The sequence below is a fragment of the Plutella xylostella genome, chromosome 6 (genome assembly GCF_932276165.1).
Source record: "Plutella xylostella chromosome 6, ilPluXylo3.1, whole genome shotgun sequence".
NCBI lineage: Eukaryota > Metazoa > Arthropoda > Insecta > Lepidoptera > Plutellidae > Plutella > Plutella xylostella.
Window position 1 is genome coordinate 3,248,983 of NC_063986.1, and position 144,179 is coordinate 3,393,161.

General features: G+C 36.8%; 3 protein-coding genes and 1 long non-coding RNA gene across 11 annotated transcripts in view; 1 reads left to right on the forward strand and 3 right to left on the reverse strand.

Moving 5' to 3' along the window:
- Positions 1-9,755: 9,755 nt before the first annotated feature.
- On the reverse strand, positions 9,756-71,784 carry LOC105390659 (protein held out wings). 8 transcript variants are annotated; one of them, XR_007266383.1, is made up of 8 exons: positions 71,457-71,781; positions 31,594-31,727; positions 22,513-22,629; positions 20,102-20,242; positions 19,531-19,648; positions 18,078-18,398; positions 15,011-17,282; positions 9,756-12,757 (listed from the first exon to the last, which is right to left on the reverse strand). XR_007266383.1 is itself a non-coding variant. In XM_038120012.2 (8 exons), the coding sequence occupies exons 1-7, from the start codon at positions 71,581-71,583 to the stop codon at positions 15,052-15,054; spliced, it is 1,011 nt and encodes a 336-aa protein (XP_037975940.1). In that variant the 5' UTR covers positions 71,584-71,783; the 3' UTR covers positions 9,756-12,757; positions 15,011-15,051. The 8 variants fall into 8 exon arrangements, 7 of the variants coding, with proteins under 7 accessions (XP_037975940.1, XP_037975939.1, XP_037975938.1 ...); XM_038120012.2 differs by having other exon boundaries at positions 15,011-15,131; positions 18,078-18,386; positions 19,546-19,648; positions 71,457-71,783; XM_038120011.2 differs by having other exon boundaries at positions 15,011-15,131; positions 19,546-19,648; positions 71,457-71,783.
- Positions 71,785-73,995: 2,211 nt separating this feature from the next.
- Positions 73,996-99,306, forward strand: LOC105390668. The gene is made up of 32 exons (XM_048621812.1): positions 73,996-74,099; positions 74,194-75,235; positions 75,334-75,574; positions 75,663-75,780; positions 75,876-76,130; positions 76,256-76,839; positions 77,049-77,200; positions 77,571-77,765; positions 78,023-78,146; positions 78,385-78,538; positions 78,724-78,947; positions 79,220-79,424; positions 79,824-80,029; positions 80,319-80,483; positions 81,234-81,440; positions 81,745-81,949; positions 82,157-82,343; positions 83,493-83,670; positions 84,881-85,102; positions 85,317-85,484; positions 85,900-85,995; positions 86,162-86,233; positions 87,989-88,230; positions 89,241-89,290; positions 89,590-89,788; positions 90,027-90,245; positions 90,970-91,111; positions 95,812-95,956; positions 96,462-96,640; positions 97,676-97,897; positions 98,807-98,890; positions 99,074-99,306. Exons 1-32 carry the CDS (start codon positions 74,096-74,098, stop codon positions 99,233-99,235), a joined length of 6,648 nt encoding a protein of 2,215 aa, XP_048477769.1. The 5' UTR covers positions 73,996-74,095; the 3' UTR covers positions 99,236-99,306.
- A 65-nt stretch (positions 99,307-99,371) lies between these two features.
- Positions 99,372-102,416, reverse strand: LOC105390662 (non-structural maintenance of chromosomes element 1 homolog). Its single transcript, XM_011562001.3, has 5 exons — positions 102,167-102,416; positions 101,668-101,963; positions 100,951-101,109; positions 100,451-100,581; positions 99,372-99,915 (listed from the first exon to the last, which is right to left on the reverse strand). Exons 1-5 carry the CDS (start codon positions 102,264-102,266, stop codon positions 99,735-99,737), a joined length of 867 nt encoding a protein of 288 aa, XP_011560303.2. The 5' UTR covers positions 102,267-102,416; the 3' UTR covers positions 99,372-99,734.
- Positions 102,417-137,778: 35,362 nt separating this feature from the next.
- LOC125488688 overlaps positions 137,779-144,179 on the reverse strand; it is an 8,531-nt gene continuing 2,130 nt past the window's right edge. The window contains exons 2-3 of the long non-coding RNA XR_007266401.1: positions 138,410-138,556; positions 137,779-138,159 (exon numbers count right to left, since the gene is read on the reverse strand). This is a non-coding gene — a long non-coding RNA (uncharacterized LOC125488688). The remainder of the gene's footprint in view (positions 138,160-138,409; positions 138,557-144,179) is intronic.

A 144,179-nucleotide genomic window follows, 5' to 3' on the forward strand; every position in this document is an offset into this window, starting at 1 on the left:
CCTCATAATTCTTCAGTTTCACTAAAAAAAAACCAAATATTTACCTATCTCCAATCCGACCGTATACTGTGCCAATAAGAATGCACAAACGTCTCAAGACGTCACCCCTCCGGCTGCAATTTTACGAGTAGCTGCCCCCGGCCCGGTTTGTGACACCCCTGTAAACGAGTAACGAACCTGCGGGGGACTCCGAACCAAACTTCGAGACTCCCTGTATAGTCGATAGTGATAGGTTTTACGGAAGGAAAATCCAAAAATCCGGTGGAATTTGATGAAGTTTAGAATATGTTTGTGGTAGTGTAAAATTAAAGTGATTTAATAATTATTTCCATAGACAAGTACTAAGTAATTTGACGGTAAGTTCAAATGTGAACATCGCAGAATCTCAACACATAACAATATGCATAAAAGTCCCACATTTATCAGAAATTTATAAAATATCCTCTACGTACAGACCCGACAGATTGCTTAGAAGTCTTAGAACGAAAGAAAGAACTTCATTCGGTGCTCGCGAAGGGCCCGTACAGGGTGACGTGCCGCGCCAATTTTGGGTTTTCAATGCTCTTCACACAGCACACGCAGTGACACGCACACATGTAAGTTTGCACAGTGGGTCGATAAACTTTTACTCGCCAACTTTTTGTGTGTGTGTGCACTGAGGGACCACATGTTTTTTTGTAGGTTTGGTAACTAAAACATTTAGTAAAAGTTGTAACTTAATTTGTAAAACGAATGCTGGAATTTGTAAAGAATTTATTCAAAAGTTATTCGACATTATTATGGTCCCTCAGCACAAAAAAAAAATTTCAAATTCTCGAAAAGTATTAAGTTTTGAGGAATCCTTTGCTACTTCATAATTAGTAAAAATCATTTAAAGCTGTACACCTCGATCAAAAACATAAATTTACTTTGATTATATCGTATTCCAGTAGTTTTTATTTGTCTCTGAGGGACCACTTTCTATTGGCTTATAAAATACTAATTATGACATTAAACAACATAAGATTTTTGCAAAATTTAGTAAAAGTTACAAGAAACATTATAACAGTGAAATAAGTAGATAATTAAGTGTAAATTTCATAAATTTCCTATTAATTTGTGGTCCCTCAGTTCACACACTATAGAATTATAAATTCATCAAAATATCAAAAAATCCAAGGAAATCTGCTATGTTGCACTTATTACAAATTATAAAAATGGTTTTACTAAAGGAAAATAATCATTTATCATGGATTAATCACTCATTCAACAAGTTATTAAAAATTTTCCAACTCCCCTATATTCCAATTTTAGGTTATGTTATTTATTAGGGTGACCGCACACTAAAAAAGATTTCAATATGTGATTTATATAGAGTGACCCTATAACTGAACTACAGTATTTTTTTGTGTAGATGATTAAGTTTCCCCACGCCTCCAAGATCATACACACAAAAATATTGCACCCATCTACCTATAAAAATTTATGAATAAAACGTAGTGTTATTTTCTCTATGTCTATGAAATGAATGAAAGTGAATGGGAGATTTTCCTTGACAGTTTAAAAGTTTCAAAATCATCCGATAGATGGCCACCGGCCTGTCGTTTTATAGGAGCTGCATTCTTCTGAGGGAACGAAAGACATCATATAAGTAAAGCCACAAAGTTACAGTGCCACAAACTTATCTGTTCCGGTGACAAATCACGTAAATGTCTAATATTTCTTCATTCTATAAGATTTTAAGTTTGCCAAGAAGAGAAGTTAGTGGTAATTCGCTCTTGTGGTTTTAATAAACCCATCTAATCTATATCAATATAATCATCATCATCATCATAAGTTTGTCGCACTGTAACAATTAATATAATGCATAATATAACAGCTAGATATCTCATATGGTTGAATTCACGTACATTGGGTTTTTGTATTGGCTGAAAGAACTAGAATCCATGCCGGCTAAAAAAAATATGCAGTCCTGTTGAGTACAACGTTTTACAAGCGCCACCTATAATCGGTTTTAATCTATGGCTGTTGTCTATGGTGGACAATCTCCCATTTCTCTTGGCTCCAAAGGCCATGTATCCAAGGCCGTAAAACCCAGTTTGAAATAAACATGACCTCAGAATAAAAATGCCCTCGCGCTTTCGCTACTCGTGTCGTGCGTTATTGAGAAAACAGATAGATCTTTATTACCTACTAGCTGTTCCCGCGCGCTTCGCTTCGCCTTAAAAAGTTTTCCCGTGGGAATTCCGGGATAAAAAGTAGCCTATGTTCTTTCCCAGGGTCTAGATCGTATGTATACCAAATTTCATTCAAATCCGTTCAGTAGTTTTGGCGTGAAAGAGTAACAGACAGACAGACAGACAGACAGACACAGTTACTTTCGCATTTATAATATTAGTTAGGATTAGGATATAAAATTATGGGCATATTAAATGCCCTACGCACCGAAACGAAAAGTTATATTTATAGGTATAGCATCGCACTCCTCACTTTGTATGCAAAGGACTTCTACCTTTTTTATTAATTACAAATATTTGTACCTACTAATATTTGTCGTCGTAAACGTAAGTATATACTTTTCTTCAATTATTTCAAAAGCACCTGCGCGCTGGCCCTAATTCATACAAATTATGACAGATTTATGAGATTTTACAAGCCGATAGATGTCGTGACAACATAGTGTACAGAACTGTCAAATATTGCACACAGAGCAAAGAGGTTGAAGTATTAAACTCGGAATAAGAACTCACTACTTTTAATAGTACTTCTATTTAGTCTAATTTACAAGTACAGAATGTTTATTTTTCATACGTCGTTGCTGTAGATAATGAATGAGGGCAGATACTCGTATAGAATTTCCTCTGTGGAAATAAGATGTGAGCTGACACAAAATCTGTGTTCTGAGGGTTTGACAGTTTAGTACAACTCAGACAACGCCATCTGTTTCTCCAATAATATATTTTTTTTAACAAACTCATTGAGACTTTTTGTAGTGTGTGGTCACCCTAATAAATAACATAACCTAAAATTGGAATATAGGGGAGTTGGAAAAATTTTAATAACTTGTTCAATGAGTGATTAATCCATGATAAATGATTATTTTCCTTTAGTAAAACCATTTTTATAATTTGTAATAAGTGCAACATAGCAGATTTCCTTGGATTTTTTGATATTTTGATGAATTTATAATTCTATAGTGTGTGAACTGAGGGACCACAAATTAATATGAAATTTATGAAATTTACACTTAATTATCTACTTATTTCACTGTTATAATGTTTCTTGTAACTTTTACTAAATTGTGCAAAAATCTTATGTTGTTTAATGTCATAATTAGTATTTTATAAGCCAATAGAAAGTGGTCCCTCAGAGACAAATAAAAACTACTGGAATACGATATAATCAAAGTAAATTTATGTTTTTGATCGAGGTGTACAGCTTTAAATGATTTTTACTAATTATGAAGTAGCAAAGGATTCCTCAAAACTTAATACTTTTCGAGAATTTGAAATTTTTTTTTGTGCTGAGGGACCATAATAATGTCGAATAACTTTTGAATAAATTCTTTACAAATTCCAGCATTCGTTTTACAAATTAAGTTACAACTTTTACTAAATGTTTTAGTTACCAAACCTACAAAAAAACATGTGGTCCCTCAGTGCACACACACACAACTTTTTTGACAATTATGTTCAAGTACATTTTGGGTGATTTTAGGGTAAGTAAGTGTAATTCTTACTTACACTGGTAGGCACCAGGAAAGAGTAGAAATTAATAGGGGTGCCACTTTACTCTATACTCGGAACCCGATTAGCTTTCTCAAACAAATGTGGTATTTACTTGTAGAAAGGTAACTAAAAGTATTAAAGTGTAGATAATAAGTTTCGGGCATCCTCCAGCCAACTGAACCCCGACGACAAAGCAAAGTAAATACATAGTGTCGCAAAAGGGCTATACTAAGCCAAAAGGGGATGACTCTAGGGGTCATTCTGAACAACTTTTGTTCTACGAGATTTGCAAATTCGCGAAAAAAAATATTCGTTTTCCATGGTAAAAAGTCACATGTCCAACAAAGTTTCTATGAAAAAGGTTTTTTTTTTGTTAATTTCCAAAACTCGTAGAGCAAAAGTTCAGAATGACCCCCTGTCTTACTCCTTTTTACCCGACTGCCGAAGGAGGAGGGTAATGTTTTTTGATTGTATGTATGTATATATGTATGTTTGTCTGTTTCTTTGTTCCCTCCTGTAGCCTAAACGGCTTGATAGATTTTGATGTATGAGGTATTGTTAGAAGCGTATTGATGGCGCGATGGCTATAGGCTATGTGACGTTCCATTAAAATGTACATAGCGCCCTCTTGAGGACATAACGTGGTAATCGAAAAAATAATAATTCAACTTTGCCGTGTAAGGTATCAAATGAAAGGACTTGATTTTCACATTACAAAAATATGCATATTGAAGGTATTTAAATAACAACACCAAAATTATTGAAATAAAAAATGATCATGAACTACCTACCGACGTAAAATTTCATAAAATAAAAACAACTAAAAAGTTACAAATAAAAAAATACAATTATAAAAAACTAAAAACCTGACTGTACGCTAAAAACATGAAAACGAGTCCCAATGTTAATGGAAAGTATCGCAGGCGGGGACCAACTTGACCGCCACTCAAGGCCGTTTTCTAAGTAACATTCAGCTAAATGGTGAACCCTCTGCTCGTATAATTTGTTTATATACCGCTTTTTCAATACCTGTAAGTACATTTTTTGGCAGCATAATATTTTTACTTAATTTTAGGGTTTCGAACGTCAAAAGAAAAAAAGCAACCGTTATAGGATCTCTTTGTTGTCCGTCTGTCTGACTGACTGTCTGTCACCGCCCTTTTTCTCAGAAACGGGTAAAGATATCAAGCTTATATTTCGCATAGATGGGGAGTACCCCAAAAAAAATATTATGGTACTCCCTGTCCCACACAAGTAAATTGGGGCTTATATTTTTTCCAGTTATTTTGATGTGTATCCTTTTTTTTTCTTTGTTGTTTTGTATAAGTATGTGTTTCTTTTCTTTAAATCTGTACTTTTTTTGGTGTTGCTGTCTATGTGTCGAAAAAATGTATCTTTATCTTCAAATCACGCCATCTATCGTTTGTTTTTTTTGTGGCTACTGTCTATAGAAGAAATTCCGTCATTGACAATTTTACGTTACGAATTTATTTTTATTTATTTTATTTTTATTTTTACATTTTCGTGGAGAATCAACAGCATTTTGTTAATAAATAATTATTACTTATGAACACATAACAACTTGATGCCATTAACAGAATGAACTTAGTAAACCGAGTAAACCTAACACATCCAGAGGAAAAACAAAATCTCTTTCTCTCTCTCTGAAAAACATACTTAATAGCCCAAACTCGATGCTTTTAGCTATTAACATCTTTGAAATAAAATTTAGCCACCACCGTGTTACTGCCCTCATCAGATCCTCACGAGACCATACCTCAACCAGCACCAAGAGACTGTATTTTTGATCCCTAACCTAATGTTCGTGCGTATTGTCATCACTTAGATCCATTCGCTATATTCCTGCTCCTCATCAGACCTTTACGAGACTGTAATATCACGAGAATATTGCACACTATCTAATTTAATTTAATGTATTGAATATACTGGAAGAATTATGCTTCCTCAATTTCAAATCAAATTATGTTGGTGTCATAAAAGTTGAAAAAGTGCAATGACAACCAATGTGCAGTGATTTTGTATCTGTACACGATAAGATCGCGAGCTGTCAGTGCTGCCTAAACCGACGTGACCCTTCTTTGGAGGCCAGCGGCCAACTGAGTCAAACGTCACTTGTGTTTATGATTTTATAACACAGAAAGCCGCCATAGATATTTGTATGAAGATTTGAGGGAAAAAAATTGCTCAAGTTTGGGATTAATTTACACAAAATAAATGTGTGTTTATTAAAAAACAAGGTATTTAGCGCCTAGTCCAAGCCTTTAACTTTATAATATGATAAAAATCATATGAAAATTCTTTATAATTACGACACAGTTGTTACAATACGGGAGTGTGATTGACTGGTTTTTCTTGATATTCTGAAATTAATTTACAGTTATCCATAATCATTTACTTAAATTCGAATGATTCAGCACCTAGCTAGACTCTTCAACTACCTGTGTGATTTTTTTCAAGGCTGTAGAGCATCATTTACTACATAATTCTATGACAATGCCAACCCTCGATTCCCTATTGCAGACCCTTAAGTACTTAAAAGAAATTTAATAAATATAGGTAAGTAATTATCTAAAATTTTCCGTACACAAAAATATAATTCATCTTACCATACCATTAGCACATAATATTTTGGCTCTTTGCAAGCACTTGAAAAATTTGCTCACAAAAATGTTCACAAAGGAACAACCTTCAGGGAAAACAATGGGGTAAGATTTTGTGATTTTCAGCGGAAGTAAATGTTGGAATAAAGGTTCTAGAACGTTCGAATGTGAAAGCCATCGACATAGTGAGAATATTACCTGCTGCTGGATGGAATTCAATTCAACTAGAAGCTTTAGGTACTGCTTTTGCTACTCGAGTTTTAAAATGTCCTTTTCGTTCCTCTTCCTCCACATTACTGCTGTAAATGTGTAGAGCATTGAAAGCAGCGTAAAGCTATTCTTAGTAAATGTGAAAGAAAATACAGTAGGTAAATAAAGTAGAGTTTGATCTAGTTTACTAACTTTGGACCCTAAAACGTTCTCGGGAATTGGTTTAATTGGTACCTACTTATTACCTTGGTTAGCTGAATACCCATCTAAGTAATTTTCACGAAGAAAAATGGAATGACTATACCTAAGTAATGTATGCATGGTTTCAATGCAATTTCTCGTAGGTATATTTTAATTAATAATACACGTCGGTCACATAAATGTACGCCTAAAATATGATATGCCTACACTATGCATTTAGTCCTATGTCGGCAACAGTCTGTTATTAACACAAGACCCGTGATCAAGCACCTACTACCTACCTACGTTGATTTATATGCATGAGTTCTTATAAATGATGCATAATTGGGCTTCATGCTTTTTTATTCTATATATTGCAGGTACATCTACTGACCTATCAACCAATCGTGGTATCCTGACAGTCATAAATCTTCGTCAGAAAAGAACTGAGTAAAATTGTAGGGTTTTCTTATGATAAATGGTCAATTTTGTTTTTGGTTAATGTTAATCCATCCAGTTTATAAATCCCTTTTGTGATTATTTATTAAAATATTGCTTAAAAACTAATAATTTTAAAATGTTTGTTTCCAACAAATAAAGGTACCTTATACCCTAAAAGGCAGGCATCCTTATCCACTAGCTTAGACTTACTAACTACCCAGGTGTCGAGTTTTTACTGGCTGAGGCCGGGTCTTAAGTGGGATCATCTAAGTTTCAGTAATATCATCATCAGCCCGTAATCATGCATTGCTGGTCCTAAGGAGCGCTTACTCCTAACTTTATTTTTTTTGGAAAAGTGTTTCAGTTTGGCCATGGACGCAAGCTGGATTTCGATTGTTTTATTTTCTGGTGATAGCGACATCTATAAGTTAGGAGCTCAGCTACTTTCTATTTTATGATACTGCATTGGATGGTTGCCACTTGCTATCAGTGACCTGCCTCTCTCAGCCTTTCCTGTCTGTGCTATAAAGCTCTACGTAGTACCTACTTTTATGACATTTCAACAGATGGCGTTAACGTGACATAAACGTGAAGAAAGAGATAGCAATACATAAAACAGAGATAGCTCGGTCGCACAAAATTGTCACGCAATCGGCACGCTTAATACAACGAGATAGAGCCGTGGTTTTTCGTTCTTTCGTTCGTTCTTCGATTTTTAGAAATATCTTTCCAAGCCTCCTGCCTGACTATAATGCGGCAAGTTACTTGGCGACCCTCCTTGCGAGGTGAAAGAAGTGGCGGGGGCGAGGTAGCACGACATGCTACACACGTAGAAAAGTGTGCCCGGATTAATCTCGCGATAGCTTGTAACTATTTCTGACGTAAGTAAAATTTTATTCTATGAGTGTTCCCGTAAATTTCATATTTAGCTTAAAATTTATAGTTTGAGAGCATTAAAATTTGGATGTTTACCTTCAGAATATCTACCAATTTGAATTTATTTATGTAAAAGTGTTTTATTTTATAAATCAATTTCCATGTCACTTTCATGTTCACTCTCTGTTTGAACTTGTTCATCGTCGTCGTCATCCTCATATTCATCATCGTTTTCATTAACTTCAATTATAAATCTAAGACAAAAACCAATTTATGTTAAATTTACAATAAATTATAAATAAACAATAACATAGGTACCTGTCCAATACATCGTCAAATACTCTATCAGATTTATAATATTCGTCTTAATTTTTTATGACATGGTCGTCACAATTTCTCCAGTTTTTAGGCGAATAATTAGAGAAAAGCAACTCTAAGTCTTTTATCTCTTTATCTAAGTTAGAGTCAATCGACGTTCTTGCGAGCTCGCCTTTCACGTACCGCCACACAAGTTCAATAGGATTTAATTCCGGGTGGTATGGGGGTAGGCGAAGCACGATATTATGACCATTTTCTTTCAAAATTTCATCAATTTTGTAATTTTTCTCTGTGTTTTGCTCATTAATTACTTTCATTAAATCACATAAATTTTGGTTGCTTTCCTAGTTACAAGAACTGACAACTGACGCACTGTCATATGGACTCTTCGTCTTTGTTGTTTACTTTTTCGTATCTGACTGCGCAGTACCAACCTTTAGCCGCGTAGCATGACTGATCCGGTACGCTGTTCTACAAGAAGCCCCTATATTGAGACATTATACGATTTGTTGTTTTTAACGTTATTTTGTTGACGAATTATAGATACCTAATAATAATATAATTATAATATTAAAAAGGCCTCAACACTCATCCTAAGACTAATGGTCTCAGGATCAATGATCTCATGTGGGTCGCACTCAAATTATGACAGACTATATAAGACATGTGGCCGCCTCGGCTGCGCGGCCGAGACTGCCGTAACAATGACATGCAATGCACGCGTTGCCCTTCCCCGCTACCCTCCCGCTACCCGCTGTCGTCTTGGGTACCTCGTCCCCTCCGCGTCTTTCACCCCGCAAGGAGGGTCGCCAAGCAACTTGCCATAGGGATGTCGAAAGTGCAAAAAAATATCGATATTTCGATATATCGCTATTTTCTTTTATATCGTTACTTAAATCGATATATCGAAAAAAAAAATCGATATATCGGTAGCTTTATAGGAATAAATTCTTGTGAAATCAAATAATATGGAATTATTAAAAAACACTATTTTTTAACTGTCACTTTGTGCCAATGTCGTGTATTTACACTCTCGCTTGGTACACGGTTGCGAGCTAGTATCGCCGCATTACGTTGTGACGCCAACAAAAGAGTATTGTTAATGAAAAAATATCGATTTCGATATTTTTTCGATACTTGATTATTTATATCGATGTATCGATATATCGGTTTACAATATATCGTCGGAAAATATCGATATATTTATAAAAATATATCGATATATCGATACATCGATATTATTTCGCCATCCCTAACTTGCCAATCTATAAGTATCATTTACTTACCCAACTATGCCCTTAAATTTACTTAGGTACATAATTTCACTTAAGTAGTTAAAACCTACCTAAGTACCTTCTTCCGTCAATATGATACCTAGGTAAGGTAGTTAATAAAACAAGTCTTCATTATTTTTCAAAATGTTTACTAATACCAAATCAATATGAACACACTTACATCAAAACAGACATAATGCACGATCTCACTTAACTACAAAGATAAAGTAATAAAAGTATTCTCTCTATAATATTTGTTTTTGGAAAACAATTGATTAAAGAATTTGTTATTCTCAGGTATAATACTTAAAAGACAAATAATATTGATATTTTATATACAAAGTTCATTTTAAGGCACATTAATAGTGAAATTGCCATAACGTATAAGTACACCTTAAATAAAAACTATATTTTAAAAAATCGACATGATGTTGTTTGTAATCTGCTGATGGCACAAGATACGTTTCTAGACACAAACGTTTTACTATGAATAATAGTATTTAATAATTAATTTAGCAGATGTTTAAATATATTTGTACGCTGCCGCTGACAGTAAGAGCCTTAAGTAGCTGCCCTGTGACGAAATCCTTTCGATAAATCATTTATGGATGGTTTCTACTACTCTCTATCAATGACCTGGACCATTTTTACAGATTGTGAATGAAAACTCTGAAAAATACTGCTATCTCAGTAGGCACATACATATTATTTTTAGAGGGCAGGATAGAAACCAACCATTCTTTGTATTTGTCGAATGATTTTTTGTCTAAAAGGGCAGCCATGGCTTTCATATTGTATGGCTCTTTAATACATTCAATAAATGCTCAATTTTTGTATGATTTTGTACGAATAGACTTATAATAACTTAACAATAAAAATGGGCTTAGCGAGAACAGTTTGTGAACTCAAAAGAAAAAAAACAATCTTTATCATTTGGCCATAGACGAACTTAATGAGGGGGAGACCAACAATTTAAGTACTTAGAAAATTATGATACTAATCATGGACGGAGTGAAAACATAACGTTTTAAGAAAAAAAATGGGGAAAGTGAAAATTTTGCAAAGCTCCTTATAAAAAAGAGAAAAAAAAACTGTGTTTCATTCAACGGTGGCACTTAAGATATAAAATAGATTAATTTCATAACAGTGAATAGTTTTCTTCGTAAACTAACGTCGTAGGTATTTTTCTATTCTAAATAATATAAGTAGATATTAATCTCCATTTCAGATCTCTATTCTTCTATCTTGAAATTCTCAAGTTAAAATTGTATATATTGAGATTTTCATAAAATATCTTTCAATTTAATTGCACTATAGATATTATTGCTTTTTACAACAACCCATATTTATTTACAAATATAACAAGGTTCATATGATATTATGTTTTTTTTTGTAGACTCAACATTTTTTTGAAATCAGATACTTAATTTAATACCTTTTTAACTGTATTTTGATATATTTTAGACTAAGCATGATCAAGATAGTTAGTGAAGAGATTCTCGGCTCGAGATTTAAGAAATATAGATGAATTTTACGTTCTTATTTATACAAAGGATCCGTAATGCGTTTTTTATAATTCATATTTTATTTTTTGCTGAGGCCTTTGTTATGCAACTGTTGTGAGTAAATAATTATGATAATATGAAGATTCATAGAATAGTTGCTGAACTGGATCCTTTTTACTAAAATATTAAACCTAACACCAAAATGAAAATGACATTGTAATATCAATGAAACCTATTTCATATTTTTGGAACCTATGTTCACATACTAAAAATAACATTTACTTAGCAGAGTTAACAATAATTTAATCTCCTCCATCTTAACTAATCAAGCATTAACAAAAAACTATAGAACCACAAACGCGAAAAAAAACATTGTACATTAATAAGGCACTTCGGATGCACAAATATTCATTGATTTGTTATGTTCTCAATATTATTAAGCACTTAAATATCTTAAATACATTGCTATAAAATATAAATCTAGAAAATATCATATACTCATTGACCGTTTTAAATATCACGGAAGACAAATTTTACGATAACAGTTCATAATTTGATTAGCTCTCGAATGATTTAACATAGTCTTTGGTTAATCACGTATAACATTTCATTATTGCCAAAGATTGGGGGGTCAATAAGTATATGAGAACAAAACTTAAGATTAGACTATTAACTCCAATATCAGTCTAACTTGATTATTTATAATTTATATAAAAAAAAACTTTTTCGTTTTATTTTCGCATCATTTTTTGTAAACTATACTTACTTACTGGTGTTCTTGCCGCCATGATGACAATGCTGCTTTCATAATAAATATTTTCACTGATTTAAATAATTTAATAGTATATTCATTATATCACTATGCCTTTCAAAAAAGAAAAATATATTTTAAAATAAGTAAGTAGTTACTAAATACTTAGTAACTTTAACATCAAGAGTTAAATTGAATTGAAAAACAACTAAAAAGTCAACTTTGAAATTTGAAACTGATTTGTTTTTTCAAGTTCTAGAACCCTATTTCTCTTTATTTGAAAAAAGTGTTAGATAGGCTGATTGCAGTACCAAAAAGTTGGTAAGTTCTTTATCTTTTCATAATAATAAGTTTTGTACAGGGATTTGTTTGAACTTTTTCAGATCATTATACATAAATGACCGACATAATATATTGTCTACAAAATAATTAAGTATAGTTTATTAATATAATCCCTATACAAAGCTAAAAAAGGAATTTCGGGTAACCTAACAACCACTTGCGTGGAACAGTAGACACGCAACAATACGACAAAGCAACAACAAACAGTAAAGTAACAAAAATGTAAATAGTATAGTCGATGGCGTGTGCCATTTAGAGAAAAATATGGTTAATGATATAAGTTCATCTTGTTATAAACATAACAGGCAAATAAATGTTAATAGTTAGACTATTATAATACATAGTAGTTGTTAACGTGAAAGGCCCAACAGCGATATAGCTACATGTGGTCGATGTTCCGATGAGAGTGTTACGCGGCGGCTTTGGCCGAGGTTGGCCGAGGTTGGCTGGGTTTGGCCAGGATTGGCCAGGATTGGTCGAGATCGTGGGCGGCCGCGACTCCTGTTAGTTCCTCCTCGTCGTTAGCACTCACCTAGCCGGGTTAACGAGAAGAGAGAAAAACAGAATGTTAGTATCGATCGAAGTGTCATGGCCCGGCTACATGACAGCAACGTGCTACGGTTTATCGCTTATGCTGCGTTGACACGATCTTTGAATGAATGTATCTTAAATACTGAAGGAAATTGAATTAATAATTGAGGAACAGGGTGGAATAGACTGCGGGGATCGTCAAGCAACTTCACACAAACGATAAACTGTGCTTATATTGCTGACAGATAGACGGAAATTTACAGATATATCGACATATCGTACTAGAGGGGAGGCTATCAGGCATTTCGCCCTAAATCGGCATCGACTGTTTGCTGCCCGGTTAATCAACAATTCATTAGTTTACGCAGTTAATGGTTGATATTGTTAAAATAATTTAGTATGATAATGATACTCTACAATAAGGATTAAATGCCCAATAGTTCCCAAACGGGCAATGCTTGAAAGTAAAACACTCAGGAGTTAGAGTCAAACATTGCCCAACAAACAAGCATAATTTTATCACTTATGTATAACCATAGCACCCAGATGCAAGTATGTAAGTTAGGTGCAGTTCATACCAACGCATAATCAAAACAATAATCTTAGCTCTATAAATTTACAACTCACAGCATATATTTTTTTCCATTTTAAAAATAAATATATGTTGTAAGTTTTTTGGAGTTTTATTACATATTTTTTTTTACATTTAAGTACTTTGCGCAAGTATGAGTTGACCCAACGTGTCTGTTTTAAACATAACATTCTCATACTGATATATTTGTTAATGAAACTGTCGGACATTACATATTTGCATGTTAGTGACTCAGAATAAAATAAATATATATGTAGGTAGTTACAAATATTCTGCAAATTGTGGCAGTAGCTGTTATGAAGTGCACTGATATTATGTCACATTGGGGACTTGGCCTTGTGGAGCGGCAGTGTTAGTCGTGTGAGCTTACATTCGACCAAATGACTGCACGTCATCAACTTTATTTAACATTTTTCATAATACAATAACATATTTAAAATTGTATGAAACATTTTTGAACGCGATCTACGCCTGACAGAAAAAGAAAACGCTAAACAAAAATTTCAGATAGTTTATTGCATGTATAATAATTATTCTCTGAAAATGCATTTATTTACAATTAACAACTGAAACAATATTTCCATAAATCATTTTCGTTTATATATATTTTATTCATAATATACGAATAGTATTTGTGATGTATAAAAAAAATATCTGATAGAAGCGTGAAATATCGGCATTGCATTGCCTCTTAAAATCCACAAGGACACAAGTGCAAAATATCTTAATAATAACGACTTTCAAATAAGAATTAAATATAATACCTAAGGCAAAATAGAAACAACTAACTTACTAAAAAGTAATATAAAATCTTATAATGACTAAGAATAAGTTGTGATGATTTTGAATAAAATATCAAGCCAAAGGAAGCACATTCTGTTTAATACTGGAGTGATGGCACAAGATCGAAAAATGTTGCTTCCTTTAGCTAATACTGGACAATATTAGGAAAGAAGGACTTCACAACCCGAATCGTAGCACCTCCACGGAATATTTGGCAAAAAAAACATCAAAATATGAAACTGCATGTCACGTTAACATCAACGTAAAAAAAAACATCAGTTTACGTCTCATGAAAGCGAATAAATCCTTCTTCCCTGAGACAATTCATATAATACCCAAGAACGAGGTAATGCGGATACGTGACTGTTTATTGAAAACGCATGTTGTGATTTATTGTAGTGCAACAACAGCATTGGAAAAACAACGAAAACAGATCAAATTTGGTAACACTGTTGAATACAACACTCAGTCGCAAATTAAAAGAAAAAAAACTAATCACGCAAACGCATCATAAAATCAATGCCTTGCATCACAACATGTAACAGGATCTAAAACACAATAAAAAAGAAAATATAAAAATCACAGTTTTCAAATTATGCAGTGTCACTTCAGATCCGGTATGAAGTAGCGATGAACGTAAGACATCCTATTCTCACACAACGATAACTATTCGAGAACATACCTATTAAGTACACAATAAATAAAGGACACAGAGAGAGATACAAAGCAATGGCTTCCACACATGCCATACCACGAAATGTGCTTACTGTCGCTGAAAGCTTTACAATGAGATTCACATGTTTGAACAAGCCACAGATAGATGGCGTTGCAAGCGAAGCACAGTTGGTGACACGGCATGCGTTTAGGCGCGCATCTCACCTTGTGAACAAAATGGCGGCAGTAAGGGTATTTCGGCGGGCTTAGGGCGCTGGCAAGGCCGTGCGCTGGTAAGGGTGTTCCCTCACTTGCGTTAAGCGACCGGCAGCCCTCCGCACCACACCTATCGGCATTCGTACATTATCATCTGTGTCTCATATAACACACCTTTAGTTTAAAACCATCACCCAAACATAGCCGCGCCTTGAGGATCTAATTTTAATTTCACATCTTACGACTGTTACATTGATCAAGATCCAAAGGGCCAAGCTCTATTTAAATGCTGAAAAGTAATGTAATCTCATTATCCTTAACTATTACTTATTTATTTACTTAAAGATTACACGAACGCAAATTGTTACGTATCACTGCCAAATTATTTTTCTATCAATTTAATACTAATTTTTTATCATATTTTTGTTCTGGCAGTAATATTTAACTTTTTGTATATATAATAAGTATATTTATTTGCTTAGCCTAAAGATTATCTATTTTTATTATATTGCTTTGGAGAAATAATAAAAAAGTTATTAAAACATTACTGGGTATAATGCAACCCAAACAAGGTACAAGTAATGGCTGGCTTCAAAGTTTTTTTTCTAATATAAATTGACTTAACAGCAATAACTGCGATACAAATAAATCTACATAATACATTACGGGTATATATTTTCCATAAAGCTCACTCTTTTCTAACCTATCTAGAAATCTTTAAAAGATAATAACCTTAACCTATGGTATGTTTATAAATATATGGCTAATAAATTAATAAATAACGACGTATTTGAATTAAACATTCGGGAAACTGCCTACAGTGATGTATTACCCCGCGTTATTTTTAAGTTTAATAGTCTTGTTATTTATGTCAGAATTGTTAAAAAATCAAGAGTGTCAGTGTGAATGTTTCCAGTAAATAAATCAAATCGTATTTGGTCCCCTTTAGCTTGTAATTGCTGAATGATTTCGTCTTGAAAATAATATTCTAGAATGTTAATTTGCTACACAAATGAGCTCAATCCGTTATTCACACAAGAAATACTTTTATAATTTCATAGTCTGTACGTATCTTGTCCAAAAAAGTTTTAAATTGAAACTTTACTGTATTACAGGAAGCATAAAAGTAAAATTAAAAATATACCATAAACCTATGGTAAAAATTCTGAATGAAACTAAATATGAAATAGTAAGTAAGTATATTAAATGCAATTTTAAAATATTTAAATTTCAATGCTTTTTTTCAATGCTGGTGGGCATATAAGTTATGTATTACCGATACCGCATAACAAGATGCTTAGTATAAGAAACTGTTGCGTAGGTTCTTCCTTTTATGAACAAGATACTACAGATTACTCTATTGATCGGAAAAAAACGTTTAAGAAATGGGTGTAATCATGTTAATATAATATTTATTAGTTGTGTTACAAGCAAGGGTTATTAAAAGAGTGATATAGTTCCTAATATAGACTACATACTACGTGTTTAAAACGAACCTATAAATGGTAGTACGCAAGATAATTTTAAAGGTTTTAATTTGTGGTTAGTTATTATTTTTTTTTTCGTTTCGAAATGAAGCGTATACCATGTATGTAAGAAATCTATAATTATTAGCAAAAACAGGGATATATGAATAATATTAATATATTTTATAAAATCTATACGTTTGTACCTACATAAGATTTCGGTAACTTGTAGATTTTGATGGCAGTTACAACATCTAATAATCGCCATTTCTATCTAATTAATAACGCATCAACTGCCATCAGTTCTTAATAAGAGGCAACATTAATAAAGAATCTGCAATAAATACTTGAATAGTCATTATATCCTTTCTCAAATATAAAATCTGTATAAATAAATAATCTTTACTCAAACAAAATATACTTTGCCTGGAACTGTACAAAACAGATGTCTCAGAGGAAGACAGTAAAATTAAACAGGACATAAACGTCGTGGGTACAAAGTTGATACGTAGCTACACTAGTCGCACTTATAATAAAACTTAGACTAAAAACGATGATGGCTTTGAAATGACTGTTAACAGAGCGCCCTGTTTTGCTACGTTGCCAGTTTTATGCGAGCGGGACAGCGATAGGCTTTCAACACCGCTGTCGATGTCCAGAAAACTGGCAACGCGCCACGTTTGATGTATTTTAATGTTTTCAAGGACGGTAATATTGTTGTTCGGGCCGGTATGGCGCGGCGAGCCTCTCGTATCTTAGTGAAGGCTGGTGCGAATGTGGCCAGTGTCAAAAGCCAGCTAGCAGATACCTCGTAGCTGCAAACCCGTTAAAATTTATCTTTTAACACACAATTCAACTTTTCTCGACACCATTGTACTTGTTAGACGGTTAGTTATGTAGTCACCAGCTTAGGTATTGTTTTTGTTAATGGTTTTACTAGTTAAGTTACTGATGTTTATTTGTAAAGCTACCTACGTATGTTATGTTTTAGAGAGTCGACTTTTTACTGTTTTAAGAATGTTTGCTTTTGTTGTTAGAAAGGTTTTGTAAATGATAGCAGATTTTATTTCTTTAGGCGAGAAAAGCCAAGCATGCAAAATTAATTATTTTCGATAGTCTATATCTTTGATTTCTGAAAGTACAACATCAGTTGGACATGCCGTTATGTTTTGCTATGTTTAAACTTTAATTTGAATTATTTATATAACAATTAGCTCTACTCTCTTTCTAACTTTCCAATCTTCATATTCTGGAAAAATCTTGGCAAAAGGCGCCTGTAATTCAATACTACTCATCAATAAATTGAACAAACAAATCACCTTTTCAAAAAATTCCTTTTACTTTACAAAGATAAAACGTTTTGAATAGTTAAATTTTACGTAATATGGAAGTTTGTTCATTCTATTTATCAAAGTTTTGTCCCGATTACCATGTTTTGCTAGCATTAGTCCAGTATCACAGTGAGCATCGACGGGCATTTCTTCTTTTTGTAAAAAAAACGACACCAAACCACACAAAAAACAAAATCCGACCACCACTTATTAAACCCGTCAGAACCCACTGCGAAAACCGGTAGTCAGAGAGAAAAAATCAACGGGCGAACAACCCACCCGTATGGTCGGCGGCGGCGTACTCGGCGGTCAGCAGCGGGTTGGCGGCGGCCGTCAGCGCAGCGTAGTTAGCGTAGTCAGCGTACTGAGGAGCGTAGATGAGCTGGTGGGCCGGCTCGCCAGGAGACAGGAGCCCAGTGCCTGAAGACCCGTTGAGCAGACCCTGCGCTTGGCCCGACATCCTCGGTGAGAGGATCAGGGGAGCCCCCAAGGGTGCTTGCGTCCTCAGAGTGACCCCTCCGCCGGGGTTCAGAAGCCGCTGGGTTTCCGCGGCGGCCGAGGCAGCCAGCCGCCTCCACTCTTCGTCGGCTGCGGATTCCACTTCAATGTTTCAATCGTAAAGTTATTTTATTAGCTGATTAGTTTGTTGGTTCACTTATAGCTAGAGGTAGGGTGTGAGACATTTTGCAGGCTTAAATCTTTTTGTTTGTGCCACGGTGTGGTGGTGTTGATGTCATAAGATTAAAATTCCACAAAGATTTTAAGCTTCAAAATCTGATACAGTGCTAGTTATAGCTTATAGTGCTAGTGCTAGTTATAGAATAAATGTGTTCTCTAATCATATTCTTTACTCTGGGCAGTAATTTATCATTCAGCCAATCGGATATTAAATTCCATGATAGTCCAATGCTGAACATAGGGTCCCCTAAATAAATTAAGTAACAATGCCATATGATATACGAGTCTAGAAACAAGGTCAGAGTAACTGGCACAGCTTCGAATTGAAATAAATATGACGAAGGATGATGCATCAAAAATCATGTCACACCATTACAAGAGAGAAGTTAGATACAATGAAATATGTAACACCCTGGAGGAACCTCAATCAGAGTCCATGTTAATCACAAGTAATAACAAATGCATAGCGTTGCAAGAACAATAGTTTGTACAATCTTTGCCTTTTATTGATAAGGGTCTAGGAATGAAATCAACAGTAATTGTTTAATGGCCGGAACATGCTGCGAATCAATTAAGTTAGTCATCTTGGCATGGTGACTCAGACTGTGAATATTTTCAGGTCACTTGTGACAAATATGGCTTGTTACCACATATGACCCGGTGCCTTTTAGATGCATCCCATGAATGTAATGTCATGTGCATAAACCCAAGGAAAAATATTATGGTGCCCAAGTCTATGGTTTTGAGTTGCAATTTTGAAAATGGGGTATAGTGTTAGTAATCAGTGGAGTTCTTGAACTTGTAATATTGTAAATATTGTGAAAATCTCGAAAAAAACTTGCTGATATGAATGAAGTGAGTAAGCACTTATCAATAAGTTTTACAAAATTACAAACATTTGAAAATCTATATTTCACACGCAGTGAACAAACTTTGCGATTCCGCTGAACAAAGCTCAACTAAAACATCATCTAAATAGCAAAACTCCCGATCCAAATTCAAGAACCCCACTCCTTAACCTAGGATTAGTTACAAACAAAGAATGCGACCATACTTATGAGGCACTGACCGTTGACGGGCACGGCCTTGGCGCTGGAGTCGCGGTACGTGCCGTTGATGATGGCAAGCTCCATCAGCTGACGCTTCTTCAGCTCATCTTCGCCATCCGCTTGCTGTGGGGTGTAGGGGTTTTGAGATAAGTGTTGAGATTTAGATAACTTGTGAGACGATTTTGGTAGTAACGTTTAGATTTGGATGAGAAATATTCGATATGCGAATGGTCAGTTCATCATTAGTTACAAGGCAATACCAAAAATAAAAAAATCTTCTATTCGGTATATCTACGTCAACATTTTTATTATCAACTAAATGTTCCGTTGTATTAATTATATTAACGTTAAGTTATGCCTCTCACATTTACACTCACTTGAGCTTTAAGAAAAAATAAATAGCATTAAGTACCAAATGCATGAACTGTTCTGCATAAAAAAAAAAAATCATGGCCTTTGCAAAATACAGTTCTCCAGTACGGAGTAGTACGGACCAAAGAAACGTGGGGATTTTCGTTAAAGTACTGTAACTTAAATACTGAAAAAATACCATGAAAATACTGTAAACAAACTTACAGGTATAAGCAGACGCTTCACTTCATCGACAGCCCGCGCCAGCTTCACCTTGGCGCGGTTCTCTGTGTCTTCGACTGTGAGCAGCACGTGCAGATCGTCCGCTAGGTGCTCCCAGTTCGGCTTGCCTCTGTTGGCGTCCTCCTGGAAATGTGCAAAGGGTCATAGTTTAGCTAGCTGCTTGAGATTGTTAGAATTACAATAGTAGAAAAATGAAGACTAAAGATAGTAGTTTTCGTTTAAACCCAGGTTCAGACAACTGATTTGTTTGAAATCTCTGGACTATAACCGGTTCTAAGCCAGAACATTCTGTACTTTAAGTTTTGTAATAAGGTACCAAATAGTTTAAATGTAGGATAGAAACTTGTTGTTTTTTTGTTCCAATAATCAAAATAATATTTTCCTAATCTGCATCAAAAATTTTCCCATGAATGTTTATTCCTCACACATTTTCAATAATATCGTGTGTTTCATAATTTGCATTAAGAGTATCTTGTGTCCAGCCGTTACTAGTTATATTGAAGGTTTATATTAAGGTACTTTTATGTGTCTGTGTAACTTGACATTTGGCATTTACAATCCTGTATTTTGTACAGTAATACTTTTACCAAATTACCATATAAATTGGTAAAGAAAGTCAGAATCATTAAAACGACGGCTGGTTGCATGAAAACGGTAAGTTATTTTCAAAATGATTAAAAAACTTGACAAACCGACAGTCCGACAATATGAATAAATTCTAGCCAATTACATAATCTAATAAATATATTTTTAGCCTACTCTTTTTCCCACTGCTCGGCAAAGGTCTCATTATTTTAATAACATAATATTTTATACGGCAAAAAATGACATTGATATATTTCTAATGATTGCAATTGCATTGCTGACTGGTACTTCTAAAAGTACTTTATGAGACAATTGTCCTTCTGTGTCCTAAGTTAACACGGTAAATGTGAGGTTAACCTGATTCCAACATCCCCCCAGGCTGCACAAAAACAAAGAACAGATTAGTAATAAAGTAAGGTTAGCACAGCACAAGAGACAATAAGTAATAATTTAAGAAAATCTATTGGGATTATGAAGTCAGTAATAATCATAAATCCATTGAAATTATTTTCAATAAAAATATCTATAGTCCAGTCAATAAATGACTCAAAATGAGGTGTAGAGTGCGTGAGCAGGTAACTAAGCGATTCCTTCAGAAACTTGTTCAGGGGGCTTACGTTGATAACATACCAAAAGTCCTGACTCCTAGGTGATGAGCGGGGGGAAGGAGGGGGGGATAAAGGTACGAATTTTTGGATTTTAGCTTATATCTCGAAAACGGTGTATCGGGGAGAAATATTTTCTACTAATGAAATGGAGCTCTTAAAATTATCTAAAACTTTTATATCATATGTTTTTTTCTAATTCCTAACCGTTTTCGAGCTATTACCCTCGGAAATACTTGAAATTTACAAGAAAAAAATAATAATCGCAAAACATTTATAAACATTGCATCATATTGTCTAAACCTATTCATAAAATAAAAAAATGAATACGAAAGAAGTTGTAGATTTTTAAATTTCCTTTTAGAATATATATAGATATGCTGGTTAATGTCCAACCCACCTAAAGTTACAGCTATTTTACTTACACTTAAGCTTACTAACTCGGTGAGTTATGTCAGTGAATTTAGCAAAATGCAAGTTTAAAATAGCTGTAACTTTAGGTGGGTTGGACATTAACCAGCATATCTATATATATTCTAAAAGGGAATTAAAAAATCTACAGCTTCTTTCCTCTTCATTTTATTCGTTTATGAATAGGTTTAGACAATATAATGCAATGTTTATGAATGTTTTGACATGAATGAATTTTTCTTGTAAATTTCAACTTTTTCCGAGGGTAATTGCTCGAAAACGGTTAGGAATTAGAAAAAAACATATGATATAAAAGTTTTAGATAATTTTAAGAGCTCTATTTCATTAGTTGAAAATATTTCTCATTGATGCACCGTTTTCGAGATATAAGCTAAAAACCAAAAATTCGTACCTTTATCCCCCCCTCCTTCCCCCCGCTCATCATCTAAGAGTCAGGACTTTTGGTATGTTAACAACCTAAGCCCCCTGAACAAGTTTCTGAAGGAATCGCTTAGTTACCTGCTCACGCACTCTACACCTCATTCCTTGACTGGACTACTAAGGTACATTTAAATGAGTCATTTTAATATTTTGATTTAGTTCTAAGTGACTTACTAATGAAGAAAAAAGTTAGTGGGCATTATTTATGATGCTGTATATACGAATATCGGTTAAATCTTGCATATGGAAATTTCTGTATTTTATATTTGATTCAGAATATTATTCAATAATATAAAAAAAATTGGTATATTTAATTTGTGTTTCATTTAGATAAATTAATTTGTCTCATACCTTTTTCTTGTCTCTCATGGATCCTTTTCCTCTGACCATGATTTTGCATCCTGTTTCTTGTTCCAGCTGTTTAGCTGTCATGCCTCGGGGGCCGAGAATTCTTCCCACGAAGTTGAACTGAAAAAGTATTGAAATTACGTCATTAGTTCCACTATAAATTCTCATTGATTTCTATGGAGTAAAAACTATGTTCTTATATCAAACAAAAATGAACCTACATATTTTGTATGTTGAATAGGAATAACAAAACTTGTAATAACCTAGAGTAGCGCAAAATTATTTAAGATCATTTTACGAGCAAAGATAAGCCAACTGCATCGATAGGTCAAACAGAGGATTCATATAAACATATAGTTGAATTACAACGAGTGAACAGAGATGAAATTATACGATATCAGAAGACAGACACGATATTAAATAATAGTGTCAAAATAATTAATAGGTCCGTTAGATGTGAATCTCATTTCCTGCACACATGCAAGAGGGCGCAAGTTGGATCAAAGCATAGATCTGTGCTTTGCTCAAACTATATGAACTGTGAACCAGTAGGTAAGTATCTTTCTCGGCACGTTACATAGCAAGAAATGGACCACTTGGCATCCAGCCAACCGACACCAACGTTTTACACTACTTCTTTTTTTCTTAGAAATATTTCAGATGAACCAAACATTTAGTTGTAAATGTATTAACTAATGAATGGCGTATCATATTTGTGGACGAAAATTCGTCACATGTCACGGTAAATTAGCTCTTGTGACGGCAAGTAGAGTTGAATGATTTTCGAATAACAATTTCATATTCTCATAATGGTGAAGGTTACACTGGCAAAGTCAAGTACCCAAACTGAGAATGAGAAGTTGCCATGTCGACAGAGTGGTGACTGAATGCATAAAATATTAGAATTATAGCCAGGTGTGACCATAAATTGGATATGAACAAAGAAATATGAGATGTGTTGGAGAGCAGAAATCGGTACGTTTTTAACAAGTCCACGACAGTCACCGCGTTGCGGATCAGCGGCCGTGACGGGGCGGGTCTTGATAAATCAGTCTTAGACAATGCTAATAAATGATCGAAGTTTGGCACGCCAACATGCCTAATGAGATTAAACAAACTATCTATTGAGAATAAACCCCGGTCAGAAATAACAAGGGACGTCGTAGACGATGGGCCAGCCGAGTTTGAGGATACAATGTTGCCAAGCGTTATGAAGACAAGCTCAACATATATATTCTATTCTAATCTTATTATTATATTGCACAAATAATTTTAAACTAAATAATAATATATACTACATTTACCTATAGTATATTCAAGTAAATACCGTCTAAGCTATTATTTAAATCATACAGGACAGCATTTTCATCTTCATTTAGCGGTTTACCGCAAAACGCCTTGCGGGAAAGGCTTTTGCTTTAACCATAATATAGTCTTACCTTCACAGAACTATTACCTATCTACTAATCATGTCGTAGAACAACACCGTTATTAGTTAGGCCTCAGTAGCGTGGAAACGAAGAAAACAGTTATTATAGTCTCCGAGCGTTCTGGCAAGTGTTTTGTTTTTCCCAAATATTTTGGTGAATGTGGTGAATTTCTCAACAGAACTAGAATGGGAGAGAGACCGGACGTTTAGTGCCGACGCGTGTTGAAATAGAGCCGCATTAGTTGGCTGACCGCCCGAAACGATGCAGTTTTTATCTGTAAATTATGCGGACGAATTATGACATTTATTTGATCATCTTTCGCACTAAAGCCTGTAAACACGTAATAAACACGTAATAAGTAAATAAACTAAACTTGGAAGTGAATCAAATGAATAAATAAAAAAACTTTTGCTTGTTGGTCGTGTTATACCTAGGTATGTACACTCTGGAAATAATAGGGTGAGAGAATAACAAGTCTCAAGAGTTTCAAATGTTACAGCACCACATTATTTATAGCTAGAGAAATTAGTGGTGACAGAAAAGTCATGCTACTTGTATGTGGTCATAATTTATGAGGAATTAGGGAGAGTTTTGTTGCCGACGTGAATTCTTGCGACTGTTACGATAAAATTAGTCACCGTTCGTTGTTCTGCTGCTCTTCAACAGAATTTTAATTAGTCAGAGTTATGCAGTGTGGACGGTTTATTTTCTTTCTTCTAAATTTAATCGCGGTATCTAAAAGGGATTGAGGAAAAATCTAATACTGGGTCAAAGAATATTTAATTACTACACGGTGGCAGTAGAAGGAGACTAACTTTATAAGAAATACAATTTAGTCTACAAATTAATTCGATTTCGTAACATCCATCCAAATTAAACTAATTTGTAGCAGCATAAATTTCTTGTTAGCAGCGCATGGTAATATTTATGACTGGTTTAAGAATTTGATAAATTTAAATGTAAAATGTTGAAATATATTGGGATGACCCATGCAGTTTGTGTAAAATAGATCTTTGCCCACCTGACATCACGTAAACAATGACTTCTCTGAACGCTGGAGGCAAAACTAATCGATAAACATTGACCAATCACATTCCAGCCCAAGGCTTACACACGCTCCGCCTTCAAAGTGCATAAAGATACGCCTCTTAAGGAAACAGGTAAGTACCTAAATAGTTAAATATTCTTCTAAATGAATACCTAACTAAATCGTTAAATCATCAAATGCTGCGTTTTAATAGCCGCCTTCAGGCATAAACTGCGGAATGCATTGACAAAGAGCGTTCTTTCAAAACGTTAACGGGAGCAAAATGGTATCGAAGCAAACATGAAAATGTGGAAAATTTATATAAACGTTTCTAATACAATTATAATTTATTCAAAATACCAAGTGGAAAATCTGGGGCACGAGCGCTGTTTCCTATAAAATTAAAGCCTAGAATCATAAGCCTACAATCGGATAGAAACTATACGTTTATCTAGGCAAACCAAACCAGCCACATAAATTGTGGTGACATTGCCCTCTAAATCAACGCAATTGGCTTTACCACTCCACATTCAATAGAAATACCTAGTATTAGTACTCGTAATTGGTAGTTCTTCGTAGTGTAATACTGTAACCCCCAGTATGGCACAAACGAAAAAATCGTAATAAGCAAGTACAGCCGTTTGTATGCATTCATAACGTACAATTTCGTGGTATGGCTTTCATCAAATGCAACGGTGCAATAACATCGAAGGTACTTAACGACTGCACCAAATAGATGATTACCCTAGGTGCACTAATGGAATCATTTCCAGTTCGGACGTAGGTATGTACCTATATTTCATAAAACTAAATACAAAGTGCATACATTAATAGTCAAATTTAACAGAATCTAGACGATTAACAATATTGTGTCATAATATCTTAACAAAACATATTACAATCTGTATGATCGGTAATGTGTAACTTAAGTTTACTAACCACCATATGGACTATTGATTGTAATTAATTTAATAAGTCTGAAATAAAATTATTTTATTTATTTTATTTATTTATTTAAGCATCAAGGATTTGATAGGAGCCAAAAAATTATGTCACTGATTTGAAACGATTGAAAGATAATCAAAGATTTGGCCAAAAACAGGTAAATCACGAAAAATACAGAGCAAATAAAAAAATACAACAAAATAATACATAAATAAAATATCCCACACAGAGGCATACTCAGCCAGCAATTAAATAATTGATAAATAGTTAGTAATATTGATTCCGTACTGCAATTGACGGATAGGATAATTTGGATGTAATTGTCGGCTCACTATTGGTCGTGATGGGCGATACCATTGTAGCCTCGGGGGTCAAATAAATACTGTTGAACACAATGCAGGTTAGGGTAAAACACTGCTTATTCTGTGGAAGGTATTTTTAAACTTAGAAAAATATGTTTTTATTTATTATGTATGCAGTGCCTAATACCTCCTGAGAATAATCGGAACCCCAATATAGTACCTATTTCTATAAAAAACATACTTATATTAAAACGTATTGTTAATAAGTGTATTCAGACAACATTTTATCCTGGTATAAAATTAAAATCAATTTTCAAAGCCTTATTATGCCTTATACGTTTAAAGTCTTCGGTGCACTATTGCCTTTAAATATACCTAAAGCTATAACGGTAGTTTGATTTATCTAAATCTCAGGTGAGGCCATAGAGTAAACAATAAGTTACAGTACCGCAACAATACATTATCGTCCCCCAATAGGTCATTTATTGGCTCTACACGAAAATTGGTCACGAATGTTGGTATCAATTCAATAACCACCTCAAATTCTCAGTGTTAAGAGAAGCTTTTGTTAAAATTAGCCTAATGCAAATGACGCATGCAAGTTTAATGTGGGACAAGAATACTGCAGTAAATCTGGAGCTAAAATGTGTGGTGTAATCCCCAAATATTACGTTTCATCCAGGATTTGATTTCCTCCTTCATGCAACTTGTAGTCTGACGTGTTATTCATAGTAAAAACTTGAAAATCACATCTGCCAGTTTCAGGAACACATTTTGCTAATGACTGGCATTGTCACATGATGTGATAATGGCTTTGTGCTTATTAGGTATGTTGTAACCATCATCATTTGTCACTTAAAACTTGGTTTTTTAACCGGTTACAAAGTTTTCTTTGTATTTAGGTATGTAACATGATTTTTTCAAAGACTTCTTCTTATTTTAGTCTAATTTTTTACTACAGAAGTCAGACAATCCTACTCAACTTTTTCTTCATATCTCATCCAGGTACACGTACACACAAGACTCCGTGGAGCGTGACCCGTGACCGCCGGCGGAGCGCGTCCAATCCGATCGACCTCATTACAGCGCGCGGGTCAAATGCTTATTACCGTCACACTGCAGCTTGCTACCCGGGACCCACCTCATGGCTCTAGGGAGCTAATAGGACGTAGCTAATCCAAAGGTGATCACAAAGGTTACCAAAATGAAAATAAATGTGAGCAAGAGATTGAAAATGTTTTAGTTGCGGCAAATTTTACAAATAATACAATTCATGACAATAATACGCGTAGTCGTGGAAACGATTGTGAAAAGATAACGGAAACAAAGCCATTTCAAAACAGACAAATATCTGTAATTGAATGGAACGCTGCAATGGGCAGGTCAATAGATTGATTTCCATCTCACCGCGCAAGCTTTAAAGAGTATGTACGCATGCATACGGTATGGTGTCAAATAAATGGAACGGAAATTGGTGGGTGCCGCCCACATACACGCGTTTACTGCAAAAGTTATAGCTTAATAACCGTGCAGTAAGTTCATTAAATATACAAGGTAACGATGTCAGAGATAAACAAGGGGCTGGCTGCGCCCACGCAGGTCTCAGTAACAAAAACATTTTGAATCTAAATTCCTGGTCGTGCACCGGTCAAGTCATTTAATTGTGTCAAAGGGACCAAGCCACGTTTCAAGAAAATATTATAAACTTTGTTTAGAATTCCATAGAACAATGGAAAATTTACAGTGTTAACGACAATACTTTAACAGATAGCGCGACGACTATAATAAAAAAAAATAATAATGAAGATCTTAGAAAAACTGCCTCTTTGTAATAGCCTCGAGCAATTCACGTAATTACAATATACAATCTTTAAATTATTGAGTCTTATAAATTAGACATAAAGTAACCGCACAATCAGACAACAGATTATGGCATGATTATGTTAAAATATAGGTATTAGCGATGCAGCGGACGCAGCACAATTGACTGTGTTTACATAGTGAGTAATCTAAACTGGACTATTTTGTATTATAATTCTCAAGCGCTTTTTGTAAATCGATGTTGTCGATAGCATTATACGCGTTACCTTGTCAGTCTTTGTACACGGCATCTTCGCGTCTCAGATCAAGTTTCTCATGCTAGATGGAACCGAGAAGTAAAAAGTGGATGTAACGGACTACACCGATATGGCAGGGTTTAATCACGAAGGACCTCCCTATAAGGACGGGCGCATTCCTATAGCCAGAGTGATGTCCGTACTACGGTACTTGAAATACAAGAGGTGACAGGCGAGTAGCCCACAATGGGACAACAATTTGGGACCGTTTTAACCTAAATGACTGAGAAATTTCCCGTAAGTATAAAGGGAACATTAATGTAAAGTGTCCATTGAATTTCACACATTTAAACATCAGAATTCACCGAGCCTAAAATTCCGCCCATACCAAAAACGAGTTAAGTACTTAGATCAAATGGAAAGAAAGTATTGGCATTTTGTAGTTTTACATCGGTAGTTAACTTTATTCCACAGTAACTATATATACTCTCGGTTCTTAGACTAGTTTGACCAGTAAAACAAGGGTCTATGGAACAGGCTTCTCAACGATAGCAATACGGCTATGATATGATCCAATACATATCCTGCGTTTCCTACTATCAACTTAATCGTTTTATAATAATTCATAGGTATAAATATTATTTTACATATTTTGCATACCACATAATCACATACATAGGACACAACACGCATGGACAAAGGGCCCATAAAAGCGGTAGGTCGTAAAGATTTGTGGTGAAGTTACAAATGTGAAAACAACCAAGATATTAGTCATAGCTCATAGCATAGCCAGCTGGAATCATTTCGACGGCAATTGTTTCAGCGGTGTATTCGACGGTCGCATGACGCAGCATTCAGTAACGCTAACTGCAGCTGTACCTCAATACCGAACCCTATGGAGCGGCTCCGGCGTCGAAGCAACAGCAACTAATGTCACAGTACTCACAGGGTATCTGCGCTCGATAAATACATCATTTCGTTGGATATTTTACAGATAAGAATATATTGTGTCAGGTCCACACAACGTACGTTAAAAGAAACACAAGATTTAGTATTGCACTTCTACCTACCCCTAGTATAGAAAATTTCAAGTTTACTTCATGTTAACTGTAAATTTAATAATAAAATATGTTTTTCAATGTAAATAATGAAGTAAGAATAAGTACGTACTTTAAAAGTAGCTAGTCAAACTGTACATGCATGAACGTTGAATATCGTGATAAACGGCTTACAAAACATCCTGAGTACTTATCTATATTTCTAAGAAATCCTTCAAATGACATCTACATCATTAGATTGAACATTTCCATCGTCGGCTTATTTCTGATCGACGATCAATATCGTCCGCCTTTCAATTTATCTTAAGATTTACGTTCGCATTGTTGCATTCCTGACAATTACCTGGATGATGTATGTCAGGCAAATTCATTAGGGGCAAGATGATCATAATACATATATTAATAGTACAAACACGTTATGAAGGCATGCATTCTAGTTTATCTTAGGAAATAACTTATCATCAGGCTGCATGGCTCAAATATTCACAAAGATAAAAGGATATTTGTCACGTAGGACAACAAGGACGAACTGTGGTTCTTTGCAACTTCCTTAGAAGAGCAAGAGTCATATCAAGAGGGATTACTATAAAAGGATTATAGACAGGTAGGCGCACGTGCTTGGCGCCTGAATAATCAGGTAGGTATATCTCTACGAGACCTGTTAATTGCAAAAAGACAATATTGTGATTCTACGACTTAGATAACGCCTGTTTAGCTGACGTCTAACTATTTAGTAGGTAACCTAACGATAATGGTAATGTACACAGCACTTATGAAATCTGTAGGTGTAATAACGCAAGAAGACCTAATAGGGTTTTAATGCATCCTGCTTAGAGTCTTGTTGACGACGAGTATGAAGTACTTTATGAACATCGTTGCTAAGCAGTAATCTGTTTTAATTAAATCTAATTAAAAATTAGTTTAAAATAATATAAGTAAATGTATTGACATGTTACCGAGTTAATACTCGGAAATTGAAACCTTGCACAATAATCCACCGAAAGCGGCATAGCGCCTTCGCCAAAGAAAGCAGAACTAAGACGTTACAAATCCGAACTAGAACGGCGAGATCAATTTAACGAAATGAATCACACGGTTCATCGAACTCAATACCTAAAAGAGATTGCTTGCTTGGAGAAACGAGTTCGTTTGCCTTACTTGGACCATATGTTCTTCACAATGAATGGTGGCTATCATGATCATGTCTGACTTGATCGATTCAATATGTACTTGTTCACTGCAAACGTCTAAGAGCCCCGCAGAGCAATAGCCCTGACATAAGCCACCAAATGTAGCAGCTTGGCAGCCTTGTGTTTCTATTTATGCGACTATCTCGACGATTAATTTTGATTTTCAACAACTTCCACTCAAATTGGACTTTTGTCGAGCGCTGTTTATCTACTCTGTCAGCGTAATAGAGTGGGTTGATCAAAAAGGCAGATATTTCCAATACAGAAAAGTTTATACTCTTTAGATATATTATGTTCTGTATACCACATTTGTAACAGAACCATGAAAGATACAAATATGTATTCCGGTCAAATTTACATAGGAATAGTGAAGAAAGTACACTATTTAAACAATTTTTTCACGCAGAGACCTCACATCGCGAGTGATAAACGTAGAAGTTAGCGTGACAATCAGGAAAACAATGATTAATAAACAAATCATTAAACATTTGATGACTTGAATCAACAACATGATCATTCAGAAGCCAGTATGCTCTTAACGCTTGACTAATTAATGTACATACTATAATTGATGTGTTTGCCAAAGAAAGCTTCGGGGCCGTGGGTAGAAGATTGATTGAAAAGACGATTAAAAAAACCGAAGACGTGAAATGAACACAAAACACCCGCCCACGCTTTTCCGCTAGTGAAATACAATAGATGTTGGAGATCTTGAATAACACTCTAATACCTACTATAAGATCTAGCCGACACTAGAGGTGTTAAAGTCTTATTAATAACATCTACTACAAAAACACAAGCCGTATCAAAATAAAATTGCGGGTGTGGCTCCACAGTACAGTGATTTTTCTAGTTGGAGTTTCAACCTGTAGGCGCATGTAGAAATTGTCGTGTTTTAGTCATTGGTAGCCATTATTTTGAATGTTAAGTATATATAAATATCTAGAAGATTTTCAAATACCTATTGCAGATTTTAAATCACTATCAATTAGACTCTTTTGGGCGGTTGTAATAAAGTAATTGAAAGTATGAAATTGATGACACATTAATAAAATATGATTGTAAAAATACTTACATCTGGATGCTCTTTTACAGGTACGTAGACTTTTTCTGTGAGTGTGGTGACCATGCCTTCTGCTTCTGGTAACACCAGCGGTTCTTTTTTGACGCCATTTATTTGGAATAAACTCGCTCGCACTTTTGCTATTTCTGAAAATAAAAAGAACGATACATAAGTTAACATAGCGAAGAATTTGAATAACATCTGTTTGATTGTAAATAAGACAGAACGGTTTAGCATCTGTCGTATGGTATTAGCGGTATTAGGAAATTTATGTTTGCTATTGTATTTTATTTAAACTGTGGCTATTGCTATTAAATAATGAATCACCATGTTTAATAAAATAAATACATACACATTGTAAAGAGAGATTGTTAATATTTAACGCATTATAACATTACAAATTTAACGCGCAAGGATATTTTCCTCCATTTTATTTCATATTAAAGACAAAGTAATAATAAGTACCTATTATAGCGCTAACATTGTAGTGACATCATAACTGTGTCATATTATTGATAGATCTTGGCTGCACCTTTGATGAAGTGATCTACTGACCTCTCATGCGCAACTGATGCAATCGCTTTATGACTCTTCATACCAATAATTATAACTAAACATATCGAATGGGACCTTTATAAAGCAATTAGCCGGTATTTCTTGTAATTAACTTTACTTTATTTTACATACAGATTAAGATACAGATGAATTCCTTGGTAAGTATATTCTTTATCTTATCCATATATAAAAGCTTGAAGAGGATGAGTCAGTAACGAACGGTCATTCTAAAGTGCCATATGGTTTTGCGATATGAATAAAAAGTATGCCAGCCCGATTGACATTAATAATTTCAGTGCTTTAGAGTGTTCTTTTTAAGCTTTTTTTTATCCTCAACGGTATTAAAAACGCCAAGCGAAGACAGGAGTGTCAATTTTAATACCAAATTATATGCATGAAGACAGCCGTAATAAACCAGATAAAATGAGGGATTAAATTACTAAATATGCACTATGTTTTGTAAATAAATAATGAAGAAATAACCTATAACTAAACCAACGGTAGGCATGGTAATTTACGTCGAAGATAATTTATAGAGGATAGCCATAGTAATGAAGAGAATATATAAAAGGACGCAGTTGGTACTTGGTATACATCTAAAGTAGTAATTAGAGCTACAGCATTATTTTGAAAAACAACATTGGCCGAATGAAGATACGAAACTAAAATAAAGTAAATGTTCTCAATCACAGGCAGTCTCCGTTATCCGATGTACAATAATTTGACTAAAGACACACATGTGGTGGCGGGGTCGGATCATCGACGCGTGCGCCTCATCGCAGCCGTAGCCGCCGCGCCGCTGACAACAACAGCACACCGCTTTCACACCATATACGGCCGGTGTGGCCACAAAACATGCCATTTACCCCGGACAAGTGTGATCGCCAATGGATTATACGCTTAATTGCTAGTCTTTGGCAATTTATTTACGATGTCCCGTTAGCATTTGCCCGAAATGAAACGCCTGATCCTTATCCAGAGATGGCCGAGGATTGGAGAGCTTTAATTAGTATTGACAATTTAATTCCCGCTTTTAAGGCGGTAGATTATATTCAATTATTAAATAACTGGTAAACACGCATTCCGTGAAACGATTTCAGCTAACCCTTATCTGGAAAAGTTGCATTGAGAATTTACAAATGGTGTCTTAATAGCTTAATCTTATCTCTTTTTGGAACAAATGAAATGTGCGCAAGTATTTCTTGTAAACAATTTAATAAAATATGTAGTTTATACTGAATACATAAAAATTGTTTAAATTCACGACATGTTCATAAGAACTTTATGTTTAAAAAAACATTCAACAACGGCGAAATCTCAGAAGATACTAAAGATGATATCGGAACCGGACTAGACAATAAAGTACAACCTGAAGATTGATTGATGGAACAGAAAAGCATTAAGTCAGTTTCGTTTGGAGCTAAATTAACGGACATTGCGACATTGTATAAATAGCAGCCATCAAGACATCCTGCATGACATTCAGTTGCGTCAACTCATGACCGCATCTCCAACACACCTCACTCTTATGTTTAAAAATAAAAAGCCCTAATTTAACACAAAGTTTCCTTTTCTACCTTCTTGTAATGATACTGATGATTACGATTTTGGTTACTTTATAGGTAATTCAATTAATGTTACTTATGTAATGTTAAGTCAATGAAGTGTAAAATTCTATAAGCGCTGCTTACGATAACATTCATTAAAGTGAGAAGTTGTAAATGCTAAAAGATTTGACAGGTGACGTGTTTTCCATACAAGTCTAAGAAAAAACGTTCGAGAACGTCACTGTCACAATACAAGTTGACGGGTGTTGAAACACTTGTAAAGGTATGGACAATACAATCGAATGACGGACTGATTTCTAGCGAAAGAAAAAACAAAACTAGTATCTACCTACATACATAATAAAGGCTGTTTCGGATATCAAGTGAAATGAGGCTGTCCAGCCGTCACTCTGAATATGTATGTATACGTAGGGGTGTATAGTGCAATCAATATTATTTTATTGAATTCGTAGTTTTTTAATTAAAGTATATTTCTTATTTTAGGTATAATACATAGTATATTATTATCTTATAAATATATATTTTATTTATTTTTAGTTCATTATATTATAATATGAGTACATATGATTCTGCCAACAGTGATGATGATGATTCTTTCCTTTCTTGCTCTTCCGTTGGATCCATTAGTAGCTGTGATCTGTCGTATGTTCAGCTCTCATCTAGTCTCAATTCAGAATTTTCGAACTGTCGGAAATCTCTGAATGTAGTTCATATCAACGCTCAGAGTATTCCGGCACACTTTTCCGATATGCTTACGTCCTTCGATAACAACAACATTCATGCTGTTCTTGTTTCAGAATCCTGGTTAAAACCTTCACTCGACTCTTCTCTTTATCCATTACCTGGATTCCAGCTCATTAGGAATGATCGGATCAATAAAGGCGGTGGTGGGGTTGCAATTTACCTTCGCAGCCATATTCCCTATTCCATCATCAGTAAGTCTCCGAGTGAGTATTCTGGGAAGGCAGAACATCTTCTGATAGAAGTTCGTCTCGGCCACAGCAGGATTCTCCTCGGAGTTTACTATAGCCCTTCTTTGACTGTCAATTACTTTGATTCATTTGATAAACTTCTCGACGACTTCACTCCTTTGTTTGACAATACCATAGTCATGGGCGATTTTAACACCTGTCTTCTGAAAAACGACTCTCGTTCTAGGTCATTGCACTCTATTGTTACCTCTAAAAATCTGCACATCTTACCTTCAGATGCCACCCACCATCCGCCTAATTCAGACCCAACCCTCCTGGATTTGACAATTGTGTCTTCGCCGAATCTCGTAATTAAACATGGTCAGTTAACAGCTGACTGTTTTTCTTACCACGACCTTATTTATCTCTCATATAAAATTCGTACTCCCAAACCCAAGAAGCGTACCATTCTCCAGCGTAATTTTAAGAAGGTGGACGAGCAGCAGTTGTGTGAAGATGCTAAGGCTGTTGACTGGGCACAGCTGAACGGCATAGACGACATTGACGAGAGGGTTGCTCTGTTTAATTCTCTACTCACCGATCTTTTTGATAAACATGCACCCCTCCGTCCAGTCCATGTTAAACAGCTGCCTGCCCCTTGGCTCACAGATGACATAAAGAGGCTCATGTCCAAACGTGATCACGCCAGATTTCGCTACAAGAAGCAACCCACTGAGGAGCACGAGAGGCTATACAAGGAGCTGAGGAACCGCTGCAATAGAGTGTGTAGGGATGCAAAACGCCGACATATCCATAAATCAATTGAAAACTGTGACAATGCACAATTATGGAACTTCCTCAAAACTCTGGGCATAGGGAAAACCAAGGCAACTTCGAACATCAACACTGACCTCACTGCTCTCAACAAGCATTTTTCAACACCCCCTCTGATTCTGAATGATCACATTAAAGCTACAACTCTGAGTCATCTTTCTACTTTGCCGTTCCCTGACTGCCCTTCATTCAATTTCAAACTTGTTTCTGGCCGTGACGTTAAGAGATGTATTTCGGCGATAACTAGCAGAGCAGTAGGCATTGATGACATCAGTGCCTACATGTTAAATCCTATATTGGACGTTATTTTGCCCCACATAACCAATCTCATGAACCTTTCACTCCTGTCCAAATCCTTTCCTACCCTATGGAAGAATGCGTTCATTCTTCCACTACCAAAAGTCCCGAATCCTACATCGTTGTCGCAATTTCGCCCAATTTCTATTTTACCCTTCCTCTCAAAAGTCCTCGAACGTCTTGTCTTTGAACAGTTTTCCAGTTTCCTCTCCAACAACGATCTCCATAATCCTCTCCAATCCGGCTTTCGTCCAGGCCACAGTACTGTTACCGCTCTGATCAAAGTTACTGACGACATTCGCAGCAACATAGATAAACAACACGTTACTGTCCTGGCGTTGCTGGACTTCAGTAACGCATTCAATACCGTCGATTTTGATCTACTCCTTGGAATTTTACGCTCTCTTAATGTATCTCCGGCAGTCACCAGTTGGTTCGAGTCTTATCTCAAGGGACGCAAGCAGTGTGTACGTACCGACAGTGAGAGTTCCACTTGGTGTCCAGTACTTGCGGGCGTCCCTCAAGGTGGCGTTCTTTCTCCTCTGCTTTTCTCTTTGTTTATAAACATTTTAGCCAATAAACTGACTTCTCTCTACCACCTCTATGCGGATGACCTTCAGCTCTACACTAGTGCACTTCCCGAAAACCTCAACTCTGCTGTTAGCCTCATTAACACCAACCTGGAGATTATCTCCAAGTGGGTGAAATCTTTTGGTTTGCTGCTTAATCCCACGAAGTCTCAAGCGATTGTTTTCGGCAGCTCCAGAATGTTAAACAAAATTAACTTTTCAGCTGTGAGGAAAGTCAGGTACGACCAATCAGACATACCATATGTAGCCTCAGTAAAAAATCTCGGCGTGGTCATGGACAGCACTCTCTCTTGGATCCCGCAAGTTGACGCTGTGAGCAGGAAGCTTTTTGCATCTTTCCACTCCCTTAAACGCTTGCAGTATTTCCTACCGTTTTCCACTAAAATTACGCTGGCACAGTCTCTACTGCTCCCAATTCTCGACTACGCTGACGTAAGCTATCTTGACCTCACTGAAGAGCTACTCAACAGACTCGAACGTCTCCAGAACTTATGTATCCGATTTATTTTTGGATTACGTAAGTATGATCACATTTCAGAGTATCGTGCTCAATTGAAGTGGCTCCCAATTCGCCTTCGCCGGAATACCCACATTCTCAACATGTTATTCAATGTTTTGAATAACCCTACTTCCCCCCAATATCTCCGATCTAAGTTTTCATTCCTATGTTCCCACGGCCGAGCGTTGAGATCTACAGAGAACAAGATGTTGAGTGTGCCTGACCGCAACGCTGCTTCTTACAGTGACTCGTTCGCTGTGAAGGCGGCGTGTTTGTGGAACACCTTGCCCGTAGACGTGCGACTTTCACCTTCACTTGCTACCTTTAAAAAGAGCGTAAAGGATCACTATTATAAAACCTTAGGTTGGTAAATAATATGTATTATATTATATAGTTATATATGTATTTATATAAATATAGCGGATATATATTAAGTCTATTTTGTCATTTAGGTATTATGTGTATTTGTATTATTATTATTTATGTAAGTTAAATAGGTAGTTAGTTTGTATTTTTCGTTTTTATCTTAGATATTATGTTTTAGTTTAGGTTCTTTCCACATTGTTTTTGTATAGCTTTTTATTGTATTAAAGGAGTTTAAAAACTTTAGTTTTCCACCAAACAAAGGTTGGTTGGAAGAAATTGCTTCTTGGCAATAAGCCCGCCTCTGTATATACTTACTACTTTTAAGTCCATTTTTGTAACTGTTTTTATTATTATACAATAAAGTGTTTATGTATATCTGCAACGTAGATTAATAGTTCCAAGTGTTAAAGGTAACACGTCAAGTTTAGAATTGTCATCCGTCGGTCTTGATTTCACAAGACAACACCATGTGTCGAGTAATAAATGGTGGAAATGATTCCAGCAGACACTTCATGAATGTTGGTCGGTTCACACATACATATCTGGTTAATAAACCCATCGCGTGCCTTATTCGTATATCTATCCATATTTTTAAATGTTTCTTTAATATCAACAAACATTAGAGTCGATAGACCTTCGACGACAAGTTGTGCAATATCGTACTAAACGACTAAATTAAACATGTTTAATTTTACTGTTAACTCAAATTACATCAATGCGACCCCGAATAAAGTGGCTGAAGCAAAACTAGCTATTGATGCAGGTGAGGCAATCGAACTTAGACCTTAAGGATTTCTAATTGGAGTTGCATAGGACGCAGTTGATGTTTCATGCGTTGGCGTAGCTCAGTGCATTCACGCGAGCGACTTGTGTGTCGCTGAGTGACAAATGTCGAATACTGTTCTTTACTTCAAGACCACCCAAGATCTTGGGAGTTTTGGTATGGAAGTGGAGAGCTAGTAGCTAATTCAATATTACTAGATCTACTTAAGTGTTAAAGTTTTGGTAAGGGATTCAGGCCTGATCGTCAACAGATTTCAGTGGTAACTTAGTTTACACGCGATCCTTTATCTGACTTTACCTATGCTGATAAATATTTGCAATAAACACTTACACCATTCTTTTCGATAACCCCAAAAGTTCTAGGAATTAAAAGCATGTTTATTGCGTAATAAATAGACCCTTTAGTAAATTGCTTGCCCATTTAGGTGTAAGGATATTCCATCGAAGAATCGAAAACGGAGCATAGCCAGACGATACCCAAGACCAATATGGAGTCGGAACAATTTTCTCCCAAGAGCATTACCATACCCTGCGCATACGCATTCTAGTTTCAGATAATGCAATCTCAATTCCATTGTCAACGTCCACAATGAAACCGAAGACTGCGACGCAGGCAAAACTATTACTTTGTATTTCTAATCCCTGGTGTCATTATCTTCTAACTGGCACGCCATTTAAATAAACAAGGTTGGCTTTTTAAGCATAGGAGATAATATCTGTGTGGCATCGCAGTCTAACCCAATATTACGTGATATCATTTTGATTGACAATCACGTAGAAAATGCCACACCTACGCTTGTTTTATAGACCTGATGAAATAAAACCACAGAACCATTACTTGTCAATCATTGAAGGTTTAGTGTTTCTAAGCTATAGGTATTAATATACTGTTGCAGAATAATTTTAACCGTAGCAGCGAGAGAAGACAGGTACAATTTCCAACAAACAACCGCGAGAAGAATGAGCTGACATCTGAATAATATGTATGTAAATACACAAATGAGTAATTACAACACATTCACCGCATTGCTTTCAATGAACATTATAATCTACATAATTCATAAGAAACATGGCATTATGTGCAGTACTGCCTATTATACTAACATGCGTTATACTTATGTTGCGGCTGCAGTATCGCTCAGAATCACTTTCGTTTTTGCCATCAGTCTGCTAGATCGCTTAGTTTTCACAATCAATGGCTTCATTACCAGTGTTGTGCAAGCAATTAGCCGGCGTAACGTCCATAAGAAGCATTTATTAACGTAAGACGTATGAAAATAACATCGTGACAATAAACGACGTGGATGCTGAATTGACACTTCTACCAACATTTTTACTTTTGTATGTGTCTCCTACAGCATGTGCTTAAATAAAAAGGAAATACAGTTCATTCTGAAGACAGTAGAATATTTAAATTAAGCATCGCATAGAAAAATCTGACCACCAGACTAATTGAAGTAAGACAAGCGTAGCATGGGAAAGCACTAAACTCAGTCCATAAAAAAATAAAACTACTCAGGAAGCTACAAGCAATGTAACAGCAGTTAAGAAAAGACAGAACGGACTGGGGTAAGTAATATACGAGACGTGAAAAAAAAAAACAATGAGTAGATTCCAAGTAGATTTTCACACGGAACGCATCGGTCCGTGAACTCTCGGCTACGGTCAGTTTGCGACTGGATCGCATGCGTCGGAACACCACTCTGTGACTCCAATCACGCAACCCATCGAAATTGGGTTTAAGTTTGGACAAAAATAAGATTTGGTTGACTAGCTTAGGCGGGCATGGTAGAAAATCCTAATCCTAACTAATATTATAAATGCGAAAGTAACTGTGTCTGTCTGTCTGTCTGTCAACAGACAGACTCTTTCACGCCAAAACTACTGAACGGATTTGAATGAAATTTGGTATACATACGGTCTAGACCCTGAGAAAGGACATAGACTACTTTTTATCCCGGAATTCCCACGGGAAAACTTTTTAAGGCGAAGCAAAGCGCGCAACAACAGCTATCTAAGTATAATTTGATAGCCCAGCAAAACGTACGATATAATCGATAAATAAATTGTTCTCTATGCGTAAGGTTTTGTTTTGTTCAATTGAGAACAATAAAACTAGAAATTATTCAATAATTAAAAAAAAGAGTCATTGAGTAATTCATATGTAAGAAGAGATTAATAAAATTAACTTGTAATGCCTTAGTGAACAAAGAAATCACATCCGGTGGTAACTCTAAGAACTATTGTTGTATTGTTCTAGTGTTGGGTTCAAGCGGATGCTACAGCGCCACACCCAATTTGTTTAAAGATACCATTTGACAAATTCAATCATTAAAGGTCCGAGGTAAGTCCATAGTACTTATTTTCAATAATTAACCGAACCGAATCTTATTAATCTACTTAGGTACATTTTATTCACATGGAAATTTTTACATAATACTGCAATAGCTTATTCTGTTAGGGTCGTCGTAAAAATCCTATACATTGGCATCACTATCAACATTCTTAATTCTTATATGCAAGCAAAAGCAAATTTTACAGCGGCATAGCTGAAACCAGATGAAAGTTAAACGTCACACAGCCATAACTCATTCCGCTCATAATATTTTATCCATACCCATCTGAATCATTTTTAGAAACTCTACGGTGACGCAAAATTACTGATACAAGATTTCGATAATGTTGTCAGGAATGAAGAGTGAAATACCGCAAAAGAATAACACTGCCAGCACAAGGAGACAAAGAAACAAAACATGAACCTCCGAATGATGAATAGGATATAGATAATGAAATGGCAGTAGTAACTTAGGCTGCCGGCACAGTAGCGTCAAACAATATAATATCGGCTGACGTACACCGTATCTCGGTCTGGTATCGGGAAGATATTTTGTTCGAACGAGAAATGGCTAAGGAACGGCACGCAGCAGGGTGAATTATAGCCGCAGGTTCAAACAGCGCGAAGAGATTTGCAGATAGCACTCAACAGTTTGTACCGTACCAACAACGAATTTACGAAATTTGCTACAATAGATACCGAAACACATACAAAGTTTTGCATTTATCTTTGTTTACACAGCTTTTTAGAATAAGAAGTTTTAATTACATTCTGCAAATTAACCTGAAATGGTCTATTCCTGGAATACCAATGAATTTAAAAGATTATAATTTGTACAAGACGCCTTGAAAGACGTAGAATATAAGTATGGCGCGGCGGTCTGTTCCAGAGAACTTCCTGTCCCTTTGACTGCTGCATCATTTTGTGCTCAATTCATAAATTATTCATATAGACTTGTTTTAAGCTAACGGAAGGTCTATCTTTAAGGAGGACTGGAGGCAGAAAACGATAATTACTAGTACTTTATTCAAGGATAAGGAATGTGATACAATTATTAAACCAGTAGGTATTATAAAAAAAACGATCGTAAATAAATAGAAGAGGATTCGCTGATATAAATTCAAAGAATATGACAAAGACTAAAATTATAATAGTGACTCATTTTAGAGTTACGAGAACGGTTGAGTAAGTAATGAAAAACTAGATTTGAATACAAAAACACTTTAATGACTAACATCCTAATTTTCTATGCTTTGCTTTACACACACACGGCCAAACAACAACACATCATGTTTATGATTGTCTAGAGAAACGTTAAATATTCCTTTAAATGGAACTAAGTATTTAAATGAACGGTTATCTTTATCTCACACGCATATAATGTCAGGAGCATGCGCAAACGCCGATTGCGAAAATCACTTAATATGGAAACCAGTCGAAAATGTCAACCACGAATGTTTTGTTTTCCCAACGTGTGATTGAATCGTAGTTTATCGTTACATCTGAATCTATGCACGGTCAGAGGCTAGCCGATTATGGTATTTGAATACTGAGGAGTTGTTGATGTATTGAGTAAAGGACTGGTTGATACATTTGAATTGTGTTTTGGAGGCTTGGTTCCAAGATGGATGGCTTCGCCTACGGATACCGGGTTGACGAGCCGTGATAATAATATGCTGTTTAGATTCAAAGCTGCTATTGTTTTGTCTTGATCTATTTTATCATTTCCAGTTTCAAGCATATACTGGCAATAGCTCAAGCGTATGCGACGGATATCGCCTTGATCTAATATTTGTGATTTGATTATGTATTTGAGTGTTGTAAGCGTGTGAATGAAAACATAAACATAGTCGAACAAATATCGGCCCACTATGGGAAGAAATGTTTCGCACCTCAATTATGTAAAAATCACATGCAACCGAATTATGTAAAAAGCGAATAAATCAAAGCTTATTTGTCCAAAGTCTTGGTCAAACATTAATTTTTGCATCAAGATTAAATGCAAATGTTTATTCAGAATTTCACAGAGCTGTAATTTGTAACAATACCTCCTCCATCCATGAATATTTAATATGTACGTACATAATAGGAGTACCTACTACACCTAAACGTTTACCATCAACTGTTTTTTGCAGAGGGTCCGCTCTAAACGACGCGATTTAAATGATCATCAACTTTCCAACAACTGGTCCCGAACCAGAACTGCTACTTTTACGGCCAGTTTCACAAAAGTTAACGGCACTAAAAATGTGTGGCGCACTTTTGCATGGAGTGCACTTACGTGCGTACGGGATCTTTAACATGCAAACATAATAATATTACATATTCATGTAAGCTAGTCGAAGCATTAGTAAATAATTTTACTACCTGTCAAAACAAACCCTACCAAATCTTAGGTTACATTCAAAGCAGAACAGAATTTATGGGCTATTTCACAAAATTTACGTGTTGGTTTCGGACAAATAAGCGTACTGGTTTAAGAGCAACTAAATGTGTCGAATTTAGAGCTGAACCAATAGGAGTTCTGCAAATGCGTTTCCAGAATGCAGGTCACGTACTAAACTATTTATTTTTCGAACGCAGTCCGGTGTTGACGGTTCTTTTATTATGGCTATTAATGTGATTTTCGGTGATTTATGTATCGTCTAATATTTATTTTTCACGGTTCACCCGGTCTGTAAATAGGACGTCTAGTTTACTGCAAGAAAACCTGCGTCTCCTTTTTATGTGCCCGAGTTGCTGCCAACACATTACGAGCCCGGTGGGGCTGCGAACGAGACATATAGATCGCAGTAAATTAACACATTATTAGTTATAAACTATAAATAGTTTTAACACAAAAGTTGCAGAAGCTTTACTTCTTCACATAAATTTTCTAACCATCAACATAAAATGATTAGAAATTTTATGTGCCATAAGGTTTGCTGAACATATAATAGAAAGCTTTATAGCCTCCGGTCCCACTGTTTTAGAGCGCCTTGTGGCTGAATGTAGGTCAAAGGAAGGTGTAAAAATTTATAAACAATTGATTCTTACTTAATTATCTTTTACAACTTTGTCCTAAGCATCATTTCTATAATAATTATGTTCTATTACAATAACTAGTTTTTTTTACTAAATTTTAATACCTTACTAATTAGAAAACATAAATGGTATCACAAATCGAATGTTTTTGCATAGCTTGAATTACCTGCTGAATTTCATCATTTGCACTAGTGGGATGGACCACCATTGAGATTAAGAGTGGTGGGCGTTACTTCGGCAAGTAGGCAGTTGGCGAGGCTATGGTGGGGAAGACAACTATTGTCAGTCAACAAACACACAAAACTTGAGTCGACGCCAAATATCCATTTAACTACTAGCGCAGCTGATGTTTAGACTTGCACAACTTTCGGTTTGAAAAACAAATGTTTGCCACCAAATTATCCAATCCCTCAAAGTTGAAAAGAAGCTGTACTTTATTAAAGATCAAACTCGAGATGTAACTGATAATGTTTACAAAGGTAAGGAAACTAACAGATCGGTTGCCGACAAATATTTAACAATTGAAGCACGCGACTCACTGTGTGACATACTTGTTGCTGACAATCAACTCACGGCATTGTCACCTCCCCCATTCATAATACTGGGTGCGGCAAAAACTAACGCCCATACGATACTAAGACTCGTCAAACATGATAGACCTATTTGACCATTGGATTATGAAATGTGAAGTTACCAGCTGCATTATGATGACGAGAAAGACAAAGACTGCAGAACGTAACAAAAGACATAATACTGCAATGCCACATAGTACCAATAAGTTTCCGTTGCCAATGGGCCACAAAGCATCACTTTTTATTGCTAAGTAAGTAAGGAATATTCATAATAACTAGACGCATGGAATAATAATTGTGCAATGTTTTATGTCCCTGTCCTGCGTACCTAGTTAAATACATACGTATTTTAATAATTATAAAATCTCAAGGCGAATGAAACCTGAATTCTATAGTACATCAACATGTCAACACGTTAACCGCGTGATAATATAAAATATTCAGCGTATCTAAGCTGGTATGAAATAGTATTGCGTTGTGATAATAATATGCAGCATTGCATGCCATTCCTGACCAGAGCCAGGCGTTGGACAAGACGAACGGCCGGCTTTGTGGCTCGCCGCCGATGCCGATGCAACCCAACACGATCGAGATGGCAAAGATAAAGAAACCTAGACCAGACTCTTAATAGAACACCTTGGAAAATAACCATATAAAGGAGCAGAAAATAGAGCAGATAAATGCGTCAGACATTCTAAAGACATAGCCTAACGAAATTAAATGTCACGGGAAGCTTATGATTTATTCCTCTCGCAACGCAAAGATCAGCATTCAATTAGAGTTCGGGGTAATTTTATACGTGACATTTTGAAGCAAGCCAACGCCCGTCGTTTCAATTTCGGTTGCTGAACGCTGTGATGGATTTACTAATAACAATATTTTCTGATGAACAGCAAACTGCGCGAAATTCAAATTATTTAATTGGCATTCAGGTGTTATATTCATTTGTACTCTGTTTGTTTTAGTATGTGAAGCATACGCGTTTGTCAACACAGTGCAACAATGCACTCTGGTCGAGCCTAGAGATTTAACACCTGGCAACTGTGATTTTACGACTGATATTATTATGCACACCAGATCTACAGCAGGATCAGGTAACGCTTTTGTTCTGAATTATAGCATGAATTCAATTTATGTTGTGTGGCAATATCTAAGGCAGAATCTGCATTCTATGAGCGTCATAAAGTAGTAGTAAGTACACAAAGTGTTCTAAATGGTACCTACGAGTATGACTTCGTTAGAAGATGATAACGATAAGGTCATAAAATTTTATAAAATGGTTATAATATCATCATTATAATTATGATAATTAAGCATTTTGTGGAACTAAGCTTACAAAAGTAAACCTGTTTTATTATTAGCGCTGCTTTATTGAATTCCTCTCACCCTCAGAAGCATTTCAACAACACCATTCTTCATTAGAGCTTACCTGGAAACAAAAGAAGAAAAATATATTAGAATAACACATTAAATAGGTACCTACATAATCCTAATCCTAAACCTAACTAATCCTAACTATAATATTATAAATGTGAAACTGTGTCTGTCTGTCTGTCTGTCTGTTACTCTTTCACGCCAAAACTACTGAACGGATTTCAATGAAATTTGGTATACATACAGTCTAGACCCTGGGAAAGAACATAGGCTACTTTTTATCCTGTAATTCCCACGGGAAAACTTTTTAAGGCGAAGCGAAGCGCGCGGGAACAGCTAGTCCTTAATAAATACTTGAGAAGGGCTAGTGATTAGAAACAAGCAACCGCAACGAAACAACCATTTCATACCAAATGAAAACATTTGGCGTCATTAACCCTTAACGAAGCCCAGATATTGAATCAGATCTATATATCTAGCAGCTCAATGCGTCCATTGTTCCTTGTGAGCTAGGCTAGTACGTACGTACACCGTACAGGGTTTCAGTACATCGCTCTTGTATCTCGCAACATGAATATTAACGCGGGGCCTACCGATATTTGGTTGGCACGGATGACGTAACCCTCTGCTCTCGGAACACACATGCGTCTGTTCAACTGTAGGTGCGGTGAGATTTCACTGCCGCTGTTAAATGGTTGTGAAAATAGTAACACATTGCAGAAAGTGGCCGAATCGCGGAGCTGTGAGTTTTTTCCTACACATTTCGAAAAACATCAAAGGTTGATGGCGCATATTTTTCAAGTTCCACGATATAACGAGTAATTTACGATAGAATATTTGAGCCAGTTCGCCTGTAACGTCTGTATTTACATTGGCTGTTAACAAGGGCTGTGTTCACAGTGAGAATTGGCCAAGTTCCTAATTGTTTACTATCGGTCAGCGGGAGGCCGGCTGCACATTATTTTAGGATTCAATTAATTTTGTACCTACTAAGATTTTTGCAGACTACGTTTTGCATCTACACAATACAATACAATACAATATAACTTTATTGAACAAAACACACAACATACATTACATTTATTACAAAAGGAGTAAGCACAATAGGCGGCCTTATCGCTAAAAGCGATCTCTTCCAGGCAACCTTTGGGTGAATGAGAGACTTATTGAGTAGAAGAGGAAGGTGTACACGTATTGCATTTAAATACTAGTGATATTTTTTATGTTTTAATAATAAATACTTAGATACATACATACAAATATAATATATACTTTTATATATACATACATACCATATACTTATATAAAGATTTATACGTAGGTAGGTACTATTAAATGATGGACAGATAATATTGCATCTATGTAATGTTCAACGGAACAGACTATTGGTTATAATGTGTGTACATATGTACCTAATACAGTCAAAGGATTAGTACGCAGTATAAAATCTTACTCGGGTCGCATGTATCTAAGGAGACTAAGCGTCAATTCACACGTACCACAACCACACCACGTCGCAGCGACAAAATGTGGTCAAGCTGTGGTTACGTGTGAATTGAGTGACAGCGGCTTTTTGCAGTTGCGTTGTGGCAGCGACAAATTGTCGATGTGGTTGCGTTGTCGCTGTCATTGCGATGTGGTAACCACGTCGTCGTGTGCAGTTAATACGGAAATCAGGTTGCGATGTGGTTGCGTTGTGGTTGCGATGTGGTCGTATCACACAGGTGGTCGATAACAACGGCAAAATGTGGCACGTGTGAATTGGATTATTCATTGTCAATACAAAATATACGCCCGACCACGCCGCGTGGTTGTGGCTGTGGTGTGGTTGTGGTACGTCTGAATTGACCCTTAGTGGTTGAAATAATGTTATTTAAAAAAAATGCTTATTCACGTTAGTATGTTAAACATTAAAACATACTACAGAGTTCAGCTCCTAAGGCGCGTTATTATAATCAATCATTGCAAATAAAGCTACCTACTCCATTCTAGATACCTATGTAATGATAGCCTTAGGTTAGGTCTGACCCTACAAATAATGCCTAGCTTATAATTTTATTACAAAATTAGTTTGAAATGTATGAGTTCAATCGCTATTATGCCATTGATCGACCATAATAACCATATCTCTCTTGATTACCTCTATTGATATAGGAAGCATTAAATATTACATACTAAAATGGTAATAATATAGGATCATCAAAAATGATACAGCTACAACGAATCACAACAGTTTAATCAAATCTAGAACCTCAGTGGTGCCATCTACAAAGAGCTTTCCTCTCTAAATACTTACACCATGATAGATAACCCTGGGTTTGACGCCAATAGATTCATTACCCAAGTCATCAAAGTATTACATGACATCAGCCGTCGTAGCATCGACGTCTGATAGTGCACTTTTATTGATTATTGGGCCAAAGAGCAACTATTGGACCACCCACTGGTCCAGTGTTTTCTGATTGAGTTTACACCCTATTGTGCAGTGGACATGGTAATAGGGTCATAGGTCGACAATTAAATGTCAATCACTAGATGCTTTACCTTGGTTTTTTTCGTTAAATTCGTCATCACTCTGTCATATTACAAAAATACATTGAGCGTATCTACCGTGACTGATTATAACATAAATCTACCTTCACAACACCATGGAAATAATTCCAAAGGTAATCAATTGATTGGTAAATAGTTTTAAATATAATGAGCGGGTAATTTGTTCAATTAATTCAATTTTAGTCATAAGGTAGGCCGCAAACTCAAATTTAATAGGCGAGCATCAATCAAATAGTGGTTGTTGAGCTTCAACGGTAGCATGTTTACGCTTTCGTTGAGCAAACTGGTCCGCTTCCAATCTCAGTTATACTTAATGTATTCAGTTAAATAATCCGTGAAACTGCGCTTAGCACAATGATTGATTGGTAAAAATTACGCGGTACTGCACCCACGATATTATGTCATGTATTTAAAAATAACTATGAACAATTTGTCCAAGTTACTGCCAGTTGGGGTTCTTGAGTGCCGCATAACGATTTCAAGGAGGCACTTTGACTAAACGAACATAATATTAAAATAGTTCTGGTGGTTTTAATGTTAGACACTTCAGCTCGTTCGCATGAGTATATATTACAAGCTACTGTGCGTCGGTGCTAATAGAAAGCCGCTGTTTAGAAGTAAATAACTGGTTCCATCAGTCGCAACGTTATTAGTAACATGTTATTAACAATTAAGTTAATTTTATAAACTGGAACGTCAGTCACGTCGTCATTTTATGAGAAAACTTTTCTTCAACCTTTCCTTCCGTTGTAAACGTTGCTTTGGTCTAATCAAATCTATGTAACAGTTGATGCCAAATCATATTTAAGCGTCTAGGATAACATGTAGGATGCTATTTAAACTTTAACTATAGTCAACCGCATAGTTCATAGTATGAATAACGTAATGTAGCATTGACAAAATTTAAGTTTACTTATTATTACAAAATAGAGAAATCTGTTACAGTTTGGAAATAAAAGTTCAATAATATGTGTTGTAACTTCCTGCACTACGACCGTAGGCAGCTCTGAAGGTGCTACCACCTACGAGCATAATATAATATTTTAATCGAAGGTGAATCTAGCGCCGCCCACAAGCAAACTTTACAATCATCAACTTCTAACAAAGGTAGCGATTCGCCGCCCGTCTTAGTCAGACCACAATATAATGACGATTATGGACATTCATACCGTGTGGGTGGCACTAAGAGCAACGGAGCGCATACCTTATATGGTCATATGAAACTTAGAATCCACTAGAACACATGTTTAAACAAGTAACTGACCAGAGCGTTGTTACTCCTGCAAACACCAAGGCAGACAATGTATACAGCTTTGGAGCAATCATTATTTGTTTGCCCAAGCAACTTGCTGGCGCTATACACAGAGAAATCAAATAAATCCTAACTCACACCGGATGAGGAGCCGATCCCAAACATGGCTCTGTCATGGTAAGAGCTAGCAATAACATTCACACATTGACGCTGAAATGCATAAACTGACGGTTCATTAAAATCCATTAACATTTTAATAATGTGCCATTTTGAAGAGACTTGTGAAATGAAACTACCTGAGAACTACTTGTATGACCTACATGAGGGTCTGATGTGACATCAACGAGCGTAGGTACAGTTACAAAGAGCGTACCGCAAGCTACAATGTGGAACACCAGAGAGCACAATGTCAGATCAATGTACCTCCATGCAGGATTGATGATCAAAGCGACATCTGGTCATATTTCATACAAAATACGGCCCATTGTGTAGACCCTATGACAAATTGTGCACGACCTTACCTATCACTAATAAAATACCTTTATGGTTCATAGATCCTTAGAATGGGATTTAGGGTTAAAACATCAAATTTAATACACACAGATAACATATTAAATAAAATTCGTAACGTTACCATGATGAAATATCAAAGTAAAATAAAGTTATGAATATAAAATATGTAGTTCAATTAAATCTATAATGGATGAAGCCACCAATATGCATTTTGAATTAACATTAGGAGATAAACAATAATACCTGTAATAGGGCAAGCTTACTCAAGCTTTTGCGACTTTATTGAAAAGGTAGTAGGTGTATCTTTTATAAGTATTAAAATAAATATTATTTAGTAGTTAATAGCGAAACAACGTGATTATAAAATAGGTATAAAGAATTTATGATCTTTTGTTAATTTACAGTCCTATATTTCTAGTCTTTATTGTTTATTTTATAGCAAAAAAAAAAACACCGACATGTATCAAAATCTTGTAACATATCATAATATTTATAATTAATATGTAGGTATCTATCTATATATTTGTGACTTGTGTAGATATAATTATCAGCTTTCCGATAACCATAATATACAGGCTCTGCCTAGCTTGGGGTCGGATGGCCGTGTGTGAGATGTCCCCACATATTTATTTAAGTATATCATACAGTTAACTCTGTTCTGAATATTATTTATGGTATTTTAGTTTTCAAGACAAAAAAAATATGTGATGAAACAACTCAATCGTAGGTACTTTGGATCGTAACAACTTATTAATCGTGGCAATAATCTGCCTACATCTACATTTTCTATAGTTATTGTAATTAGTTTCAATACCCATTCACAGTTGATTGTTTGTAAGCAATTTGTCATTAAACAAATGGGTACAACTATTGTGTTTGGCTCCACTGAGCCCGATGGATACACGAGTAAATTCAACTGAGTGGTTAATAAATCCACGTGGGTGGATACTAAGCGACTGGCAATATGTCACATGATAATTTCGAAGTCCTTCATGAGTAATAAGGCAATACGTAACTAGACTACCATTAAATTGTCTAGAAATAATAAGGTTTTGACACACACAATAATACTGACCATTTAAAATTTCATACAATTCATCAATCAGCAATTAGTATGAATTTGCCAAACAACTTGATTTGTAGGAAAAGTATGAAATTGTTGTAAGCTTGCCAATAAGAACGAAAGGAAACGAGAAATAAAAGCTACTATTTCTGTTGATTGCAAGCCTACATCTTTAATCGACCGATAAGCCGGCGAACGAAATTACAGCAGTCAAATACAAAGAGCGGTTGATCGCTAAGGCTAACTTTTTACATGTGCTGCTCTGTAACTTGAACCGTCTGCTACCACTCAGGCTCCCGACACACTTCGGGATGCCATAAACAATTGAATACCGAAAATAGATTTTATTGCGAGAGCAATTGAATTCAATGTCGGTGCAGCCGCTTGAAACACTGCTCTTTATACACGATGCCACTCAAAACAAATTCTAATATCATTCCTGTTTAGGTTTGTAATAAAATAATGAATAGATTCGCAAAACAACGCAGGTCTGTGGTCAAACCACAATAGATGTAAAACAGTTACATACTTTCTTGTTAAGCGTTTCTGTTTTGATTGCATTCTAGATCTGCAACCACAATACTTATTATTTCCAGCTGCTACCTATTTCCAAGTTCACGATGCTTTCAAGGGTTTCAAGGGGGTGTGAGGGTTTCAAGGGGGTGTGATGCGCAAGATAAGGTCATTATCAAGAGTGACCTCTCAGCCTCTCCACCCCAACTCTTCACTCACTTTCACGTAGTGAAACCCGTTAAGTCGAGTAACTTGGTGGAAGATTGGGTAACCAACCCCAGTGGGAAATCAGGTCGGCGAACTGACGAGTGTAAAGGGGGCTCGGTGGGAGCGGTAGCTTGGTGTCACACTGGGTGAGGGTCCCACTGAGTTGGGTACTGTTGGAGGCAGGACAGTACTCTGGACGGTGAGAGTCTCGGCGTCTATAGCCTTAGTTAGCTAGGCTACTGCCAATCCCTGCTAAGCCCGGTACCTAAGCCCGGGTTAGAAAAACGGGAAGGTTGGCGTCTGGTCGGCGGCCGGCTGTAAAAACCCCGGCCAAATCTGTATGCATGTCACGTCAAATAAATAATGTAAATGTTAGGGCGTCCCCTGCAGGCGACGCGCAGGTGCAGCACCCGGCGCCTGTGAGAAGTGGACTAGGGTTGTCGCACCACCCTGGGCGGGGGCGACGTAAGAAGCGAGTCCAGGTCAGGAGGCTACGAATAGGGAGCTGGAATGTAGGCACGATGACAGGAAGAGGAGCAGAGCTTGCAAACATACTACAGAAGAGGAGAATTAACATCGCGTGCCTACAGGAGACGAAATGGAAAGGAACGAAGGCGAGAGAGTTGTCGGATGGATACAAGTTCTTCTACTGCGGGAAAGACGGGAAGAGAAACGGGGTGAGAATTGTGTTGGATAAGGACTTAAAGAATAATATAATAGAAATTAAAAGAGTCAGTGATAGAATAATTTACATAAGGATTTTACTGGGCGACCTGGCGTTGACTATTATGAGCGTATATGCACCCCAAGCTGGATGTGATGAAAGGATAAAGGAAAAGTTCTGGGAAGAATTTGATACCACCTTAATTAATGTACCCTCTGATGATCAGCTGGTTATAGGAGGCGACTTCAATGGGCATGTTGGCAAGAATAACCATGACTACGAACGCGTACATGGAGGTAAAGGATTTGGCAGTAGAAATTTTGAAGGGGAGTGCATATTAGAAATGGCTACAGCATTTGACTTAGCTCTGGTTAACACATACTTTCAAAAGAAAGATGAACACCTTATAACTTATAAAAGTGGTCAACATGCAACACAGATAGACTACATGTTAACCAGAAGAACTGATATTAAAAAAGTCAAGGATTGTAAAGTTATACCCGGGGAGCCTTTAACTAGTCAACATAGATTATTAGTCGTAGAATTAGATATTGATCTCAATAGAATTAATTATAGGCAAAAACATGTACCAAAGACCAAATGGTGGCTACTGCAAAATGAAAATTTTGCAGCAGATTTTAAAGATAGAATAGTAAGAAAAATTAGAGAAGTAGAATTTAATGAAAACATAACTGTGGATGATGATTGGAATGTCATCGCCAATACCATAAGAGAATCGGCAAAGACTGTATTGGGAGAGACAAAAGAAGTCAAGAAGATAGAAAAGGAAACGTGGGGGTGGAATGCAGAAGTACAGAGGGCCTTGAAAGACAAAAAGAATGCATTTAAAAATTGGCAAGAAGAACTAATAGATGACCAATTAAGAGCAGAGAAAAAGCAAATATATCAGCTTATGAAGAAGAAGTCTAAAACATCTGTGGCGATTGCAAGGTCCCGAGTACAAGAAGAACTGTATAAACAACTTGAAAAGCCGGAAGGACAGAAAGCGCTATTTAGATTAGCGCGTAATAGGGAAAGAAACGCAAAAGATATGATTCAGATACGATGTATGAAAGATGAGAATGGAAGAGTATTAACAAAAGATGAAGAAATAAAAGTGAGATGGAAGAATTACTTTGAACAATTGCTGAATGTAGAGAATGATAGAGTTGGTTTACCGGAACCGCAGGGCCTTAATTTAGGAATGGTAGATAAGATTAATGAATGGGAAGTCAAGCTTGCATTACGAAAAATGGGTAATGGGAAGGCTGTTGGCCCAGATAACATACCTGTAGAGGTTTGGAAATTATTGGGAGATGATGGTATTTATTGGTTGACCTATCTTTTCAATAAAATCTTCGCAGAGGAGTCAATACCAACTGATTGGAGAGGGAGTTATCTGGTGCCAATTTATAAGGAGAAAGGAGATATGCAAGATTGCGGAAATTACAGGGGAATTAAGTTGATGGCACACACGATGAAATTGTATGAGAAGGTTATCGAAAGTAGGATTAGGAGGGAGTCGACAGTATCGGCAAACCAGTTTGGCTTCATGCCTGGAAGGAGTACAACGGACGCCATATTCGCAGTGAGACAATTGATGGAAAAGTTTCGAGCTGTACAAAGAAACCTGCATATGGTGTTCATTGACCTTGAGAAGGCTTACGATCGAGTCCCGAGAGACCTGTTGTGGCGGTGCTTGCAGAACAAGGGTGTACCCGTAAAGTACATAAGTATTGTTCAGGACATGTACGCAGGTGCCAACACGCAGGTCCGCACTGCAGTCGGGGTCACCGACAGGTTCGAGGTCAGAGTAGGCGTGCACCAGGGTTCATCCCTGAGTCCATACCTATTTTTGTTGGTAATGGATGCATTAACAACTGCAATTCAGAAGGAGGCGCCCTGGTGCATGCTCTTTGCAGACGACATCGTGCTTGTCGATGAGAGTGGGGATGAAGTACAGGAGCAACTGAACCAGTGGCGAGATACCCTAGAGAGTGTGGGATTGAGACTGAGTAGGACCAAAACAGAATATATGTTCTGTCAATTCGGAGGGCCTACTTCAGCTGCGTCGATATCTCTGGGTACCTCGCCACTGGCAGTAGGTGAGGATTTCCGATACCTCGGCTCCCTTCTACAGAGTGATGGAAGTATTGACAGGGATGTGACGAGACGAATGAATGCGGGATGGATGAAATGGAAACAACTCACCGGCACGACGTGTGATCGCAAGATGCCAATTAAGATCAAAGACAAAATATATAAAAGCGTCATAAGGCCGGTGATGTTGTATGGGGCTGAGTGCTGGGCAACCAAAGTATGCGATGAGAAAAGGATGCATGTGACAGAGATGCGAATGTTGAGATGGATGTGTGGGGTTACAAGAAAAGATAGAATACGAAATGAGTATATAAGGGGAAGTATGAAAGTGGCTCCTATAGTGGAGAAGATGAAAAGCCATCGTCTCTCTTGGTTTGGGCATGTCATGAGAAGAGAAGATGATTATGTTACAAAGAAAGTGTTGGAAATGAGACCCGAAGGAAGGCGCAAGAGAGGAAGACCAAGAAAGACGTGGCTTGATTGCGTGAAAGAAAATATGAGAGAGTGTGGAGTGAATGAGGATATGACAGGGGATAGGGTAAAGTGGCGTGACATGACCAATAAAGCCGACCCTAAATAAGGATAAGGCAAGGAAGAAGAAGAAGAAGAAGAGACGATAAAGTGGTTGCGATTTAACGCTTGTTTGGTCATAAATTTCAATAAGAACTTAATCTTTGGAAGTATAAACAAATTATACCAATAAAGATAGCCTACCGACTATTTAATCAATAAGAGCGGTTCCCTACTTTTACTTTGCGTGGGAGCTATTTTGGATTCTTTGACTCTCCCCAAAGAAGCAATTGAACAGTTTCAAAATATATCTAATGGCATCTTATATCGGGCACGTGGGCAACACATGTTGTCATGCAACATTTAGGTTATTTTTTTGGAATATAATAAATAACTCACAGGTGGAGTAATCCTAAATTTTACAATAGTAAAGTATTTAGAATATGCAACAATGATTCAGTCTAAAAGATAATTAAGACTAGATTTTTAAACTGATCTAATCCAAGTTATACCAATAGATATAACGGAAGAAAAAGTGAACATACACAAAAAGGCCATTCCTTTGTCTCTTTGCCTAGTACAAAAAAAAGCAAGATACTTAGTGTACTGTAGTAAGAATTGAGCAATGCGATTGTTGCAAGGATTACAGATAATTATCCACACAACACGCAGCTTACTGTTTTAGCCGATGACGATTGATCGATTTAATCACTGAAGTAGTGATGAAATCCATGACAGTTTATTTTTTATGTTCTCTGAAGGCATACGAGAAGACAATAAAGATATGCTAATTTCTGATGTCATTCATTTAACAACAATGTTTTTGATCTAAACATTTAAAATCAATAAATACAATAGGAGCAATTTATCAGACCATAATGTAGTTAATCCAATAAACGTACCAACATAAGCTCGCTCGTTGACGTAACCTGTTGCATCGACAAGTTTTTGTAACCATTTCTTTAATAAAATGTCAAAAGTATAATAGAACTCGAGATTGAAAAGAACATAATGGGATCCCAGAAGCGTTCAACACAACAGTGAACCTGCCTGCAGGTATAGTTAGTAACCTGTTCTTGGAATAATACGGATACGGACCCCGAAGGGTAAGGATACCCGCAAATATCAGATCATCTGATAGAATTTCAATAGAATTGTGTATGATTCATAATAACGTCCCCAGTTGGCTTCGCAACCTTAAATTTTTTGACCAAAAAGTTTCTAAACGCGTAACTAATTTACACGTTCTGTTTACTTTATTACTAATCTCTTCAACAGCTTAACATGATGTCATACACTGCTTATGGATTTGAAGCAAATTAAAGGATGGAGTGAGGACATCCCTTCCTGTCGTACATAGAAAGATAAGGACAGAAACTACTGTATCATTACAGCTGATTGTCAAACCTATTTCACTTACGTCATCGCGATTGTAATACCAGAGTAAACGAAATACTATGTAATACCAAATGCGCTAATTAAAATGTGAACGAAGAATTAACAAGCTGCGATAAGTTAATCAAGTATGCTCATATATTCTTTGCATTTACTAAATCGTTCATTGGGTAAATATGTCGCATTCAGACCCCCGTATATTCATTTTATTTTAGAGTTTCTGATACTGTTTTTGTTTTGATTATGAGTAACATTTTTATCATATATACTTTTGGCTTCATATCAAGACTACACGAGACAGTTGAAAGCTGATACTGAGCCTCAGCGGGGGCTACTGGAGCAAGTTCAAGGCACATAAAATATGAAATAATTTGTAGAGAGCCACAAAATATATATTTCATTAATTTAAAAATGTCATGAAATGTATAAAAATCTCCCGCGGGCTTAGATTAACAATATACATAATTACGGACTTATTAAAACATATTACTTGCCTGCGGGAGGGTAAAAATCTGTCGTGTGATTTTAATGCTTATCAATATTATCAGCCGCTTTAATGCAAATGTGTGTAAGCGGGACAGCGATAATGATTTCTATAGAATTGGCGTCTGTCAGTTCTGAACCAGTGTGGGGTACCGTTAAATTCTGAGCCGCACTGAACTGACCTAGTGCCGGAGTCTTGGAGACATAAAGGGGCGATATCGTGGCTCTGTTTTATCACGGAAAGTCATGCACATGGCTCGTAATTTCAAAGCGATCATAGCGCAAGGCTATAAATGGAATCATTTTAGGATGTCTGCAACAATAATGCGTTATCCAGAGGTCGTTGGCTCTTTCACTACATCAGTGCTGGAACAAATGTAACAGATGTAGGTAAACACTGTTTTTCTTTGAAGACTAAGTAGATACTGCTTGTATGTGAAAATTTTCTGAAGATTTTAATGTTTAACAATATTTGTATCATGACATAAGAAGTTTTGAGGATATACTTGGTTGATTTGATTCGAATATTAATTAATAACAAGTGGAACTGATTCAATTTGCTATCACTGATGAAGGCAAGGACAACGACCTCTTTCGAATTACTCGATGCCGGCCGCTTGCGCGTGACTAAAACTTACAATTAGTGAAACATACAGAAACACTATTGGGGACCACCAAGATAACAAAGTTCGGGAATTATAAATAAAGATATTGAGTCTCAATACGAGTCAGGAAAGTGAATAAAGAATTACTATATTGTAATATCTGTATCGTAATCTATATGAAGGTATAAAACACAACATCATATCTACATTGTAAGAGTAATATTGAACGGATGCTGGAGACGAATTACTGGTTTCATTGCATGTTCGATTAACAACTACATACTTTAATAACATGATACAGTATGGTCTATCATCAATTACAGATGCTATCACACTGATAGTAGGCATCATTTAACTTGACATTATAAATACACACTATGATATACCTAAATTAGTTTTAGCGATTCATTCCGCTTTTTATAATATATACAAATAAACCATAACTATAACTTTGTATGAAGTAGAGCACCAAAACCCAACTGAGTGATGATGATAACCCTACAGCAAAGGGCAAAAAAACATTCAATCAACGAAAGTGATTCCCCGAACCCAACGGAACCGAAGAGGGCTAAAATTAGCATAAAATACTTTTCCAAAGCTTTTTTCCGAGCGCAGCCATCTCAAAAGTCAAAGCGCGCATAACATCCGCACGCACCGTCTCGCTGCCGACGTGCGCCCGACGCCGGCGCGTGGTGAGCATCCAAGTATATTTATAGTTGTTCACGGGGTCGACGTTCCTGCTCCCACGCGGAGCCAACGGGTTCACAGCTTCAGGTTGTAGGCTTGTTAGAAGACGGTGACAGTTTTGTTGGAGAACATTGTCGCCTGTTGGACGATGGACGGGATGCAAGAGATTTGGGAGCGAAGTGATAGGTGGAATAAGTAGGCGTTAGTGAAGTTCTTGATGGATAAACGATATTATTAAGTAATTTAGAAAATAGTTGTGTTTGAATAGCGTTAAACATAGTAACTGGGTAACTGCAAATGATATCTCATTTGAAAACAGCAACCGCAAAGTACTTCAACTTAACGTTGTTGAGGTAAGTCTAGTAATTGTACTGACTATTGTTAGAAGCGGTAATGAATCAGATCACGGAAGACAATTACGAAGCGACTAAAATGCTATTGTTTGCAGTATCGAGACAATAGATAGTGAAAGAAGAAAGATAGCTGTATCATAAAATACAAAACACTAAGAGACGTCAAGATAAAGGAGATCACAAGACCTAGCGTATTCATTGAAGACTAGTTAATTGTCATACGATTTGATTGTCAGCATTAATTTGTATTCTTCGCACAGTAGCCGCACCCTGAGACACCTTATCCAGCGAGTGCGGACCACGCCGTACATATCCAATCAAAGGTTGGCTAACTATGGCTATTTGATTTATGCCCATGTTAACTCCCAAGTTAGTGTGGTGCGAAACTTGAAAGCCACTCGTGGCACTCGTGTCCAGGTAAGTAAGTGGGCTTGTTAATGCAATGCGACGAGTCGAGTCGTGCATTACCTATTATGGGGCAGATTGGCGTGTGTCGGCGCTTTACGACCAAAGTTTTCAACGGACCAAGTGATACAAGCGTCCGAGTTACGTCACACACACTGCGTCTACATGCAAGAGTACCTAAAGACACACAGTTTCAAAATAGCTGGATGCATATATGAGAGTAGTTGCATTATGAATTACGGAATTTAAGACGCAAATGGAATTTATGCATCATGTTGGTACAGAATTACAAACTAAAATAGGATTATTTATGTCTGAAGAGATCAACAGAGAAGAAGCTTTGGCGCCACAAATACACGAACCTGAAACTGATGACAAATACAAGCGGCTCATTCATAATCTAAGGAATCTCTGGATCAAAAATAGAGGTTGTCTACGTTCACGACTAATAGTGTAAAATACAGCAGGTGATGCGAGTAGTAAGCCGAGACATTGGATGACAAACGAGAGACGGTCATTCAACTTCTTCAGACAGTGTGAAAGGAATGTATGTCAGGTTTAGAACATAAAGGTAGATGTGATAGATTTCGAAGACAAGGTGTAATTGTAATTCTACAATCACATTTTGAAAAACATTTACGTTTGATGAATTGTATATTGTCTTACTATGTGCTATTTCTAATTAAGTATACTCAAACAATAAGTCAAACAATAATGATATAATGCAATAGTTTGATAACTTTTTTGACAACAAAAGAACATTAATATAATAATACTCCAACAAGGAAGATAAATATTACTATTGTATAACTAAAAATAACCAGTGTAATGTATACTTGAAGCTTAAACTTAATAGTAAGTAAAATTAACTACTTTCTACTGTTTGGGAACCAAAATAAAAGTGGCAATTGTTTCAAAACTTTCACAGCCCAAGAATTAATGTGCATGTTGCACAAGTTGAAGGTGTAACAGCAAATATTAATTATTGTTTGGACAGAGTCCCAACAGATAAACACCTAAATCCCAGCCAAAAATACACAAGATGGCGTCCAGTTCATAATAAAACAATTTAATGGGCCAGCGCTTTCCGCAGTGACGAAATCGGCGCCGACGCATTTGGTTGCGTAAACTGAAACATGATCTTCCCAAGAAAATCAGTTTAAAAACCAAACACCATTACACTAACACCTTCATAAAGCACCCACGTAACGTAATATAGAAATTAATCAACATTACGGACGCAAACTTGAATAGAACATCATAATTCATCTTGTCTTCCATCGTGTACATTTTAATGTCCAGTTGTATGATTAAACTCGCCGGTAAATGAGGAAAACGTTCCCAAACACGAATATCAAGCACAGACCCCTTACAAAAATTTACATGAATTTTAGCTGCAATTATTAGTGCCCTATTTCCTCTTTCATGGGGAGTGTAACAAACGAATCTCGATTGTTTACGGTCGCCGGTGCGGGCGCGGCGGAAACACACCGGAATCGCGCGTCATTGGCGCACGTCTATCGGACTGAATCTTGGCGTCCATCGCTTCATTCATACCAGTCATACATCAGGAGTTACCATACCGTTCATTGATTACATGCCGGAGAAACTGTCGTTTTGTGGTAGGTGTGCATACCAACTAGACATTATAATGAGAAATTTTGTTGTAAAGCTAGAACAATCTTGAATTGTATAATGAGCTTGAAGAGACACTACCAAGATAAATTGTTTCACTTTTGCTGAATCCAGTGTTGTATTAACATCAGGAGATCTTTGCTGGAAACATGTAACAATTTCGTGGCGCCACCTATAAATCTAAACGGCCTATCATTTATGATTTATGGATTTGCTCCGAACATAAATGTTTCTCTGTATAAACTCACAAACAATGTTGGCAGATGACGACTTTGGTTGATAGAATACTATAGAATTTAAACACCTAAATGAAAGGTACTAATAATCTGCAAGTCTTAGTTTCTTCTATATTTAAAAAAATATAAATTATATTAATGGTCATCTTGCATGGTGCCTTAGTCCTAATTTAAAATTCATTATAACGGTAGGGCACTCCTCTCTTTTATGTCTTTAATGCTCCAATAGCCCGCCCCGCATTGTTTTAGTCATTAAATTGAGTGCACCAACGTACTTGACATCTCGAGTGGTATCCATATGGTAGGAAGTCAACAATCTATAGGTATCTACATGTCTTGTGCTGCTCTGATGAACTTTACAATGAATCTAATCTAGATAATATTTATATACTTACATAAAATTGAATGCGATGGCAGGAATTTGGCAGGAACAGGAATACATTTATAATGAATGACTTACCTGGAATAAAAAAAACAAAGTGGTCAAGTTACATTTGTTAGGATGAACTAGCAAAGCATGTTCTTTAAATAAAGTTAGTTCATGGCAGTAGGTTGTTTAAAATATCCAATTAAAAATGTCTCTCCCAAAATACAAGTGAATTTCAATTCTATTTGGATAGAATAAAGATGTTTTCATGATTATTAATAATACAGTAGCCAAATTTTATTTTAAATAAAATCCGAAGATTGTTGCTTTATGTTTATGTTTATTGTTGTTTATTGAGAACACCAACAGCGTAACAATATAATTTTAACAAAACTTAAATCTTAATAGTAAGGCCAATAACAGGTATCCCTAAATTAACTTAGTGCATTTCAACTAGGTAAATAATAGAAATAACTATAACTATCTAACCAAAGAAATTAATACTACTTACAAACAAAATGCTAGAAAGAACTTAATAGGAATCTACCATTGATGATAACAGTTACTGAGGTTACACTACATCGAAATAAATCTAAAATACATATTTTCATGCACATACACACATATACCATACATACGCGTACATATCATAATAAACGTATATACCTAATACAAATCCAAGAACGCTGAAGAAAATCACTGCAATTATTTATTTAGAGAGGTCGCAAAATAAAATAATATTATTTTATTGTATTAAGTAATTTGTGTATAATAAGTCTTTTAAATGTGTCTTTTGAGTTGTGAAACATATCTATCTCACTGAAAAGCTTGTTGTATGTGGCGGCTGCACGCGTGAGAGGCTCGTTACTGGCGTAGTTGGTGGCATGCGGCGGCACGTGCAGCAGCGGCGTGTGGCGCGTGCGGCGGCGCGGCGCGCGGTACGTCACCGAGCCCACCAGCGAGCCGCAGTCCACGCGACCGAGCATCAGATCGTATAGGAACCCCATATCCAACAGAATACGGCGTTCTTCTAACGTAGGGATATTATTTTTACGGCATCCATCCAAATATGTATTTACAGAGTAGCGCTGTCGGTAGTTTAGGTGGTTTATAAAAGTTTTTTGTATATTTTCTAATCGGTGTTTATATATCAAGTAATTAGGAGACCAAACAGGGCTTGCATATTCTAAAACGCTACGGACATATGCATAATAAACGGATTTTATTGCACTTATGTCCGTAAAAGGCTTGCAGGAACGAATGACAAAACCAAGACCTCTGTATGCTTTGGTAGTGATGTAGTCAACGTGGTCAGAAAATAAACATTTAGAGTCCATTAATACCCCGAGATCTCTAATATTATTTACTCTTTGTATTGCAGATCCGTTGAAGTTATAGTGGTAGTGAATGGGTTTGGGCTTCCGCGTAAAACTAACACACGCGCATTTACTGACATTGACAGTGATTCTGTTCCTGACATAATAATCGCATAACGAGTTTAAATCTGCCTGAACAGCATCACATTCCTGTTGATTTCGCACTTTAAAATATACCTTTTTATCGTCTGCGTATAGAAGGTGATTAGATGTGGCCAAGGCCTTATTTATATCATATATATAAGCATTATAGAATAAAGGACCCAAATGTGAACCTTGGGGTACGCCTGTTGGAATGGAAACCACATCTGACCTGTAGCCACCCAGTACCACAGCCTGCGAGCGATTTGACAAATATGATTTGACCCATCGAAGAAGGTCACCATGGATTCCTAGCTGCTGAAGTTTCTGCAACAGGATGGCGTGATCCACCCGGTCGAAAGCTTTTTCGAAGTCCGTGTAGATCACGTCAACCTGCCCACCGCGTTCCATGTTACACAACAAGAACTTCGTGAAGCAAACTAGGTTAGTAACAGTCGATCTTCTCCTCAGGAATCCATGCTGCTGTTCAGGTATCTGTCGAGAAATGAGCGTATAAATCCCATTATATACCATTTTTTCAAATATCTTTCCGACTATGTTTAATATTGATATTCCCCTGTAATGTTCGACTCGTGTTTTGGTGCCCTTTTTATGTATAGGTACTATGTTTGCTTCTTTCCATTTAGATGGAAATGTGCCTTCGACAAGAGACCTATTAAAAATTATGGCAATCGGTGGTGCAAGGGAAGCTGCGCATTTTACCCAGAATACGGGTGGGAGGCCATCACTTCCAGCACCCTTGTTTATATTGATAGCACCAAGATATGTCTCCACTGTTGACGCAGAGAACGATAGCCTCGATATCGAGTCACTGTGGACCTCAAACTCCGGAGACGGGATATCATCGCCTAAGGGGACCCCAAATACACTCGAGAAGTAGCTGTTAAATGCATCACAAATGTCCTTGCCGTCTGTAAATTTGTCATTATTGTAAGTTAGCATTTTGGGGTAATTCGAGCCTCCACGCATTGATTTTATGTAGGACCAAAAAGCTTTAGGCTGATCTTTTACAATTTGTTGTATTCGACTTATGTATTTTTTATAACACTCATTTTGAACACGACGCTGTCTCGTTCTTAGTAACGAAAATTCATCGTAGTCGAGCAAATTATTATGTTTTTTCCATCGTGCATGAGCTTTCGACTTTTCTTTAATTATTTTTATAAGCGCATCACTGTACCAGGATGGATAATTATGCCTTGTAGATCTTTTTGCGAGGGGGACGTGTTTACTAATGATTTCGTTTATTACGCTGTATAATGCATCGACACACTCATCCACCGTGTTGGAATCGCTTAATATTATTTTCCAGTCGATTTCGTTAAACTCGCTATTCATGCTAATATAATCACCGCGGAAATAGTTGCGTTTAGATGTCAACGCTTCCCTAAGGGGGGTTATTTTTAAGTCTAAAACTTCAAACGTGAACGCAGGATGGTGACGGTCCTCCTTAACGAGTGGGTATTCGCATCGAGTGATCGCCAATGGTAACGTTGAGAACGCTAGATCCAAGGTGTTGTTTGAGATATTTTTTATATTATTATACTGTGTCATTCTTTGCTTGTAGCATTCCATGAAACGTTTGATGTTCTTAAGGATATTTTTACATCGGCTTTCGTAACTGTGTAAACATCTACGGCTAAAACGATTTGGCATTCACTTAGGCGTGCAACATGAGAATGCGACTGATGCAAATGTTCTGTACCCAGAAGCACGACACTACAGATCTATCATGTATATTTTTTAACGACATATTCTAGTTGTATATGGCAAATCTATGATTTTGCTTCCGCACTGTTAAAAACATGCACTTGAATGGCTTATCTTTGAACACGTTATACCGCTATAGACTTACGCAAGATTTTACTTGTATTTAAATTACAGAAATTGGCAACTGCGATTTCGATAATATGTAGACACTGATATTGAAGTGATACTAAATACAGTTGTGTGAACTGTAGAAAGAAGCCGTAGGGGAGTATTATCAGCTACTATCGGGGTTCAACAAAGTACCGTTTCAGAAAAAGAGGGTGATGACGATGCGGGTGCAAACGAAGATTTAAACATCAGGGGATATTTTAAATGGACTAACTGGTTAATTTTTTAAGCCACCATGAAATCAAACTTACTATGGTAAAAAGTGGCAGTAGAACATAAAATAAAATACTTATCATTTAATATAATGCGTCTTCTTTTGTTCTTTCTATAGGTACAAGCAAATAATTATGGTTGTAAAAAAGATTTGCTTCTGGACAAGGTGCAGAGGTTAATGTAGTATAAAGTCCATTAAAGTAAACCCACAACACATATTTAGCTGATGCTCTAACATACACATGCGAAGGTCTGTTGCATACTCTGAATTAATTCTCATGTCCATGAAACGTTGTACTTGTTAAAGACAACTAATCAACGCTTGGTGTAACCAGAGTGCCGAACGAAGAACATAGTTCAGCCGGTATAACTCGTAAAAAATTAAGAATGCAATTCATTGTAGATATTATCTTGCATTTACAAAATGGCACATTCTTAATTAACAACTAACATCGCAGTTGAGGCGTCTAAACATATGTAATGTAAAAACGATTATGGTAGTCGGAGAGAAAGAGAAAGAGATAGATATGATACGAACAACGAAGAGAGAAATGATATCAAGCGCGCGGCTTCTCCTCCTAAATTTTATAAGCAGCAAACTTCGCACCAGTGAGTCATAGAATCATTACGTTTTTAGACTCAATATCTAGAACGAGACGTTTGACAGTGTGTGATCGTTTATTTGACTTTCTAACCTCCTCGGAGACAAATATTCGTCGCACGTTTAATAAAAATGTCACGTGCAAACTAAAACATCTGCTTTGCTATTAAGAAATATTGCGTTTTCCAACAGGTACTCTTTAAGTTCGGAAATCTCTGCCCAAGTTGTTGACTGAATAATTAAAAGTGAGGATCGGATGTTGCGTAAAGCATGAATGGAACGCTAAGCAGTGCGTTCACAATGTTGCCCAATGGTCGCGAAATGAATGGTCCGTTGGAAGTTCGGACCATGTAGGTAGTAGATGTCGAGATGAGGCGGCATCTTGGCGCCGACAACCCACACGTGTACGATAGTGGCACTTTCGTCATTTATATTTGAGTTTATAGTTAGAAGAGCCTACCGATTAAAGAAAGCCAACATGTTCTAAGTATTACTAATGTAATATGACAACAACATATTCGATTATTAAACAACGGTAAAGTGAAAGCTCATCTGAAAATGCAACTTATAATTGCTAAATTATACAATACAGACCAGAACGAATTTAAAGTGCAATTTTATAATAATTTGACGAATGATTTTTAAAATTCGATTTACATTTTAATTTCGACGGAACGTTCAAAGGTCGTTTTAAAAGTGTTACTACTGAATCATGACATGTGATTAAAATATCTTGAAAAATCGGTAGCCATGAGGGCATTAATAACTAATTTGTCATTCTTAAGTTCGGGTCTTAATTTATTGATAATCAAGCGACAGAGGTTTATTCGATTAGGAGGATGGAAGGTTGAAATAGGTACTAAAGCTGTCAGCGAGCAATCTAGCTTGTTTGCCGCCGCAGCGGCGCCTGCCCCGGTCGCAGCGCCTACGCGCCTCGTAGAAAGTTGAACTAGACCAAAGACCCTGTTTTGGAGGAATTACGAAATGATTCACGCGTCACTGTTTTGATTTTCTCCCCGCGACGACAACGCCAAATTTATTTAAATTTACGCTGCAGTGGGCGTTAACATGAGGGGGTTATTGTTGTTGTTGCGTATTTGTGCAAGTAAGTAGATCAAATGATCTGTCATGCACGTGGGTAGGTAAGGTACCTACTCGTATCTAAGTCAATGCTTCAGGTCTTTCATAAAGTATAATCTTTGAATTTACAACATATTTTACCGCATAAATAAATACCGCATTCAGATGATAGTCACAAATAGCAAAATTTAAACGTAGATTTTGTCACGAAAGATGTCGTCGTCTGACCATCCTAACAAGGCAACAGTGTTGCAAAGGGACTTGTTGATTTCATAACACTAGCAGCAAGCAGTGACCATACACCGTACACACATGTCTAATTGTGACTGGCGAGCAACCGTGAAGGACGGTATGCGTTATCGCAGCCGGCATAATAAGGTAAACAATGAAAATTATTTGATTTCACTACTACAACGCGACAATAAACAAAACGGTAAGACCATTGTGAATTGTGATGCAGGCAACGGACTGCGGGGTCATGGTCTTGCAATTTTCACTGTTCTCTTGTTTGGCACAAATTGAACCACTGCTGGACATTATAAAAGTGAAACTACTTATTAATACGATGATGACAAGTCTGGTTGTAGTTAATATACCTACGCATTATTAGATAAATCTGTTAGGAAAGCGTAGAAATATTCTTGCTACCAATAATCGAATCATCAACTATCTATAAAATACGTTAGCCTTTTTTTGTCTAAGCAGTAATATTTATTTAACCATTGTGCTATGTAGGCCAACAGTTTTCCGCCATTTATTTTGACGATTTGTTTGTTTTTAGTAGCGCTAACAGCCAGTACTGACCAGGGGCGTTTAATGCTATGTGGGACAAGTTTATGTCTATTGTTCACAGACTGTTTAGTAAAACTTTACAATTGGGATCATAAAACTAAACAATATGGTTTTCGCAATAAAATGTGCTTTTATGGCCATTATAGTTATATTTTTAGTCTTTAGGTTAGGTGTCCGTTTCTCACAGCACACCTACGTAGGGTCCTTATTTGGGAGAGATAATAAGTTGAAACTTGGGACACATCCGCCGGTCTGTGTGTAAAGAATCAGTAAAGCGAGAGGCGGGATTTTTTCCATGACTTATAGATAAGTATTAAGTACGGAAGTCTGTTCTACCGACGCGACGGCGACGGCCGCAAATAGATAATACAGTACAGAGTGCATGAATAAACTGGAATATACTCTTTCCATAGCCTTACTCTTTCTGTTATACTCTGCAGCTGCATGTAAGTTAACACCGCTATGAAGTTTAGTAAGCTTCATGGTCTGTTTGTAACAGTGTGGGATGAGGTGTCCCACCTTCTTCTGTATACACCATTGTGGTTTGTTTATATGCGATGTTTTAATCTGGACTACCGGCATGCTGAATATTCACATAATGCAAATCCACACTGGTTTGTTTGCAGAGATCTTATTAATTATACTTGGCTCATTGAATATTTATTACGTCCTATGACAAGAATGAATTCAAGGTGCTTTGCAACTAGAGCTTTTTTCCACATTAACATGAAGCATTCTATTTTAATGGTTGAGATCAGGGCGTTGGAGTGGCTTTGTTGGCTTTGAAGGAAGTAGTCACGAGATGAAGGTAACATTGGATTGTTAGGCCCGTTGCGTAGTGCGTAGGCTCGCCTCTGTTTGCCGCCTACAGAACAAAGACAGGTTCACCCCGAGCCGGTATTCTGAAGCGATTGATTTTCATTTCAAATTACAGTGCTCACGCGCAACCCACGCGCCCTTCCCGAAAGCATTCTTTGTGCGTTCAAGTACATACAGCAAACGTGATGGTCACGCGCTACGATTAACATTTTAGGTAGGTGTAGGTACATTCCACCTACAGTTAGAATCTTCGACAAAGGGAAAGGCAGCTTTCATATTTTCTTGAATCCCGAGGAAATATTGAAACCATAATCAGCGGTGTCTATTGTTTAAATCGCTGTCATGTTTCGCACACGCACTTGCGCAGCTGTTTTCACGACCTCAGAAAAAGTCCGTCTCGTTAACAGAACGATCACGTCTCAAAGTACTAGAACTGGCATTGCCGTGTATAATGACAGTGTCGTGGGAACCAACGAAGAATGGTTGATCCAGTTTTCTAGAGATGCAGGTAGATCGTACGTACATGTACCCAACTGCCTTATCGAGGTCGGAACGATAATGGATGTCAATATTTACTTTCAGAGCTATTTTCTAAAGAGCCGTTTACGGAATGAGTCAATGAGTAGAGTGAAGCGGCAGTCCTTTGCAGGGGATAAGAGCCGTAGTGAAGCTTCACTTAGCAGTTTTTATTTCTTCACGTCCAAGCTGGATATATGATTGCGGGGCTACCTTATTTTGCTCCAACTCAAACTAATCTTTCAAACCATATTTGAGAAGTTGCCCCATTGAAAATGGTTGACCCATTAATAATGTCCATAAAACGAATGTGTATTACCGATCGTGATATTTTTTGAGAGTGGTGCAATTAAGCAGCCCACGACGAGTTCAAACGTGCTGGAGAGCGGCGGGAGCAGCCTTGGCTCCCCGCCTCCGCACTGCCCACATTTTACCCTCATTTGGTCATCGGCGTAGGCCGACGTCTAATCACATCAACTAAGCAACCTTATTACGACCCAGCTAAGCCTCACTTTGGATTCGAGGGTTGCGGAACCGTCACCAGAGGTGGGTGGCGCCTACGCATCAAAACGCAATTATTATTGCAATATTATTATTTATTGATCGTCGTTTAATTTGGTTTATTGTGGAGGTCGTAGAGTTATCGCTTTATGTTGTCATAGCTATTTAGTTATTTAACAAGTGCCATAACTTTTTTAGCACAATCAGTTTTTTTGCGAAAGAGTTCATTAATCTCCTGTAATCAGTTCGTCAGTTATCATTATCGCCATGTAATCTGTATTTCAAGTGCGTGTAATACTCGACATGATAAAAAATATCTATAAATCTGATGTAATCACTGTCACCATTATCTATTCAACAGTGATAAATTACAAATTTCGGTACCATTGTAATTCATTTCCGATTGGCTATCTACCGTATCGGACGAGTCGATTTGGCACATTGTTTTGATTGATTAATTGTATATTTATTTTAGAAATACCATTGTTATTTACTGATGCTCCGGTTGTTGTCGGAATGCAAACATTTCAATGTGTAAACAGCAGTTGGAACACACTGTTCTTGTGAAACATGTTTTGTTCTTGAATATTGTAGGAAGTACAATCCAGCAACTCGTTATTTGCTGTCTGGTAAAGTTGTGAACTTTAAACACCAACAATGCTTAAACAATAGAAGAACAAGATGTGGTTCAAAATGAGTTCCTTGTGGAAGCCTATTAATTTTGGTTTTGTAACCACATTATTATTATGTAGAAGAAACGGTGTGAAGATGTCTGTTCGTCTCTTCGCACTTTATAATACTGTAGAGGTATATCTAAAATAGCTGTCGTTTTCCCTTCGCTGGCTGTAACGTGATACGCTACGCTTGTCATCTCACTGTCGTCGATAATTTCGTCAAGTCCGTTCTGGGCCGGTGATGATGTGTCAAATAAACCATAAAACCATCACGTCCAGTAGATCGTAACTTTCGAGACTGTTCCTGTGTTAACATAAACAGTTTCAGTAAAATGGTTGCATAATATGTATATTTACTGGATTTGATGATATATATTGTGAATATTAGGGATGCACCTAGCATTAGTTGCACACACGTCGAAAAGACGTTTAAAGCTGTCAAATCATTATGCATATGTCAATTATACAATGAAAAAGGGTCGTTAAACCTGGTGGAAACATTTTAGTGATAATACAATGAATATTGTAATTAGATAGGTAGTTCGCTAATAAGATAATGATACATTTATTTAATTCCATGGTTAATACCGAGACAAATTTGCCTTGACACGTGTCATAATGACATATTTTTAGCTCTTTTAAATGTGAGCAAACACTGAACTGTTGGTAGATAAGTCCGTCCGTAGTTTCCTTAAAAATTTGGACATTTCAAAGACTTAAGTATTTATAATATTTCAGGTTGCTATATCGAATTGTACAAAACGAGTAACTTGAAGTAACTTCACTAAAACAGCTGAATGAAAGTACACGAAGTGAACAGTTGGCCAACAAAGTTTTTCAGTGTCACGTAGAAATAACTGTGAAATATAATAGTTATGTCGAAGTATCGGATCACTAGACCTTGCTTTGCCATGAGACGTGACTTGAGTTAGTAAGTAGCTCAATACTTGAGCTTGAGACTGAATGCTGATCTTAAAACGCAATGTCAGTCACATAGTTAATAATTAATAATGGTCGAAATCTAAACTTCCATTATATCGTTAGTTATTAAGCTAGACCATAGTCTACATTGGGTTAAAGGGATCTAAAGCTAGATTTATTATACCCTTATATATACTTATTTCATGAATTGGACTTTCAGGAAAACATGGCGTTGTTTTTTTGAGTTGGATATACTATGCAGAATAATATATTATGGTTGGTACACTTTTTATAAATTTTATAAATAAAATAAATACTTAGCTATGGTTATTTATATATACTACAGAAACAATATATTAAAGAATAATAATATTAGTATAACATTATGCACCATTTATTCTGCATATTATGTAGGTCATGTTATGATTTAAGCAGACAAGTAGGTAACAAACAAATTCGCAACTAGAGTAGGACCAACCAATCTTTACAAATTTATCAATTAATACGAATACTTAACGGCGCAACAGGTTTCTCATTTCGAATCCAGTGCGTGTGCCAGCAAGGGCCGGCGCAAGGACTGGTCGCAACGAAATGAGGCTACATCGGCAAGGAGCGGGGACCTGCGCGTGTAAAATTCGAGCTGACCGTACGGTACTCTCCGCGGCGACATTCCGCCGCTCGCACGGAATGCCGGCCCTGCAGGTACCTACCTCGTGCCCAGCCCTCAACCAACAACACCATTACATAAGCAATCCCACAAAAATACACCATTTAACTGCCTACTAATTAAGATTTATCCGCAACAGCTGCAATCGTAGGCTAACTCAGGCGGCTCGCCATCAAACCCGTTTACTCATTCGTTTCACCAATCTCTCGCCGGTGACAATCTTAGCCACCGACACAAACTGCTGACCGCAAACCCACAGCGGTGAACGCAGCTTCACTTTGTTTTTTGATATCAGGGATCGCATTACAAACATCGTTGGACCATAACTCGTTGGGTGAAGACGAAAATAAACGTAATATCATGTGTGTTTCGGCATTTGACGCCGTATCCGATTCGTGGTCATCCCATAGACAAGACCGCATGATGTGCACGATTATGTTTAGTTCGCAGATGTTTTATAAATAGTTGTATTCGATTTCGACGTACCTTCATCCAGCAGTCGCTCCATGTGCATGAAAACATTCGGGAACGCGGCCAGTTGCTTCCTGTCTTTGAGCAACTGAGCTAAGTAGTCCGCTATACTTTGTGTCGAAGGATTATTAGTATCACACATTTTGACTAATGTTTCTAAAACTCGTGTCACGTGAAAAAGTTTATGCCAACACGTTCGAATAAGAAATATTACTTTTGGTTACTGGTTATTGTAAATTTTGTGAGAAATGTTAGAAAAGTTACACCTCACTTCCACACACATCGATGTTTCGATCACCACTAAATGACGAAGTTTATCGAAGTGAAGTTGTGGGCGAACATAGCGCCGCGCCTGCGCTCTTGGGAGATTTTTTGTGTGCGCGTGCGACGTCTCGCGCGCAGTGTAGGCGTACTAATTGTATACGGTCGTCTCGCTCGCACGTAGCGCGCGGCCATAGCGTTGTTGCGCTCAAGTGGGCGACCGACCGAACGCAACACGATTGCCGATGTACCTATTTGTGAATGGCGAAACTCACGCCATCTAGTAAAATATCCTGTAACTACGCGGTTAGTCATTCGAGTGGGTGGGTGTTTGACTTTTATGATATTCAAAATTATTTCTTAATTTATTCGCTGTACCTAATTGTTTTGTATTTTCTATGTTCAATACTAGAAATAAAAACTTTACTTCTATCAAATACACATAAAACTAAGGTTGTGTATTTTTTTAAGACCATAATAAATCTGTTAATTCAATATTTATCTTTTCAATTCAATATTTCATTCATGAATAAAATTATAAAGATAATATATTTGAGCATGATTTGATTGTGTTAACCCGTTGTAGTAGTCTCATAAATCTGTTTACCGCCAACGTTCGTTTCACTAGTTCGTTTAAGGCCACCACTTTGTCATTAGTTAAGAGAGTGAATAGTTAATCCTACATACATATTTTTTCTCCTCCATAAAAGGAGGCAGTGGGCGCAGTTGCCGAAATGTTTTGATGTTATTTTATATGCGACTTGCGCAAGAGCTCAAAAGCTGATATCCCAGCACCGAACATTTTATACCTACTTAAGTACCTACCTACTTACTTACATTTTATAGCAACATTAAATCTCGTCACATTACAGCCGTAAACAATAAATATAGACTTTGCTCTAAATCTCTCTACAATTAAACCCTCTCACAATTGGCTAGCGATGAAAATGGTACTTTATTAAGAAAATGCGTTTTTAACCAACCGGGTGCAGTAGGATCAATTAAATTGACTAAAGCCAGTATTCGTTTTATCAATTACGTTAAAAGGATAAATGGATAATTGGCCCCTATCCAATGGTCTTATGCGTCTATCGAATTAAATAGAATAAATTCTTGAACAAAAACAGTTCCACGCTCTAGTTATTGTCTAGTCTTCTGGGTCAATCTATGAGTTGAAAAATAACTTACCAATGTTATTATTTATTTAAAACATAAAAAGTAGGAAATATTAGAAACACAAGATATTTAAAAAAACCTTAAGAGTCGCTTTTGGTATATTATAATAAGAATGGCTCGTCTCCATCAACGCCTGTATTATACAACTTAAATAATATTATACCGAACGAATAACTAACAAGAAGACTACTTTAAATCAATCAAACATGCTGGAAATCCTTAGGCATTTAGAAGCGTTTATGACAGCATTTTTCACCGATACACAGTCTAAACTTCCATAAAAGCCTCGTGATTATGCGGCCGCTCCAATATGGAAGGTTGTTTGGAGACACAACCTAATTATCTAGGCGCTTTAGAACATGGAGCTAAGAATATATGAACTAGTAGAGAACGGCGTAGTTCACAATGAGCTCGCAGACAACAGTATAATAATGATGAAATCAATCAATGTTGACGATAGACTAGTAAATCCCGAGAATAGTATATATCAATCGAAATCTAGAGCAACGGAAATGGTGCACAGAGGAATAGACTTGGCGGTATAAACAAAAGATGATGCAGTCTCTTTGAATAAGACTGCTCGTCTAGTAAAATCAAAGATTGGCAATCTTCCTATAGGCAAATCGATTCAACAGCTATACAATAGTTGTACGTAGTTACGTACCTATTAATGTATGAGTAAAAAACGAATTAAAACAAATAGAATACTTAGGTGCTTTTATTTTGCTGAAAATTCTTGTTTCTCATAAAAGACTTCCTTTTATATATTTATATGGTTTTCACCACTTGAAAATCTGCCTCCTCTAAGTTACTAGGTGGTTAAAGTAGGTGTAGGTGCCGTGTGCACATATTGTGTATGGACATCTAAATGTCCGGGTTCTGCCTACGATGTGAGACCTCTCAAGCATATTGCGTCACCGTTTTCTTGTTAGTAGAAAACCCCTTATTAGGACCAAACGTTGGTCCAATGGCCAGAAGTAAAAATATTAAAATTTATAACGAATAATTTGCGACGCTGTTTACGGTTGCAAGTTATTGGAATTTCGTCATGAATGCTTTAGGCCATATTGCAATACCAACGAGTTTTTTTTTAAATATCTAGAGTGTCGTGAAATTATTGATTTTAAAGTACTTAGCCAAATTCAGTATCTCAGAAATAAATAGCTTAATTTCTGTTATTATAACTAAGATATAAGTTTAATGATTTAAATTTATCAATGGGTAAATTATTTAATATTTTCCAATCTCTTGTTTATAAAAATCCATAATTTGTATTTTCTTTACTATAACATACGAGTATTTGTTCCTATTTCAGAGACTTTTGAAGATAATTCTAGTTTCATTTACAAGTATAGACACAGAACTGAAGGAGATGAGCTTTCTGTCTCACCAACATATGGAGATTTAATTGAGATGGGTAAAACGCCAAAAGAAGGGGAGCAGACGACAGAGAAAAAATACTCATTATTGCATGAAAATCGAACAGATTTTGCAGAGAACAGACTTCGCTATATATTTGTCACATTATCTGGAAGCGGATGGCAGATATTTGTGCTAGTGACAATAGTTGTTTCCTTTACACTAAGCACCTCACTCTTCACATTTTGCGAACCTGAAGAAAGACCATTGTCTCTTCGCATTATACTGGGCTTATTTTCAATGGTGTTTGCTGTTGATGTCTTGTTCGAAATTTGGTTAAAGTTTTCTACAGATTCTCGTAGAACTTTGAACCTTATGGAGCCTGATACTTGCCGTGTAGTTATCGATGGGATCTTAGCATTGCCGTACGCAATGTTTTTTTTTATCGGACTAAATCTACCGAATGTTTATGCAATAATACCGCTTGTATTCACGATACGTTTGTATCGACTATTGGAATATTTTTACATCAGCTCCTCCCAGGCAGGACGGAATCAGTGGTCCGCTTTTATTTTTCAATATCTTGTACTATTTTTAACGTTCGTTCATTTGAATACATGCATATGGTATTTGATGTCATACAAAGAGTTTGATGTGAAAAATATTCGTAAATCTTGGTCTATTTCTATTGGATTATCGTATTTGCCAACTGAAACGAAACTTGATTGGTACCTCGTGTCTCTCTATTGGTCTGTTATGCTTATATCGACCAATGCTCTCGGAGACATTTACCCAGAAACTACAACGGAGAGAACAGCCGCAATTATAGCGAATTTACTGGGATTTTTCTTAACTTCCATTGTGTTTGTTGGTTCCTTGACATCGCAGTTTATTACCATTACAACAAGACGATCAAATTATGTCAGACAGTTACGCAAAATTCAAAATCATCTAGACTTGATAAAAATGGACACGGATGTAACAAAACGAATTTTGGGGTAAACAATATACTTATCACAATTTACCGTTATGGTTGGATGTAGTAAGTATATAATTATTTAAATTAAAATTATACCGATGTGTAAATACTTTTCAGCTATTATGAAGATCTTTGGTATCAAAAGTCGGGTGTATTTAAGCCGCAATTCTTACGATTGCTTCCATCACCACTGCGAATGGAAATATGCTATGACCTGAACTACGTACCCCTTTACAGTTCATTAATATTCAGAAACCTTCCGGAGCCTTTTCTAAGAAGACTATCGGTTTCTATGAGTCATCGCTTTTATTTACCAGGCGATATTATCGTTAAACAGAATGAAAATAAGAACCACATGGTAAGAACCACCAGTTTCTCATGGGGTTATGAACTTACTTTAATTAGCTATAAATTAATTAAATATAAATTTGTACCTCACATTGAAGGTGTGCATCACTAGCGGAGTGCTGGAGTTTCTTTCCGATGAAGATGACGAAAGCCCCATAATATCGTTTGGACGAGGCACCTGCTTCGGTGAAATCGCGCTTGTCTATAATGTTCCTGGTAAGAAAAAATACACAATCACTAATTAACGTACTGTATAGAAGCAAAGTTGTAAAAGAAAAAGCTGTAGTCCTTATCTGGTATTATTTACTCAGCAAGGTCCACTATTAAAGCGGCAACATACGTCGAATGCCAAGTACTCGACAAAACGGAGTTTATCAAATTGATGATCACGTATCCAAACATAGCGAAGCAGATAAGAGAAGAAATAAATGAGAGGATCTGTAGATGCGTTGTCAGAAAGTCGAAGCAGGAAGCGCAAGAAACATTCACTCTTAACGTTTATGGATCTAAAAGCCGGAAGAAAGCAAGCATTAAGTGTCTGAAGGAAAAACTGAGATACTTACAAGGTTGGACTGTTTAATATTACACTCACGAGCAATGAAAAAGTCACAGTGATATATGGAACGTCAATGGCAGGTGGAACTTTTTCATTGCTCGTGAGTAATATAAGTATTTTTTATTTTTTTACCAGGGCAAGTTGATATCGATCAAGTAACAAAGGAAGATCAACTCGATGAGAACTGTATAGACCTCTACGTTCTTTCTGAGCATGTTAAAAAGAAAAACGAACCATTCACTTGTTTAAACTCCGACTTTCCATTGATTCTACACTATGATTGTTATGTCGTAAAAATATGGGAAGCCACCATGCTAATACTTACTGGCTTCATTTGCATCGTGTATCCATACCGCATTGCACTAATTAAAAACAACTCAGGTTTTAAACTGCCCCACGAAATAATTGTGTCTGTTTTATTGATAACTAATATTGTGATAACTTGTTGCACTGCGATAAAAACAAAGAAAAAGTACCTGAGAAGTTGGAAGAAAATACTCAATTACCGATTGAACACGTTGGGCTTTTTCTTAGACCTAACAGCGATTGTACCGTTTGAGTGTTTAGTGACGATACAGAGGAGCGGTGGGTTTCATGATAATCATAGATCCAGTCTATATTACCTATGCAAAGCGGTGAAATTATGTCTCGTATGGAGATTGTCAAGCTTCTTTGAAGATTTGGAGAAGAAGTTGCTACGAAACACTATATTAGTTAAGGTACGAATGTAATATAGGTACATATGAATATTTGCAATTATTTAGTCACAACTTTACAACTTAAAATAGAACCGCCCGCTTCTCGTTATTCGTTCAGCGTGGAAAGAGAATAATCTGCCCAAAATGCACATTACATAAATTGTAATATCAAAACAAGTGAGCGCTAGTGGCGTTTCCATTACATAGTTAAACTTTTCTATTTATTTCAGATTATAAAGTACTGTGTCTACCTGAGTTTGTTATGCTACTGGTGCGGAATTATTCTTTACATGGAATCCTGCTTTGTGCGACGCTGCTCTGAAAACTCTTGGTTTGAAAGGGTTCTAATCTGGGAACACCGATCGCATAAAACTGACCAAGTGTAAGTACGAATTTAAACAAAAATCTATGTTAATATTTTTTTAGCTCTCGAGCCTACTCTAAACAATCCAGTTGTCTGACGAAAATAATTATATAGGTATAGTTGTAAAATGACGACCGAATGGCGTAGTGGTTAGTGACCTGACTACTGAGCCGATGGTCCCGGGTTCGATTCCCGGCTGGGGCAGATATTTGTTTAAACACAGATATTTGTTCTCGGGTCTTGGATGTGCCCGTTAAATACCCCGCAAGGGAGTACATTAGTACAAGGCGTGAGTGCGTGTGTGTGTAGAATGAATAAGTAACTATACATGAGATGAAAAAATAATCCAATGAGAAAAATATAAGGTAACAGTGTTTTATTTTTTCAGCGCTCACGGAACGTCATATCCATGCCTTACAGCTGTGTACTTTGCATCATCAATACTTTTGTCTTTGGGCTTTGGTGATTTGACTCCTGCAGATCAGTATGACATGGCTTTAGTGGCATTTCTGAGCGTCTACGGAGTTCTTCTACTGGGTTATTGCGTGGCGGAATTCTCTTCTGTAATCACTCATTGGTCCAGGTACGACCGTTCGTTATGTAAATATCTATTTACTTATATCAACGAACTAAACGGATACAGAGCTAGAGCTAGAACAAGACCATTTTTTCAATGTTGTTTGAAGTAGAACGTGGAGTAATTACAAAGGTCCTGCTTACAACGTTGAAAAAAAGCTGTTGTTCTAGCTCCAAGCGTTCGTATGATGTATGTAAATCGGCTGCAACATTATAATTGTGCAACTTATATGCCACTGATCTAGTGACGTATTACATTCGCAGAACAAAGACAGCATTCTTAGAAATCATCATAACCATCGAAAAGTTTATGACGGAGAACAATATGCATAGAACTATAAAACGAAGAATATTGAACTTCTATGATCTTCAGTGGCAATACAATTTGGTAAATAGATAACTGACATAGATTTTACTGCCAGTTGCATTTTGTCAGAATGCAACTTGTTATGTGCCAAAGTTGTATGATATATATTAACTGTCAGCTATCGATAGATAGATTATTGAAACTGGCAGCAGTTCTTATTGCCATTATAAAATGTAGTTAACTACCTAGTCATACTAGCTATTGTTAAATTTCAGTTTGTTTTAAATTATTTACCAAGTAATACACCGTATTCTTATAGGGTGCTGAATTGACCGGTGATAATTGGCTAGAGCAGCGTGTGATTCCGGAGGAGCTACGGAAGAAGGTGTTATTTCAAGCTCGCTTCAAAGCCTTGACTTCCATAAGGTTCTTCCAAGTGAAGAACAAGGCATATATTCACACGTTAGCAGAAAGTAAGTTCATCTTTATCTATGCTTTGACAAACAAATTACAACTTAAGGTACTGAAACCTGACTGAAGTTGACTGTGTACCTAAACTTTTATATATATTTTCGCCATTCCTTTATAAGTGTCCCAGTAGTGGTGGTTTTTATTTTATCGTTTCACAATTTACTGACTAACAGTTTATACTTTTCAGAGGCTAGGGACATCATTCTTCCACCGGGAGAGATCGTTTTCTACGGTGGGACTGTTTCAAGAGATTTGTACATAATAGAAAGTGGTTTCTGTTTGATAACTTCAAAATCTTTGGGACATAAGAATACTGAAAGAATCGTAGGACCTGGCAACCACTTGGGGTTACTAGTGCTGCTTTATGGAGTGCCCGCTGTAAAAACTGTTATTACGTTGACCCATTGCAAAGTAAGTTCAATATACATTCCTTAACTATTGGTGAGATCATTTATCACTAGATTTTAGGCACAAAAGCCCTTAACTTGTACCCCTTTAGTTCTGATGTAATAGAGTGCAGGGCAATCCAGCATAACTAGTAAGAAGAAACCACAAAGATGACCCATTAACCAAGCATACACATTAACAGAATGATCTGAAACATTATTTTTATTTGTTCGAAACGTGACTGGATCTAAAGTTGCCATTGATCCAAATCAACATAATTTTTCCAATATTTACAGCTAATAACAATAGGATATGCGGCGTACACGTCAACATTGAGCTTGTACCCGGAGATGCGAGAGCACGATGGTCTGCTGAGTCCCGCAGAACTGCAGAGGATCGAGGTCCTAGCCAAGGAAGAGTACGTGGAAAAAAACACATTTTACAAACATCTGGAAGCTAAGAAGGTCAAGATCACCAGCCTTTTTCAAGAGTTTTTGGACAGTAAGTGATTGAAGTTTCAAATGGTCAATCGTACATTTTTGTACATTTTACTTCATTGAATGGTAGGAGAGGTGCTGCTACGCAGACTGCACGGGCCGGGATTCAAACCTAAGGGTGCTTACATAGAGAGACTGGGTTCCCTATATCTACCCGTACCGGTAACCTGTTTATCTTTCTGCGAGTGCGCTAGATCATTTCCCGGTTTTAAATCTGTCAGTGAGCGCTACCTAATCAAGTTACCGGTACGGGTAGATACAGGGAACCCGATTCTTTATGTAAGCACCCTAAGACTCCCAGCACTACAGTCAGCGAATCTTTAATAATAACTGCAACCTCCGGCAGCTTTACCACAAAAAAACATAACTGCCTCAATTCAATCAAATTATTTAAAATTTACAGATTCATTCATAAACGTGAAAAAAGATTACCAGAGAAGCAAAGAGAGCAAAGAGAGTTATTCAGATTCCTTCAAGGATTTCAAATTTCTGAAGGGAATAGCCAGTCACATTTTAGTGCCTGTCGCAATACGACCAGATGGAACGTTCTTGAAGATTTGGACCTTCATGCGCATTTCAGCTGCATATCTTATATGTTTATTAGTGCCTGTAAGTTTATGATACGCTTTTGTATTATTGGTTGATTAGGTACAATTTTTAGCTATTGCACTATGAATAACCTAATCATCATGTCCCAAGTCGAGACAATAAATGATATTTTTTTTTTTCAATCTGCTGGTTACATTTATGAAAGCAAGTATATTACTTCTACGTACTGAATATCCACATGAGAGTGATATTTGAATGCTATAGACTAGAGATGATTAAGACAATAACTATTACTTCAGTTAATACCAATAATTGTTACTTCAGCTTGCCTTCATTGCAATTTTTGCAGACTATTGTAGCAATGGACCCAGTCGGAAATGTTTTAAAAGGAATAATTTTGACCCTTGAGATTATTTGTTACGTAGATATTTTCATAAGGCTGCATGTTGCATATTATGGACCACAGAACCAGCTGATATACCACCCCTACAAGACTGCAAAGCACTACTTAAAGGTTAGATCAAAGATGCAATTAAATCACTTACAGCTGAAGGAATCAGCAAAATGTCAATCATCAGATAAAACTTATCTGGCTATTGAAAAATCCGCCCTGACTTCGTTTTTAAATATAGCTCATCACAAACAAATAATTCATCTTTACAATAATAACATTAGTGCGTGCATAATATAATTTGTTAGGCATTTAAGAGGAGACTATACCATCGCGATTCTAGCGAAATAGGTATTTAGGAAAACATTTGCTATCGCTTGTACTCTCATGCCCCGGGCACGGGTGCGATAGAGATGCACTGCAGCTCGCGACTGACAATAGGCACTTTTCTTGATGAAACTCTGGTTTCGGAAGAAAACGTTTTACACTATCTAAATATCAACCAATCTCTTTGATTTTGATGTCAATCGCTTCAGCATAATATTTTATAGATTTATACTTAGCATTCGCTTTAAAAAAAATACATTGTTATTGTTCAACAAACGGTTTGATTCAAGTTTTTATCACAAAAATTATGATATTTGAGGTGCCTATAAGTTTGAATCTATAGAAAATTTAGAAAAAAGGAAAAGCTATAAACCTAGTAATTCCTTGTGTCAATAACATACTAAAAATCATGGAGATTATATAATATTTAGAAGTAGTAAAACGTTTTTGTATGGACGAGCAAGTGGTATACTTCCCTCTTAAGGCAGCGTTTTCTATCTTCTTATTTCGTGACGTCACTCCACTGATTTGATAACGATTTTTCAGGGATCCTTCATCATAGACCTGTTGACATCCTTCCCGTGGTACATGGTACACAAGTATTTCCTTCCAAGTAGAAACGCGGATTATTCTATGAAGGAGCACTTGATAACTGTGCACATGTACCAATGCATATTCAGAATGTTCAGCGTGACACAGATTTATAAACTGTTCCAAGCGTTTGCTGCCGACTCAATAGCTGCTTTGAAAAGGGTAATGGAACATCTTAGCGTATTTCACGTGAATGTTTGCACATGCACATATAGAGAACTCTGCTGCGAATCAGCCAATGCTGTCGCAGACAGCCGTACCTAAATTAGGCACAGTAGATAAGTCCTCGGGGAGGTTTAAACACCCTACAACGGAACAAAAATAACAGCATATAGCTATTAATAAATCTTGAATAACTCTTCGAGGGTTGCATATTTATGATGTTTCCCTAATCCCTATAAGCACACAGCTTATGAAAACCGCCCTTTATCAAAATAAGAAACTATAAAATAAATTTATTTTTCAGACATACCTCATGAGCGTGCTACAATTCTTCCTATTGACATTGTTTTTTCTGAATTTCTACACATCCGTCCTATTAACGTTAACGTGCCGCTATGTTCAAGCTACAGACAAACACGATTTTGTGGATAAGGTTTCCAATTTGTCCCTAAGTGGGCAGTATATGTTTGCTGATTACAATCCGGAAGGCAATATGATTTGTAAACTTGGTAAATCCTTAATATATTTTCAGTTTAATTTTATTAACTTTATTTATGTTCTATTAAGAGTATACCAAAGTTGTTCATCACATCCACACAACAAAGTTGAAATCACGTACGAATATAATATTTAAAGTCAATTTAATAACTCCGATTGCTGCTCCTCAGTCTCCATAGATTTTACTCTCAAATCTACACTCCATCCCACATCTCTAGGCTCATGGATAGACGCAGCAGGTCTCATCAAGGGCACAGTGATATCACCGGGCAGGGTGTACCTCCTGGCCACGTACTGGACCGCGTCGTGCCTCAGCGGAGCCGGCTTCGGTGACATCACACCACAAGACACCACCCACACCATACTGGCTCTTTGTCTGATGTGCCACGGTGTTTTGTTCTTTGGGTACGTTGATGTAGTGCAGTTATTCGTTTGGGGGTTTTATAGCTATCTTCTAGTTTCTTGTGAGTTATCGGAGCTATGGTGTGAACTCTTGAAGAATAATAACAGGTTTTTTCATTCAGAGCCTCGGTTACACCGATAACAAAGCATTTCTTTTGTGACGTCACAATTATGTCTGCGCTTTCTTAAATTTTCACACCTTTACAAATAAATCAATAATATAATTGCACACACTATTTCTTGCACACGTTTCCTCTATTTGCTTTTGGTTAAAATTTAATGTCTGAAACTAGGTACATGTTTACTTTCTGCATTTTACTTTAAAAAAGAATAAACTAAAACTGTCTGACTAAATAAATAATAAGACGTGTAGATGAATGTTAACTAATGTTGATATAATGTTTCATCAACCCGTTCTGTATTAATTTCAAATGCAAATGCAACTTTTATCGTTTATGGAAATTTATAAGTTAAGTATTAAGTACTTATTTTTATTACATAAAGATATTGGCCATGACTTAGGCCGATTAAGAGACCAGTAAAATCGGCCAGTAATAACTCCCTACATTACTGTAATAAGGCAAATACGTATGTAAGTACTCAATTATAAGTGTAAACTGACTGGTATACCAACTACCATCATCGTCGTTACTGAATGGATTGATGTAAAGAGATACGTACATTTAGAAGACCTGCTACTATAGCACTAACGACACATTAGCAATTAACAATCCATAAGGCCCGGGTCTCCTATTTACGCCGTAGGTCGCGACCAGCGTCACGCCGTAGGCCGCGTCACGATGCTCACTATAGAAATGTACTGATGCGGTCTCCCTCACACGCCGACGTTGGCGCGTAGACGCCGTAGGTAGGCCGTAGGACGTTGATCGAAACGTTCACGCCAAAGTCGGACGCCGCATATAGCATAAAATAGGAGACCCAGGCCTAAGCAGCGTTGGTCGCCTGTCATACATCTGTCAGATCCATACAATTTACGTTACATTTAACAAGCGACAGACACTGCTTATGGATTGATAATTGCTAATATACGGTGGTGGTAATTCCACTGGACTTTGAGTTAAGCCTTGTATTCTATGATACATTATGATTTATAAAACCTTTACAAAAGATGCATAATAAGAATGCCCTCAGATACGTGTACGCGCGTATAGCGTCCCAGAAGGCGACGGCCGACCAGGTGGCCACGAGGTTCCAGGAGAAGCTGAAACACTTCCTCATCTTCATGAGGAGGGAGGGCGTGCCGGTGGCGCTGAAGAGGAACCTGATAGACTACTGGAGGTACCAGTGGAAACGCACTGGCGGGTGGTCGGTAAGTAGTACCATTTATAAAATGTCGACACGACACCAAAATAATAACACCAATGTTTTAACATTTAATTTTAAGTTTTAACAAAATATTTTCGTTTTTGTTGGTAATATTCTCAAGCGCTGTTAAACTTCGCAGTATTCCAGACGGCGTCATTAACCTAGTCTTATCCGTATTTATAATTTTTATTTGTTTATTAAATTTAGTAGTTTGGTGCTATGGTTAGGTACTGGAACTTTATCTTTGCTGGCGCGTGTATAACTAACCTATTGATTCACTCATAAAGAATGGGATATCGTTCGTTAGCCTAAAGACATAAGAGAAGTAGCCGTTAGTGGTTTGATGAGGAAAACCGAAATTTGCCTTTAGGGTAGCCATAATATATTATGTATAGCCATACCTATATACCTGCGTTTATGTCTACTTGGAGCGTTCGTGAGTGGCGGACTTTAGAAGTCTTACGCCCAGCAATAAACGTGCTTTGGATGATAATAATAACTCAAGTACATAATGCAAGGTGTTATTTTACCATCGGAATAATACAACAATATACCATGACATGTAACTGTGTAGCTGTAGGCGAATAGTGGGTAGACATACTAAGACATGTTGAGATATTTTATAACACAATATTATTCATCAATTACAATGCGTAGGCATGTTGCAGACGTATAAACTGGGTTATAATTATAATAGGTTACATTTGAATACTCAAAGCTTTTAAACATATTGAAACATAAGGTATAAGATCTCCTACTCTAGACTAATATTGTCGCAAGCTATAAGCTTAGGCTAAAAGGATGCCCCATCAATGATTTGTAATAGTATCTGTTACAAAATAAAGTAGTAAATTACTTAGGGCTGATTTTTCAATAGTCAGATAAGTGTTATCTGAGGAATAAAATTGTTGCTGTCACATCTGTATGTTCGTATTAGACAGTGACAGCTACAATTTTATTCTTCAGATAACACTTATCAGCAGGGCGATCACGAAAAACAGAGCTAACGTATAGAATCGAATGCGAGTGTGACAACTGTCAATTTTATAGGTAAAAAGTGCTCGAAAGTGCTGTCAAGTTGACACTAGTCGCACTCGCATTCGATTTTATATTTTCGTGATCGCCCTGCTGGCCATAGAAAAAACAGCCCTTATTACGAAAAAAATATTAGGGGTGTCGATAGCTACAATAAATAAGTATTTATATCCTTACAGCATCAATCTATTCTGGGAAAATTGCATGCAAATCTCAACGAAGATGCGGTATTGTACATGTATGAGAGGACCCTGCAAGAAATACCACTGTTCGAAGGAGTCGAAACATCATTCTTCCGGGCATTCGCGAAGGAACTCAAAGAGCTATACTTTCAAAAGGGATACGTGGTCATGAGATCTAATGAAGTCATTGAAACAATGTATATCATTTATCGTGGGAAGGTAAAAATCGGGTCTTTAAGCATAAAATTATAAATCATGATTCAGGTAAAGGTTAAGATGGTGAACCTACTGATAAGTGGAGAGTTCAGAGTTCGATGCTCGGTTGAGGCTCATATATTTTATGTGTTACTAGCCCAAAGATAAGAAAGGAAATCTGACAACCCATGAAGGGAGTGTTTTAGTTAAAGATTAACCAACAAAACTATTCAAACAGGTGGACATAACATCAGAGGACAACGAAGTGGAGGCGTGTATGGGCCCAGGCGGAATATTCGGGAACATACGCGGAGTGAACCGATACCTGACCATGTCTCATGTCACTGCTTCGAGAAACATCGACTTGCTGGCTATTGACGGAAGCAAGTTCTATACGCTTTTGAAAGTTAGTAAAGAGCTAAACAATGTTATCTATCAGTAAGCTGCTAGTAAGCTTAAGTAGCAGTGAGCTGGTCACTTCTATCGAAGAACCGATAACCGATGGGGTAAACGTGTTTTGGAGTGGAGACCACGATTAGGAAAACGTAGTGTAGGACGCCCTTCGGCTAGATAGGGTGGCGATGTGCGAAAGGTGGCTGGTAATTATTGGATGCGAAAAGCTATAAGCAGAGGCCTGCTTTAGGAGAGGCTACGTCCAGCAGAGGACTGCTATAGGCTGATGATGATTAAACTATTTAGTTGCAGCAATATCTAATGATTGATCGAGTTTTTAACAGTAGCTTTTGACACTTTTACATATCTTGAACTTTACTTTACGTCCATAAAATCTACTTTACTTACCTATATTTACGGTTTCGCAGAGCTATCCATCAGTTTTAAGAAAGGTTAAGAGGTCAATTGAAAATGCCAGGAAGGATTACGTGATACCAACGATTTCGGAACCATCATTTTCTGAAGTAAGATATAAGAAATATTGCAATCGAATTTATCTATCTACTGCCGATCACAGGCTAGTATCAAACAAACCCTGTTGACGAGAGTTTTTTTTTTTGCTTTACTTAATAATTTAATTGTGTAAATTATATTTGGTCATCTAGGTACTACTTAATGCTTTTATTTCAGCCATTGCCGTCGGTAAAAGAAGAAGCAATAAGTGACGAAGAAGCCACTATCGATGATGAACAAAACGCAACGGTTAGTGTGTTTAAGTGACTAAGAATATACCTACAGAAACCGTGGGGCTTAGCGATTGGTCAAGGGGATTTATGTGGGCAGATAATGGTTATTTGACTATGACCAATGAAAATATAATACTAGGTAGATCGATCATATGAAGGCCATCCTCCCGCGCACGACATTTATCTTATAAATGTCTAAGATGTATTAGAGTAGGCATTACAGCGAAGGTTCTATGTTCCAACCCAAGTAACATTTCATTCGAGCTTAGGTTGTAAGAAATGCCTTTAGGTTTTATAAGGGTTGTGAAAAGGTTAATGCTTTGCTATCTGGTCATATTGAGTACTTGAGAATGATTACTAAGTCCTAAAACTAATTGTTTATTAATACAACCTTGTAGCTGCTGATAAGAGTTTATATTAACGTTATTTTAACATGTATTTCAGGAGCATATAGTTCTAGGATCTTATAGTTGTCGTAGACTCCTGATTTACTTCTAGAAAAGCTAGCATTAATGCTAAAGTGAGAGCTTAAGGTTAAATTTTTAACCTTGATACAACCATAAAGTTATGGAATATTTAAATTACTTATAAGTATTTTTTAAAACCTATCTTAAACCTTTAGGTTGATAAGAGTTGTCTAGGCAAACAAATTAGGACTACTTGGTGAAAACCAAAAGCATTAAGCACTGGCTATGAGCTAAAGGCATGATTTAAGTCCTACAAGAATATTTTAAAGCTTTAGAGGCATCCTCAAAATATGTTTAATGCTTATGAGTAATTTCCTAACGGCCGCCATATTTTTTCACTGAAATAAAAAAAAAAATTACCAAAAAGATACATTTTAATTAATAAGGGAAAATTCAGTAGCGTTTCCTATACTATTCCAAATATATGTTTTTTTATATAGACAGTACTTTTATTTCTAATATAAATTTACACCAAACATAAAATTTTATCTATTTTTTATAATTAAAATATCTTCAAATTTATCATTTACAAAAGGCCCGTCACTTATACAGAACTATTATCCGAAAGTATCACAATAAAGTGCTAGTCGCACAAGGTTTTCATATTTCCTGACTTCAGCCTAACTACTTACTATATTTTGTATTAATACAACACTTACAAGTTAGCCATTTTGAGTCTTGGAAAGTGTCAGGTAATGGCGCCATTTATTATAATTATTATAAAATCTTACACAGAAACATTTTAAGACCCGAGAGTCCTGGGAAGGCATTACAAATATCCATCAAATGTGTTTCAAGTTATAGTAGAGTTACATCCAGGACTAATTTAGAACTTAAAAGCTGTCTTCCAAGGTTATGTTAACGTTAAATTAAGGTTGTGAAGGTTTTATTTAGGTTCTGTGTAAGTTGTTCAAAAGGTTCTGGGTTTGAGCTATAGGTTTTGCTGTAGCTCTCAGAAAGGTTCTAAAACGTGGGCCCTTTTTGCACTCAGGAGGTTAATATAAGGTTAATATAAGGTTATCGAGCCTTCTAAGTCTCACGAGTTGATTTCCATACAAAGGTTCTAGAACCTTTTCAAAACCTTTTTAAAACCAAAAATGTTACTTGGGAAGTCACTTTACATAATCCCATACTGGATGTCAGGAAGGTAAGACTTGGTAAGGACTTCAGCCCACATTTTAGGAGCAGCCTTCCTTGTCTTCTTTGATGTTATGGAAAATCACTGAAGTCTTCCACGTGCAACTGGAAAGTACTTAGCTACTTAGGTAGGCCAACCATAATAATAATATGACTACGGGAAAAAAATAACGGGAGCGGCTGTTAGTACAAACTACTTCGATACAAGTAAAGAATCCGTTATCATATCAGAAAGAGCTAAGATTAACACTGACATCATAAATACTCTCATAAACATAAATTTTCACTTTCTAATGATTTTTCAGAACACTGATCGAAGCAATGGAGAAGATTCCCACGGCTCTAAGTCAATAACTTCACACAATATCCGTTACATACCCGTGCAATGGTTACTATTTAAACCTCATAGGTGAGTGAAATTATGGCATACTTGGTAGGTATACTTTGATGATGATAGCTATCGACGCGATAATAACGTGTAAAATTTTGATGGAAGACCAAGGAATTTTGTGGATGACAGGTTCAATTAGATAAGAGGTAACAGAGTCAATGGGAAATGTACGAAAAAATTCGAAAACGCTCATATTTTTTCTGATGATTGGAATAACCCTCCTGACCTCCGTAGAATCCCCGTTTAGTGAAACTTTAAATGTTTTTATTTTTATAAAATTACTAACGCATAGAAAAAATCTGAGATTTTTTAGGATGATACGGAGGGTTATTCCTATCATCAGAAAAATTATGAGCGTTGTCGAATTTTTTCGGACATTGCCCATTAGAATACCTATAGGTTAAACAGAGGACATGACCCACTATAAGTAAGCGTCTACCTATCGATATCGTTCGTATCGGACCAAACATTTTTTCATAAATGTATGGAGAAACGCGGCGGCGGCGTCGCCAATGCCTATGAAGTGGACGCACTTGTTTGAATTTCTATACAAAGAATACTGAATGCGATGCGTCCGTTGCGTGCGATTCCGATAGGCAGCGTTTATACCTTAAATAAAACCTGACCTATTAGCACTAATTTTCATCGTGAACGTGAAGTAGAATTCATCAAGCAATTTTGTATGAAAATATGAACAGCGCCCCTGGCGGTTGGTAACAGAACTAAAATTTCCCTACAAAATTCAACGAGTAATTTCACGTCACGTTCACGATGATAATTCATGCTAAGGGGTCTGAATAGATATTATACATAACGCTGAAGGGCTAGTACGGGGCGCATTTAAGACGTGACAAAAGTTCTCTGTCGCGCTCGCTCTTGAGGCTGCACGATGTGAGTGAGCGCGATGAAAAACTTATGTCATATTTTAAATGCGCCCCGTACTACTAGCCCAGACCGCAATGGCTACCTAAATATTTACTAGATGCTTCAAAATACAATGAGTGCCATGGTAATTTGGATATTTTCAGGTGGTTTAGAAGCAGTATACTGCCAGATTCGTATCCATACATATTTCTAGGTAAGCTAAAGCGTTGCTTGCCATGTGACTTTGCTAATGAATGATACATCCAATTCTAAACTTGATGGAGCTCGGAGTCTATACAACATACTCCCACTTGCAAATATACATAGTTTCTTCATGAAACTGTGCCAATTATTGCATTGCATTTAAGTAAGCGATAGCTTGGATTTATGGTATTCGCAATATACCCAAATGAATGTCTAAAATTATATACCTACGTCTTGGTCTATAATTAATTATTATATACTCACACCTAAAAGTTACACAAAATTACTAAATGTATGTATTTTTTTCAGAATATCTCAGTCTAATAATCGCATTCGCTGATTTTATTATCCTCGTATACCAGATAGCGTTTCAATCGCTTACGTTCTTTTTCATTATTTGCGTTACTTTTGATGTATTTTTCATATTTAAATTATTTTTGGATGTACATTGCGGTTACATCAATCGATATGGAGACTATGTGTTGCATCCGAAGAAAATTAGGAAAATGTAAGTTCCACTGTTGTGATTCTACCTACTTATTAATATACTTACCTACATACTTACGTTACAACTGGTTCTAGAATACGACTATAGTTATCTCATTAGGTATTTCCAGGCATTGATAAAAAGGAAAATTTATTCTACCTAAACCTCAGCGCTCTCTAATCACGGCATTGAATTACCCAGTCTTACTTACATCATAAATGACCTCATCTTCATAATCATAATGCTTTAAACTTTAAAGGTTTTTCTCCAAGAAGTACCTTCGCCGACGAGACTTCCTATCAAACCTGCACGTCAGCTACCTAGCATTTGCCTTGAACCTCCAACCTGCAATGCAGCTGTTACTATTCTCATACCTCCGAGGTCCCCAGCTGTTCAGGATTACATACCTGTTCACGTACCAACGCTCGAACAGCAGAAGTCTGGATATCGGGTCAACTAGTTTGCTGTTCAAGCTTGGGTAAGAAATGCGAACAATCTACAAGTTGTATTTAAGGTTTTCTCCAAGGTTTATTTATTAGGAGGTTAATTAACTTACCTAATAGTTTTCAACATTGTTGTCCTACATTATTTTTTCAAAAGCTCTATGCGAGGACCACCGTCTATGGGATGTAAGGATCTGCATGAGTGCGAGCTTTTTCTCCGTTCGAGTTCGAGTAAATGGGCGTGAGTGTCGCCACCTAGCGGTATACGCATTGCACTAGCTCTGTGACACCAGCAGATTGTAAAAGAATGGAGCTAACTTATGTGGCATTAGTCGTAGGGCTTTTATAAATATACCATTTTAAATAAGTAATACACATAACTACATATGCTCACGACTGTAATCTCCGAAGGGGTAGTCAGTGGTGCGAGTCACCCGCTTTTCGTTGTACATTTGTACCCACGTGATAGATCGCCGTTTTTGAATTAGTACAATGCAAGTTGTCGGGTAAGTGGGCAACCCGACTGTCAGATATTTTCAAGCTGCCCGAAGGCCTCTGACAAGGCTTAACGACTGCTGCCGAAGCAGCAACCGGGACCCACGGCTTAACGTGCCGTCCGAAGCACGGAAGCGTCCAGAATAGAACCACTCAGCCAGGTGTTGCTTAACCTCAGTGATCAGCTACGATCACTGAAGCCAACTCGACTACGGACGCTTCAAATTTAAATAAGTAATAGGTATTTATTAAATATGTTTGCAGTAAAATCGGAATGTGGGCGGCTATCCTATCGCATGTGAATGCTTGTTTATTCTTCAAACTGTCATGTCTGACGCCAGTGCAATGCACTTCATCCAACTGGATGACGAAAACAGAACTGAACCTGCAAACCGACTATGCTGAGGTAATTTCAAATTAATAATTTAGACCTCCGTCCCGTTTCCGTTTCCGGTGACGAAAGTGTAAACACGTATCACAGAGAGCTCTGCAGATATTTACAAATAACAGTGAAAAAAGTGACAAGTCGAGCACATAATACTTCAAAACATATTATAAACAAAACCAACTTAATGCCCAAATAATCATTCGAAGTGGAAGTGCTATATTTGTGTGATTACAAACAAAAATATTCTAACCGGCATAACCTCAAAATTTAACACAACAAGTAGTGCCAACTTAACCATTCAAAATATTCAAACTACAAACTGTCAGTGACATTTGACACTGACATCTGAAAGTGATAATTGGCACTGACATCTGACACTGACAGCCATAGACACTCAAGGAAGTGTTGCCACAACAAAAATATTACCCAAGTGTTGCCAACATATTTCATCAATATACCCAATAAAAATGGAAAAACAAATGGAATTGTTACTCTGCAAAATAAATGAAAAGTTTAATGAACAAACAAAAACACTAACAACGGAAATAACGAAAAATGTAATGGAGGCCTTAGACGAAAAGCTGAAAATTCTGAGGGAAGAAAATAATGATCTTAAGACCAAAGTTAATAGTCTGGAACAGAAAATCACATATTACGAAAAGGAAAAACGAAGAAATAACTTGGTTTTCTTCGGGATCGATGGGAAAGGAAAGACAGAACTGGAGTTGGTCGATTGTATAAAAGAAATTGTAGTGGAATCGGGAACGCATTTAGATAGCCAAGAGATAAGTAATGTACAAAGAATTGGAAAGCAATCGGAAAAGATTCAGCCAATGATAGTATCTCTAACCACAACTTGGAAAAAACATCTGATCTTGAAAAACAAGCGCAATCTCCCCACAAATGTGTATGTCAAAGAAGACTTCCCTAAGGAAGTTCTCGAAATACGTAAACAGCTACAGCCAAAAGTGGAAGAAGAAAGGAAAAATGGAAATATAGCGTTCATAAAGTACGATAAACTGATTGTAAAAAAACCGGGGACCATTTACCGCGAAAAAAGGAAGAGAGAGATAACAAAATCACCAACCACCCCGTCCCAGAAAAAACTAAACACGGAAAGTACAATTAAAGTAAAAGCATCTCAAAACTCAGAAAGGGAAGTAATAAAACCAAGCATTCTAGCATATGTTTCACGCGACAGATCAAACTCAACGCCAGAGCCCCCAAAAAACAAGTAAAGGCCGTCTCCGACCGGAAACGACAACATGGAAAAACATTAACAAACACAAGCATCAGAAAAACTCCAATAAACTGTCTCCCAAGCCGGCTGGTCACCGTGGGAGAACTAGACCAACACCCCCCATCCACCGAAAAAGAAAAGATTAATATTTTATCATTAAACGTTAGAACATTAATGAAAAAAGAAAGACTCGTTGAACTTGAAGAAGCCTTGAAACCAATAAACTGGGATGTTATAGGGCTTTCAGAGGTTCGTAGGGAAGGTGAAGAAATAGTAGAACTACCTAACATGATTTTCCACTACTTTGGCGAAACGAAAGGCAAATACGGAGTTGGTTTCTGCATCAACAAGAACCTCAAAAATAACATCATTAAGATAAAAGGCATATCTGAAAGAATAGCAGTACTCACTCTCAAAACAACAGAAAAAGAACAACTCGATATAATCCAATGCTATGCTCCCACCGAAGAAGCAAAAGAAGAGGAAAAAAAATCATTCTATGACGAGTTAAACAACTGCATTGTAAAAGAAACTTCGAACAAAAACATTGTCATTATGGGCGACTTCAACGCCAGAATCGGAAAGAGAAAAGAACATGAAGAATACAATATTGGATTATTCTCAACAAATACCAGGAATACAAACGGTGAAAAACTTATAGAATTCGCCCAAGAAAATAACCTTAGAGTTTTAAACACATTTTTTAAAAAACGCCCGCATCGAAAATGGACTTGGATCTCACCAGACTCTAAAACAAAAGCAGAAATAGATTTCTTTCTTTCAAAGAATGTAGAAAGATGCACTGACGTTGATGTAATTAACAATTTTAATTTCTTCTCTGACCACCGAGTAATACGCTGTCAATTACTACTGAACTTTAAAAGAAACAGGAAGGCTATGCATCCAGATCACAAATCTATTTGTTACACAAGCGAAACTCACAACGAACTCTTCAACGAAAATTTAAAATCAATTACTGAAAAACTTAAATGTTGCCATAGCACTCAAGAGAAATATAATACGGTAACGGAAGAAATAAAGCTAGCAGCCCAAAAACTACCTAATATCAAGAACACAAAACTTTGCCTAACACAGGAAACGTTGGAAAAAATTGAAGAAAGGAGTACAATCTCAAAACAAATTAACAGAAATAAAGACCAAAATAATTACCTCAAAGAACTAAACAAAACGACAAAAAGGTTAATCCGACGAGACATAAGAAAATATGAAAATATGTGCATAAGTCACTTCCTGGAAAAATCATGCTCTATTGTGAAACTAGAAAGACATCTTAAAACTGAAAGAAACTGGATTCCAAATGTAAAACCAATTGATAAATCTAAAGTCTACAAAAGGAAAAACATAGTCCAAGCGGCGACAGAGTTCTACTCAAAACTTTATTCAAACGAAATAATTCAACCAAATATCGAAATTCCAACTATAATAAATTCAGATGCCCTACCTGACATCACTGTCTTTGAAATTGAAAACGCTATCGACTCTCTTCAAAATGGCAAGTCAAGTGGCACAGATAAAATAAATGCAGAGTTGCTCAAGATTGGTAAAAATTCACTGCTCCAACCGTTGGCGGACATATTTAACGAAATTCTACATAATCAGGAAATACCAGAACAGTGGCTTATTTCGACGATAATTCTCCTTCTTAAAAAGGGCAATGCGGATGACATCAATAACTATCGTCCTATCAGCATTCTTTCGACGATCTACAAAGTATTCTCCAAAATAATATTGATAAGGATCACACATTGCCTAGATGAACAACAGCCTCCAGAGCAAGCCGGCTTCAGAAGAGGATATAGCACTACCGACCACCTTCATACCATGCAACAATTGATAGAAAAAACAAACGAATATAAACTACCGCTCTTTATCGCATTTATTGACTTCCAGAAGGCATTCGATTCTATAAACCACCAATACGTTTGGCAAGCACTACTTAAAGATGGAGTAGATATTAGATACATAAATACTATTAAAAAAATATACGAACTTAGCTCAGCTAGAATAAAACTGGACCAATTAGGATCAGCGTTTAGTATAGACAATGGAGTTAAACAAGGAGACTGCATGTCCCCCAAACTTTTTAACTCTGTTCTAGAACATGTGTTTAGAACATTGAACTGGGAGAGTATGGGAGTAAACATTAATGGCAAATACTTATCAAATATCCGTTTCGCTGATGACATTGCCCTGTTCGGAAACACAGAAAAAGAACTGCAACAAATGATCAAGGAACTAAACATCAAATGCAAAGAAGTTGGACTACAGTTAAATATATCGAAAACAAAGGTGATGACAAATACAAGCGAACCTATACACATATCCGTCGAAAACTTAGAACTACAACAAGTCGAAACCTTTATCTATCTAGGCAAAACAGTTTCGTTCAAAAATCAAGACAATGAAGAAATAACCAGAAGAATAAATAATGGATGGAAAAGATTTTGGAGCCTAAAACACATATTTAAAAACAAACAAATTCTTATGAAATTAAAGGCCAAAGTCTTTGACTCCTGTATACTACCAGTCTTAACATACGGAGCACAAACATGGGCGCTGACGAAGAACAACATTAAAAGGTTAAAGATAACTCAACGCAAAATGGAAAGAAGCATATTAAACAAAAAACTAATAGAAAAAACACAGAACACAGAGCTTAGAAAATTAACCAAAGTAACAGATGTGATTCGACATGCCAAAAAACTGAAGTGGAAATGGGCTGGCCATATCATGAGGCAAACTGATGGAAGATGGACAAAGGAGCTGACTGAGTGGTGTCCCCGATACTCGACCCGGGGCGTGGGCCGCCCGGCCACGCGCTGGCGCGACGAGCTGGCGGGCTTCACTGGAGCAGGGGAATGCTGGACACGATGCACCGCCAACAAACTTACCTGGAAGAAAATGGGGGAGGCCTTTGCCCAGCAATGGGATGACCTATAAAATACTTAGATTTTAGGTATACATAGTTCAAGTGCATGCATACACATAAATATATTATTATGATATACAAATAAATACTACTGAATTATATAAATAAATTTAATAATTATAATATTGAATTATATAAAACTAAACTTAAACAATTACCATTAATATTAATAATGCATGAATTGTGTTACTTTAAACATAATTAAATATTAATTTGAATGTTACATTATAGGAGGCTTATAATAAATAAATAAATAAATAAATAAAAAATTTAGACCTCCGTCAAAATAATATATGTTCTGAAATCTTTCAAAGGCTGAATAGATTCTGTTGGAACATTCTAGAATAGTTTACCTTTAAAAAGGATCCACATCTAAATGTTTTTTTCAAACCAACCATAAGCATCCCTTTCGAAGCTACAAAGTCACACAAACATAAAATCCTAATCTTATGAAAGCACTCTTTTTCTCCAAGACACAAAGTCAATATTAGCGCCATCTATAATATTTACTATGAACTTTTATTTCAGCAAGATTACTTTGCACTGTACATGGCGTCTTTATGGTATATGGTCAACTTGATAACCATAACCGGGACAGGCGATGTTACCGCACAAAACGACTTCGAAATTATCGAAACAATTATCATTATAATCGTTATCAAGTTTAGTACAGGTAAATAAGAAGCATAATATTTGTTAGACTACTGCTTACTTTATGCAACCAAACCAAGAATACAATGGAAATAATCATACTTCAATAACAAGATTTCTTGTCTGTAAGTATGTATTGTATATTACCTGTGTTTAAAACAAAGGGTAGAAGGCGATCTCATTTAAATAAAATACGCTTAGGGCCTGTTTCACAATGACTGGTTAGTGGCTACCTGTAAGATAAAACACATGCTGTCACTGTCAAAAAAATAATAACAAAGAGTGACAGCATGTATTTTATCTCACAGGTAGCCCTAACCAGACATTGTGAAACGGGGCCTTAGAATTCTTATAAGGAGTTGTGATACTCAAAATAAATGTTTTTAGCATACAAAGTGGCGCCCCTAGCGGACTTTTGGTACAACTTTTTAAGACGAGGAAAACGGAATTCGCCAGCAAAACACAACTTACCATCACAAAAACTTACCAACATACATAAATCTAATAAGAACATTGTACCTCAACAGGTCTCTTAATATCGGAAATGTCAGCCATGATCACAGCTCACTCATCCTCTCGCATAGAATACGACTACGGAATAAACGAGTTGCGAGACGGCTTGCGAGATATGAACCTCAGCGACCACCAGATGACCAAGATGTGGGACTATGTGAGGGAACTGTGGAGCCGGCAGTTGGGGAAACAGGTTGGTATCTTTCGTTTATACACAGATCTTTCCCTTTTTCCTATGTACAATTTCTCTCCCTCGAGGAAGTCTGGAAGAAATGTGGTATTGAAACGACTGGCTTTGAGGTTTTATTGGCTTTTATTACAAAATAAATCCAAATAAGTACACGTCTTTCGTCTTTCAATCTTCTTCCTTTTTCACACTCTGTCATTCCCCACCATAGATACTTCCTTCCTCTTGCGTTCCAAACCCCACAGAAATTACTCTTTTTTCAGAATTTTGAATCTAACAGACATAAACATCCCTCGGAAAATCAGTAACAACAATCCTTTAACTTGTCTAACATTATTATCATTATCAATATCAGTCCAGTCAAAGCTTATGACACTTGTGAGGAAGATATTTCTTTCATATCCAACACTTTTAAGTGTCCTAAGTGGATGAACAATTTTTTTTTTTTTTGGCCTTGTTATTTTGTATATGTATTTCTTTTTTTTAAGTCTGTATTTTTTCTTTTTGTTGTTGTTGCTGTCTATGTGTCGAATAAATGTTTCTTTATCTTTCTTTTATCTTTAACAAACAATATAGAATTTTGAATCTAACATACATAAACATACCCCCGGAAAATCAGCAAAACCAATACTTTAACTCGTAAAACATTACTATCATTATCAGCCCAGTCACAGCTTATCTGGAAGACATTTCTTTCATATCAAACACTATTACAGCCCATTCACACCACGACGATTCGTGTTCTTTGAGGATTCATTATCATTACGTATATCAACCCAGCATTTTCTAAAGCCTAACCTTATCGGCACTATCTAAACCCTAAATAGCTGAGGGAAGCGTATTTCTTAAAACCTAGAGTGCCAAGCGAAGCGAGGCAGCGCAAACCTAACCGGGATTCTCTAAAGCGTAAGGAGCCGAGCAAAGAAGCGAGGCCATACATCTCAATCCTGCATACCCTATAGCTTAGAGAACCTGTAGTTTCAATCTTCTACGTTCTTTTTATACAAAAACCAACCATCTAACCTCCTCATTCATTCCCAGATACCCGACCTCGTAACCGAGCTCCCCTTCACCTACCACTGGCAGCTCATGCAGGCAGCCTACGGGTCGCACATCAACTCGTGCGTGATATTCGCGGGCGCGGCGCCGCAGCTCCGGCGCACGCTGGCCTCGCGGCTAAGACACTGCGTGTACTTTCCAGATGACTGCATCGCGCAGTGCGGCCGCGCCGACCGCTGTCTGTACTTCATACATCGCGGGGAGGTAGTTTTGCTATACAATTGTAGGTGGCGCCACATTCTCATAATGAACTCCTAGGTCACCCACTTTCGGCTGAGGCTGATAAGTGTTATCTGATGGCTGGCTGAGCTGAAATCAAGGGGATATGTACAAAGGTTCCACTCGAGATAGCCACGTATAGGAACTTCACCCCCTATGAAAATAGAATAGAATAGAAGTGTTATCTGAAGAATAAAATAGTTACTGTCATTGCCTAATACAAACATTCAGATGTGACAGCAACAATTTTATTCTTCAGTTAACACTTATCTGACTATTTACTCGTAAAAATCAGAACTTACTCTACTACTTTTGCAACAACCTGTTGATAGCGGAGTGAAACGACGCAATACAAACCTAACCGGTATTTTCCTAACAGTAAAGAGCGTAAAAGCCATACATCTCAGCCCTGCATTCCCTAAAGCTTGGAGAGCCAAGCGAAGCAAGGCCATACAAACTTACCCACATTTTTTAAATTTAAATAGCTGAGCAGCAAAGAGAGGAAGTACCAATAAAAACTGGCATTTCCAAAAACCCTTAGGAGGCAAGCGAAGCGATGCCAGACACATAAAATCCAAATTTCCGAAAACCTGGAGAACCGAGCGAATCCAGACAAAACAAACCAAACCGGCAATTTCTGAAACTTAAATAAACCATTTAAAATCAAATAAGTAACCTAAAAGAATATAATTACAAGATAATATCAAAATTCAATTAAATTTTAAAATTCAATTTACTAGAAATACATAGAAGAAGAAATTTGTAGGTGGCGCCACATTCGACATTCAAAATGGTGCCGAAAATTTACGTAGCAACTTTAATTAAAGCCAACGAACTCTGCTTACAGAGTTACTACTTATAGTGTCACAAGCCTTAATCTACACTTCATTACAGGTGGAGGTTTTGACAGTGCACCCAAACTTGACAGAATCAGTATACGACGTTCTCGGGCCTGAAGACAGTTTTGGCATAGCTCAAGTAGGTGGCATACTACTATCAACGCTTTATCAGTACTACCTATAAAGTGTACATAATGAGTAATAACTATGATATAATTATCTAGACACCATAGTAACTGCGGTGATGTCAGTAGACATTACGAAATTAAGACTTTTTCCGAAAAATTCAACGGCTTATTCGTTTTTCAATATTATATTACAGGGACTATTTGTGGGTGTCCCACATCACTTTACATTCCGTGCTAGAACGGTTGTGGACATCGTCTATCTAAAACTGGACCATTGGAAATATCTACTGGACTTTTATCCGAAATCTGCGAAAATCATACAGCGCAAAGTTGAAAATGTTTACCTCGCAACTTAGACAAAGATAGATTTTAACTCTACCTCTGTATGTATAAGTATTTTAGTGATTAATATTTATTGGTTGTTAGTGTCATATTATTATTGTTAGTGTTAAATTAACGTCTATGGAAGATGAAGATTATAAACGCTTAGGGAAATATTATTGTATCATTTATTTCGTAGTTTAAGTCCTAAACAAATCAACAATAAGGTTTTGGTTAGTTAACGACCACGCTTTCTTATTAAAACATAATAATAATACAAACTAGCTAGCTATCTACTGCATGATCTACCAAAAAACCAATACTTTTACAAAGTAGTCCTTAGTAAAATTATTTGGCAGATCATTCAAATCAAATCAACATTACTTTTATGCCATAGGAACTAATATTTTCAAACAACAAAAAGACAGAACAATCCAAACAAAAAAATCTAGACACAATCATAAACAAAACATGAACTCTGAAATACTAAACTTAGCTCCTATGGCAACATAAACAAAAATAGCGTCATCTCACTCACTCCCTCTGTCGTTTTCTCTTTCTCGTCACACACTGTGATATGCCCATCTGAGTGGACTGAGTCTGCTCAATATCTTCTGTCTCATTCAGTGTCTCCTCGGTCAGTGGCTCGGCTATGGTGTTGTATTGCTCGGATTGTTCTAGATTCTCCTGTTGTTGAGTCACGGAATGCCTGGAACTGAGAACAGAATTTACTTACGATCTAGTTGAAATAAAATGGCTGTTATTTTATTATGAAGCACTAGTTGTTGCCTGCAAACTCCTCTAGGTCTGCCTACCTCTCAAATGTCATCAAAATGTGGAGGTTTTCCCATGAATGTTACTCTTTCATAAATCCATCCATACCATAGGTACATTCGCGTTTATAATATTAGTAAGGCTTGTATTTCGCCTTTTCCGCCTAAAACAATCTTCCTCTTACCGTATCAGGGTCAAATACCTACACCAATCTTATCATACCCCACGTTTTCTTCATCACAGTCAAATTAGTTACTTATAAAGTTTCTGCTATGTATTCCTACTAGTATATGATAGTACCCTAATTTCATTATACTTATTGAATAACATTACAGTTCCTGACCTATCACGTGAGTACATATGTACACCAAAAACGTGGCTCACGATTTACCCCTGACTACACCTTCGGGGATTATAGTCGTGAGCATAATATTATGTATGTATGTATGATAGTACATATCAAACTTAACACTCACCTCCCATGAAGTCGTTCAATCTGTGATGCGCTGTAGTCAGCCTTGCAGCAGGGCCACTTCTGTACCTTTTCCAAGTAGCTGTTGAGGCACCGAGTGTGAACTGCCAGGCCACAGGCAGGACAGTTGTATCCCTGAAATTTATTAGCAGAAATGGACTTAAGTATGTGTTACTGTGATTTTGCTAGTAAGTTAATATTTAATTTGTATTATCATATTTAAAGGAATTGTCTTGATGCTGATTGGTAGTGAAATAATACTACCTGAGCCATATAAAAATTGTTATGTTTAAAGGTAATTATGGGGGAGTACAATCCAAACCATTCGAAACAATAATTTGATGCAGTGTAGTGTACTTGTGTCAGAGATGGAGGGTATGAACAGAGGGCACAGTTGTTAGTCACTCCAACCTCTGTGGTTATTGACCACAGAGGTCGGAGTCCATCCTCCAGTTTACTTTTCAGGATAATTTACTAAATCAAATAAAAACATTATAAAATTACCCTAAAGACAATCTGTTTACACAGAAAGCACTCTTCAATGGTGTCCGGCATGTTTTGACGGAAGTACGACTCAAACTCGTGGATTGCCCGCACTCCGAGGGCATAGTTATTCTCATCTTTGTCCAGGTAATGCATCCTACACCAGCGGGTCAGGAGTTTCTGGAATGCAGAAAATGTGTATACATGTGAGAATAGAACCATTTTTAAATTGTTAACATAATAATAGTGACCCTGACTACTGAGCCGATGGTCCCGGGTTCGATTCCCGGCTGGGGCAGATATTTGTTTAAATACAGATATTTGTTCTCGGGTCTTGGATGTGCCCGTGAAATGGCAATAGGCCCGCCCCCTATTACATTGGGACTAACATAACACTCTGGCAAAAAGTGGGTGCAGCAATGCACCTCTGCCTACCCTGCAAGGGAATACATTAGTAAAAGGTGTGAGGGCGTGTTTTTTTTTTTTTTTAACATAATAATATCCCTATGCTTAAAATAGAATGATGACAATAAAAAAGAATAGCCCTGAATATTTTACAGATAATAGAGAATAAGCTTTACAATTAGTTTTTTGTATAAATTTTTATAATATATTTTAAAAGTGTTTGTAGCTCTGGTACTGGCCTGTAGTATAAATCAAACAATTACTTATGCAAGTAAGTATGTAAACTAAAACAATAGGAACATTAACATATAGTTAATAAAAGTTGTTTCTCACCTGAGCATCAGTTTTAGAAAAAGACCCTTTCATTTTACCAACCAAATTGATTGCATTTATTCCTGTAACTTGACGAGTTTCAGTGCTCATGATTTCTTCAAGAAGCAACCGGAACAGCTCTAGTTCATTCGGAGAGAAAATGTTCTGAGCTTTAGTTGCATCATCATAGCCCAGGGATAGGAACACTAGAAGCTCATCGTTGCTCAGTTCGTCTTTCACATACTTTATATTTTGCTGGAATGGTCTGATTTCTTCATTTATTGCTCTTATCATCTCTGGTAGTGGTAGTTCTTCATCTGAGAAATGTTTTGACAGTAAATCAACGAGATATCACCTATGCATATGCAAGAAATGATAGAGTATTGAGTTTACTCAATGTTTTGTGTTAAGTATTGACAAAGTTTACAATAGTGCCCAATTCTGGGAATGTATGAGGTATGTATACGACATTGTTAGTTTGTTTACAAGCTAAAAAGAACATTTTTTACTTCTTACAAACCTGTAAAAGCTTTAACAGCATTTTCTACTTCAATGATGGACATCACTCCACGGCTAGCAATCGAGCGAAGAAGGAACCTGTGAGTTTTTCCGTACGCCATAATGTAACGTGAAGGTGCAACTGCTAGATAAACTTGAACATTTATTGTTATTACTTAAAAAGCTTCGTTTTGCAAGAATATTGAAGAAAATTAAACAGAAAAATACCGGAAAGGGTAAACATTGACAAACAAAACAAACGAATGAATCAATGAATGAAATATGAATTGATTTGATTGGAGAAAGAATGAAATGAATGAATGAATGAAAATGAGAGGGGGAGAATTGACACCTGTCAGTCTGACACTGACAGACTTATGACCACAGAGTACGAAGGTTGAAATCATTATTCTTCTGAGGTAACCACTGGTTCTAAGGGCAGATTCACACACTGTTTAGTGCGAGTGTTTAGTATATGTATACATTGATGGGCTTGTTGTATAATTATAAACTATGTGTAAAACTTTTGAATCTGCCATACATACTCAGCAATGTAAGTTGACTAGCAGACTACTCGCACTCGCATTAAACAGAGTGTATGAATCATCTTTTAGGTGGCACTTTGTAGATATGTTACGATAATCAGCTGGGCTTAGTTTACAGTACCTACCAGCGACCACGGATCACGATTTTTCAGGGTGTTGCTAAAGTAAGGCAAATGGGGGTATGCGGTCACTCTAGCAACGAAAAAACTATTAAAGTATCATATCGCTACTGCCCGTTTTAAACGCATCTATTGATACGGCTGGCTCTTTATTTTGTGCGGTTTTTGTGATAATGTAACCCTGTATGCATGTATAACTATTTTTATACATTGGTTACTCTATCTAGGCCTCCTCCTATTATTATAATATCTAGTAGTTAATTTACTATGTATATGAGTCTACGGTAGACTGTCTACCGGCAAGCAATTAAGGTTCTAGCAGGAGTACCGGCCACGTCCTTTTACGTCAGTAAACAACATTACACCGCTTTTGTTGTTAAAATGAAAACTCAAAATAACATTACTTTCACATGCAGGCAATTTCTAATTGCGCCGGATGTGTTCATTGCGTAGAATATCCGGTTGCAGTTAGGCAGTGACCATGGGTAGTAGGTACCTACCTACTTATTTTATTATAGTAGGTACTTACCTAGGCACGTCTAGGAAGTACCTACCTAAGTACCTCTTGAAACTTAAATTACTTATAGTATATTCAAAAGTTCAAATTTCACAGAAAACTAAAAATTGTGTTGTTCGAAACACACACATCAAATAACAAGAACCCCTCTAGTAGGATGCATCCCTGTGACACCGGTAAGTTCCACGGTTCCACGTTAATTACATACATATGAAAAAAAAACATTTCCGTTTCCGTCAATCCTCAAAATTTACCTTTATCTTATATACCTATAGAGTATCTTTTACGCTGAGTTGCAAAAAGGGACTTTAAGCTAATGTCGTCCTTAAATGTATAGCTGCCTTGCTTTGACAGTATACGGACAGAAAGAGACGTGCATAGATTTAATGCCGACATTAGCTTAATGTTCCTTTCTGCAACTCAGCGATAGTGTAACAAAAGTGAAACTTCAATAAACTTACGCTGAAGATGCAGAGATACATCATATTATGATAAGTCCAAATGAAGCTAACCCTTCATCCTATACCTACCTAGCAAACCTAGTAAAGCATCTCTAAGCTCCCTATCCTATCCAATTAGCCTTACCAACATTGAATTAACACTTAAGTACCTAACACCACTGATGATGACACGGTAACATGACTCTAACACTTATAAAACCCATCCTTCCCATGCATAACAAGCTTAACTTAAGAGGTTTAAAACTTAAAACTAAACAAAATAAAGCATAAATCCGCTAGTTCTCTGTACGAAGCACCCCTTTTATAGAAAGCATAACTCGCTCCGTAAATTATCTAAACTACGAACGCTTTCAAAACTTTTAATGGAGTCAATTTGGGTTCGCATTCAGTGTAGGTGAAGTAGCCAGGTAGGCGGTGTGGTTTATACAAACATTACTTCTCCCGGCTTTTAGGTGTATGCTATTTTATTTTATGATAACAATTTTATAATGTACCTATACACTATTATCATACCTAGGATACAGGGTAAAATATGACGACTAACGATTGGCTAGCTTGTTAAATAATGCTAAGTAATATTGACTCGTTTCTTTATAGGTATAAGTAACCTACAGGTACGATCATACGCTCGTACGAGCTACGTATCCTGTCACTATACATTTTAATAAATTACTTAATTAGATTCTTGGATTATAGCTGAGGGTTATCCACCATACAGATTAGGATTTTATCAATGAGACATCCGTTGGCAGATTCGTGTACATTGTACAATGTCATAGAGTGAGCAACGCAAAAAGAATCATCAGTCATTTCAGGTCTTTCAGTTAAATACTACTCAACCTAAATGTATGGAAACTATGGAACATTATTAACCTAGCGACGGGAAGCACACTTATTAAATTCTATCTTATTTATATTTTTTTCCAGCTGCAGCAAAAAACTAAAACAAGCAAAATGTTTTAATCGTATCAGCTGAAAAACAAAAAAAAGCGGAGCTCGAGAGAAAATGGGGGTAGTTTGAATGTGTGCCAAAAAGTAGTAAAACTTTATCACTTGCTGCATAGGACAATTACACGGCACTCTTTAAACTTCTCCCTTTACTTCTTACACAAAAATATATAAAGTCATAATACGCTAAGTTTTGCTAAGTAGCGGAAGGAACTATATTAATTAAGATTAAATCAGCGGTAACTGCATTCTTCGGTGTGAATTAAAATATTCATTAAAGTTTTTAAAGTAGGCACTTATTAGAAAATGAACTTTTACTCCTCTTATTCTCCGAAAAATCTTAAATTACTTTGATTCAAGTAATTTGAATTTTAAATACTTCAGTAGTAGGTTCTAAGTAATTTATTTTATTCAAGATTAGGTATTAGATACCTACCATTCATATAGCTATTTGTAATAAAGTGCTAGAAAGTTAGTCCTGTTTCTGTGATTTACATATTCCACAGTTCAATAAATAAGTACCTAATCGATTTCAAGATATACAAGAACAAGTTACATTACATTAAGTAAGTAGTAAAAAATCTGTTGTATTTAATTTCGTAGCAATTGGAGCGAGCCATTAGTGTTTCAGGCAGAATGGTTGCACAACTTTTAATGGATCAATTTGGAGGTGTATTGAAAATAGAGCAGCGGCTCATGCCAGCTTTGGTATTCAGGACTATCTACTACGTTACCGTTCATATAAGAAAATGATAACGAACGAAACAAACACCAGCTTTTCCATTGCTGGATCAATGCTGCACAACTTCGTTGTGTTACAAGGTGAGCATGCAATGGATGTCGAAGTTACTGGGCCAGTGTGTGAAATAGAGTTTCAGGTTGAGTGAATTAGTATGCAGTGGCAATGTTTAGGATAGTTTATGGTTTTCAAATTAATACGTTTCCTGCAATGCACTGTTTGTAGTTAAATGAAGGTAAGTTATCCTTTTCTACTAAAACAAACATAGTAGTTACGTAACTTGGTTATTTGGCTCTTAGAGTACTCAAAAAGTATTCTTTTTAGTTTATGTACATAAATAAAGTAGATACTTAATTAGATAACAGTAAGTATGTACCTATATAATGTGATTTTGGTAAGTATGGTGTATTAAGTAGGTACTTTTTTATTTATTTAATATGAAGTAATAAATAATACCCTGATAATATCGTCAGATAGTTACATGTGTTAACCTATTATAGGTAGAGAAGCCTCAGCCATTCTCTTGCATGAGAAATGACTGTGGATAATAACCTGTTAGCTTAATGTGATGTATCGGTCAATATATCCGCTCCGTTCAGCCGCTTCTATATACTATCGTCACTATAAATATACTGTAGGTATATTATATTATTTATGTACCTACAGTGAAAAAGTGCAAGCAGGAAGTGTGTAGATACATATTGTTATATAGTCGTATGTTTAAGGTTCAGACTTTTCCCTTATACCTACATCCGGTATACGGTATACAACCAGTATAGCCACAGGGTAGTGATCTAAATAGATTGTCCATTGTCCAATGCACCAGTAAATTTACTAACTTTCTCGAAACTCGCAATCCGTCCTATCCGTATAGCTAGCTCTCTCTATCTTCTCAAGATGGAGTATGCCTAAGGTGACCATACGTCCCGCTTTGGGCGGGACAGTCCCGCTTTCAAGCTGTCCGTCCCGCTGTCCCCGGCGAGGCCAAAAATGTCCCGCTTTCAGAATACGACAAAAAAACCCAGACCAAACAATAATTTAAGTTACCTACATTTCGAATCTTGCGTTCCCAACATTTAAACAATCATAACTTCTCTTCAGAGGCGTTTTTCCGAAAAGTAAAAATACTAATATGATCAGCCAGCTAGGTAATGCCTATTTTGAAAACCTAGTAACAATAATATAATGCCATTAATTTTGAAATTACTTAGAAAAAACGCTAAAAAACGAAAATAAATTCTACATTCTGGGTTCTTAGTGCTAGGTTCTAAAAAAAGCGTCATCTCGATGAAGATTTATGTAAGTATTTATACTTTTTGTAAAATCGATTTTGAAGAGAAGTTATGATTTTTTAAATGTTGAGAATGCAAGACAGACGCAATACATTGTCTTTCAAGACTAGGGGGGCAGTAGAGAGAGAGGGATGGATCTTCCAGGAGCGCGGCAATCGCCCTGTTTTGTTTCGAGTGTAGCTAGACTTGGGTAGCTCGTGAGGAAATACAAAAATGAGTAACTTTATCACACATTTCCTTTTTTTTACTATTTGTCTTCCTATCACTTACTCACATAGACATAGGAAGGGTAATATTATGAGTCGGAGTTTCACCGAGACTCCGCGAGTAACTTCGTTCAGTGACGATCATTGACTCGCTCTTACTATATCGTGTATTATCGCCTTAGGTCTACATGTTTTGCTAAAAAGTAATCTGAATTAACTTTTGAGAATGTGAAAATAAGATGCACTATTGATAAGAACTTTAAATTAAACTACTAAAATTATATAAAAAATCTAAGTATGATGTTAAAGAATTTGGTTGCGTCTGGTATATTTATAAAAAAAATTGTAAGTAGGTAGGTATCCTAAATATACCAACTTTACAAGATCGTTGTGTTGTTTGAAATATGCAATTGCGTTCCTACTTAGTTACTGTCATTTCTTTTAAATACTTTTTACTTTTGAATAAAAAAAATGTAAAGAATATCAATTAAAAAAAATTGCGACGTAATTTCGGCGGTGTCCCGCTCTGACAAGAAAAAAAAATGGTCACTTTAAGTATGCCCAACTTACGAACTTTCCTATTCCCTTGGAATCCGGCTGTTTTAGGTATTTATACCTCGATCGAACGTATAGAACGGGAACGTTTATTTTTATTATGTTTAAATCATATTAGGTAGTGTACATATATTATGTACCTACTTAAAAAAAACTGCAATTTTTTCACTGGGTCTCCTATGCCCTTTATTTTTTCTTCCACATTATGTAATATATTATTTTCGAATTATCGTTGTAGACGTATCAATAAGTATATCGATCCAGAAAAATAGCTATCTATAACTGTATTATTAAGAAATGTTATAAATAAATGAACAATAAACAATAAACAATATGCATCTGTAAAAAAAAAAAAAAAAAAAAAAAAAAAAAAAAAAAAAAAAAACTGTTAACGACTGTGTAGCATTAATACTAACCTTAGTGGTTAAAATATGCTAGTAAAATGTATTAGAAAACTAAGATTTATTATGATAAATAAAAAAAAATAAAAAATAAACTTAGGTACTAATTCTAATCCAACAGTTTTTTTTTCATGGAGCATACTAATACAGTTAAGTACCTAGGTATTTTGCTAAGCGAGTAAGTTCACGCGAGGTCGTACCAGCACGGACTTATTGAATCGAATGCAGTCCATTAAAAGTTCGCTAAAATTCATAATTCAACGCTCGAAATTCAAACCTCGTTTGGAACGGTTCAGCTAAACTAGAGTTTACTCATGCAACAGTTACCTCTACTGCCTCTACTTGTGGAAAGAAATAGATGAGAAACTTTATTTTTTCTATTTATGTATTTATCTTTATTCAGAAAACCAACAGCGTTTTACAGTAGTACTTATGAACTAGTTTAGAAATATTTAACAAGGCTAATAATAGGTTTTCCTAAAATAAAAGCGGTTGTGCATTAGGTGCTTAAAACTGAAAACATAACGTATGCTAATGATATTGAATGACTTATACATATATAATTAAGCTCAACAAAAAGTTTATCAAAAAGTTTCCTGATACAATTACATATACAACTTATATTGAATTGTAGGAATGGATGCCATTGTTGTGAAAAATAATGACACATTTATTAACAAGTATTTTAAATAGAAATAACAAAATAAAATCTGTGAGGTTTAAACGTTTAACTTAAATGATGAAAATAATTTGAACACTAATGTAAAATAGTCCAGATAATACATAGGTAGTACAAACACATATTAAATACTGACGTGATATTGTATTCTATGATGTAATTACGCCACCACTCACACATACATACCACTGCGCCATAGAGCAACAATAAGAGCAAGTTTATTATCCTAACTAATATTATAAATGCGAAAGCAACTGTGTCCGCCCGTCTGTCTGTCTGTCTGTCTGTCTGTCTGTTACTCCTTCACGACAAAACCACTGAACGGATTTGAATGAAATTTGGTATACATACGGTCTAGACCCTGGGAAAGAACATAGGCTACTTTTTTATCCCGGAATTCCCACGGGAAAACTTTTTAAGGCGAAGCGAAGCGCGCGGGGACAGCTAGTAATATATAAAGCTTTATCCTATAAAACTACCAAACATCAGTCTAAATATAAGCAATGGTAAATTAATTAATTAATACTCGTAATGTATTATACATTTCCCACACCGTGGTAGTAGTTTATTATTGAGATAGATAGTTAGAGTGCACACTTCTGCAAGTACTACACTTCACGCCCACCATACCTATTTGATCATTAGCTGTATTATCATATTTTTGAATACTGGTTTGGAGAGGGTAAAAAGATCGATACTGTGGAATGTTTTATTGTAAGTTCGAGCAATCCTAGATAATGGGGCATTACTGGCGTAGTTGGTGGCGTGAACAGGTACGGTGGCCTGCGCCTAAAAGTATACAGGCTGACTTTTTAAAATAGCGATCTCAAGCTCACATGCTGCTTCAGCATATCCACATAAACACCACTGCTACACACATCACACACAACACGTCCCCTGATTTATAACAGATGTAGCTGGTCCCTTCATCATCAAGGATCGCTATTTTAAAAACTCCGCCTGTATACTTTTAGGCGCAGGCCACCGTACATAAAGTAACGGCGTATGGCGCGTACGGCGCTTCGGCGCGAGAACGGACACCGCTGACAACAGCTCCGGGCAGTCCAGCCTCCCGCGCAGGATATCATAAAGTAGGCACATATCCATCACTGTACGGCGTTCCTCTAGTGTAAGGAGATTATACCGACGACAATCTTTTAAGTACGATACAGAAGGTTTACGTGTGCGAAAGTTAAGATGCTTAATAAATTTTCTTTGGATGCGTTCCAGTTGTTCCTTATAAATGATGTATTGAGGCGACCAGATGGGGCTAGCATACTCTAGTATACTACGCACATAGGCGAAGTATACAATCTTAAGAGTTTTAACGTCATTAAATGGTTCGCAGGAACGCATGACAAACCCGAGATTTTTATAAGCCCGAGCGGTAATATGTTCGATATGATTTGTAAGGGCATATTTTGGATCAAAATGAACACCAAGGTCACGTACGTTTTCAGTTCTGTTTATTATTGTACCATCAAAATTATAGGGAAAATTTAGGGGTTTCTTTTCTAAGTACTTAAGTTAAAAGATTGAGATTCAAGGACATATTATATTATTATTATTATTACTATACTGTGGCAAGTTACTTGGCGACCCTCCTTGCGGGGTGAAAGAAGTGGCGGGGGCGAGGTAGCACGACATGCTACACACGTAGAAAAGTGTGCCCGGATTAATCTCGCGATAGCTTGTAACTATTTCTGACGTAAGTAAAATTTTATTCTATGAGTGTTCCCGTAAATGTCATATTTAGCTTAAAATTTATAGTTTGACAGCATTAAAATTTGGATGTTTACCTTCAGAATATCTACCAATTTGAATTTATTTATGGAAAAGTGTTTTATTTTATAAATCAATGTCCATGTCACTTTCATGTTCACTCTCTGTTTGAACTTGTTCATCGTCGTCGTCATCTTCATCATCGTTTTCATTAACTTCAATTATAAATCTAAGACAAAAACCAAAAAACATTATACCTACTTTGAAGTATAATGTACTAGAGTACGCCAGTCATATTAGTTCAGTGTACACCTATAATATTTTATGTTTAATTTACATTAAATTATAAATAAACAATAACATACCTGTCCAATACATGGTCAAATACTCTATCAGATTTATAATATTCGTCTTATTTTTTTATGACATGGTCGTCACAATTTCTCCACTTGTCAGGCGAATAATTAGAGAAAAGCAACTCAAAGTCTTTTATCTCTTTATCTAAGTTAGAGTCAATCGACGTTCTTGCGAGCTCGCCTTTCACGTACCCCCAAACAAGTTCAATAGGATTTAATTCCGGGTGGTATGGGGGTAGGCGAAGCACGATATGACCATTTTCTTAAAAAAATTCATCAATTTTGTAATTTTTCTCTGTGTTTTGCTCATTAATTACTTTCATTAAATCACGTAAATTTTGGTTGCTTTCCTAGTTACAAGAACTGACAACTGACGCACTGTCATATGGACTCTTCGTCTTTGTTGTTTACTTTTTTGTATCTGACTGCGCAGTACCAACCTTTAGCCGCGTAGCATGACTGATCCGGTACGCTGTTCTACAAGAAGCCCCTATATTGAGACATTATACGATTTCTTGTTTTTAACGTTATTTTGTTGACGAATTATAGATACCTAATAATAACATAATGATAATATTAAAAAGGCCTCAACACTCATCCTAAGACTAATGGTCTCAGGATCAATGATCTCATGTGGGTCGCACTCAAATTATGACAGACTATTTTAGACATGTGGCCGCCTCGGCTGCGCGGCCGAGACTGCCGTAACAATGACATGCAGTGCACGCGTTGCCCTTCCCCGCTGCCCTCCCGCTACCCGCTGTCGTCTCGGGTACCTCGTCCCCTCCGCGTCTTTCACCCCGCAAGGAGGGTCGCCAAGAAACTTGCCAATCTATAATCATAGAATTTAGAGAAGCTCTCTTTGATGTGCCTCAAAAGTCACCAATAATAGTTTGGAAAACCAATATACTCAGGAAATATGTCTTTTTCTGTATGAGTGTGTAAAAATAACTAACGGCCTGAATTTTGTAGTAAGCACCTATGTATTTGTATACTGAATACATTACGTACCTATATTCTACGTCCGAAATTGCACACGTCTGCATCAGCTGCGACCAGTCCACAGTAATCAATCCTTTACACGTGATAATAACCTGTACGGTGATCATGAGGCTCAGTGCTTTATTCCCGTCGCATTGAGGCCGGTGATCCGTTCGCTAGTGCGTCATTTGAACATGTACTGTACAGTCAGCTACAGAGATATGTTCTATTCTATACGATGTTTTCCTTCACCGTAAGAACGATGGTATACATTGTACTTAAGTTAAAAGAACTCATTGGTACATGTCAGCGCCGGGATTCGAACCCGCATCTCTGGCGTGAGAAGCGGGCGCTTACCCGACTGAGCTACCACCGCACCTACAGAGATATGTATACCATCCTAGTACAAAAAAGCATTTCTCTATCCACTGATCGTAACCCTGTCATCGGTGTAAGTATAGAGGAAAGGATGAATGGATTTTCGTTAAGTACCCTTTCACGGGAAAACGGCTGGATTGATTTGTAAATACTTTATTGATATTGCCATGGTGGTAAAAACTATACCTACTTATGAATTTTAAGTGCGTACCAAATAAATTTTGGAAAGAATCCACTTTCTTCTTTATAGGCACTTACTTTACTTGCTACAACCTTAAAGCTTAACTAATCTAATTAATTACGAAGCTTTAAAAAAATACACGTAAGTTTTAACCCGATAAATTTCCGCAGTTAAAAAGGGTAATAACCAACCATAAAATTGTTTCTGAAAGTTACCCGCGAACTGGACGGCGAAAGTAATTCAAACAAAGTAGATAAAAGTTGCGGCGGTAAAGAAGCGATTAAAAGAAAAATTAGCATTCTTTCAAATTAATTACTCTCATAACAAAAGTTTTTTTTTTCTTTACGAGCAAAATATAGGAAATAATGTTGTTGTTTTGAGATGGGTCATCCGCATTGATAAACAAAAAACCGGCCAAGTGCGAGTCGGGCTCGCGCACAAAGGGTTCCGTAGCAGCAAATAGTTAAATCAACCTATCTCAAAAACTATAAGAGATACTTTGATCAAACCAAAAATCGTTGAAAGAGTTAATTAGCATGCATCACCTCTATTTTTTTTAGAATTTTATACCCCGTAGTTATAAAAATAGAGGGGGGGGGACATACTTTTTACGACTTTGAGAGCTGATATCTCAAAAACCGTTCACTTTAAGAAAAATGTTTTTTAGAAAACTTTATATCATTTTAAAAGACCTTTCCATTGATACCCCACACGGGTATGTACATCGAAAAAAAAAATTTCATCCCTCAGTTACATGTATGGGGGGCCCCACCCCCAATTCTTTTTTTTACTATTTAGTGTCATATTTTTGTAGCGGTTCATACAACACATATTCCCATCAAATTTCATCACTGTAGTACTTATAGTTTCCGAGTAAATCGGCTGTGACAGACGGACAGACGGACAGACGGACAGACGGACATGACGAAACTATAAGGGTTCCGTTTTTGCCATTTTGGCTACGGAACCCTAAAAAGGGTACCTAGGTAGATTTGTTTTGGGTCAACTATAAGGAAATTCTGTCAAACAAATAAAAACCATCGTATACTCATCGATAACATTACAGGGTTTAGGCACGGCGTAGCAAGTGCTACGACAAGTGCTACGGGAATCGTAGCACATGCTACGAAACTAGCAACGAAGTACCAATTTCTGATTTTTTTAGCGTGACGCAGTTGGGTAGATAATAATCATTTACTTACATAATATGTACGTACATATTATGCTCACGACTATAATCTCAAAAGGGGTTCCTAGTCACAGGCTCACAGGTGACTCGTAAGCTAGCCACCCGCTTTACGTGATAGATCACGATACATTGTATTCACGTGATAGATCACGAGCCGTTTTTCGCTTCTTGTATGTGCTATTATTTCTAGATTATAATATAATGTGAGATCAAATCCTTCCTGATATAGCATAGGGCTTAGGGAGGTTACCGTAGAACCAACTCTAGGCAAGGTACTGCATATTTCAGTAAATTTTATGTAAGATGCAATTTCAAAGAGGGGTTTAGTGGTATATTCCACAGAATAATGTGTTTTAGTAAGTAACTACGAAGAAATTTATGCTTTGAATAATCTGAGTATCTTTCACAGAAACTCTTTAGGAAGTATAAGTAACATTCTGTATGATGTTAATATACGAGTATGTTATTTAACTATTTACTTAATTTAGTCCACAAACCTTAGGTATCTGTGTAGTAAAAAATACAACCATTTATATAAGACGTTAATAATAAATATTCTGCATTATTATAAACTTAAATCAATAGGTACTTAAATTTATTAAATGTGATTAACGAAAACGACAGAATCTTTGTAAACCAACAAAAACCAGGTCCATAGCTACTTTCTAGGACTTCATAAATATTAGTCCAAATTTAATAATATTGTGACAATTTTTTACACATAAATCTAATCACATATTCGATTCTACTATTCCAATCCACCAATACGTCACGCCACTGAAACGCCCACTTACCAGAACGGGCGCCACAGTTTGGCACCCGAAAAAGGTTCGCTGCAGTAACGAGTTATTGATGATCAGAGCAAAACATTGTGCAGCAAACGGCCCGGATAAATTACAAATTAATACCGCCTACCTACCATTAGCCGGGAATTACCGGGAAATACACACGGTTATAGTTTTAAATATGCATTTTAAATACACGAGTTGTTTTCGGTTTACTGTTGTGAATGAACGGCAGTTTTCAGGATCTGAAATGTTGTATGCATATGACTTTTACGTATGATTGTAATGGAATATGTAAACGGTCCACCAATGTTTGTATCAAAAATTGGATATTAATGTATATAAACGGCAATTTCAATTTAGTTCTAACTATAAAAAAGCCTTAAGCTAACGTAATTTTGTTTGTTATGCAGATAGCAGTCGAAAAATCTTTGATTAAACATACTGCTAACATACCAGCTTTATGTAACCCACTCAATCAGACAAGACTATCCATTTGATGCAAATTCAGGGCAAGAGAAAAACAAATGGCGTATATGTTCCTTTTTCAAAATTCCTTTTAAAGAAACGGAGCGGTTACTCCAATTCTAAATCCAATCAAACGCGCGGCTCGTGAGTACGTAACTCAGGCAGCCTATTCCAAGCAACTTTAAGTTTCTAATCCAATAAAAAAGAAAATAAAAAAAAAACTGAATGACGTCGTCTGCAATATTGATGTACGTTTAACAGCGCATCAGAATATTACACTCACAGGAAATGAAAAACTTCCACTCACAAAATGCCAACAACAAACGACCCCAATTTTATCAAACATTTCATTAAAAAATTTAAAAAAATATTAGGTACCATTTTTAATTAGTGATATCCTGGTGCTCTGTTAAATATACTTACTTCAATGTTGCAGAATGCATCATAAAGCTAGCCATTTCAGTTAAGGAGTAATTTGGTATTTTTCTCAGTGGAACCTTTTCAACGCCCGTTAGTGTACCTATACCAACTAAAACCGTAAAAATTTTGATCAAAGTCTGAAAGTTTAAAATTGGGGTCTTCTGATGGTGAAGACATTTTTTAAGTGGTAAATTTTCATTGCCCGTGAGTGTATCTTCTTTTTCTTCTTCTAGTGCCTCTCCACTACTGGAGGTTGGCGGTCAGCTCTGCATACTCCTCTTTTGTATCTTACAAATACAGTATTGGTTTGAAAAATGTTTCCCCGAATAGGGCGGCAGGAGCTTAGTTCGCTCACTGTCGGTTTTTTACTCAGTACTTCTAGTCTTATTTTATTGTTCAATTTAGTTTGTGTTTCTCTCATTCGATTCCGGATGCGTTCAGTGGTTGCTTATCCTGTTTTTGTTTCACTCCGTGTCTGAGTTGAAAAAGTACGTATTTAATTTCTGAGCTTCAAGCTGCTTCAGTTTTGTAGCTCACTAGTTCAAATTTGAGTGGCTCTGCTAAAGTTTTTTTTAACTCTACGACAATAATGCATATTCGAATATGTATGAATGAATAGTGTGTTAGCTATTGAGTGCGGGTAGCATCAGCTACAAGGGATAATTAAAAACATAAGAATCTATTCATGCCACGTCATACTCCTAGTACTCATTTGCAAAATATAGGTTATTTCCATAGTTCTTTCTTTTAAATAAAGTATGAGTTCTTTTAAAAAAGTATGAGTTACATTTAATAGCTTAGGTTAGTTACATTGTATCCACCTATGGTATCCTCATGTAACTAACCTAAGCTATTAAATGTAACTCATACTTTATCTACAGTACTCATAATTAATAATCAGATAAGTTTCAGCATCTAAACAATTTAATATTATATAACTAACGGGTAACGGGCGCTGCGGGCTAAAATACAGGTTATACCTAGTTTAGCAGCAGATGCTACATTACTTGTCATAAATAGTCTCATTAGTTAAGTTTAGTTGAAATAAGGATGTACTGTGTGACAAATGTATCCATTTTTCTGTAAAATAAATATTTCATTTCATTTCATTTTTCATTTCATTTCATTTCAAATAATGATACCATTGCAATAGTAAGTAGATATATATCAAGGTTAAAGAGGGAACATTTACACCAACATCCCACTCTTAAAAAAACAATACGACAAAAAAATACAACAAAGACGAAAATTACACGGACTATTAAAAAAAGCATTTCAGTGCCAATAAATAGCGACACTGAATAACAGCGAACAAAGGGCATTAAATAAGCGTGTAATATTTCCATTATTAATAAAATATATTATTCTGCAGATCTCACTGCTCAAAGGCCTTTCGAACCAACTTTTATTGAATTCACACAATATATTTTGGCATCGGTGCAAATACTATGCTTGTTGAATTAAATAATGATAAAGGCAGTTTTCCACAGGTTTTAAACGGGCATTTTAAACGGAGTATGGCACAGTGCCAATGTTTTGAGCTCTTGATATCTCCACTCGGATGTAGTTTGGAAATTGTTATCGCCATCTTATTTTGTACCTAGTATTGCGATTTGGAAGCTATTATCTTACTTTCTTCATTTTAATGTTGACTGGGAGCCATACGGAAAATAAGAGAATAAAAAAAACCTGTTATAGACGACTTTTGCAACCATTATTAAAAGGAATAGGCGTCAGTTATGACTTTGAATCACTCAATTCAATAGGCAATTTATATTTAGAACAAGATGTTCTAAATATAAATTCCTGTCTTACATTACCGGCGAGGCTAGAACATACCTAACTGAACAACCCAAACTTGTTATGGCGAGATAATTCGCATACTCTAAATATCGGCATTGTCACTACATCATCTTGAGGATAATACGAGGAGATAAACGGGAATGTGCCTGAGGCTTTAAACAACTATTTGTCGACAAGCCTGCTTGGTACGCGGTGTGGGTACCTCCTTGGTTCACGACCTACTTGGTGCAAACTCCGTAGACGAAACTCGTCACGTATTTGCTCTGTGGCACGATAGAGCGTACCATGCAGGTTAGTAATTTCTACTCTGTGGTCCCGACTATCTTACACGGTGAGCTGTAGTTACTTCAGGGAATGCAGTTTGAGGTTCACAAGATTTACTCATGCATTACAGGGCCTTTTACACAAAAGTAGCTAAATAACTTAAAACCTATTATTTACCCTGTAAGATCGGACTTTTTTCCGTAGCTAAATAATAAGATAAGGTACAATCATTTACTCCAGTCACAGTTCGTTCTACAAGGAAAAAAAAAACAAAAGGCAAACGCAGGCCAATTCAATAGAAAGACAAACGACAGAAGCGGAACCGACAAATAAACTCCTGATAAATTGTTTCAGCTATACCCTCCAATGAGTCGAGCAGAAAAAATCGGTAAGACATATCTAAATGTCAGATTCTTTCGGGATCCCAGGTTTATTTCTTGTGCGTCGTTAAGCAAATGATTTGATTGACGAGAGCTTAAATATGAGCCAGAATTCTGAGAGGCAATTGTTTATTATAAAGTATTGTAATTTTAAAAGATAATTTTTATAATACCTTAATATATTTTACGCATTGTAAGTACATACTTTCAAACAGTAAAATATAGCTGGGTTCATAAAATGTATGATATAAAATGTAGTCTATTACAAGTCTTGTTTAAAAAGAAACACCTGAGAAAGGATAAAAACGAATGCAATCACATTTAACACCTTTCTTTCAACGTGTTTCCCTCGCATTCTTACTTTAATATGCGAGTGGAAATGAAATTGAGTTCTGTATTCAAGAAGAAAAATACAAAGCATAAGCAAGCCAAATTAGCTGGGGTAGGATGGCTTGTTTTGTCAGAATTACGAGCATTGTGAGGCAGCTCGCATTCTCCATACAGTCTATTGTTACACGGAAATGCATCTGTTAAGGCACTAAGATATTTGTGAGCGAGCTCGCTAAACGGTATTTTTACAATTTGTCTCTTTTTAGCATTTTTGCTTGCAAATTGCTATTTTAATATTTTGTGTAATTTGTTTAGTTGGCACATGTTTAAGTTACTGCACGTTTGTGACTTAAGTTATTTAATACGTTTGTCACTAAAGTTATTTAATTTAGTTTAGTTGCATCACATACTTTGTAAGCTTCGCATAAGTTGCATTATTTTATGTAGAGTTACCGCATGCATGTATTTGCAATTAATAAGACCAATGATAAAACACACAAATAAAACATCACTGTCACTGTCAGGTAGACAAAAAATCCGAACTATATAAAATTTACTACACCACCCCCACACTAGCAAAGTTTACCACCAATTTAAAAAATCTGAAAACCCTCATGATATAGGTAATGGCTTGTCACTGAGCCTGCCCAGAATGGCTTTCCTCGCGCGCTCATTGGCGGGTCGCCATGCTGCGGTTCAAAAACGGTTGTAATTGGCGTAGTCATAATTTAATTCTGCTAACGCACTGTTTGATCTGGTGCCAGCGCGGAAATTCAATAAAAACCTGGCAGACGCAGCGCGAGATGTGTTTGCGAACGGTGAATTGTTAAAATTGGTGTATTTTGTTTGCTGCTCTGAGAGTTGTATGCTGGGAATACTGCCTATTACGGTTCATGGTGCCAATTTATTGGTTAACAAATAATCTCTCTAAAATGATATGATAGTAAGTACTTTATTTAGGTAACTATTTGATAAAATAATGTTCAACCCCAAAGTTAACTCCATGGTGAGCATAAATAAAAAAATAATTACTGTGGCGACTTACAATTTTAGCCATCAAAGGTTCCAGGAACTTCCTACTTTACGCTGCTCCTAGCCTATTCAATTAGATACCTTTGTGCATAAACTACGCTTACACAGTCTGTCATTAATATCTTAAAATAACATGAACATTTTCCGAGACGCATTCTAGCTTCGACGTCCAGACAGGAGCCTCACAGACGGGCACTTTGCAGTTCGCATTCAGCTCTGCTCACCTTAGAATACCCACAGGTCTGCTCTCATTTCCTTCCCCCACCTTGTGAATACAAACTATCTTCGCACCCTCCAGCCAATAGAAAACCAACCTTATTTCATCTGACGGTAAGGGTCCGCATGTTGGTACACTGCAGTTTGGTTTTTAACGCTCCCGTGGTCACTTTTCGTTGAATATTCGCTGAACGATATTTTTAGTGGGCGAAGATTGAAGTCGAATCTACATTTATATTCGATAGGTTTGAAAAATATGGAGCTGTTGGAGTTGTCTTAATGTTTCCGAGTCGGTTGTGATAAGAATGGCGGAAATGAGATTGAATTTTATTTTATCTAGTTTGTAGTTGAAAAATGAACCACATACTATTGAAACAGCCTTATCTTGAAATACATGATCTGATGGTATACTTATATTTGATTTTTAAATATTAAAATGCAGTAGAACGGCCATACTAAATATATATTTTTAAATTGTTGCAGCTTTGACAAGGATACGTCTCACACTTTCTGAAAGCCATTCGCAATTTTATTCTCATTTCCTCGAACCAGCTAGCTATCCAGGACTTACAGCAAACAAAATTGAATTTTACAAGGTCTTTATAGTAGCGGATTTTGTAGATATAACTTTACTGTAATTACTATTTCCCAGTTTGTTATCATAACAAGTACCTACATCACATGACGTACGATATGTATGACATTACACAAATATAAGTCTCTAATTATTTTAAAACATGATGCTTATCTAACTCAATTCAGAGAAAATAATTTATAAAGTAAATTTACTTGAATAAAACCAATTTGAATGAATGACCAATGTTTATTAGCTCTTACACCGAGATCCGAGCTGTTCTATGGCTGGGAACCACTCCTATTCAACTGGCTTCACTTGTCTAAGACTAGTTTTCAGCTCAAGAAAACCGATTGAAATCAGTCCGTCTATTTCTGATTTAAAGTGGTGCAGATAAAATGTAATGTAGTAGTCAACCACTTACAAAATAAAAAATATTTTTGTGTGTAAAGTCGTCGGGGGATAATTTAATGAACCACGATTTCTCCTGCACTTAGGTAATAAATCAGCCACAAGGAATTCCATATTATTTTGATGATGATGCAGTGAAATAAAAACTCGCAGCGTTGTTACATGCTTGTCAAATAAGGCTCCATTTACACGACGCTAGTTTCTTACATATTGCCATCTGTGTTTTTTGCGGGTGTTATTTCGTTTTAGAGTTATCGTGGTTCGATTATATTACACAGCGCTCCGACACTACGTTTGTCGTCATATAGAGTGAGCCCCAGTGTGGAAGGCTAATTTCACGCCGACTTTGAGCTCTCGCGCTCGAATCAAAGCTGCCTGATGCTAGCTTATCGGAAATACTATTGGCATACAAACTTTTATTTTTACTTTATTTTCTTTACTGTTCTCTGAAATTCAAGAGATGCTTAGCGATGACAAACCCCGTGTTAAACACTCAATAAACGAAAGCTGTCTTAAATAACATAACTAAATATATTGGATTGTTTATTGCGATTGTCAAGTCAATCTTACTGATTATATTTATATGGTACAATCCTGATATCATACAATTTGAGCACAAAAAGGTGTATCATAGTAGGTTCTATACTTATAACACCGCTCTTTTTCAACTGCGGGCAAAGGCAGTTTTACTACCATCGACCAAGACAGGTACAATATATTTACAGACCTTGTTGTCAATTAGAAGCGTATTCTTTTAATTGCGGTGTCTCGTTTCAAAATAAATCAATTAGTTCCACGGCGGGGTTTGCCTGCAAATTGGTTTAGCAACGCCCCCTACTAAGAGGGTTTTTTGTTTGGGGAAAAGGAAAAGTCGCGATCGGAGGTCGTCTTTACTCGGAGCCAATAATTAAATGGTTACTGGAAGATTTTGCAAAGGTACGTTGTTTTGTAAATAATAAACGTACCACTGGATTGAGCATTAACTCCACCTAATTGTACATAATTACTTTTGTATATTGTGCAATGAAGAATAAATAAATTGACAAATAGTTAAAAAACGTGTTTCGAAGACACGTAGGTAATCCGTTATACAAAGTGGATTTAATGTAAGTAAACCTACCTACCCAACATACTCAGAAACTTTCACACGCTAACTCTAAAATTGTAAAACAAAGCAGCACATCTGTACATTTTGGTTGACTATGAATAGGCATTCATCTTCCGTATGGAACAGTATTTTATGCAATGCCTATTATTATTGATTTGATTCCATAATATGTAAAGTTGGTCAGTAAGTTATATTGACCAGGAAACACCACCACTGATAAAACCCCACCCTGAATTCTCGGAAAAGAGTCAACCTTTAAAGGTAGTTGGAGCAAAATGGACGCAAAGTGCAATTTCCCGGCCGCCATCAATATTGCAACTTTGTGGCCTCTTATAATATTAATCACTGGAGAGTGTGCGTGCGAGCGATAAATTGGCTGCTTATATCACTCGACATGACGAATTACAGCATCGCTCACTGGCATTAAGTGTTGTGCGAGATCTCTTTAAAATGATGCATAAAAGGATAGTTTAATAAAACCATATCAGACTTAGTTCTCACATCACATCACAATACTAATATGAACAGGAAAGTTTGCGAGTGTATAGCTTTGTTACTATTTTACGCAAAATATAGCTAATACTAATACCTCATGATTCCCAGCGAAGCTCTTTTTTATTTATTTAATCCTTTATTGCACAAATATATAAATAAGTGTAAGTACAAAGGGTGGACTTAATGCTAAAAGCATTTTCTATCAGTTTTTTAACCGACTTCGAAAAAAGGAGGAGGTTCTCAATTCGTCTGTATGTTTTTTTATGTATGTTCACCGATTACTCCGCCATTTATGGACCGATTTTAAAAAATATTTTTTTGTTGCATTAGGTTGAGCTCAGGGGTGGTCCCATTTTTTTTCAGAATTTTATTCCCCTCCAAAGGGGTAAAAACAGGGTATGAATTTCCATTTTCGGCACCTATTAACCGATTCTAATGAAATTTAGAACATAAATATACTTCTTATAACAAAAAAATATGATGGTGATCTTGAGCTGATCTGATGATGGGAACGGAAGGCAGTCAAGGGAACTCCTCAACGGTATATAGCAACTACCTCGTGTTTAGGCTTGAATGATTCGTATTGACTAGTAGGACTTATTGGTATCATCTGTATCTTACTTTTGATTGAAAATAAACTAAAAAGAATAAAAAAAAAAATTAAAAAAAAATAAAAACCGACTTCAAAAAAACAACTCAAAAGTAAGAAATAGGTTCACCAATTCTATGTGACAGTACAAATATACCTAAGCAAGAACTGTTATTTTTTGAAGTTGGTGCCATATTTCTTCAGATTTCTTTGTCACGGCACCAACATAAAAAAGAACAGTTCCTGCTATTATTAATTATTTCTTAATTTTTAGTAATTTTTGAAGTCGGTTTTTTATTTTTTCCCTATTTATGTACCTATGTATAAGTGTGTGACCCTCCACGTTAACACACAAGAAGGAGCTAATGGAATTCGTCTGTAAATGTGTATTCGGAACCTCACACTCGTGGTTGAACTTCACAAGTTGAAGAAGCGGCCACGACATCCGATAGCCGAAATATGATCTGGACCCGTCAGGCCCAAGCAAACGACCCATGGGTAATCACGATCAGAACTTATTAAACTCAGTGTATATTTATTTTCATGCAGTCTGACGTTTTGGGAACGTATACGGAATTGAGTATCAGTTGGTGAATCTACAGTTATGTTGAAAAGAGGAAATATATATGATTTTTGTTTGTTTATGTAGGTATAAACTCTGAAACTATACTGAACTGATTTATACCGGAATTCACACGGAAAAACCTTTAGATACTAAGCAAAGCTCGCGGGGATTAGCTACTACAGCGCAGTTTAATACAAGTAAGTAAAGTATAGATGTTTGAAGTTCCAGATCGCATCCAGTGGCATTTCATGGAGAGCAGTATAATTTTACACCATCTGTTTTTTGGATCGAATAGTCTTCATCTTTTTAGGGTGTTGGTGACACACACTAATAACACTAGCCTTTTTACCGCCGTTTATTAATCAGCCAGACAAAAATGTAAGATACTTAAGAGAACCAATTTAGGCGAAATAACTTAAAAAAAAACCAACACGTCGGTAATGGTAGGAACGAGTCCACAAACGTGTTTCATTTCCAAAGGGTTGTACCCTCGAAACTGCGAAACAATGACAGTAATATTACAAGTTCAGAAACTTGAGCAAATAGGTGCCTTTACAAAGTAACTTTTAAATGGGTTGTGTTATTGATAGTTTTTGGTTTACCCGACATAAAAGTTACAGTACAGTAGCCAGTTACAATGTCAGAAATATTATAAAATCTCTCAAAACAAACAATGCTTTTAAATTGGTTAGCTCTCAAATAAAAATATAAACAGTGCCTGTTAAATTTCATCATAATTGCGTGAATATTTTCCACAAAATCCATTATCAAAGAAATGTCTATAACAGTGAATCCCTTCGAAGCGCGATAATCATCGGATTTACCAAAATAAGTAAGGGTCAACTTACGAGTATTTAAGGGAATTCATCTATTGCAGTGAATTCGTAGTAAGTACAACGAAGTTTACTATAATTTCCGGCTCACTTAATAATCATGTCACAAAAACTTGTGAATCAAAGAGAATCCTAGGGCATCTATTCAATATTCAGTCCATTTAATAGCGGTCTTTCATGGTGTCCCATTATAGACGCAAATGTATTATTTTTGTGCATTTAAAATAATTTGAAAATATGATACCTACTTCATTCATTATTTAGTGACGAGGCGGAGCCACAAAATATTGACTAGTTAGTAGCGAGGCCCAAATTAGATATGGGAACATTACTTAGGTACCGTTGGGGTCAAAAACCAAGAGGTCATGAAGAGTAACCTACCAAATAATTTGCGGCGAGTCCCAACCTTCAACGTAATAACAATCAAAGGGCCCATGCTGTCGCGTTCCACACACTACATTTCAGCCGCCCGTGTGGATCCCACTCGAGTATTCAATGCGTAATGCCTATCCTGATCTCCTCTATTTGTTTTGGGAGACGCAGGCAATCGGAAAATGTTGCTTAGTCACGCAAGCAACCGTTTGACGGATGACGGCGGAATACTTCACGTAGAGGAGACGTAGAGAAACTCGCGCTGAGCGACAGTGTAGAGATTCTAAAGAGATTAACTGTGTAGTTGAGTCGCGCATGCTAATGCATTCAGAATAGGGACGCGTTCCATTTTTGAATTTTACTGGTCGTACTGTGTTTTGTTTTGTGGTTATATTGTGATGTGCCTGTGCATTTGCATGAACAAATCCAAATTAAATAAAGCTGTTTTTTTAACTGTAAAGTAACAGTAGGTTTATATTTATTTAACTGTGTTACCTTATAACTTTAACTAACTCTAGACTATGCCCTACCTACATAATATAATACAGAGAGTCTAAAACCAATTCAACATTATAAAGACGGGGAAAAGGGATTATTTTGTGCCCCATCATTCGATCAAAGGGACTCCCAAAATGAACTCTTCGATGGGCCAAAGTGGCTGCTTGCTTCACTGCTCAAGGATGTCCAATCGTACGGTCAACACGGCCTATTTTAACGCTGTAACATGGCCTGTATTCGAACTTAGACGATAATATTATAAGTTTCAAATATTATTTATTAATATAAGTTTTAGTTTAAACCTTAAAATAAAACACACACATTAAGACTAATTAATACACAGTATGTAAGTAGTTCTAATTTAAAGATTTGTTGAAATCATTCGACCGGCAGCATTTATTCAATTTATTTTATTTGTTATGTTGCTTCTGCTTACTATGTTTGGTGGTGGTTGGTGGTAGATCAGTTTTAATTCAGAATTACTAGCATAACGAGTCATTATCCTGTCACAAAAAAACAAAAAAAATATATAATAATATTAAATTATACATACATAGGTACATAACATATATGCTCATGGCTGTAATCCCCAACGGGTAGTCAGAGGTGACTTGAGAGGTAAAATTATAATACAACCATAATGTTTCCAGTTAGGTTCCAACTTTTCCTAACTAAATGCGTCTTTAAAATTTACGTTCCCAATAAAGCCGCCCGCAAGGATACAAATTCATCGCTGCCCGAGACTGATGGACGAATTTCCCGGAAAACGGATCCCGGAGCTGAGGGACAAATAATCTAAACACAAATAGCATTTGTTTCAGACAAATTTGTCTCAGACGTCACCTGGGACCGCCGCACTTTGGGGACTTAAAACTCGTCTTATTCTATTAACCAATTGCGTTGCTTTTTTATCCAAGTCGCTTTATCAACGCACTGCCGGTTCAATTATTTTATTAAATTGATTTATATGAAACCAACGGCATGGAATTTATTAAGTAGCTATAGTTGAACTGTATACAGGGCAGGCGTCATTAATATTATTTAACTGCAGATCAAGAGTTGTTCAGAACGCAATGCTCATAGGTCACATCCTCTTTTGGCTTACCTCACTACAATACCCTTTTCCGAGCACCCCGTATAATAAACGGTTTGCCAAGCAGCAAATATAATAAATAGAAATAACGTAGCGTTATATTTGTATTTTCTTTCTAGCGACCTCTCGGAAGGATTGTTTATTTTCTAATTTTCCGCCTGTCTCGTTGAAATCTGCTCGCAAGAGTGATACGGCGTGGTTTCCACTCACGTTCAACAGTCTATGCTTGGAGAGTAATCGAGATCGTGCGTTTACTCGACAGCAACACTGCACAAGTTATCATTTTTACGCACTGTAAGAAAAAAAAAAACACACACACTCACGCCTTGTACTAATGTACTCCCTTGCGGGGTAGGCAGAGGTGCATTGTTGCACCCACTTTTCGCCAGAGTGTTATGTTAGTCGCACTGTAAGAGTAGCGAAGATCCGTATCTCCGCAACGAATAGACCTCGAGGGCTAAATTTTGACTTCAATTGTAGGAAATGTAGTAGCATTATCACGCTCCATAGCAGATATATATTATGTGGAAACGCTTCGTAAAAGGCACATTTAAAAAAAAATTAAACAAGAGCCAACACTTTACCGTTTTTTGGAACCATAGGAATACGAGGTGTCCCGTTGAAAATATTAGAATAAACAACTCTCCGGAAACCTAACGGCATTAAATAAAAGTAGTTTTCGATCTTTGCACATTCAATTTCACTTTTAATTATGAATGTGACACACTTATCACCTTTTTACGACGACTACTACGTGTCGGTAGTAATGTTTGTCGAATACCAATATTTTTACCTATTTTCTACCATTAAAGTTATTCCGTTTTCATTACTATCATATCTATTGCAATAAAATTACGCTCGAACAATTCCCGTAATTACGGTCACAAGTCTTTCTCGATAAGCCCAAAATTAATACCAAAAAGGTGAAATTAAGGTGAACGGGAGTATCATTAGCTATCATTCGTGAGATACAGGGTGTTTCTCTTATCTTAATGGGCAGCTGATTCTTAATGGCACACAATAAATTACGCTCAGACTTAATCAGCTGAGAGACAATAGGACACACATAATGTAAAGCTCTTACGAAACGAGAGTACCTATGTTTAGCTGATACACATTACAAATCCTTACTAATATTATAAATGCGAAAGTAACTTGTAATGTAGGTAGATCTATATATGATATGTATAATTCATAGTATAGGGTAGGTGTCTATGTACCGCGCCTTTAGTCTCGCATTAAACGGTCAACTGATAACTTGTGTTTGATTTATTACACTGGCGAACGAGGCTGGTTCAAATTTAAAAATGGCCGGTAAAATAACGGAGTTCGACGTGGTTGCCGGGAACTGGGAAGCTTATTGCGAACGGTTGGAGATGTCGTTCCTAGTAAACGACGTTAAGGAATCACTGAAGGTGCCTACATTAATAGCGTGCGTCGGCGAAAGTGCATATGAATTGATGGTTAATTTGTGTAGCCCGTCAAAACCAAAGGACAAAACATACGCGGATCTGGTGGCCCTCGTCAAGGAACATTTACAGCCGAAACCAGCAATATTAGCAGAGCGGTTCCGTTTTAGACAGTGTCGTCAGCGCAGTGATCAAAACGTGGCTCTGTTCGTGGCGGAATTAAAGAAACTAGCGAGGTATTGTGAATTCGCGAAAACGTTGGACGAGAACATGCGAGATCAATTTGTGTGCGGGTTAGCTAGTGACGCCACCCGTCAGAGGTTATTTGCGGAGGACACCGTGGATTTTACTAAGGCAGTGCAAATAGCCACTTCTATCAAGAACTACAAAACTGCGAATCTATAAAACAGTCGTAAGGCCAATCCTTATGTACGGGTGCGAAGTTTGGACGTTGACTCAAAGTGAACAGAATAAACTCCTGGTCACAGAGCGTAAAATCTTACGTAAGCTCTTTGGCCCCACGAAACGCGATGATGGCACCTGGAGGATCCGTAGAAATGCTGAACTCGAAAACCTAATGGCCGAGCCCAACATAATTGGAGAGACTAAAGCTGCAAGACTCCGCTGGCTCGGGCACGTAGAAAGAATGGGAGAGGATCGGGCGGCTAGGATGGCATACGAAGCGCGACCCGTTGGGCGTAGGCCAGTCGGTCGCCCCAAGTATCGCTGGAGAGATGAGGTGGAGAAGGATCTGCGCGAGCTCAAAGCGGACAACTGGCGAGAACTTGCGCAGAACAGAGAGAAGTGGCGTCTTTTGGTAGCGGAGGCCAAGATCCACTTCGGGTCAACGAGCCATCGAGAGTGAGTGAGTGAGTGCAAATAGCCACCACTATCGAAGCAGCGGAACGGGACGCGCGAGCGGTGGAGCCGGGCAAGATGGCGGCGGGCGGCGGCGGCGGGCCGCCGGGCTGCAGCGAGGTGCACCACCTGCGGGCGGCGCCGTGCAAGGCGTGCGGGGACCATCGACACCCGCACTGGGACTGCAAGTTCCGACTCTTCGAGTGCAGCCGGTGCCGGAAAGTGGGACACTTAAGGCGAATGTGCCCGATGGGCCTGGAGCAAGGCGGGCAGGCGGGCGGCGGAGGCGCGCCGGGGATGGCGCAGCAGCAGCGAGACTGGAGTAGCGGAGCGCGACGCGGGGCGGGCGGCGGCGGCGGGCGGCGCGGCGGGAGCGCGCGCGGCGGCCGCGCCACGTGGCAGCGGCGCCGCGGCGGCTACACAGGGCGGGGCGGCCCTACCCCCTCATATCTCATGAGGGAGGAAGAAGAAGGACAAGAAAGGGACAGCGATGAACAACGGGAAGAAGACGAACCTGTTCACCAAATGTCCTTGAGGGAGTATAAGCCGGTTAGTTTAATTTTACAAGTAGAAAATTGTAAACTAAATATGGAAATAGATACGGGCTCAGCCCTTTCGTGTATTAGCAAACAAATGTACAATAGCAATTTCAGCGATTTCACGATTAAACCATGTGAATTAATTTTATCATTTTACGATGGGTCAAAAACGAAACCGGTAGGTTACATAGAGGTCAAAGTGAAGTATAAGGGGGTCAGTAAATTATTAGATCTATACGTAATAGATAAGGGTACAACGACGCTCTTAGGACGACAGTGGTTAACTGAACTCAGTATAGATGTACCTAAATTTCAAATTAACAGTGTAGAGGTGTCAGAAAAAAATAAATTAATTGGCGAATTGCATTCCAGGCATGGTGATTTATGGAACGGTGGACTGGGATGTTTCACCGGCGGGCGCGCGCGCCTGCACGTGCGCGAGGGCGCCGCGCCGGTGTTCTGTAGGGCGCGGCCGCTGCCCTACGCGCTGCGGGAGCGGGTGGACGCCGAGCTGGACCGCATGCTCCGCGACGGCGTCATCGAGCCCGTCGACGCCTCGGACTGGGCCACGCCCCTCGTCATTGCCAACAAGGCGGATGGTTCACTACGGTTGTGTGCTGACTATAAGGTAACTCTTAATCGTGTTCTCGCAGTTGATAAGTATCCGGTTCCTAAAATTGAGGATTTATTTACTAATTTAAACGGGACTAGCATCTACAGTAAAATTGATTTATCTCAGGCGTACAATCAAGTATTACTAGATGACACCAGTAAGTTTACAGTGATTAACACACATAGGGGTCTTTTTAAGTATAACAGACTGGTGTATGGTTTAGCGTCGAGCCCGGGAATTTTTCAAAGAATAATGAGCAATATATTCAAGGATATTCCGAATGTTATTGTCTTCTTGGACGATATTTTATGCGCAAGCTCAACAATAGAGGAGCATTTTGAGACATTAAATAAGATCTTAGATCGATTAAGGGATCATGGTTTAAAAATAAAGCGGGAAAAATGCGTATTTTTTACAAATGAGATAAAGTTCTTGGGTTATGTCATAGACCATAACGGAATAAGAGCGGACCCGGACAAGGTTAAACCCATATTAAGGATGACTCCGCCGAAGGATGTCTCTCAGCTAAGGTCTTTTTTAGGAATGATAAATTTCTATGCTAAGTTCATTAACAATTTAAGCTATACTTTAGCACCGTTGTATGATTTATTAAAAAAAGATCAGGCCTGGATCTGGGGGCCGGAACAGATGTTAGCTTTTGAGAAGGTAAAAAGTCTATTATGTCACGCGGAGGTATTATGTCATTATGATGTGTCACGACCGGCGGTGCTGACAGTGGACGCGAGCTCGCGGGGGCTCGGAGCCGTGCTGGCGCTCACCAACGCGGAACAGAACTACAGCCAAATTCATAAAGAAGCATTAGCTATTGTATACGCGGTTAAAAAATTTCATCAGTACCTATATGGTCGTAGGTTCGTACTTAAGACAGACCATAAACCATTGGTTAGCATTTTTGGACCGGGCACGGGAATACCGAACATGACAGCGAGCCGATTACAGCGTTGGGCGTTAACTTTATCAGCCTATGATTTTGATATACAATATGTAAGCACGGATAGAAACACGGCTGATTGTTTGTCCAGAATGATAGCGGAACACAGGGCCGAGGGTCGGTTAAGTGGGGATGACCTTGTACCGGAGCAAACTTATTTACATTTTGCTACAGAAGCGTTTCTTTTAGACTATAACGACCTTAAGAAAATGACTCAGCGGGATCCAGTGCTAAGTCGCGTGCTAAGTTACGTTAGGGACGGCTGGCCAAATGAAGTAGAAATACGGGAATTGAAACCGTTTGTAACTAGAAAAAATGAGTTGTACACGGAGTTAGGTTGCCTCATGTGGGGGCATCGGGTAGTTGTTCCGGCGGAGTGCAGGGACAAGGTTTTAAAAGAGATACACGACTCTCATATGGGCATAGTAAAGAGCAAGTGCATTGCACGGAGCTACGTGTGGTTCCCAGGGATAGACGAGGCGCTGGAGGCGATGTGCCGCGCGTGTGCCGTGTGCGCCGCGGTGGCGGACGCGCCGCCCGCGCATGCGCCGCGCGCCTGGCCGTGGCCCGACAGGCCGTGGTCGAGGCTCCACTTAGATTTTCTGGGCCCTATAGAGGGCAGTACGTACCTAGTATTGGTGGACGCGTGTTCCAAATGGATAGAAATTTGGAAAATGAATTCTACCTCAGCTAGGAATGTCATTGCGAAGCTGAGAGAAAGTTTTGCGAGATTTGGCTTGGCAAAACAAATAGTTACAGATAACGGACCACCTTTCTCCAGTAATGAGTTTATTCAGTTTTTAACAAATAATGGAATAAAATCAATCCATTCTGCGCCCTATCATCCTGCTTCAAATGGGGCAGCAGAGAACGCGGTCCGGACTTGTAAAAAAGTTATTAAAAAAGCGTTAATACAAGGGGTTGATGTGGAAATGGCGTTATGTCGATTTTTGTTAATATACCGTAACACAGAGCATTGTACCACAGGGGAAACACCCGCTAAATTGTTACAAGGTCGAAATTTGCGTACACGTCTCGATATGTTAAAACCGTCGCGGTCGGATCACGTACGGGAGGCACAGCAGCGCCAGCTGGCGGCGGCGGGCGGCGCCGAGCGCGGCCTCGCGCCCGGGGACCTCGTCTGGGCCCGGAGTTACCGGCCCGGCGCGCGCTGGTTAGCCGGTCGAATTAGCGAAAAATGTGGTGATACGAATTATAAAGTTAAAATGCTAGATGGAACCGAGATACATAGGCATATAGATCAATTAAAGAAACGTGTCGAGCACTCAACACATTCCACAACGGTGAGGGTGGAGGGAAGTAGGCCAAAGAACATCAGCAATCCTTTCATTTATCCGTGTGAACCATCCGAGGGGCAAGGACGAGGGGGTGGAGCGGAGGCGGGCGCGGCGGCGCCGGCGGCGCTCGCGGACCAGGCGCGGCTCGACCCGGCTCCCGGCCCGGTGCCACATCCCCGTCCACAAAGGGACCGTAGACCTCCACATCGTTTCGGGATTGACGATGTTTTCTGATAGCTTGTTTATTATTGATTGTATTGGATTGTAATTTGTATATCTACCTGATTAATGTTAAAGATTGTATTTTATTGTTATCGTGTCAAGTAGGTACTTCTCCTGATCTAAAGCTGTACTACCAAACTAATAATATGTTAGTAACTAGTCACGTAACCTGTAAATGTAAAAGTAACTATAGTAGAAACATTGTTATAAGTACTTTGCTATTATTATTATGTATAAGCACAAACTCACCAGTAATAAAAATAATAGCTAGGTTTGAGTAAGTAAATAAGTTAGTAGGTACCTATCTAAAGGATAGTCTTCTGCCTCAGAGATGCAACTTTATTTGTATAACATGTTCGTAATTAAGGGTGGAGGTGTAATGTAGGTAGATCTATATATGATATGTATAATTCATAGTATAGGGTAGGTGTCTATGTACCGCGCCTTTAGTCTCGCATTAAACGGTCAACTGATAACTTGTGTTTGATTTATTACATAACTGTGTCTGTCTGTCTGTCTGTCTGTCTGTTACTCTTTCACGCCAAAACTACTGAACGGATTTGAATGAAATTTGGTATACATACGGTCTAGACCCTGGAAAAGAACATAGGCTACTTTTTATCCCGGAATTCCCACGGGAAAACTTTTAAGGCGAAGCGAAGCGCGCGGGAACAGCTAGTATTTCATAAAGTATAGGTACCTAGTGTTTTCATACAACGTTTTCATAAAGAAGCCAATATTATTATTATGTTTGGCGTTCTACAAAACAGAAATTAACACAGAGAGCTAGTTCTAATCAGAAACGACATAATTTCTGGCGTCGCTTTTCCTCTCTGCATTTTCAATTGCAGTATGTCAAAGCTTTCAAAGTGAACAAATGTGGAGTCAGCGCCTTAACCACTTACACGACCAAAACCAGCTTCCCTGTGACTTAAGGTGAAGCTGAAAATAATAAGTTCTAGGTAGTAAAGCTCTGCAAATTCTGTCATCAACCATCTAGGATGCTTGAGAGAACAATATAAAAAATCTAAAATTTCTATTTTAATATGGGTTCGGTAGTTACCTTCTATTAGAAGGCATGTCCAATATTTTGTTGTTTGCCAATTATAGTTATGCAATAAAATACAATAAATTACATTTATAACTAGCACATAAACAATTATGTAGGTACTAAAATAGACACGATATAACTCAATAATAATGTAATCATTATAATGTACCTATTAGGTACTATAGAAAATAACAATTGGAATATTATTCCAATACCATCAACAGTCGTCGCCTTAAGTTTCGCCGGCATTGCCCGAGCTCCATCTGGCTTTATTCAGAAACGAACTAGTGAGACACTCTTCATAAGGAAATGATTTCAGGAATTATTACTCTCATTCAGCAATAGGGAACTTTTAACAAGAAAACTTCCCGACGCTCCCCGTGCGTCCCGAGTTATTGTACCAATGAATAAATTTTGGTATTTCCATTCAATTGATTAGCGGTCAAGGAATTCGGAATTGGTTTCAGTGGTGCCTATTCGTTTTTGGTTTTGCGGAAATGAGAAAAATGAGTTGTTTGTTTACACATTATTGTTTCTGTCTAGCTTGGATAGGTATAGTTCACAGCTTATAGTTACAGAAAATATTTTAGCAATCCTGTTCAAACGAGTTTTGGAGTGGATACCACGAACAGGCAAACGCCTGTCCGCTGGCGACCTTAGGTGGGTAGCCGGCAGTGGCCGGATGAGAAAGACCGTGGACTGAGTGTTTGTGGCGCTCCAGGGGAGAAGCCTGTGTCCAGCAGTGGATAATTATTTGCTGATGATGATGCTGTGTAAATAGGCCTCCCATGATCGCTCCATATGGCACTGATGACTGTCGCTGTCGTAGGGTAACTTGACGAAAATTATTAAGTACGAGTAGGTATTGCGTATCGATGATAAACACTAGAGTAAACATTAAAATAGCATTGTGTATTTTGTTTTATTATGTGTATGATTTATGTATTGTATTTAGTTTGGCTTGAATAGAAATATATATTAGGTACCTATATTATTATAAACTAGCTATAACACACGTGAAAATGTACTTAATAGCTACTAGCCATTTACAAGCTCCTACATGTGGTTGTAAGTTTTAATGATTATTTGTATGCGTTTCGTGACACCAGTTGTTGTGTATAACACACAAAATATACATTAGCTTTAAACAGTACTTAGAAGTAGTTAAGGTAAGTAATAAACTGAATTAATTTAAAATATTATGCTGTAATTAAATCATTTATGAACAAAATGTCAACAGACAGTTAACTGCTATTGCTTTACTGCGTTGTGAACAATGATATAATTTCCATGAAATTGTATGTGGTTTTAAAACTAATACAATTTCAATTAGATTTTCATTGTATTATTTGAATGGCAAATATTCATTTCCTGCAAATATGTTCCGATTAGGGCATGCAATACCGGACCAATTTTCAATACCGGTATTGAGTTCCGGTATTACAACTCAATACCGGGATCCCGGTATTAATACCGGTATTAGACTTCCTTGTAATAAATGGCATATACTGTGTTTAAAGGTCGTATACATCAAAATAAAACAAGAAAATGCAATCATATTCTGTATTTTGTTGTAGATTTTTACGAGAAATCAGTTTTAGAGTTTAAATTTTAGAATAAACTATTTTTTTACATCCGGTGCCGGTTTACGCATGGTCAACAGTAGATTTCTAGCAGCCGAAAACTGCATTAAACGGTTGGGAACAAGTGCGCTTTCACAGTATATACACACACAAGGCTAACTAAATCTTAATCGCTTTATTTATAGCCTAAAAAAGTCCGATTCCGGTATTACTTCAATACCGGTATTAACTTTCAATACCGGTATTGAAAAAAGCGGGAATTTTGTACGGGATCCCGGTATTACGAATACCGGTATTGCGGTATTGCATGCCCTAGTTCCGATATAATTACATACTATTTTCATATGCTTGAACTCAGTGATACTCGTTTTATAATACCGTAATAAAAAAAAAACAAAACCGACTTCAAAAAAACACTAAAAAGTAAGAAATAATTTAAGGTTTAGACCAATCCTAGGTCACAGTACAAATATACCTAAGCAGGTACCGTTCTTTTTTGATGTTGGTGCGGTGACAAAGTAGTTAATCTGAAGAAATATGGCACCAACTTCAAAAAAGAAAATTACCTGCTTAGGTATATTTGTACTGTGACCTAGGATTGGTCTAAACCTTAAATTATTTCTTACTTTTTAGTGGTTTTTTAAAGTCGGTTTTGATTTTTTTTTTATTATTTTTTTTTTTATTATTTTTAGTTTATTTGCGATAAAAATCAATCAAAAGTAAAATGCAAATGATACCAATATGTCCTACTCGTTAATACGAATCATTCAAGCCCAAACACGAGGTAGTTGCTATATGTATACCGTTGAGGAGTTCCCTTGACTGCCTTCCGTTTCCATCATCAGGGTCACCATCATATCTTTTTGTTAAGGTCAACTGGGGCCATTGCGCCACAATACTTTGACTTTCATATTCATTTGATCATAACAAACAGACTATACGCCCTATTAAGCTATAACTTGTGATACATATTAGGAAATTTTATCTAGTTTCATATTTTGATGCAATTTTGTAGAATTTTAAATATCTTCTACATGTAAACGACGTTTCTACAAAAAATTGCATTTTTAGGCGCAATAACCCCTAGTGGGGCTAATGCCTCTTTCAATAGTTTTGTGTGCTTGGAAGAGGTTTTTACAAGTTTAAGTAGATATAGTTTATAGAATTACTATTAACGGAGCTAATTATTAGCTTGTTAACTAAATACTGCGCTTAGTTAAGGAGAATCAGTTGATCAAAAATTTTTGGGGCTATGGCGCCTACGTAGCCTAATTTCTTGTAGTGGCATTTACCCCATCCAAGATTCCAGGGGTGCTCAACATTTTATTTATGAAAACTTTATTGGACTTAAAAAAGTATAAATACTTACGTGACAAATTAAAATACAGTATAAAAGCATACAAGGGCATATTTTTTTTATTTGCAATCAAACCACAACTTTAAATTAGTAAGTATACCATTTTTAGAGTCAGACGGAATTTTAATCATTACAAAACTATTAAGAGTTTTAAAAACAAGTGGGATCATTCTGTTAATATGACTATTTTTTATTTATTTTATGATTATTTTCTATATACCGTGTTAACAACATTATAATGTCGACACCAAATGACGCCAATTTTTTTAAATATTTAGTTTATTATATATTAAAATTATTTACGTTTAGTTGGATTACCAATCTAAGAATGTTAATTCTGATACGCCGTTAAATGTTCTTCAATATTGCAGAAGGCGTCATTAACCTAGTATTTTTCGTTTAGGAGTAATTTGGTGCTAATGTCACTGGAACTTTTTCATTGCTCGTGAGTGTATAAAATACATTTATCATAACATTAAATGTTTAGAACCTCTGGAAATGGGGCTATTGCGCCGCAATAGAGGCAATAACCCCATCAGCCCAGAGGCATTTACCCCAAAATAAAAGCTAAACCTACAATTTTGTAATTACATATTGTGTCCGAATCTTACGTTATTACAATAAAATAATCAAAACAATATGTAAAGCAACAAAACAATAACAGTATTTACAGTTAGGAAACATAGATTCTTTTAAAGAAACACACATTTGGAACGATTCAAAAGAACGTTTCAGGAAACCTGAGGAGGCCGAAAGAGGTGAAAAAATTTAAATGGCAGATTTGTTAAGAAAATTTACCCGGATCTGACATCTATTGGTCAGAGGTAAAAGTTTCAGTTACAAAGATAGATAGCAGATGACTCCAGTAGTTCTAAAGTATGTGGTTCGGAAGATAAATGGATTCGAGGCATTAGCCCCGTAGGCGATTTGGCCCCGGTTGACCTTATAATAACAATATTTACGTTCTAAATTTCATAAGAATCGGTTGATAAGTGCCCAAAATGGAAATTTATACCCCTGTTTTTACCCCTTTACCCACCCTTGGGGGTGGAATAAAATTCTGAAAAAAAATGGGACCACCCCTGAGCCACAGAATAACAACTAGTACCAGGTACAGAAGTCCATCTTCACAATGGCTATCAAAGAAATATGACTCCATCCCATAAGCAATAAGATCTAATTTAGGTCGCGCTCCAGCCGCACACGTTTTTATTTACTTACCTACCAATTTATTTTTGAGGGAATATGCGCCTTATTTCACTGGACTACGGTGCATAATAAGTTATACGTGGTTATACGCATTGAAAAAGAAGCCACCTTAGGGTTGCCTCAGCACCACAGACTACAACGTTTACTAAGCAACGGACTGAGTTTGTAAAAAGAATGTCATGATATTAAAACAAAATAATTAGAATATAGAATACAAAGCTATTCCAAACTTATTTTCTATTGGAAATGACTAGTTGAAGCTACGGCAATTTCATAGCTTTAACTATGACCTTTTCATAGATCTATTATTTGAAGTAAAAGTAAAAAAAAGGTAAGTACCTATTTCTACCTAGAACATTTACTTCAGTCAAAAAATGTTTTTTTTCTTCATAATGTGTGATAATATTGAGATGAAATTGATCATGATGTTCTGTTTTAGTTTAGTTGAGCACGAATTCCACTCAGCTCACATTTTATAATCGATTCATTAATACATTTTGAGGGAAGTCTTGTGTCTGTGAATTTAATTCTTTTTTTTTATAAAGTTAAACGTAGTCGAATAAAATTAAATAGCGCGCGCGCGTGTGTCGTCTTTCGCTTGCGGCAGCCGACTAGATTCGCCACCCAGAGGCGGCAGGCGCCACGCCGGCGCCAGCGACGCCCACGCGCGGAGTGACACAGGCCTGCCTGAGCTCAACCCAATACATCAAAAAAAGAATTTTCAAAATCGGTAAATAAATGGGTGAGTAATCGATGAACATACATAAAAAAAAACATACATACAGACGAATTGAGAACCTCCTCCTTTTTTCGAAGTCGGTTAAAAAAGTAACTAGATTTATTTCTATCTTGATTAAATACGTGCGGTGTACGAATATGTTGTGCTTTTTGATTTATCGTTATTACTGAAATTACTGATAACTGATGATATAATAACCACAGAATAATAAGTTCCCTTTACCTCGAAGAGCTACATATTATGTTTAGGTACTTATTACCTAAGTATAAAATAATTTATTGCACATAATTAACTTTGAACACAGCCGCAATCATCCAGTCAGCCTTGTGGAGAAAGATAAATACTAAAATTAAACAGCATAAAAACACCAAACGATACACGAAAACACGCGGAACACCTTCCTTTTAACAGCGACAATAAACAAGCGGCAACCATCCCATCGCCGGCACAATACCGAGCATTTGTCACTCCACTCCGGGCTCGTTCCCGGCGAAATTACAGGCAAAAGAGTAATTCTGATGCAGCTCACGATTTGCACGCCTAATGGGGCAATTTCCTACTCATTTCCTGGGAGCTGCAGCGATCCAGCGTCTTGCGGCGGCGCGGACCGCAGTTTTGTCGCACCGAAAAGGCTAGAGCAGTCCTTTGTCTTCCTCGTCAAACATGCTGCCCCGAGTCTGCTAAAGAGCATATAGTTTGATGGTGTCTTAAATTTGATGTTGTGTATTTGTAGGAAAACTAAAATTCAGCCAGACTCTAGTGCATTGTACTCATACAAAAAAGTAATGTACATAATATTATAATTTTACAATCAAAGTTACATTGTGTAATTCTTTTAAAACCATTTTTATGCTAGCAATTTTTGGTCAGTTGGTAGTAAGCCACTTATAAAACTTTCTGACGACACTACATTGATCTGCTATTCCTTACCAGACGGCGGCCCAGGTGGAATGCAGCTCTAAAGCGCTTAGATGCCGCCTCACAAAAGTGTGGGGAGTGACGCTAAGAATTCCAGCTTTGTATGATACGAGCGGGTGTTTACGTGTATTCCTATTTGGTCGAGCTGTGTGGTTTACTCTGAAATTTATGAAACTTGTTTTATTTTATTATGTGTCCATATAAACACACTGAAATATACGGCCCCTTATAAATAGGTGACTGTAGGACATGCGCATCCTTTAACTTTGAAAGGCTTTTTTTTACTATAATTTCTACGATTTGTAGAAGTGCTAAAGCATAAAAAAACTTCCTGTAACTTTCAGACAGGTACGTATTTTCGATTTAAGAAGTTCCGTGAAGAGTATTTCTTCGTCATCGTAACTCAATTAATTTGGAAACTTTCGTGCAGGCAGAAACCAATGAAATAACACTTAAAACTTGATGCAAATAAGCTGGAAACAACTTGGCTGGAAACTTGGGAACAATTTGTAGTTATCGATTGCGAGTTACGAATAATCGCATTTTGTGCTGATGGGAACGGGGTTACGAATTGAAGTAACTTATTATATAGGGAACTAGCTATTCTCGCGCGCTTCGCTACGCCTTAAAAAGTTTTCCCGTGGGAATTCCGGGAAAATTTGCGAAAAAAATGCTGAGATAACCGCTCCGCTTTATGTGTGGTACTTTTGCTATAATACTAATACCTTTTAAGGTATTTTTTATAATTCAACAATCTGATCCACAGCAGATTTAATTATAAAATTGCATATTTTATTATGTTTCGTTAAAGTAATGAATTTATTGATTGCGGTAAAAAAAAAGTCGTGATTATTATGAACACAAATTAATCAGTGTGTGTGTTAATTATGATTAATCTTCCACTTACGGTAGTTACTGTAAAATTTGGTTTGCTTGCAGCATACTGTATTCAGAGTCAATAAAAACATTTGTCACCCAACTCGGAACTCATTCCAACTCACAACCAGTTCAGATCGACAGCTAATAAGTTCCTTTATCAGACAATAATACCTCTGCAGTTGAAGATTGAAGAACGTTCACATCTGCTCTGATCCTTGCCGTTAGAATATCGCCTTTAACCCGACGACTTAAAAGTGAAAGGCGAGTCAGTCAAGTAGGGTTGAGTGGGGTTTGGTAATCGGTGAAGAGAACCTCTTCAAATGGAGGGTTCTTTAGTGTATAGCCGGCGATACAAGCGCCGATCGTCTAATGAGTTCCAGTAATTAGATTTGTAATCGTTCCTCTCTCTCCTTTCCGGTCTTTCAAACAATTAATAAAAGTCTCGAGTTGGTTTGCTGAGGACTTGACCCGGATCTGACGTGGAGAAAGTGTGGTACAAGTCTTTGCGATAGTTATCTTTTACCTAGTCAATATCAATCTTACGTCCTGTATGCATGTCATCCTGAGAAAGGGCAGACTATATCCTGATCTAAAGTGATTCACAAGAACGTAGGTAGCTAACGTTTTAAAATCTGTTAGCTGGAATGCCAGTGGGGTGGTCATATATGCTGTAGGTACCAACGATAACCGTCAGGATAAACGAGTTGTGACTACGTGGGCCATCTACACTAGGTGCATTAGTAGAAGCCTGCTGGACCGACTACCTTTGGTAGGTCGTGCTATACAGGGTGTTGCAAAAAGGGTATACTAAGCCGAAACCTACATGTGCAGCATGTTATATCTAAGCCCGAAACTGAAATCAGAATTTCGAAATTATTATTAAGTATACCCTTTTTGCAACTACTTTTTGCTATACTCTATATGATACTCCTAGGATGCTCAATGCTTCTGCGCAGCAACAGTAAATGGGAATTATATCTATAGCTGAACGAGTTCTGGAGTGGAGACCGCGAATAGGCAAACGTAGTGGAGGACGCCCTCCGGCTAGATGGGGTGACGAGTTGCGAAAGGTGGCTGGTAATGATTGGATGCGAAAAGCTATAGATCGCATGCATGACGTGCTTTGGGAGAGGCTGCTATATGCTGATGATCATGTTATAGCTGATTATTAAATTACAAACATGAACTAAAAGTATGGTACCGGAAGTGTTATTCTTTTTCCAATAATATATTTCTAAAACATGGAAATGCCACCCCAGTTTTATTCCTTCCTTAGATTATATTCTTACACAAAACGAATTTCGTTTTAATCATTTCCGATCAAAAGAGCCTCATACAATATATGCAAACGATCTACGTTACCTATTTTTTCTGTCTGAAGGGCTTACTTTTATATTTTATCAAGCAAAGTGAAACGAAAGTACAAAGAAACTCTTTGTAAGTCGCGTCCCCACAAATACTGCCTTCTTTGCTGTTGGAATTCCAACTTACATTTGTCACTTTTATGACGTTTTTTTGCTGAATACAATATTTTTTATAAATTAATAACGTTATATGATACTAGTTATAATAAGAATTTAGCCTGTTTATTTACCGAATGGTCAAAAGGGGTTGTAAAAAGAACTATTCTTTTGATGTAAGGTTGTTTCTTTTGGCTATTTCTGTTTTCAAACGATGCAAGATAAGGAACACGTTATATTAATTTATGGATATTAAAATGATTAAAAGAAATCACGTCCACAAAAGCCAAATAATATTGTAATTTATTCAAATCCAAAAATACATAAGTCACGGTCGCAAAACTGTTCTTGCAAAGCGGATGTTCATAATCCTAACTAATATTATAAATGTGAAAGTAACTGTGTCTGTCTGTGTGTTACTCTTTCACGCCAAAACTACTGAACGGATTTGAATGAAATTTGGTATACATATGGTCCCTGAGTCTGAGAAAGAACATATGCTACTTTTTATCCCGGAATTCCCACGGGAAAACTTTTAAGGCCAAGCAAATCTCGCGCGAACAGCTAGTATTGTTAAAAATATACGCCTTTCAAGTTAATACATGTGTTCATAGGTATACGGTATTTACATACTAATTTAATATCCAATCAAACTTCAAGACTATGACCAAATTTAAGCAAGATGGCGCTGCGACGGCCGTCAAAAATGTCAACAAGACGCGGACACTTTACAGCCTCCCTCAATATTGAATTTAATTGCTCTGAAAGAACAAACAGTGGGACCCTAATTTATAAACACCCTGTTTACTTTTCTTCCACATGTTTTTAAAGACGGCCTGACATGGCAAACATTGACTTCAATTATATTTTAGGAGTTTTCATTTTTTTACATCAAGTGGTGGTTAATTATGTAGATTTATTTGTTGCACGTTCTTTAATTTTCGTAAAGGTCCAACTGCAAGCGTGCGTATCTTGACCCAAGCTTTCCCCATCTGTAGTCGTCGGTAATGTAAAATATGGCGCCATCAAAAATGCAACGAAACAGCACTGGCATGAATTATGGTCACTGGCTGTTTTTATGAAAAATAAATACGGACGCTTTGGCGACGATCCTGTTTTGTTTTTTTTTTCTGACGCTCACAAGCGCTTCTGATATTCTGCCAGTCTGCCGTGCTTCGCTATTGTTTATATACCCACTAAAATCTGCATGATTAAGGGCAGATTTTTCAATGGGCGGATAAATGTTATCTGAGGAATAAAATTGTTGCTGTCACTGTGTAATGCTAACGTTCAGGTGCGACAGCTTCAGAGTTATTTCACAGATCACTTTATCTTTCTATTGAAAAATCAGCCCTGAAAATAATACAATTCTGGAATAATCATTAAATAAAAAGTTTTTTTTTTATCTCGGGTCTCCACAGATATAAAGTTTATATTTTTAAAGAAATTCTAAGATTGAAAGGCACAAATCGGTCCATATTTATGCATAATAGAATAGCCGATTGCCACATTAAATACATTCATGATGATGTAAATGGACAGAACGTGTCCTGATCGCTGTGTGTCATCTGTATTAATATACAGGGTGATTTCTCAGCGTCATGGTGTGTTTTTAACGAAAAAATATATGTCTCGCAACCATGCTGGACTTTCGCTTTAGTCAAATAATATCACATCTCCAATAAAAAATAGTTATAAAATGAATATTATATTACTGTTGTCTGAAAGAGATCGCTTTAAACGATGCGACCTCTTATTGTACTCTTATTAAACTGACACTTTTAAATTTTATGGTGTATGGTAATTTTTAAGTAAACTTCATCATAATTCACTGCAGTTTAAATGCAAGAAAGCAATTTTCCCGGACATAAAAATAGTTATTTTCATGACTCTTTTCAGACAAAACACATATACTTTCAGAGCGTGAGTTATGAAAAAATCGTTTATACCTGAATTAGTAAAACACTTCAGAGAACTTCCCATATCTTTATACAGTAATCCACCTTCACAGTTTACATGTACCCAGCCAAGCTAGGCAAAGATTTCCGCCCTTACGTTATTTAGATAAGTGTTTGCATTATAAAGGAAACGCTTAGAAATTAATTAAATGTGTTTCTCGTAAGTACCCGCACGTTTCTGGAACACTCTAGAACACTCTGTCACACTTAATCCCAGGAACCGTGTAGATTACTCCTAATGTGGTGAAGCTTTATACGTGTATTAAAACTATCCGTCTGATATGTTTCGTTTTAAAACGCTAGTGTAACAAACGAATAACAATAACTTGATCTTAAGACAATAGCGGTCTACAAGAACTAGACGTTTACGATGGCCATACACCTGCTTTTTATTATGTATTACTCTAAATAGATCGATGCTTTTCAGGGGTTCTTTATAAAATTACTATATTAAACAAAAAACTATGTCATTAGTCCGGATTAGAAGTCATTACACATTTTTTTATTCAGAAATAAAAAACAATATTGAAGTGTAGAAATTATCTTAAAGAAAAACACAAACGATACACACACACACTAAATGAGCCAAGGATATTATATTATTGCTCGGAAAAGTCGTGTTACGAGCCAATTTTGTCTGTCAGTTCCGGTACTATAATCCCTTTTCGTTGTCACAACATCAACGTATTGTGAATTATTACAGAGTTTTCACGTGCGAAAATTACCTGCTATTTTTATACAACGATCGGCATTAAGTATGTATTACACTAATGCAATGTATTGAATACCAAAATAAGAAATAAAACTATAAGTGCCCCTTGCTATCTCGATTATGTACTGGGTTGTTACAAGCTTCATAATTTATGTACGTGGTTTATATCATAATCTCATTTGCCTATATCATTAAAACCGTCCCACTAGACAACGTAGAGGTGTGAATGGTACCTAAGAGTCAGCAAATTTGAACATAGTAGGTACTAGTAGGTAATTCAGATTTGCATTAAATTAATTTAAATTTAATAAAATTTTACGCGAGTAGACAATTTAAAAAAAACCGAAGTGGCGGAGGATCACGATCGTTGGACCAAATATAAGGAGGCCTTTGCCCAGAAGTGGGACACAAATCAGGCTATTAAAAAAAAAAGACAACTGCAGATTTAAGGTAAGTGTGAACCTTTTGGCATCATGCGATATTTCCGATGGCATTCAGTATAAAAACAAGGGCGTCCACGTCATCGGCATTGCTGACGCCGCTACTCCTTACATATACGACAATCCGTTTGGTCCGATACTTACGATACCGACAGGTGGACGCTTACCTTTAAGGTATTTGTTTACATTTCAAGTGCAACACTCTATAAATTCACACTCGGAATGCAACATTGTTGTACGTGCCCATTTTTGCACTTTTGCACAAGAAAAGAATGCTTAATTTTTACTTTATATGCAAAGTGTGTTTTCATAGCGCAACACTGACTTAGGTGC

Coding starts and splice junctions, on each gene's coding strand:
- LOC105390659 (XM_038120008.2), bottom strand. CDS start 71,583: ATGTGTGATACTAATAATCCTTCGACACAAAGTATAGCGGACTACTTA. Junction 20,243..22,512: donor CCATGAGAGACAAGAAAAAG/GTATGAGACAAA, acceptor GCACATTTCCAG/GAGGACGCCAACAGAGGCAA. Junction 18,399..19,530: donor CAACGGTCAGTGCCTCATAA/GTATGGTCGCAT, acceptor GAAACATTGAAG/TGGAATCCGCAGCCGACGAA.
- LOC105390668 (XM_048621812.1), top strand. Junction 79,425..79,823: donor TTTTCAAGAGTTTTTGGACA/GTAAGTGATTGA, acceptor TAAAATTTACAG/ATTCATTCATAAACGTGAAA. Junction 85,103..85,316: donor ATATCATTTATCGTGGGAAG/GTAAAAATCGGG, acceptor CTATTCAAACAG/GTGGACATAACATCAGAGGA.
- LOC105390662 (XM_011562001.3), bottom strand. CDS start 102,266: ATGGCGTACGGAAAAACTCACAGGTTCCTTCTTCGCTCGATTGCTAGC. Junction 101,964..102,166: donor TGCTGTTAAAGCTTTTACAG/GTTTGTAAGAAG, acceptor AACATTTCTCAG/ATGAAGAACTACCACTACCA. Junction 101,110..101,667: donor TTTCTAAAACTGATGCTCAG/GTGAGAAACAAC, acceptor TCTGCATTCCAG/AAACTCCTGACCCGCTGGTG.